We start from the raw sequence: 141,622 nt of genomic DNA on the forward strand, positions 1-141,622 counted from the left end.
GCCGGAACATGAGACCTTAGGAGGGAAAAGGGGTGGAGGGGCTTGGCTAGCGGGGTCCCGGAGTTCCACGCGTGCTCTCACTTCACTTGGCCCCCACCTGCCGAGTGCAGAGGTCTGGGCTTTCTGCGCCCCCAGCCGAGGGTCTGCCGGTCTCACCTGGGCCCTCCAGAAGTGCCCGTGGGCACCCATTTCTCACCCGACCTCGATGCCGGTGGGAAGTGGAGAGCGGTTGCAGGTGGCACCTGCGAGCTGGGTTGCAGACAGCCCGAGATGCTGGGGTGGGCTGGGCCTTCTGCGCCGAGCCGAGACCCCAGGGCAGCCTTCGGAAGCCGAACCTGCGGGAGCAGGGACCTAGGGCACCAAAGGGACCGCTGCAGGCACACATTCCTCCCGGGGGTGCCTCCCAGGGCCAAGGGGGAAGGGCGCAGCTGCGAGCGCCAGACCAGAATGGGCTGAGGTGGGTTTTTCAGGTTAGTGGGGGCCGGCCGGGGCTGTCCCCGCAGGCGTCCCCATTCCACCGCCGGGCTCTGGCCTGGCTCAGGCAACCACGAAACTGTCCCACTCCGCCGCTGCGCCTCTCTGAGCGGCGTGTTCCTGAGGCCTGACTGATGCCTTCCCGCTGCTGCACAGGGCTGGCGGCCAGAGCAAGGGGTGGCATCGGCCGCAGGGGCCTCTAGGCCTCTTCTAACGACCCTGCGCTCACCGGCCCGGGCGGGCGCTCACCACCCGGGCAGACGCTCACCTGGACGCGCAGCCCCGCCTTGTGCGCCTGAGGACGGCCCCTACGCTCCCTCCGCAGCTCAGAGTCCCCTGCACGGTGCAGGTGGCAGTGTCCTGGCGCAGTGCCCACCAGGGCTCTGTATTTTCTGCCCAGCGCCTCCAGGTAGCCCCAGGTTCCTCCATTCCGGGCCCATCTGTGCATTTCCTGAGCGCTCTGTCCGCAGGCTCTGTCCCTGGGCTGTGCCTGCGCCGGCCTTTAGGCTCTTGGGGTAAGACTGAGTGGGTGGGTGGAAATTGCCTGTGAGGCCCCGGAGGCTGTGGTTTTGGGGATCTGGGGGTAGCAGTTGGGCCCACTAGCCTTAAACTCCCACCTTTGCCCGTTTTGGTCTGTTGCACTTCTACTGCTCCTTTGAAATAAATCAACTCCCCCCCAGGAGGGCTTAGGTGCCCTACCCAGCTTCCCCGCACCACCTCCTCAGCAGTCCCACCTCCAGCCGCTACACTGGGGCACCCCAGCCCAGAGATGGCCTGTCACCACAGGCCCTGGGGTCCTCCTTGCTCTGGTCCAGGCCCCCAATCTGCCAAGTGCCTCCTGGAGCCCAGGATCTTAGACGGCATTGCACCCACTTTTCATTCTTTCTTTCACACGTGCATACATTTCTTTGGTACCGGGCTAGCAAACACTGCCCCCTGCTTTGGGCCAGGTAGTGGGCTAGACCCCAGGGAGTAAGCTCTGAGCACGGCAAGTATGGTCTTGTCCTCCTACCCCTGACCGTCTAGTGGGAAAAAGATTGTGATCAGCAAAGCCCCGACGTGGTGGCCCCGACGCGCAGGAGCAGGACTCTGCCAGGAACTCCCTGTGGAGGCGTGTCCAGCCGGGAGGAGCCCTGCTCCCTCAGACCCTGCCCAGGTGGTGGAGAGTGGGCTGGAGTGGCAGCAGCCTGGTGGGCGCAGCTCCCAGCTGGGGGCTCACCCTCTTCCGTTTAGGGGTTCAGAGAGAACACTGGCCAGGGGTTGGCCCATCTGGGGGTCCGGGGTTTGGGGCTGGGCCTTGTCACCGAGCAGGGTGGGGTGGGGGTGGGAGGCGGCTGCTGGAGGTGAAGGGTTTGTGGAGGTCTGCTGGCTGAGGTGCCCCTTGCCCCGGTCACCAGGTGTGCAGCTCTGCTGCCCAAGAGCCGCCAAGATGCCCATTCTGGAAAAAGCCTCCAGGAAGACAGCGGCCAAAGCGCCCAGCAGTGAAGAGGAGCCTGTGAGTGATGTGTGGAGCCCTCTCCCATCCCTGCTGCCCCCACTCCCCTGCCTCAGTGCTGGCCTGGCCCCGGGCTCTGCATGCGGATCCTGGGAGGGCTGGAGCCAGGGAGAGCCTTGGCCTGTGCCAGGTACCTGTCTCCTGCCTCCCCACCCCCCACCGAGGGCTGCCCACTCCCCGCAGCGTGCCCAGGGCAGGTGGCCTGGAAGGGCCCTCTCCACACCCCCAAGTTTCACCTCTGAAGGCTTTGAGCCCAGTGGGGTTGTCTTAGGGTGCAGCTGAACTCCGCACCCCAAACCCTACCACAGCCCAGGTCATCTGCTGTCAATGGTTCACCCTGGAGCCCGAGACCCCATCGCAAGCGCTGGCTTCAGAGGGCGCCACCCCTCCCAAGGCAGGCATCCTGTTGCCCCGCCCCACCCACCCTTTGGGCCACCCCAAGGCAGACACAGACATTCTCTCGCTGCTTCTGCCACCCCCAGCCCAGGCTTCATTTGAGATCCTGAGCAGAACTTTCTGGCTTCTTCCCCATGCACTTGGTCACCAAATCCTCCCATCCTCTGCATGACACACAGCTCTGCTGTGGCCTGCTCGGCTCTGACCCATCAACCCCTCTGGACAGTGTCTCTCGGTGTCCGTGAGTCCAGCCCAGGGGCCATGCAAAGTGTGTGGACCTGAGACCCCGGAGTCCAGGGACCCTCATTAGTATGAGTTCCTGCCCTTAGCACAAAGCCAAGGGGGGCCGGGGAGCCCTGTAGGGCTGAGCCTTCCCACTCTTCCCTCTTGTCCATCGCCCACTCCCCATTCCTGCAGGCTGAGCCCTAGCCCCCCGGCCTGTTCTGCAGTGGTTGTCCCAAGGCGGGGTGTCCTGTGCCCAGTGCGGTGTTTCTGGTCAGGCCACCAGCTGGGCTGGGCTTTCTGGGGGGGCTTGCACAGCTGCCCACCCCACCAATATCCCCCCAGGCTCTGAAGGAGGAGGAGCGATCCGAGCGGCTGGATGGGGGGCCTGGCTCTCCGGGGAGGGGGGGGGCTGGCAGCTTGGGCTGCTGCTCAGACCCGCCCTGGCATCTTTCAGCCATCCCGTGGTTGGCACGGACTCCTCCCCACCCCGGGGCAGTGAACTCTAGAGGCAGGATCAGGCAGGTGGAGGCTCCCCACGCGTCAGCAGCGCACGGCACAGCCTGCAGCCCGCCTCTGCCCCGCAGGCTTCCCCAGGCCTGCCACTCCCACGTGGAACAGTGCACCCACACTGCCCCACCGAGGGAGAACCCCCAGCCCCGTGAGGGAGAAGGAAAGGCAGGGGGTGGCAAAAGGAGCTGTGGAAGGCAGTTCAGGAGAAGGAGGCAAAGCAGATGGGGCGGGCAGAAGACTTGATTTCAAATTGCTGCGAGACTTTGGACGAGTCCCTGCACCCTCTAGGCTTCAGGGTCCTCAGCTACAAACAGGACAGACCCCTTCCCTGGCCAAGTCACAGGATGGCTGGAACCTGATCTCGTGTGAGCACAACTTGTAAGCTGGAGAGGGCGGTGTCCACTAAGGAGGACGCCCCGGAGGTGGGCAGTCTGCCCAGCCTCCTTCCTTTGGGGATCCCCATAGAGGAATTCCCCTAGAGAGAAAGGGACAGTCACAGCCTAACTTTCAACGAGGAGCGTGTTTGGGTCCAGGTTCATCTCATTTAATTAGCTCAGGATCCCGCTAAGCAGGAGCTGTTGTTGCTGGCTCCTGGACAGGGAAGCTGAGACTTGGAGTGAATAAGAAGAGAAGAGCCACTGCCCCTCTACCCCTGACCCAGCCCCAGGACACACAGGGAGCACAAAGCCCCTGCCCTGGTTTGTTAACCTGGGTGGGGACGGGGGGGGGGGGGGGGGGGCGGGGGGGGCGGGGTTGGATTTCACAAGGAGCTCAGGTGTAAACCATCTTCCCTGGAGACAGCACGAGAATTCTGGCCATTAGGGCAGCATGAAAATGTGCAGCCTGAGGAATTTTGGAAGGTTCCTCCCGTTCCCAAATGTCAGACACCTGTCCTGATCTCCCCATGAGAGTGGCACCCTTTGGGTCCAAAAGATGACTCGGATTCCAGAGCTCCAGCTGGGACAATTCCTAAATCCCAAGTGCTCCGCAGCCAGCAATAGCAATGCAGGAAGATGCCCTCTTAGGTACCTCCCTGTAAGCACTTTCTTCCCATTATCCCTTTGGTCCCTTGAGTCAGGGGTTCTCATCTCCATCTTCTAGGGGCAGAGACTGAGGCACGGACGTGGGTGCATGTGAGGCTGCTGTGAACCTGGCTCTGTCTGGTGCCAACGTATTATCCCCTCCTGGGGGAGGACAGCAATGCAGCTGTCCTTAAATGTTCCATGTTCACAATTTGGCTGAGATGAGCCCTGGGAACAGACAGGTCCCTGGTGAGGGCACAGGCTCGGGCGGATGCAGACAGAGGCTGAGGATTAACTTGGGGGCAGGGATGGGCCATGCCCAAGGACAGGGATGGAGCGGGTGAGCTGCCAGGCCCAGCTTCGTGCTTCTCCTCCAGGGGCTGCCCAAACTGCCCGTGCCCCCGCTGCAGCAGACCCTGGCCACTTACCTGCGCTGCATGAGGCACCTGGTGTCCGATGAACAGTTCCAGAGGAGCCAGGCCATCGTGCAGCGGTTTGGGGCCCCCGGTGGCCTCGGCGAGGCCCTGCAGCGGAAGCTCCTGGAGCGGCGGGAGAAGACGGCAAACTGGGTAGGAGTGCGTGGGCTGCCGGGGCAGCCAGGGGGCCTGGAGTGGGGGGCCCGGGGGCCGACCAGGGACACACCGGGAACGGACCGGAGGCAGAAATGGGAGGCTGGCGGAGGGACTGGGTGAAGGACAGACAGGTGACAAGGAGCGGGCAGACGCAGGAACAAGGCAGGGGCAGGGCTGGGAGCAGCAGGTGTCAAGGGTGAGGGGCAAAGAAGATGGAGGGTGGAAGGGAGGGATGGGGCGACGAGGGCAGGTGGGACGGGGATGGGGAGAGACGAGGCAGAGGTGGGGACAGACGGGGCAGGGAACGGGACAGCAGGGCAATCGGTGAGGTCTGGGACAGGACGGGGTTGAAGGAAAGAAAGGGACACACATCAGGACAGACAGGGGGACAGGGATGAAAACCCAAAGCTCCAGGATGGAGGAGAAGGGAAAGGAATGGGGCAAATTCGAAGCACAGGACGGCAGATTGGGGTGCCCACAGGGCCTGGGGGCTCCATGCACCCCTGTGGAGCGAGTGAATGGATGCTCCAGGGAGGTGTCCCGACCGTCCCTCGGGGGCTCCGGGGGGGTCTGGGGTGGTGGGGACCCAGCTGCCCTCCAGGGGCAGGTGTCTGGGAGGGGTGTGCGGCCCCGGGGCCTGCTGTCCTGCAGTGGCACCCATCTCTGCCCCCCCGGCAGGTGGCCGAGTACTGGCTGAACGACATGTATCTCAACAACCGCCTGGCCCTGCCGGTCAACTCCAGCCCCGCCGTCATCTTCGGCCGGCAGCACTTCCAGGACACCAGCGGCCAGCTCCGGTGAGGGCTCCGAGCTAAGCGCCCAGCTGTTCCCGGCCCCTGGCTCAGGCGGGGGTTAGGTGGAGCCGCACTTGAGGACAGACCCCCCGATCTTGCTCAGATTGTGTTTACTTGGGGTGGGTGGGCACTTGTGGGGGGGGGCCCAGGTGCCCCCAGGCCAGTCTGGACCCAGCTGAGGCCCCGAGGGGCTGTGCCCACCGCAGGACATACGGAGATGTCTCTGGGAGTGGGTCCCGCTGCGGCCCGTCGGAGGCCCCGGCTCGGGTGGAAATGGACCCTCCCTGCCAGCCGCTGCCAGAGCCTCCGCCATCTGTTGCAATTTCAGAGCTCACTGAGCCGCTGGAAGGGCCTCTAGGTGGCTGATGGGGGGTGGCGGGTGGGGGTCTCCCTGCAGGCGGCGCTCAGCCCATGCCTGGTCCCGGGTCTCCCGAATCTGGGCTGCAGGCTGGGGACAGGTCAGAGGGAGGGCGGCCATCCCCGTCCTCGAAGCCCCCTGGGGCAGAGGGAAGGGCCTGGGCAAATGAGCGATGCCGGAACCAAGTTCTCAGAATCACCTGCTAGGGTGTTTGCCTCCTGATGCAATCAAGCCAGGTCTCGTTGTCTTGGACAATTAAGAAGGTCCAATCCCATAGCATGTTGCCTTTTTATTTCCGGCACCTGCTGTCCTTTACATTAGTGCAAAGGGGGGCACATTACCCACTTTTCCCCCAGAGACAGGATTTCCCAGAATCCAGGGGTCCTGGCCCAGTCGGCCCCACGGCTGGCCTTTCCCAGGAAGAACTGCTCCCCTGTCCACCCGACCCTCTCCTGCTCGCACTGCGGCCACCTGGCTATCTCTCCTCCTCCTCCTCATGCACCATCTGCTCCTTTCCTCTCCCCCAGCGCTACCCCACTCTCCAAAGGACAGTTTTTAATCTGAGGCTTGCGAAGGGTTAACCACATTGGAGGTGGGGTGGGGGTGGGCCATGAGCCCCACACCTGATGAGGGCAGGTACCTGGCCCCAGACTGGCCAAGGTGGGTACTCACGGACTTTAGAAGGAAAGAGTGAGAAAGGCAGGGAGGGAAAGAGAGAAGGGATGGGGAAGGAAGGAAGGAGGGAAGGGTAGAGAGGAAGAGAAAGATGGAAAGAGGGAAAGTGAGAAGGAAGGAAAGAAGGGAGGGAGGGGAGAAGAGAAAGAACAGAGAATGAAGGGAGGGAGGGACAAGGGATGGATGGAGGGAGGAGAATGGAAAGAAGGAAGGAGAAGGAAGTGAAGGAGAGAAGGATGGAGGGGAGGGAAAGATAGAAAGAAAGAGGGAGGGAGAGAGGGATGGAAAGAGAGAAGGGATGAAGGAAAGGAAGAACAAAGGAAGAAAGGAGGAAGAAAGGGCGGGGAGAGGAAGGGGAAGGGAAAAAGAGAGAGAGGGAGAAAAGGAGGGCAAGAGAGGAGTGGAGGAAAGAAGGACGGACGGAGGGAGGGAGGGAAGGAGCGCGTGAGAGCGGCTGGCCCGGGGGCTAAGTGTGGGTCCTCTGCTGCAGGTTTGCCGCCAGCCTCATCTCCGGCGTGCTCAGCTACAAGGCGCTGCTGGACAGGTAGGACCTGGGCCCCCCGGGGGGGGGGCTGGCATCCCGCTCAGGTGCATCTGGTTATGCACCATCTCCCTCCTGCACAAGACAGGGTGCTCCCGGAGGGCAGGGCTTTTGTCTTTTCCCAGCCCTGTGGTCCTGGCTCCTGACTCAGGCCTCGGCCCTGAGCAGGTGACCCTCCCCAGAGCCAGTTCCCAAGGATCACGAGCCGGGTCCCAGCTGGCCCAACCGCTGGCACTTACGTTCCCTTCCCTGATCCTCTGACAATGCCTCCCACCCCCAGGGCCAGCCAGACCGAAGCAGGCAGCGGATTATTCTTGGTTATAGGATGAAAGTGCCTTCCCTGGGCCAGCCCAGGGGGCCCTGGGAGCAGCAGGAAGAGGGAGAAGGGCCTGGCTCCCCAGGGTGCACAGAGGCAGAGAATATCAGGGCTCAGATCCCAGAGTGAGAGAGGGGTCCCAAGTAGTGTCCATTCCACAGATGCTGAAGCTGAGGCTCAGAGAGGTTCAGCTAGTTGCCTGTGGTCACACAGCCAGGAGGTGGCAGAGTGAGGTGGGCACAAGAGGCAAAGCTCTCTCTCCTTTCAACTTGGACCCAGTTCAGTCTTTGCCCAGGCTTGGGGCAGAGGTCCAGACTTGCAGCCCTTCTGGGGAGGACCATTCTCCTCCGGACAGGGGAGGGCAGGGCCCTAAGACCCGAGGACGAGGCGGCTCAGGGCATGGGCCCCAGAGTCAGGAGGGCAGAGTTTTACTTCAGACGCCTGCCAAGGGAGGCCAAGCCTGATGGCTCCTCGCGAGCCGTCATCCCCCCTCTTAAACGGAGACCCGCGGCACCCGCCGCGCTGCTGGGTGTTTCCCTGGGCTGAGGCGTGTAGTGGGTGGCACCAGCCGGGTGCACGGCGAGCCCCGTGCAGTTCTCGACCAAACGCTGCCCACCCTGCCTGCCCAGGTCGCTGTTCCGCCCACCTTTCCGCTGCCGTCTCCTGTGATGCTTCGGCTCTCTCCCCGGCAGCGCTTTGCCTCCCCCAGCACCACACCCCCACCAGCTCGCCTCATCCAGGGCGGGCCAGCCTCTGGCTGCGGCAGTTGCACAGGGGGAGGAGGGCGAGGGTCCTGCCTCTGGGCTGAGCCTGGACCCCTCGTCACTGACAGTTTGGGCTCCAGACTCTCACAAGTGCGTGTGCGCACGTGTGTGGGATTTGTGCACACTCACCCTGACACACGCATCCCTACACATCCAGGAAGCTTCTCGGTCTCACGGCGCTCAGGGTCCCGGGCTGGAACGCTGCTTTGGGTCACTCATGCGTTCACTCACTCCAGTTCTTCACTTGGCAGTCTGTGGATGGTGGGAAGTGAAAGGGCCCCAAGGCCTGTCCCTGCCTCCAAAAGGCTCTTGGCCCTTGGGCAAGGCAGACACATAACGGGACACAAAATACAGCCTCCTCACGTCTCCAAGGGGGTGTCTCCCTTGGAGTCCCTGGATCTCTGGATCCCGCTTCCCACCCGCAGCTCGCCCCTGCCCCATCCTGCCGGCTCAGGACACGTACAAGCACATTCCCAGCTGGTGAATCCAGGACCTAGAGTCACCTGCAGCTCCCCTTTCCTGCCTCACCCATCTGGGTTAGCTCACTCTCGGGGTTCCCTCCAAAGCACGTCCCCAACCCCTCTCCCTGCTCGCCAAGGTCCACATCACCTTGGCCCTTCAGCCAGAGCCTCTTGCTTTGTTCTTCCTGTGACCCCCTTCTAGCCAGTCTCCGTTCAAGAACCAAAACATAAATTGAGCCCTGCCACTCAGTGCTGAAGCCTCCTATGGCTGTCATTGCACCCAGGATAAAATAAAGACTCCTCACCCCTGCCAACAAGGCCAGGCGTGCTCTGCCCTTGCCAACCTCTGGCCAGCTCTTCTCTCTGCTTCAGTCCCACCACCAGCTCCCTTCTGCCTTCTCAAACTATCTGTGATCAAGGACCACGCTTCTTTTTTGTTTTGTTTTGTTTTTAACATTTTTTATTGTTTTTTTTTAAAGAAACATAGATCACACAAAATATTACATTAAAAAATATAAGAGGTTCCCATATACCCCACTCCTCACCCCCCCACTCCTCCCACATCAACAACTCTTTCATCATTTTAATTCTGTAAACTTTTTGTAAAACATAACAGAAATGAATTACTAGAAAACTGAAATAAAGACATAAAATGTGAGACCAGATGTTTTATTATTAGATCCAACAGACATAAAACCCCTTTGCCAAGTTGCTATAGCAGTTTATGAACTCTTCTTTTCGACCCCAGCACTCATCCTGTCGTGGATGGACACCTACAGGCGAGTCCAATGGCTGCACTTTGTTGCAGGGCCATGGACACCCCACCCGCCCCCCTCAGGGCCTCACCATCCCCCAGCTCTTCCTATGGCAGCCTTTTACCCTTTGGGTTCAACATAAGGGCCAGTCCTCAGGGATCCCTGACACCACCTTCTCCCCCTTCCATTCACCCTCTCGTCACTCTGTCTTACTTTCCAAAATTCTCCTTTTCATTGGTTCTCAACCTGTGGCCACCTTACTCCCCACTTACCCATCCCAGAACCTGCACTCCATAAGAGCAGGAAACAGGCTGTCTCATCAGCTGCTTCATCCCTAGATCCCAGAATGGACCTTGGCACAAGGAAATGCTCAATAAATATTTGTTATCTGAAATGGTGAGATGGATGGATGAGTAGATGGAAGGAGGGAAGGAGGGAAAGATGAATGGATGGGTGAAAGGTTAGGTGGGTAGATGGTAGAAAGGAAGGAAAGAAGGAAGGAGGAATGGATAAATGGGTGGATGGGTGGATGGAAGAGGGGAGGATGGATGGGCGGATGTATGGATAAGTCAATGGATGGATGGAAGGAAGGAAGGAAGGATGGAAGGATGAATGGATGGATAGAAGGGTGGGTTGGTGGATAAGTAGACTGATGGACAGAAGGCATACTGAGTACCACAAAGAAAGAACTTTCTGCCTTAACTCAGAGAAGGTTTTTAGATGTGATGAAAGCGTAGGCTCTTGAAGGAGGAGTTTTCTAAAAAGATTAATTGAGTGCAGGGGCACAGGCTTGCCAAGCAAAGGTCAGCAAAAGCAAGGGCACAGGGATAAAATGGCAAGACTTTCTTGTGCAGTACATGAGGCAGGGGTGACTAGTAGAGGGCAGACTAATGCAGGTTTGAGAAAATCCCGAAGGTCTCCATGGACCCCAGAAATTGGGCCACTTCACTACTTTAAAAATGTAGGGAATTGATCTCTTCAACTGACATCATAATTAAATTATGGTTTTTGTACCTGTCTGCCTAATCAAGTTAAAGTAGACTGGTTTTAATTCCCTCTCACCCCCTCCTTCCTCCCTTCTGCTCTCCCCCTCCATCTTCCCTCCCTCCCGCTCTCCCCCTCCATCTTCCCTCCCTCCTGCTCTCCCCCTCCATCCTCCCTTCTGCTCTCCCCCTCCATCCTCCCTCCCTCTCTCCTCCTCCATCCTCCCTTCCACTCTCCTTCCAGTCACTCCATCCCCGCTGACTCTGCCAAGGGCCAGCTGTCAGGGCAGCCCCTCTGCATGAAGCAGTACTACGGGCTCTTCTCCTCCTACCGACTCCCTGGCCACACCCAGGACACACTGGTGGCCCAGAGCAGCAGCGTCATGCCAGAGCCTGAGCACGTCATTGTGGCCTGCTGCAACCAGGTGAGCACTTCTAATCCTGTGCTCGCTTGGGCTGTGGGGAGGGCCATGGGGTGGGCAGTGGGCACATGTGCAGACCATTCCTGCTCCTTCAAGTGTGTTCACCCTCTATATGGGGGCAGAGTGCCTAGAGCTCAGATCCTCTGACCCCTCCCAGTCAGGCCCATTTCTCTCTTTTAAAAACAAAGAGAAACATCAGTCACGGAATGCCTTCCCAGGGTCAGGAAAGAAGGGCCCTGGGCTCTCCCTACAGCCCTGACAAGGCTGGTCAGGTTGAAAGAACTTTCTGGACTGAGGGTCATTAGGGAGACACTGGCCTGGCTGCAGCCCCTCCCCCTGCAGATCGGCAGATGCCCACCCAGGGGCCCCACACAGATGGCCGGACAGTTACGGAGAGACTGACTAGCCCTACCATGAGCCAGGCTGTGTGCCCAGCGCTGTCCAGGCTTTTATCCAGTGTCCCTCTCACCAGGTCTGAGGGCCAGGCTGGAGGCTTCCTAGCCCCCAACATCCTGGCCGAGTGACTTTTCTCCATCTTCCTTAAACACCAAGCCCAGCACCCCTCACCAGCCATCCCTCCCAGAGCTCCCGCTCTGGGCCAGGCTGCAGCCACCCTGGACTTGGGCAGAGGCACCCCCACCCATCAGATGAAAAAGGGCTCTTGACCTTTGCTGGGAGCCGCACAGTGAGAGCACCTCAGAGCGTCAACACAAAGCACATGTAGACCCATGTGCGTGGGTGTGTGTGTGTGTGGACATCGAGCATCTCAGGTGGCACTTTCTGAATTTCATTGCCCTGCACATGTTCTTCTACAGCGTGCTTTTTTTTTTGCCTCTGCTCAGTAGTGTGCTTGAATCTGTGACTCTAGAGGCAGTCCATTCCCTTTATCCGTTGGGTAGGAATGCATTGGAAGAATAAGTTGCATTTCTTTTAGCCAAGAACATTTGGCTGCTCTACTGTTGCAAACAAGGCTGATATGCACATTCCTTTGTAAGTCTTCTAGTGCCCACAGACATTTTTTCTTTAAGCCCTAGACCAATGAGTGCATTTACAAATTCAGTTCCTGAGTCAGCCAGCACTCACTGCTCCCCGCAACAGAGATTTTAGCAATTTATACTCCTCCGAGAGTGGATGAGGGTGCTCAATTCCCCAGAAGCTAAATGAGTGCATGTGAACTGGGAACCATAAGAACAAGTGTCCTTTTAGTTGAGTTTAATCTGACCTCCTTTGGGAGCCCAAGGCAGTCATCGGTTTTGGGTTGGTCCCCAGATCATGACTCTCCGGGGCCATTGCGTACTTTGCGAAGCTTGGGTCTCAGCATCCCAGGCCCGTTCTGAGCTCTGCTGCCGTGAGTGATGTGTTTGACCTGTCTCCCCCACAGTTCTTTGTCTTGGATGTTGTCATTAATTTCCGCCGTCTCAGTGAAGGGGACCTGTTCACTCAGTTGAGAAAGATCATCAAGATGGCTTCCAATGAAGACGAGCGCTCGCCGCCCATCGGCCTGCTGACGTCCGACGAGAGGAGCCAGTGGGCCAAGGCCAGGACTGTCCTCGTGAAAGGTTAGAGAGTGACGCGGCGCTTCTCCATGCCCATCTCGTCCGCGTCCCCGCTGGCTCTCCCTCCTCCAGCGTCTGGGAGCGTGGACTCAACCCCGTCAGCCGCGGCCCCCTAAGTCAGGGCCTGATGGCAGGCCCTGCTGCCCACCAAGGTGCCGCGACCTCTTGCACCCCCCTGCTTCATCTGATAATAGTCCAGCTTTCTAATTAGACTGCTTAGAATGCTGAGGGTCGAGCTGTCCCAGAGTACGGGGGTGTTGGAGCTGGAGGAAGGCTGCAGTTAAACCATGGCATTTTATTGCTGGGAAGAGATGGGGCTCATTTTGGAGGTCTGAGTCGCAGGGAGAGCCTTAGAGGGGAAGGATGGAATGAAGTCCACTCTGGGAGTATAGCCGGCCACCTCCTGCGAGGGATTTTTCGGTCCTGGGACTTTTCATCGTTAAGTTGTTTCTTGAAACTGGCCCCTCTTCCTGCTGCTCTTATGAAAGTCTCCAGGCATTCCCATGACAAAGTCAGTAATCATCTTAAAATACTTTAATCACCTTTTTGGATACTACTTTTCAAGTCCAAAGCCAGCCCTGGATGGAACCGGATGGAACACCTTCTTTTCTTGCCTGCGTTAGAGATTCTGGGGCAGCGATTGAGGTGTCTATAAGTGTCCCCTGGGCTTTCCTTTGGCCAGATAATTCTTTCAGACTTTTGGAGTGTCTGCAAGCAGGGAAGCCTGGATTAGGTGTGGGGGAACGTAAGAGACAGAGAGGATGAAGCCCTGCTCACAAAGTGGCCGATTGAATAGCAAAGGGGGAAGAGGCAGATGGCGGGAGGAGATTCGTATACATGGTAATACAAACCTATCCAAATAAGGTAATGTAGACAGCAAGTGCCAAATAGGTGCTCCAGGACTTCAGCGAGAAGAGCCATCACTCCCAGTTGGGAGGATTCTGAAAGGCTTCTTGGGAAGAGGTGGGAGTTGAGCAGAGCCCAGTCCGTGAGTAAGGTTGGCTGGGCAGAGGGGCTAGAAGGAGCGAGGGCACCCAGGCAGGGGGACAGAGTGTGGGCGAAGCAGGCCAGCTTTGCAGGCACATGTCCACTCTGCTCCAGGCACCTTGGGAGACGAGCCCAGCCAACAAAAATGGCCACATTGGCCATACTGGGAGAAGGAGACGGTGGTGGGCCTGGCTCCATGTAAACAGGCACTTCATTTTCTGGCTATTCTCCTAGAATGTTTCCCCCCCAGATCCAGCTGGCTCCTAGCATCCTCCAGATCTCAGTGCAGGTGTCACCACCCCAGGCCCTGCTAGAGCATCCCTCCCTCACCCGAACCCACCGTCGCATGGTCTTGTGTTCTTGTCTTGATTGCATTTCTCACTCTCTGAAGCCAGCCTTCCATTTATTCGATGAATGTTTATTATCTGTCTCCCTTCCCCTAGTCTGTAAGGTGCAGGAAAACAGGGATCTTGTCTGGTTTAACTTCTGCATCTGTCATGTCCAACACTGAGGGGACCAATTATATTTGCTAAATAAAAGAATGAAATGTTACTAATGATACTGGGCCCCAGACCTGTTTCCCACTTACCAATGAATCACGCCTTCATTCAATTATTGGGCATCTGCTGAAGGTTCGGTCCTAAATTGGGGGCTGCCTAGACCACAGGGAGATGTGAGACCTGACCCTGTTTGGCAGACCTGACTGCCAAGTTGGGAAATTACTAATTTATCCTTTGGATGCGAGTTAATTCCCTCAGAAGACCACGAGGTGATCAAATTCCACTGTTCTCCCCTCCAGGGACAGAGACAGGCATCAAAATAATCGCTTCTGCATCCAATCTATGGTTTCCACTTTATTAGCGGCCAGGCTCAAGTCATCTCCCCCCAGGCTTGACCTGGGTTGCCTTCAGGCCTAAGTGCTCGGGCTGTGCTAATCAGAATTAATTTGTTAATGGCATTTGATCTGCTTTCTGAATGGAAGTGATGCTTCTGAGCAAGCGACAGAGAGCAGGGAGCACTGGGGCATTCTCTTCAGAAATCCAATTAATCCTGTTAGCACTCACGTTGTCATTTGCACAGCAGGAAACCAATCCTTCACAATTCCCTCTTCCTTGCAGGAGCCCCTGTCCTTGGAAAGGAGACCGGGAGACCATTTAGGAAAGCATTTCGGTTTAAAAGTGAATGATTATGGCAGCTGGGATGAGAGCTGAGGGTGAAGATGGATGGACATGGGTGGACTCTGGCTTTCTTTTGGAAGTAGAAGGAACAGGAAGGAAAAGAGAAGTGAGAAACCTTCCTGGGTTTTTTGTTTGAGCAACAGAGTGGATAGTGGTACTATTTATTGAGATGGAAACAGGTTGGGAGAGTGGCTACAGAATGGAGAAATGGTCTCTGAGTACGTTGGGTTTGAGATGCTTTGAGTCATCCAATTGGGTACGTCAAGTTAGATCTATGTGTCTGGAGCTCAAGGAAGAGGTCAGTCCAGAGACGTAAATTTGAGAGCCATCAGCACATAAATGATATTTTAAGTCATGGGCCTGGATGAGATCATCTAGAAACAACAGAATGGGGGCCCAGGGGTCAAGTAGAGAAAGATGCAGAGGAGACTGAGGAGCAGCCAGCAAAAGCAAGGGAAAACCAGGAGATGAATCACAAAATACAAGCTTTGGGAAGAAGGGACAGTCCAACCACTTGGAACAGTGCCAAGAAGTCGAGGGTGGCAGGACAGAGAGGACACCCTGGATTTAGCCATCCTGAAGTCACTGATGACCTCAACAAGAGTCAGGCTGGAGTGACTTGAAGAGAAAACGGTTCTGTGCTGATGGAAATGATCCAACGGCAGAAAGAAATTGTTGAGGACGAGGTCATTGAGTAGAACCAGTAAGTATGGACGACTCTTTCAGACATTTTGGTGTTAAAGGGAGTGAAAAAAATAGGGGAGTTGTTGGAATAGGATGGGGGTCAAGGAAAGTCTTCTGGAAAAAAAAAAGGAGACATAAGTAGATGGCTGTATTACTATGTTGATGGAAATAATCCAGTGACAGAAAGAAATTGTGGATGAGGAGAGAGGAGATAAATGGTGGTGACCTCAGAGAACAGGAGGGCTCTGGTCAGTGATAACTGAAAACGTGGATCAGAACTGATGAGACCACAGCTGTAGAAGGGTGGTGAGGCCTCTGGGCAGTGGAGTTCCAGCCAGGAACTGAGGCAGGGGCTATTCTCAAGACAAAAGAGAACACGCAAAATAACCTCCTGGCAAGGGGTAAAGAGAACCTACTCAGGAAACACGGTCAGATTTATGGACTGTGTTGAGCTCATAGATGAGGATTTGGAGTCATAATATTTATGAGAAACTAATTAGCATTGTTATATGCTCCCCCCCCACACACACACACATACAATATTGAGCACCTCAGGTTCAGACAAAGAGAAAGTTGTCCGTTGGGTTCAGCCAGGGCCAGGACGCAACCGAGGCAGGGCAGTGCGAGGCGTGGCAAGAGTGTGCTTTTAGAGTTGGGAACTAAACTGAGTGAGGAGTGGAGTGGAAGGCAGGAGATGGAGATGGACAGCAAATGAACAGTGGGGCCGGCACTTCTTAGCGAGGGCTAAGAAGCGGTGCAGTGGGGGTAGCACAGTTTGGACCAGAAATTCCGAGTTGGTGGGTGTGGGATGCTGGTGCTGATAAGGTCCAAGGTGCAATCACAGATGTGGGTGTCTGGGGGAGAAGGTTAGACTCTTAAAGGTGGGGGAGGCTGAGACATTAAGAGATGAGAATGCCAGTGGAGTCCTCCAGGTGCATGTGTTAGTTACAGAGAATGATGACACAAGTGGGAAGGGGGAGGAAGGAGAACGAGGGGCCAAAACCTTCGCAATGGGGAGTGATGAGGAGGGCGGAAGAACCCAGCAGCAAGGGGCTGATATTGGGGGGTATGAAAGGCTAAGGGCTCCATCTCCCAAGGGAAGGGGGGGAGAAAGAATTTAGAAGGGGGAATGGGGGCCAGGGAAGCCTCACGTCCAGTGACCTTCTGGCCCTGAGGTTCACGAACATGGGAGGAAACAAGCTCAGTGGAGAGGACCGCGGGGGCGGCAGGCTCCTCCCCGGAGCCCGGAGCAGAAGGTGAAGCAAACACTGAGGATGCAGGGGAGCTGGCCCGTCACGAGTCAGGCGCCTCCTGGACTTCAGGAAGGGGAAGTGGAGAGTTCGGGTGGGGGACACGTGGAGTGGCGGGTTGGGGTGGGAGTGCCGGCTAGCAGCCCAGGAGGCTGGTCATTGGTGCTGTGGCGAGCAAGGGGTCATCTCTTGGTCCTTAGGACATGGGGGGTTGTCATTACACATAGTCGCAGACGATTCCCTTTGGGAAGCTGCTCTCCCCGGCTGCCCGTGAAGGCTGCCTGCCGAGGTTATTAGGAGCAGGGCGGGGTTCTCCCGGCCCACAGCAGTTTCTCAATCAAGGTTGCAGAATGGGGTAGGGGGGGCAGGTTTGAGCTATTTTAGGGTGTCGAAGACCCAGCCCCCTGAGCTGAAGCCCTGAGGTCCCCACCTCCTGTCCTGGGAGCTGGGGCTAGAGACCAGAGGCTCCCAGCTCTGCCCGAAGGTGGCCGCTGTCCAGCAGGAGGTCCCAAGCTGCCCTCCGCCCTGCTGAGGTCTGGACCGAGGGGCCTGAGCTCCAACAAAAAGTACCTCTGAATTCTCATGTGGTCACCCGAGGCCCCGAGGCCCTCGTCCCCCGTCCCTTCGTTTCATCACTCCTCTCCCCCACCCCCTTCTGCCCGCTCCCAGGCTGCCCAGGCTGCCCCTCCTGGGCCAGGACGCTGGGAGGTGCTGGAGCTCACAGAGTGGGGGGCGGCCCGGGGTGCTCAGCGGGATAGGTGGGCTGGGAAGACAGGTGTGCTGGGAATCTGCCCCCACAGCCGCGCTGGGCACGCCTGTGCTTCCGGGGCCCTGCAGCCTTCCCCCCCCTCGACCGTGGCACAGAGCGGAGCACGTGTCATTGCCAGCAGCCGCACATCAGCACGAAGCCCCCTCCTGCGGAAGGAGTGCTAGGCGCGGGAAACACGAGGCCTGGAGCAGGGCCCTCCGGAAGGCTTGCTGGGGAGGCAGGAAGAAGCAGAGAAGTAGGAAGACGGGCGTGTCCTGGAGGGAAACCAGAGGGTCCCGGACAAGAGTCCAGGGGGAATGCAGAGGCCTCCTCCTCACTGCCTGCCACAGCTCAGGAGGGCTTCCCGAAGGTGACGTGTCTCAGCCCTGCTGCAGACTGGGCTTGGCTGACCGCATCTGAATCATCTAGAGAGTCTCTCCACATACAGGTTCCTGGGCGCCTCGGGCGGGGCAGGAGGGGAGCCCCAGAACCTGTATTCTTAAGCACCCTGCTGTTTTCATGTGCAGCCCAGTTTGGGATCCATTTATGCAGCTCCTAGCAGCTAACGCTTATGCCTGGTGCTGGCCCAGGTGCTCTCTCTCCCTTACTGGCCACGGCCTGGAAGGCGGGTACTTCAGTACCCTCAAGCAGAGGGGGAAGCCGTGTCTCCAAGAGGTGGAGGGGCTGCGGGAGGGCCGGGATTCCCATCCAGCACCTGCCTCCCCAGCCTGTGAACTGCAGGTCTCTAAGAAGGGGCCTGCCGGCCCTCTCAGGGCGTCCCTCCCCACGGAGCCGCGAGGCCGTGGCCTTCCTGAGCCGAGGAGGAGCCAACGCCGTTTACCCTGATCTGGAAATCTAATTAGACCTTTGGCCCGAGTCTGGAAGACTGCAGCACTTGTCAATTTGTAGGAAAAGGATGGCGGGCAAGGAGCCCCCGAGCCGCTGGCTTTCCTGGGCGCCTGCACGGAGATCCCGCGCACCAGATTTCGGAGGCAGATGTTCTCCATTTACACAGTCCCGTAAATATTTATACCCAGCAGGCAATTAGAGCTGAGCCGCTGCTTTCCAGGAGGGAGCTGGCAGAAGGCGACTGCGGCCGCAGAAGGCCTCAGTGATGGTTTGCAATGAGGCATTTTTCTATTAAATATTGTCATCCAGAGCTGGGCAAGTCTGCTGATTTTAAAACCAATTACACGTTTGCCACAACAGCCTCTCCGATTTAATTGGCCCAGAAAGACCTCCTGGGTGCTGGATGCTGGATGCTGCTCTTCTCTTTTTTGGGGGGCAGGGTTTGGGGCCCATTTTGCTCTCCCACAATAGAAGAAGGAAGTGTGGGCTTTTCCGCATCTGGAAGAGAGCAGCCAGGCAGGGAGGGCAGGCAGCCCAGGGGGAGGAGGCGCAGGCTTTTCCTGCCCCTTCCCACTGGTCCTCTAGAGACTCCGACATCTCGTCAACAGCTTCCCTGCCCTGTGGATAGCACAGAAGCGATGGTGGATGGCTGTGCAGCAGATGGCTGGGGGCCTGGCACACAGAGGGTGTTTGCTAAATGGTAGCTCTTATTGGTTTGGGGGAAACACTCTCGGGATCCATTGCCCAAGGCCGGCAACCTCTTCGGAAAAAGCTGGCCACCTGAAAACGGGCACCTGCCAAAGTGGACACCGTCCGTGTGGCCAGTGCCATGGTCCCAGGGCCCTCAGGCTGATGGACCTCTGCTCTTTGCGAGAACCCTAGCGTTGATTCAGCTCTGAGATGCTGTTTTGCTGGCCCTGGGACCTGCGCATGCTGTGTGCTCCCGCTGCACGCCCGGAAGCCTCCTCTTTGACTTTCCCCTGGTTGTCATCTTGCCGACCCTCACTTCCAGTCCATGTGCAGCTCGGAAATTTGGGGATAAGGCACATGGAGTACTTCTTGGTATCCTGCTCTCCTACCACTGCCCCCTGCCCCTGCCATTCCATCTCCCCCAGTTTTGGCAGCATGACACATTTTATAGTCCCAGGCTTTGTGGGAGTATGTAGAGAACCTAGAGACAGAGCAAGGCTTGCTTCTTCAGTTCTTTTTTTAGTATTAAATTAAACTTCTTGTTTTGAGATCATTGTAGACTTGTGTGCAGTTGCAAGAAATAATACAGAGAGATTCCCTGTACCAGTTACCCAGGGTCCCCAAGGGCGACGTCTTGAAACACTGAAGCTCAGTGTCACAGCCAGGATACTGACACTGGTACAGTCAAGACCTGAAATGTTCCATCTCCACAAGGGTCCTTCAGGTCGTCCTTCTGTAGCCACGCTGCTTCACTTTCCTCCCACGCCCGCCTCCTCTTAACCCCTGTTTATCTCTTGTCTGTTTTCCAGTTCTAGAATTTTGTCATTTCAACAATCAGTAGAATCATTCCAGTGGCGACCTTTGCCATTGTCTTTTTAAACTCAGCACAGTTCCCTCGGGAGCCATCCGAGCTCCAAAGCTCCATCCTTTCTATTGCTGAACGGTTGTCCATGGTATGAATACATCATCGGGTGTTTCATCATTCGCCTCTTGAAGGAAGTCTGGGTCATGTCCGGCTATTGGCTATTACGAATAAAGCAGCTGTGAACATTTGTGGACAGTTTTGGCTTGAACGTAAATTTTATTTCTGTGGGAAAATGCTAGGTGGGCTAGGTAGTTGCATATTTAGCTTTTAAAAAAAGGAAAAAAGGAAAGAAACTGGTAAACTGTTTTCCAGAGTAGCTGTAACATTTTATATTCCCACCAGCAATGTATGAGTGATCCAATTACTCCACATTCTCACGAGTGTTTGGTGTTTTCGTTATTTTTTATTTTGGCCATTCTGATAGGAGTGTAGTGATATTTCATTGTGGTTTTAATTTGCATTTTCCTAATGACTAATGGTGTTGAACATCTCTTCATGTGCTTGTTTGCAATCTGTGGTTCTTGGATGAAATGTCTGTTCATGCATTTTGCTCATTTTGTAACTGGGCTACTTGGTTTTTTACTGTTGAATTTTTTGTTTGTTTGTTTGTCCTCCTCACACACACAGACACATTGAGATGGCTCCCTCATCTGTCTGCTCATTGTTTTTTGCTCTTTGTTCATTTTTTCCGTAGGAGACACCAGGAATAAACCTCCCATGTGGGAGGCAGGCACTCAACTGCTTGCACCACATCTGTTCCCTGCTTGTTTTTTTTTTCGCTCATTGTCTGCTCATTGTTTTTCTCATTGTCTGTTAATTGTCTGCTCATTGTTATTTTTTGCTTGTTGTCTGCTGTTGTTTTTGCTCAATATCTGCTGTTGATTGTTTTCTGTAGGAGGCACTGGGAACTGAACCTGGGACCGCCCATGCCAGAGGCGGGTGCCCAGCCGCTTATGCCATATCTGCTCCCCTGTTTGTTTTTGAAGAGGTGCTGGGAATTGAACCCAGGACCTCATATATGCAAAGCAGGTGCTCAACCACTGAGCTTCACCCTCTCTGCTTACTGTTGAGTTTTAAGAGTTCTTTATGTATTCAAGATACTAGTCCTTTTTTTGGATGTGTAGTTTATAAATATTTTCTCCTAGTATGTAGCTTGTCTTTTTCACCTTTCTAAACAGTATTGCCAGGTCACATGGTAGATATGTTTCTAACTTCCTTAGGAACCATCATCCACAGTGGTTGTAACATTCTACATTCCCACCACATCCTCTCCAACACTTGTAGCTTCCTGTTTTGGTAATAATGGCCCATTCTAGTAGGTGCAAAATGATATCTCATTGTAGTTTTGCTTTGCACTTCCCTAATAGCCAGTGATTTTTTTCATGTGTTCTTTTCACCATTTGTATTTATTCTTTAGAAAGATGTCTATTAAGTTCTTTTGCCCATTTTTAAATTGGGTCATTTGTCTTTTTATTGTTGAGTTGTAAGATCTCTATATATTACGGATAATAGACCTTGTCTGATGCATGATTTCCAGATGTTTTCTCCTATTGAGAAGGCTGCTTTTTTACCCTCTTCACAAAGAGCTTCGAGGTACAGAAATGTTTAATTTTTAGGAGATTCCATTCATCTATGTTTTCTTTTGTTGCTCATGCCTTGGGTATAATGTTTAAGAGACCCCCACGTGCTACAAGATCTAGAAGATGTTTCCTTACCTTATCTTCTAGGAATCTTATGGTCCTGGCATTTATATTTAGGTCTTTATCCATTTTATAATTCTTGTATAGGGAGTGAGATAGGGGTCCTCTTTCATTCTTTTTGTTATGGTTATCCAGTTGTCTCAGCACCATTTGTTGAAGAGACTGCTCTGTTCCAGAAAAGTGGATTTGATAGGCTTGTCCGTGTTTGACCATATAAGTTAAGGTCTATTTCTGAACTCTCAATTCTATTGCAATGATCAATGTGTCTATCTTTATGCCAGTACCATGCTGTTTTGACCACTATAGCTTTATAATACACTTCAAGGTCAGGAAGTGTGAGTCCTCCAACTTTGCTCTTCTTTTTTTTAGGATATTTTTGGCTATTTGGGACCCCTTTCCCTTCTAAATAAATTTGGTAATTGACTTTTCTTTATCTGTAAAGTAGATTATTAGAGTTTTGATTGGTATTGCATTGAATCTATAAATAAAGATGGAAGTGACATCTTCACAATGTTTAGTCTTCCAATCCATGAACATGGAATGTCCCTTCATTTGTTTAGGTCTTCTTTGATTACTTTTAGCAATATTTTGTAGTTTTCTGAATACAGATCCTTTACATTCCTGTTTAAATTAATTCCTAGATATTGGAATCTTTTCATTGCTACTGTAAGTGGAATTTTTTCTTGATTTCCTACTTGTTCATTACTAGCATATAGAAACACTACTGTTTTTTGTGTATTCATCTCATGTCCTGCCTTTTTGCTGAATTCATTTATTAGCCGAATTCATTTATTAACTCTAATAGCTTTGTTGTAGATATTTTCTAAATGTAGAATCCTGTCACCTTCGAATAGTGAGAGCTTTAGTTCCTCTTTGCCAATTTGGATGCCTTTTATTTCTTTTTCTTGCCTAGTTGCTCTACCTAGAACTTCTAGCACCATGTTGAAAAACAGTGGTGACAGAGGGCATCCTTTAGGATTGTCCCTGATCTTAAAGAAAAATCTTTCAACTTTTCCCCATTGAGCAAATGTTGGCTGTGGGATTTCCATTTATGCCCTCTATTATGCTGAGGAACTTCTTTCTATGCCTATATCTTGAAGTGTTTTTGTCAAGAAAGGATGCTGGATTTTGTCACATGCCTTTTCTGCATCAATTGAGATGATCATGTTTTTTCCCTTCAATTTGTTAATGTGGTGTATTATGTTAATTGATTTTCTTATGTTGAATCACCCTTGCATACCAGGAATAAAACCCATTTAATAATTGTGGTGTATAATTGTGTTTTTCCCCTCCCCCTCCCCCAGCCCTGTTTTTGCTGTCTGTGTCCATTTGCTGTGTTATCTTCTGTATCTATTTCTCTTTTTGTCTTCTCTTCTCCTTTTTTTTCTCCTCTAGGATTCATCAGGATTCAATCCTGGGGACCTCTGATGTGAAGAGAGTTTCCCTGTCACCTGTGCCACCTCCATTCCTGGTTTCTGCTGCACTTCACCTTGACTCTCCCCTTCGCCTCTCTTTTGATGCATCATCATCTTGCTGTATGACTCATTTGTGCAGACACTGGCTCACCACTTGGACACTCACATGGGCACTTGGCTCACTGTGTGGGCACTTGGCTTGTCATGTGGGTACTCAGCTCACTGTGTGGGCACTCAGCTTGCCAGGTGGGCACTGTCTTGCCACACAATCATGCTTTCTTTTTTTCTTTTTACCAGGAGGCCCCAGGAATCAAACCGAGGTCCTCCCATATGGTAGGTAGAATCCCTATCACTTGAGCCCATCCACTTCCCTATAATTTTTTAATATGCTATTGGATTTGATATGCAACTATTTTGTTGAGAATTTTTGCATCTAGAGAGATGGGTCTGTAATTTTCTTTTCTTGTAATATCTTTGGTATTAGAGTGATGTTGGTTTCATAAAATGTGTTGGGTAATTTACCCTCCTTTTCAATTTTTTGGAAGAGTTTAAACAGAATAGATATTAATTCTTTTCAAAATGTTTGATAGAATTCACTGTGAAGACATCTGGTCCTGAACTTTACTTTGTTGGAAGATTTTGATGACTGATTCGGTCTCTTTACTTTTGATTGGTTTGTTGAGTTCCTGTATATCTTATAGAGTCAATGTAGGCTATTTGAGCATTTCTAGGAATATGTCCATTTCATATAGGTTGTCTAGTTTGTTGGCATACAGTTTCTCATAATATCCTCTTATGATCCCTTTTATTTCTGTGGGGTCAGTCATAATGTCACCCCTTTCACACCTTATTGTATTTATTTGCATCTTCTCTCTTTATGTCTTTGTTAGTCTTGTTAGGGGTTAGTCGATTTTATTGATTTTCTCAAAGAAGCAGCTTTTGTTTTTTTAAATTTTCTCTATTTTTTCTTCTTAATTTCATTTATTTCTGCTCTAATCATTGCTATTTCTTTCTTTCTGCTTACTTTGCTTTTCTTTAGTATCTCCAATTGTTCAGTTAGCTCTTTGATTTTGGCTTTTTTCTTCTTTTTAATATAGGCATTTCAGGCTATAAATTTCCCTGTCAACCCTGCCTTCACTGTATCCCGTAAATTTTGATAAGTTATGTTTTCATTTTCATTTGTCTCAAGATATCTACTAATTTCTCTTGCAATTTCTTCTTTGACCCACTGATTGTTTAGGAGTGTGTTGTTTAGCCTCCACATAGTTGCAAATTTCCCTCTTTCCTGTCTATTATTGATTTCCAGTTTCATTCCAGTATGATCAGAGATGGTGCTTTGCATAATTGCAATCATCTTAAATTTATTGAGATCTGTGTTGTGGCCCAACATGAAGACTATCCTGGAGAAAGATCCATGAGAGCTTAAGATTAATGTATTGATTTGGGACGTAGTGTTCTGTATATGTCTGTCAGGTTCAGCTCATTTATCATATTGTTCAAATTCTCTGTTTCCTTGATGATCTTCTGTCTAGTTGTTCTATCTATTGATGTGTGTGTTATGTTGAAGTCTCCAACTATTTTTACAGAGGCCACTATTTTTCCTTTCAGCCTGCCAGAGTTTTGGGGCACCCTGTTTTGGTGTATAGATATTTATGACTGTTATTCCTTCCTGGTGAATTGTCCCTTTTATTATTATACTATATAATGCCTTTTGTACCTCTTACCACTTTTTTGCATTTAAAGTGTGTTTCATCTGACATCAGTATAGCTACCCCTGCTCTCTTTTGGTTGCTGTTTGCATGAAATACCTTTTTCCAATCTTTCACTTTTAGTCTATTTGCATCCTTGGGTCCAAGATGAGTCTCCTGCAGACAACATATGAATGGCTCATGGTTTCTCATCTATTCTGTCAACCTATGTCTTTTGATTGGGGAGTTTAATCCATTAACATTCAGTGCTATTACTATAAAGGCATTACTTACTTCAGCCATTTTGTCCTTTGGTTTTCATATTTCATATCTTATTTTTTCCGTATTTTTACCTTTTTGGCTACCCTTTCTGATAGTCTTCACTTCTACACTCTCATTGAAGCCTCTCTCTTCTCTTCTCTTTTCCAGCTGTAGAACTCCCTTTAATGTTTCCTGCAGAGTTGGATTCTTATTTATGAACTCTCTTAGTTTCTATTATATTTATCTGTGAATATTTTAAACTCATCATCACATTTGAAAGACAATTTTGCTGGATAAAGAATTCTTGGCTGGCAGTTTTTCTCTTTCAGTACCTTAATTATATCATACCACTGCCTTCTTGCCTCCATGGTTTCTGAGGGGAAATCCACACTAAGTCTTTTTGGATGTCCCTTTTATGTGATGTTTTGTTTTTCCCTTGCTTTCAGAATTCACTTTATCTTTGGCAATTGGCATTCTGTATATTATGTGATTTGGGGTAGGTCAATTTGGATTTATTCTAACAAGTATGCTGTGATTCTTAGACAAGTATTTTCATGTCTTTCATGAAAGTTGGGAAATTTCCAGCCATTATTTCCTCAAATACCCTTTCTATCCCTTCCCCCCTCTCATCTCCTTCTGGAACCCCCATAATATGTATATTGGTGCACTTCTTGTTATCATTTAACTTCCTGAATCCCTGCTCAATTTTTTTCTTTTTTCTTTTCCTTTTTTTTTTTTTTTTAAATATTTTATTAGAGAAGTTTAAGGTTTTCAGAAAAATCATGCTTAATTACAGAGTTCCAGATAACCCTCTCACAGTCAGTTTTCTGTATTATTAATTCTTTGCTTTAATGCTGAATTTTTATTATAACTGATGAAACAATATTACTAAAATTAACCTGTTATATGTAGTCCATAGTTTGCTTTAAGGTTCTGTTTTTGTTGTACAGTTCTATGTTTGAAATTTTTATTGGGGTAAGATACATACAACCTAAAATTTTCCATTTATTTTTTTAATTGTACAATTCAGTGATGTTAATTTATATTCACAGTATTGTCACTGTCATCCACTACCAGATTTTTCTATCACCCCATAGAAACTGCACCCATTAGACCAGGACACATATTCCCTACACCCCTCAGTCAAATGCCAGTTCACAGGAGCAGTGATGCTCATGAAAGGAGGCCCAGCTGGAGCCGTGAAGGTGTCCCAAATGTCTGCCCTGGGTCCACCCAACTAGGTCAACATTTGGAGGTCAGGGGCCAGGATCTAGGAGGAGGCAGCCTAAGGACTCCTCACTCCAGAAGGAGCTGAGGGTGTGCAGTGCTGCCCAAGCAGCCCATGTGCCAGCAATCAGGCTTCCCTGGTCCTGTCTCTCCATGTGTGAAGTCTCGGTCATTGTACATTTCCCCCATGTAGTGGGCCCCAGAGTCCACCATGAAGCCTGCGGGTTCCTAAGTGGAGATGAAAAGACACCTCAGCACGAGAAGCAGACAGATTCCCTCTTTCTCCAAACAGAAAGAAGGCACTGCGTGTGTCAGGATGCGGTCCTTGAACATGGGGTTTTTGAGACACCTTCCCCTGTTGTCCTGTACCCCAGAGCAACCCTCTAGAAGTCCCCACCTGTCCCCCAGCTATTTTTTTTTCTTAGATAGAAATTATCTCTCCACCTTTCTAATCCTCCTTCTTCCTGGGAGTCTAATCTCATGAGTTTTTGTGACTGTGAGAGGATTTTTCTCAGCACCTTTTTCAAAATAAATTGGGTATATTTGTGTGGATCTATTTCTGGATTCTCTACTCTGTTCCATTGATCTATTTGACTGGTCGTCCATCAACACACATGTTCTTGATTAGTGTAGCTATATATAATTCTTAAAATTGGGTAGACTGATTCCTTTTAAAGTTGGGTAGACTGAATTTTCTATTTTCAAAATTGTTGTAGGTATTCTTTAGCCTGTTTCTGTGGTAAATTGCATTGATTGATTTTTAAAATATTGAACCAGCCTTCTATCTCTATAATAAACCCTACTTGGTCGTGGCATGTAATTCTTTTTGCATATTGCTGAGTTCTACCTGCTAACATTTTGTTGTATCTTTTTACATTTATATTTGTAAGGGATCTTGAACTTTAGTTTTCATTTTTTGTTTCTCATACTGCTTTTGTCTGGTTTGGGACAATGCTAGCTGCATAAATGAATTGAGAAGTGTTTATAAATATAATGTTAAGTCTTTAAATTTTCAATAGAATTTTCCAGTGAAAGCACAGAGGCCTGAGGTTTCTTTTTCAGGAATTTAAAATTTACAAACTCAACTACCTTGAAAGTTACAGGGATATTTAAAGGATCTATTTTATATTTGGTAGGCTGTGGTAGTATGTTCTTTTCAAGAAATTAGCCTATTTCATCTAAATTGTCAAATTTACATGTGTGGAGTTCATATTCCTCTCTTATCCTTTTTCCAGCTGCAGGGTCTGTAGAGTTATCCCCCACTTCATTCCTGATCTTGGTAATTATGCCCTTTTTCTTTGTCAATTGTCTTATTTTAATTAGAGAATTTGTAGATTTACAGAAGAATCATGCAGAAAATACAGAGTTCCCACATAACACCACACCATTATTATTTTTTTAAAGATTTATTTTTCATTTATTTCTCTCCCCTCCCCACCCCCCCACAGTTGTCTGTTCTCTGTGTCCATTTTGCTGCATGTTCTTGTTTTTGTCCGCTTCTGTTGTTGTCAGCGGCATGGGAATCTGTGTTTCTTTTTGTTGCGTCATCTTGTGTCAGCTCTCCGTGTGTGCAGCGCCATTCCTGGGCAGGCTGCACTTTCTTTTGCACTGGGCGGCTCTCCTTACACGATGCACTCCTTGCACATGGGGCTCTCCTACGCGGGGTCACCCCTGCTTGGCACGGCACTCCTCGCGTGCATCAGCACTGCACGTGGGCCAGCTCCACATGGGTCAAGGAGGCCCAGGGTTTGAACTGTGGACCTCCCATTTGGTAGACGGACGCCCTATCCACTGGGCCAAGTCCGCCACCCAACACAACCCCATTATGAACACTTTGCATTAGGTGGAACCTTTATACAGTTGTGGAGGAGTATTATTATAATTACACTTGTAACTCTAGCCCAGAGTTTACATTAGAGCTCACTGTTCATATTTTCCAGTCCTATGATGTCGTTTTTCAAAAAATGTTTATCCTGGTAACATATATACAACCTCAAATTTTCATCTTTTGACCACATTCAAATATATAATTCACTAGTGTTAATTACATTCACAATGTTGTGCCACCATCACCATCACCCATTACCAAAACTTTTCCATCACACCAAACAGAAACTCTATACCAGTCAAGCATTAACTCCTTATTCTCTACCCTGACCCCATCTCATAGTAACCTGTATTCTAGTTTCTGATTATGAATTTGTTTATTCTTATCATTGTATATCAGTGAGATCATGCAAAGTGTCCTTTTGTGTCTGGTTAATTCATTCTACATGATGTCTTCAAAGTTCATCCATGTTTTCACATGTATTAGAATTTCATTCCTTTTCACAGCTCAATAAAATTCCATTGTAAGTATATACCACAATTTTGTTTATCGACTCCTCTGTTAATGGACACTTGGGCTGCTTCTATCTTTCGGCATTGTGAATAATGACCCTATTAACATCAGTGTAAAAATATCTGTTCACGTCCCTGCTTTCAATTCTTTTGGCTATATAACTAGAAGTGGTGGGATTGTCAGGTAATGTGGTAATTTTGTACTTAACTTGCTAAGAAACTGCCAAACTGTCTTCCACAGCAGCTGCACATTTTACATTGCCCCCAATAATGCAGGAGGGTTCCTGTTTTTCTTCATCCTCACCAACATGTGTTATTTTTTGTTTACTTAATAGTGCCCTATTTAGTGGCTGTGAAATGGTATCTCATTATGGTTTTGATTTGCATTTCCTTATTGGTTAATGATGTTGAACATCTTTTCATGTGCTTTTTGGTAATTTGTATATCTTCTTTGGAGAAATATCTATTCAAGTCTTTTGTCCAATTTTTAATTGGGTCGTTTGTCTTTTTGTTGTTGAGTTACAGGTTTCTGGATATTAAACCCTTATCAGATATGTAGTTCCCTAATATTTTCTGCCATTTAGTAGATTGTCTTTTTGCTTTCATGATGAAATCCTTTGATGTACAACAGTTTTTATTTTTGATGAAGTCCCATTTATTGCTTTTTCCTTTTGTTGTTCATGCTTTTGATGTAAAGTTTAAGAAACCATTGCTTAGCACAAGATCCTGAAGATGCTTCCCTGTTTTCTTCTAGGAGTTTCATACTCCTGATTCTTATATCTAGGTCTTTGATACATTTTGAGTTAATTTTTGATATGGTGTGTGGTAGGGGTCCTTCATTCTTTGCATGTGGATATCCAGTTTCCCCAGCACAATTTGTCGAAGACACTATTATTTCCCAATTGAGTGCACTGGGACCCCTTGTCAAAAATCAGTTGGGCATAGATCTGAGAGCTGCTTTCTGAGCTTGGTTTCAATTCCACATGATTATATGGATGTCCTTGAGCCACTATCATGCTGTTTCAACCGCTGTGGCTTTGTAATAAGTTTTATTTTTATTTATTTATTTTTTAGAAGATTTATTTATTTATTTTTGCACCCTTCCACCCTCCCATCGTTGTCTGCTCTCTATGTCCATTGGCTGTGTGTTCTTCTGTGTCTGCTTGTCTTCTCTTTAGATGGCATTGGGAACTGATCCTGGGACCTTCCAGGATGGAAGAGAGGAGCTCAATCTCTTGTGCCACCTCAGTTACCTAGTCTGCTGCATCTCGTATTGTCTCTCCTTTCTGTCTCTTTTTGTTGCATCATCTTGCTGCACCAACTCTCCACTCAGGCCAGCTCAGCGCCTGGGCCAGCTCACTGTGTGGGCCAGTTTGCCTTCACCGGGGGGCCTGGGAATTGAACCCTGGACCTCCCATATGGTAGACAGGAGCCCAATTGCTTGAGCCATACCTGCTTCCCTGTAATAAGTTTTAAAATCAGGACATGTGAGTCCTCCACCTTCTGTTCTTTTTCATGATGATTTTGGCTACTTGGAACCCCATACCTTTCCACATAAATTTGATGATTGACTTTTCTATTTCTGCAAAAAAGGCTGATGGAATTTTTTTGGGATTGTGTTGAATCTGCTTGGATAGAATCAACATCTTAACAGTATTCTTCAAAGCCATACATATGGAATGTCCTTCCATTTATTTAGGTATTCTGTGGTTTCTTTTAGCAATATTTTGTAGTTTTCATGCATAAGTCCTTTATATCCTTGATTAAATTTATTCCTAGATATTTGATTCTTTTAGTTGCTATAATGAATAGATTTTTTTTTCTTGATTTCCTCTTCATATTGTTCATTACTAGTGTATGGAAACACTACTGATTTTTGCATGTTGATCTTGTAGTCCACCACTTTGTTGAGTTCTTTTATCAGCTTTAGTAGTTTTGTTGTATATTTTTCCTAGGCTGCTTAAAGCAGATACCATGAAATGGGTTGGCTTAAACAATAGGAATTTATTTGCTTACAGTTAGAGTCCAGGAAAATGTCCAAATCAAGGTGTCATCAAGGTGATGCTTTCTTCCCAAAATTTAACTGCTGGTGATCCTTAGATCCTCTGCCAAATGGCAAGGCATATGGTAGCATCTGCTGGTCTCTCCCTTCTCTTCTGGGTTCCACTGATTTTAGCTTCTTGCGTTCATGGCTTTCTCTCTTTCTGTCTGAATTTCATTCTCTTTAAAGGACTCCAGTTAAGAGGTTTAAAATCCATTCTGATTCTGGTGGGTCATACCTTAACTGAAGTAGTCTCATCAAATATCTTACTTACAATGGATTTTCACCCATTGGAATGGATTAGATTGAAGAACATGTGTTTCTGGGGTATATACATCTTCAAACCACCACAGTTTTACAGATCTTTATGGTAATTTTACTATACATTCTGTTGATTCTTGAAAATATTGTGTATTCCATTGCTTGGTGAAATGTTTGTGAATGTCAATTAGATCCTATGGTATTGTTGAGTTCTTCTTCCATGCTTATTCTCGTTCTAGTTGTTCTATCAATTGTTGAGAGAGGGATATTGAAATCTCCAACTGTTGTGTATTCATCTGTTTATTGTTTGGGTTCTATTAGTTTTGTCTCACATATTTTGAGCTCTGTCTTTTAATATATATTAAATAATAATATGTACAATTTAAGATTTTAATTTTTTAAATTAAATTTTTAATTTAAAAATTAAATTGATGGTTCCTTTTATCTTTATGTAATGCCCTTCTCTGTCTTTGGTCATTTTCTCTGCTCAGAAATTGACTTTATCAGATGTTAATATAACCAGTTCTGCTTTCTTTTGATTAATGTATATGTAACATGTCTTTTTCCATCCTTTTATTTTACCTATATGATTACATTTGAAGTAAGGTTCTTGTAGACAGCTTATAGCTGGGTCATGTTGTTTTTTAAAAAATACTTTTTCTTTTAATTAGTGTATTTAGGCCATTTACATTTACTGTAATTGTTGATATTTTAGAACTCAAGTTTGCCATTTTATTTTTTTGTTTCTTTTTTGTTCTATTTTTCATTTCTGTTTTTTTTCTTGCCTTCATGTAGGTTAGTTGAGCATTTTTTAGTATTTCATTTTGATTTCTCAATAGTGTTTTTGAGTATATCTGTTTGTATAGATTTTTAGTGGTTTCTCTAGATACCATATTATATATACATAACAAATACATAGCTAGCCACCTAGATAGATAGATAGAAAATATATATAGTCTATTGGTGTTGACATTTTATCAGTTCTAGTAAAGTGTAGAAAACTTACCACCTTTATGTCCTTTTACCCTCCCCCATTTGTAATGTAATTGTCTGAACTATTCTCAAAGTGTTTAGAATTAACTTAGGCAGTGTTATAATTTTTGTTTCAATTGACAAAACTGAAAAAGAGAAGGAAAATGTATTGTATTTAATCATATATTTACTCTTTTCATTATTCTTTCTTCTTTCTCGATTTTCCAATATTCCTTCTTCCATAATTTCCTTTCTTTATAGGCAACTTCCTTCAGCCATTTTTTTTGGGTAGGTCTTATGATGATCAATTCTCTTAGCTTGCCTTTATCTGAGAATGTCTTGATTTCCCCTTCATTTTTTAAGGATATTTTTGCTGAGATGTAGAATTTTAGGTTGATGGGTCTTTTCATTTAGCTGTTAAAAAACGTACCACTTCTTTCTGGTCTTCATGGTTTATGATGAGAAATCCATCATCATTCAATTGTTTTTACTCTGTAGGTAAAATGTCATTTATGTTTTACTGTTTTAAGGATTTTTTTCTTTAGTTTTCAGATATTTGACTGTTATATGTCTTGGTGTAGAATTCTTTGGGTTGGGAACTCTGATGACATGATTATTAGGTCTTTTGTTATTAGTTCACTGGTCCCTAAACCCCTGCTTAATATTTTTTCAGTTTATTTTCTCTGTTGTTCAAAAGGGGAAAAAAGTCTACTGAGCTTTTTATTTCAGTCATATTTTTCAGTTCCAAAATTTCTTTTTCTTCTTCTGTGTATATTCCATTTCTTTGCAGAGACTTTCTATTTCTTTGGGGAGAACTATTTTTTTTCTTTTGTTTCAAGCATGTTTATACATGTTTGTTGAAAATTTTATGATGGCTGCCTTAAATGTCAGGTAATTCTAACATATCTGTCATCTCAGTGTTGGTGTCTATTGATTACGTTTTTTCATTCAAGTTGAAATGTTTCTTGTAATTGGTATGACAAGTGATTGAAATCTGAACATTTTGCTATTATGTTATGAGAACCTAGATATAATTTAAACTTTTTGTTTTACTTGGTTTTGTGTAACACTACTCCAGCAGGAGAAGAGGGGGTGCCCCCTTATAACTGCCAGATGGGGAGAGAAGTTCAAGTTCCTCCCTTGGCCTCTATTGATACCTGGCTCCTTGTGACTGCTGGCTGGAGATGAGAGTTTAGGTCCCCCACTGGTCTCTACTGACATCATGGGGACAGATTGGTTATCACCCATTGTAGATGGAAGTTCTAGCTTCCACTTAACACCATCCATGCCTTCTCTGACACCATCAGTGATTTGGGAAGCCTCATTGTGGTCTGGCAATAGTAGAAATCTAGGTTCCCCACTCAGCCTTTGCTACCTTTGGGAGGGGACACTGGTTTTCTCTGTGATATTTGGCTGAAGTAGCATGGTTATTGTCTAAAAGTGCTCTTGTCTTTTGCCTAGGGAGAGCAGACTTTTTGTTGGAACTTTTTTTTTGTCTGTGCCCATTTGTGTTCCCAGTTTGCTGGCTTTTCCAGTTCCAAGTCTGAGATATACGAGGCAGAAAGGAAATGCAGGGATTCACCACAATGTCATCCATTGGGTCCTGAGGTCTCTAGTTAGTCTTCCCTCTCTTCTTCTTTCAGAAGCTTCTTGATGTTTGTTTTATATGCACTGTCCAGGGTTTTAAGTGGGAAAAATCTACTTAACCTTTCTTTCTTGTGGAGACAAGAGTCCCTTTCTCATCTGCATTTTAAAGGAAGTGTCTGTAATTCAAATCAAAGCAATTCTGATTTGCAAGAGCCAGGTTTCACTGGGAAAGAAATATTTTTGTTGGAATTCTCATAGCCTGGTTTTGCCTCTTAGGACTCCAGTAGCCCATAGAGTAGGGAAGAATTTGGGATGTGTGGTAGCAGGTTTCCCTCCCAAAAGTGATAAAATCCCATCACCTGGGGAAGGAAGATACTCAGACGGGATTAGCAAACATTTAGAAGTTCTAAAACCCTGGGAAGGAGTCCAGTGCCTCCATCACCCAGGGCTGTGTGAGGGACAGTGGGCACAATAGTAGGAGTATGAGGCAACTTCCCAGGGAATTTAAGATTGTGTGTATGTAGGTGGACACAGCCCCTTTAAAGGCAGGGGTTCTACATGTCCATTTACCTTTGCTCACCCAAGTCATACCTGGTAAGTTTTCAGTTTCTCACAGAAGGCTCTGAGAGCCCCCTGTGACCTCTGAAATTCTGCATTCTGGAAGCTAACTCTTGTGGGTGATAGAGCAAGCTCCTCCCATTACTCAACTCCCATTTCTCACTATTAAATGGGGGCTCCTTGAGGAAGATTGATTTACCACATTAAAGGAGCCTCCATGTGCTCGATGTGGATGTCACAAGATGAACGGCTCCTGCTGTGGGACTCCAGCCCCCTGCCCGTGTTTCCATTACACTCGGGCCAGTAGTTGGATGAGTTTGGGAGTAGTTCATTTTCTGCTTTACACGATAAACTTGTCAGCATTTGACGGATCAGCTATGTGTGTGCAGGGAGTTCATTTGCAAGGCCACCTGGCCTCCCAGCAATGCTGTCCTGCTCCCATTTCACACCACCTAATGAGCCAGAACCTGGCTCCTGTTGGCTGGCACTGAGCTCCTGGGCCCTGCAGAACTGAGAAAGGACAGCTCCCCTGAGCTCCCCCAGCCCTGCTTCAGGGACCCCTCTCTTTTGCCTGGAGGTGGCTGGAGCAGCTCGGGGGAGCTGTCCTTTCACACTGCCAGCCTTTCATTGCCCAGCCAGAAGGAATGGTGCCAAGTCTCCACTTTCCTGCCCAGAGGCTTGGCAGGCTGCTGTGGGCCTCCTGGGGGCTTCAGCCTGCTCTCTCCAGCCCATGCCCACCTGGTCTAGGCAGAGGGCTGTTTCTCAGGAAAACTTGGCAAAGGAAGGTAGCAAGCCTGGGTCTGTTCAACAGGCTTGACTGCATGGGGACTCATCAGATTGAGGTATGGATGTCCAAGAGGCTAGGAGGAGGGTTATGAGATTCCCGAAGAATCTCCTCCTAGGAAGAAAGGGGGGACAGATGGCCCAAGGACGGGCTGGCTTGCTGGTCGACCTCTCCAGAATGGACACGTAAAGGTCTGCTGTGAAGACCATGAATCTCCTTCCGTCAGACTTTTCAAGCACTGGGGGAAGGGGATGGACAGTGAACCCTGAGACCCCTTTCACTTGAGGACATTTGTGGATACCTGGCAGGAACCTGCAGGAATCATCTGAGCAGAGCAGAGGACACTGCAGGAGTCCTTAGCGTCCCTGCACTCTGCGAGCCCTTGGAGAATCTTCCCCTGCCCCTCTAGGCGACTGCATTGGGAGGAGGGGCTCTTCACATGCGTGGGGTAGAGAGTGGCCCAGAGAAGCAGAGGTGAGGCTGGGGGCTGGGAGGAGCAGACAGGACAGACAGACCCCAGATGGGTGGAGGAAAGGCAGGTGCATTTCGGATGGGATCCCCTGCTGGTAGCGTCAGCCACATGGGGACACAGCCTTCCACGGACGGAGGTGCTGCCCTGTGCCTGGCTCAGAACTGCTGAATGGACCTGGCTGGTGAGCAGAAGCTGGGGCCTGCGGGTGTGGAAACTGGCTTGCTCAGACTGGAACCTGGACCTCAGGGAGGCAGATTTCAGAAGACTCCGAGAAGATGGGCAGGATTCTTGGCTTGAGGAGAGATGCCTCCAGGGCTGGGGGCTCTGAAAAGAGGACCTCCAACTCAGCAGGCAGGGTTCCTGGTGGGGAGGGGAAGGAACTGGAGCTGGGAGAGGTGTGGGTGGCTGCACAGGCAAGTGCTCCCTGGCAAGCTACCATCCCAAAGGACAGTGCCCAGAGCTGGTGTAGCAGGTGTGTGCTTGGACTCCAAATCGGAGGGGCCACAGAACCAGTGGCCGGAAATGACAGAGGACCAGCACTCAGGAGCCGCAGCCACCTACAGGGCTGCCTCGGTCCTGGGGACAGGGGGAAGCAGGGAAGGGCTCAGCCCACCCTGCGGGGGATTCCTCAGTCCCAGGAAGCTGCACTCTGGCAAACACAGGGACGTTCCAGGTGGGGACCTTGACCTTAAACACCTGAAGGAATTAAGCAAATTAGATAAACGAGGAAGGGCTGTGGTCAACCAAGGGCACAGTCTCTCAGCTCCAGCTAATTCCTTCAGTGTGAGGATGTGAGCCCAATATTGCCAGATGGTATAAGTTAGGATAAGGTTAGGCCACATGTCAGAAAATGCCAGGTCATAGTTGCCTAAAGATAACAGAGGTTTCTATCTGATTCGTGTAGACTAGAGGTGAGCCATCCAGAGCTGGTATGGTGACTTGAGTGGCCATTGGAATTCTAGTGTTCTTTCATCCCACGGCCTTGCCTTCACTGGGGTGTGGCCGTCGTCCTTACCATCCAGAATGGAGGCTAGAGCTCCGGTCATCACCCCTGTATCCCCGGTAGCAGGGTAGAGGAGGGTGGGAAAGAGAGCAAAGTGCACATGCTGGCTGTCTTTGATGAGGTTCCCTGGAAGGCATTATTCAGTGTTTCTAGATCTTCTTGGCAGAATTTTGATACATGGTTACTCCTGTCTATCAGGGAGGCTGGGAACTGTAGCTTTATTTTTGATGGCTTGAGTGCCAAGCTAAAAACCAGAGGTTCTGCAACTAAGGGGAGAATGGGTATTGGAGGCTGCAATGCCGCATGATGCCCTCTGCCTCCAAAGAGCCATCATCCCATCTTCCCTTGTGCACAACCCTTTCAACCCTGTCCCCCAGGGCACACCCCTCATTCGTTCCATTACAGCATCCAGCTCAGAGTTCAGGATCTCTGGGCAAAGGGAACTCTCACCGTCAGGTCCTGATGTGACTAAACCCTCATTGTTCATGAGCTTTCAACCCAGAGACAAATGATCTGCCCACCCTTGAGCATCCGATGGTGCTCGTGTGTCACCACCGGAACGGCTCCTGTTTGGGAGAAGGGGGGACAGGAACATACCGCATGTGGTCACCCGGTGTGGCAGGAGTCCGACCGCGCTGGGCAGAGTACCCAGACATGTGCCCAGTCAAGGGGGTTCCCTGGGACAGCCCCCCTGCCATCCCACGTGTCCCTCATCCCCTGTAGAGGGGTCAATGTCCCCTGCACCCAATTCGCCCAAGGAAGGGGTGCCTTGTCCATGCTCCTCCATTGCCCCCCCATCGGTAGGCATTGGAAGGTTTGCCATCGGGGGCTTCACTGCTTTCGAAACCCCCTTCCTGCAGAAGGTCTGAGGGCCTGGGAATTGCTGGGGGCTTAGCATCAGAAGCCAGCTGCAGGCAGGCTCGGGGCTCCTCTGGTGAGCTGCGCTTTCACAACCCCCTAGCTTTCAGTTTATTTGTCCCTCCCACATTCCACATGCAAAAACTGCCCCCAATTTGCAGCAAGGCCCTCCCCATCCTGCCCTCTGCCATCAGAACTGCACCTGGGGGGCCCGGGGGAGGCAACACCCCTGCTTCAGATTGTTGGAAGATAGTAGCTACCATTCAAGCACCACTGACTAGTTTAAATGCTTGAAAACCATCCTTCAGGAGGTCTCTGGGCCACCTGTGCTCATGGATGCTTAAACGTTGGGGTGCTATTGGAAGGGGGAAGTTGAGCTCCATTCCCTAATGTGGGTTCAGCATCATGGAGTGCTTGAGCCCACTGGTTCCAGCAGACAGGACCAGTAAGCCCTCACCCCTGGGGGCAGAACTGGCCACAGCTGGAGGAGGGAGAGGCCCTCTTCCAGGGACCACACGGCCGGGAGGGGCACTGGTTAGGGCAGAGCCTCTCGATCGTGTGGCTGACGTCACTGCCCATCCGCAGTGGGACGGTCAGGCTGGGCGCAGCGTCGGGGCTCAGCCTGTCAGGGGGGTCAGGGCTGACCATCAGCATGGGGGGCTCTGCGGCAGGGGCCCGACCCCAGGTGGAGCAGGTGCTCAGGCCAGGCTTGTGCCGCCCTTCAGACTCCACCAACCGGGACTCACTGGACATGATCGAGCGCTGCGTCTGCCTTGTGTGTCTGGATGCACCTGGGGGCGACGAGCCCAGCGACGCCGCCATGGCCCTGCAGCTCCTTCACGGTGGGGGCTGCGGCAAGAACGGGGCCAACCGCTGGTACGACAAGTCCCTGCAGGTGAGCCTCTCCCTGCAGGTGAGCCTCTCCCTGCAGGTGAGCTTCTCCTTGCAGGTGAGCCTCTCTCTACAGGTAAGCCTCTCTGCAGGTGAGCTTCTCCTTGCAGGTGAGCCTCTCCCTACAGGTAAGCCTCTCTGCAGGTGAGCTTCTCCTTGTAGGTGGGCTTCTCCCTACAGGTAAGCCTCTCTCTGCAGGTGAGCTTCTCCTTGCAGGTGGGCTTCTCCCTACAGGTAAGCCTCTCTCTGCAGGTGAGCTTCTCCTTGCAGGTGGGCTTCTCCCTACAGGTAAGCCTCTGCAGGTGAGCTTTTCCTTGCAGGTGGGCTTCTCCTTGCAGGAGGCTGCCATGCAGGCTGTGCTTGCTGCTGACAGGGTCCTTGAAGGGCCAGGGGAGCTCAAGGGTAGAAAGGTCCTGTGGGCAGAAGCCTTTGCTCAGGAGCCAGTGGCTGAGCCCAGCTCCCACGACCTTCACTGTCCTGCAGCTGTTCCAGGCTCGGCGCACCCCACATCACTCAATACATACACTGTAAGGGGGCGTCATCCCAGGGCTCCTACCCAACAGAGACTCGGCACATTCAGCCGGAACCGTGCTTGGCGCCCAGCACTGCTAGCTGTGTGAGCACCTGCCACCCTGGCCTGGCCAGCGTGTCACACCTCCCTCCATCCCTGTGAAGGAGCGCAGGCTGGTGTCTCCATGGAAAGGAAGTCCTCAAATCAGATCAAATCAAATCACATGCATTGTTCCTCCCACCTGACGTCGGCCTGGAAACAAGCTGCCCTAGATGTTTACTTTGGCCTGGAGGAAAACAATCGTGCAGATGGGGATGAAGGCCAGGCCATTCATTCCTGCTCCTCCATGTTTATTTCTCAATTTTTTATTTTAAAATCATTTCAGACTTACAGGACAGTTGCAAAGTAATACAAAACCCAAACAGAAAACCCCAACAGAACTCGCCCCAATCTCCAGATCCACAAATTTTAACATTTTACCACAGTTGCCATATCATTCTCTCTCACTCTATTTATATATAATCTACCACTAATCTGTCTTTCTATTTCTATCATCTATCTTCTAGTTATCTATTTACTATCATCTACTATCTATCTATCCCTATATCTATCTATATGATCTATCTTCTATCTGCTATCATCCATCCATCCATCCACCCACCCATCCATCTACCCATCCATCCACCCACCCATCCATCCACCCATCCACCCATCCACCCATCCATCCACCCATCCATCCATCCATCCACCCATCCATCCTTCTATCTACCCCTGTATCTATCTATATGATCTATATTCTATCTGCTATCATCCATCCATCCACCCACCCATCCATCCACCCATCCATCCACCCATCCATCCACCCATCCACCCATCCTTCTATCTACCCCTGTATCTGTCTATATGATCTGTCTTCTATCCACTATCATCTATCCATCTATTGATCATCTACCCATTTATCTATCTACCCCTATCTTTTTTCCCCTAACATGCCAATCCTGAACCCAACCTTGTTTAGTTTTAAAGCCACCCAGCTTTCACAATGACCACAGAAGACAAAAGGTAAACCATCTCTGTGCTTTGGGTGATCGTAGCTCACATTTGTAAACTTTTCCAGGCACTATCAGGCATTCTGCTGATTGTCCTCTTTACCCATTTGCATATTGATGTTGTTATTTCTAGGGAGTTCTCTTGCTGCTGTGCTGGCTCTTCACAGCCTCCTCCAGGGGTGGAAATGACTTGTAATCTTTCAGGGAGCGGCTGTGGAAATTAGATGATGTAGTGGATGTGCAAAGCCTGAAACAGAGGAAGCCCTAGTAACAGTTTTTCAAAAACACTGTTCTCCTCCCTTTCTTTTAAAAGAAGTGATGGGGACAGGAAAGCACTGATGTGTGAGGGGGACAGCCCTCTCCCTTCCTGGCTCGTGTGGCTGAGGCTGTGCCCACCTCCTGGGCCCTTTCTCAGGATGCACCCATGAGTAGGTGAGTGGGAGAAGCCAAACCGGCTCCACTGGCATCAAGAAAGAAAAGCTCAAGAGCTCGTCTTAGCACAGAAAGGCAGGAGAAGCTCGGGGAGAGAGAGAGAAGAGAAGAGCTTGCAAGGGATGAGTTTTGTGGGAAACTCGGTGGGAGGTTTGCTTGCTTGTCTGTCCAAGAATGGGAGCAATGGTTTGGGCAATTGTCACACTCTGTGGGAGACTGGGGGAAAAGACGTGGAGAAAAGCAGCTCAAGATGTGTGTTGGGTGTTAGGATCTCCCCTTCATGCCTGGGAAGAGAGTTGGGCAAAGACATCAATCACCTGGTACTTTCTGGATGACTGACTAGGAGCTCTTCAGTGTGATGCTGTGCTGAGACGGGCTGGAAGGTGTTAATGGCTCCGCTTTATCGGGGTGACACTTTGCGAGTGTTTCTTCCTTTTCATTCTTTTCTCCCAGTGCTTCTGTGCAGTTCCTTTTCCGAGTCAGCTAGATGTAGCCCTTGCAAAGGGGAAGTCATGAAAAATCCCTAGTGATCCTTATATTTCCTATGGATCTCTTATGCCTTATCGCTAGTCCTCCATCAGTCTCGTAAGCTGTGCATTACTGGAACCTGTTGAGGATGGGCCAGGACTAATCTCTGGTCCTGTGGGTGTGAACCTATTTGTAAATAGGATCTTTGAATAAGCCGAGTCAGGGTGTGATTCATTTGTGAATAGGATCTTCGAATATCCTATTTAGGCGAGGCCAAATAGAATCAGGATGGGCCTTCATCCATATGCACAGAGACCTTATAAAGGCAGGAAGTTCAGATGCAGTCTGTAGAAGCCAGAAATCAGGGGAAGCCAGAGAATAAAGCAGGGTGCCATGCCAAGACGCCTTGGCAAGGAGCCCCAAGGATTACAGCAAGCCAGTGCCAGAATCTACAGATTTCAGGGAGAAATCTGGGCTTGCCAATGCCTCGATTTGGGCTTCTAGCCTCCCAAACTGTGAGACAATAAATTCCTTTTGCTGAAGCCAACCAGCATGTATTTGTCATAGCAGCTCTGGCTAATGGAGACAGACCCATTTTAAATGCAAGCAAACCCAAGTGCAGGAAGTTGAAGTGTCTTGATCAGGGTCACGCTGCTGGCAGGAGGCAATGGCAGAACTAGAATCTGGGTCCCTGACTCTGAGTCCAGTGAAAGGAGCAGGCTCGCTCTCCACCTCCTCTTTGCTCCCACTGAAGGGTATTTTATTTTTCCCTAAGGAATCCGCAGACCATCCAGATAGGACAGTTACCTCTCACTCATTGTTCAACATCGTTTTCGAGTACCTACTGTGGGGTGACAGCTGATCTAAATTAGGGGAATACGATCCATAGTGGCCCAAACTAGCCGGGTCCATTAAACAAACACTCAAAGAAATGCAGGGCAACAGCTACAAAGAGCTTTGTGGAAAGGGAAGTTGTCTAAGAGAAGCCCAAGGAGTGTGCACACCATCTGCAAATAGCGGGGACAGATGCGGGGTGAGCTGATCAGAAGTCACTAGACAGTTTCTGTGGGGACACTTCGGGCGCCCCCTTCACTGCCCAGTGCATTTATGGGAGGTGCCATTTAGAGCTCAGGCTGCCGCAAATGTACACAGACTTCTCTTCTGGAACCATGTGCTTCGGCATCCTCGCTGGAGGGGGCAGGAAGGCTGGCCTGCAGCTGTGGAGCTGGCCTGAGGGCGGGCTTGCCCGGGTGCCTGGTCACCTCTCTTTCCCGTTGCAGTTCGTGGTGGGCAGAGACGGCGTCTGTGGCGTGGTGTGTGAGCACTCTCCATTCGACGGCATCGTCCTGGTGCAGTGCACAGAGCACCTGCTCAGATACATGTGAGTCCAGGGGGCAGGGCCCTCCTGGGGAGGGACGGGGGGTACCACACAAGGCTGCCAGCCCACGCCTTGCTGAGCCAAAAAATATTCCGGGGGCCACTGGGGCCGTGGACGGGGGTGTGATTCTAGAAAGTGTCTTAGCAAGAGATGAATTTGAAAACCAGCTTGAATGGGATTTCATGTGCTTTATGGGCCATGGGTGGAGGGGGCCAATGAGTGACACATTTGGGGCAGTTAGGGAGAGGCTTGGCAAAGAAGTCTCAGCTGCAAAGGACTGTCAGCTCTGGCCCAGGAAAGCCCACATCAATACCTGTTGCTTGTCCTGCCGATGAGGACGCAGCACGGAGCAGGGTCTGTGAGCCGGAACCCCCCAGATTCTCTGTCCCCTGGCCATACCACATTTCTTCCTGCATTCCCCATTTTTGCTTATTCTCCCCACCTAGAATCTCCTCCCTAAATCGCTTCCCATCTTCAGGTTCTCTGAAACCCAAACCAGCCCTTGCAGACAGAACAGCCCAGTTTGCTTCTTCACTTTCTCTCCCAGTGTTTTATAAGCATTAGTAGCATAACATGGTCCAGCAGGGATGATATAAAAAGAAATAATGGGCTTTGGAGTCAGAGGGAATCAGATTGGATCCCGGCCTTGGCCGCTTGCTTATTTGGGGGGAGGGAGAGCCTGTCTGACCGTCTGTTTCTTCACTGGCCTCACGGTTCTGGGGGCAGCTCGTGCCATACCCACCGAGGAGCCAGCGGCTACCCACAGCCTCCGGCCTCTCTGCACCTGCAGGATGAAGAGTCCCAAGAGACTGGTCCGAGCAGACTCAGTCAGCGAGCTCCCGGCGCCCAGGAGGCTGAGGTGGAAGTGCTCCCCCGAAATTCAAGGCCACCTGGCATCTTCAGCTGAAAAACTTCAGCGGTAAAGAGAAGCCCAAGTCCCCTCGGGGCGATCCTCGGGGGCCACCCCGCCCCCCTGCCAAGGCACCTCCGAAGGTTCCTCAAAGCCCAGCCCCCCTCCTCCCTCGGGGGCTCCCTCCTCGCCATGGAAATGTAGGCAAACTAAAGGGGAGTCACAACTCTCGGGGAAATTACCTTGCTGGAGTATCCATCATTTCCATAACATGCAAACTCGGAGCTATTTTTTTCCACAGGTTTCACCTGACTGAGCAGAGTCAAGGCCAGAAAATCATGCCCTGCTTTCGGGGGCTGATAAACAGCTGGTTTGGATAGGTTATTTGAATCCAAGCTATTTTGATTTGCTTGAATTTACACGGCAACTTGACAAGGGAGCCTTTCTCCCCCAGGGGAGGGAGGCAGGTCAGGTCCTAATGGGAGGGGGTGCGGGGCAGGGGTGGGGGCACTGGAGCCGTGGCTGCAAAGGGAGGGGGGCCGCTGGGGACCAGACCTGGGTCCTTGATTCCAGTCGATGAGCACGATGCCTGGGTAAAGAGCTTCCTGAATGCAAACATGTCGTTCATTCACTGGCGCATCAGGCCCTTGCAGTGCTCTACGAGGCTTCCGTGGAGCCACGCATGGAGGAGGTAGCCCCCCCTTAGCCCAAACGTGTGTGATACAAAAAGATCAGAGCCAGACCAGAGGTAGGTATACAGACCTGCACCCACAGAGGAGACAAGGGCTGAGCCCTGCCAGGACAGGGAGGAGGGCTTGGCCAGGGAGACGGGCCTTGAGGGATGTGTAGGAGTCCATGGTGCAGGTGGATGCGAAGAGGGCAGAAAGGCAGCTTGTTCGAAATACTGGTCTTTAAAGATCCAGACCGGTGTGGAGACAAGCTAGTCAAGTGGGAGAGCAACCAGAATTAGGGCATAAAAGGGGAATGGGGCCCAAATGTGGAGAGCTTCACTGTCCACATGTTGCAGAGGAAAGGGGGGTGGGAGCTGGAGGGGTTTGTGCGGGGAGGTTGGAGGGGAGCGTGGGAACAGCACAGGGGAGCAGGATGGAGTGTGGTCTGCCCAGCGGCTGCAGGGGTGAGGAGGAGGATCCCTGGAACTGCTGGGAGGGTAAGCCAGGGGCCCCGTTTTCCCCTGGAAATGGTTGCGCTATCTCCATTCCTGCAGGGCTGAGCGGAAGTCAGCGGCCAAGGGGCCGAATTGGTGGGTGGGCGACTCCCGCACCTGGAAGGCGCCAAATCACTCCTGGGAATTCAGGCAGGCCCCACCTGCTCCCAGGACTCAGCTCCTCTTCCCAGGGGCCGGGAAAGAAGAGGAGCTGGGGGTCTTGAGCTGCCCATGGAGGCATATGGGGGCCGAGTGGGCAGAGCCTCGGGGAAGAGGTTTCCATGGGGCTGAGGCGGGGTGAGAGCAGCCTGTCCAGGGTCAGGGGACCAGAACGCTGTGGGGACTGGGGCTCTCCCCATTCCTCAGGTCCCCAGCCTCCTGGCATGGCCCTGCTGGGAGCCAAGCTCAGCAGGGCTTGAAGGCTCCTCCAAGGAGGCGAGGCAGGGAGAGCCCGTGCCCCTGGGGGCGGAGTCGGGGCTGCGCTGCCCCTGGGCTGGGTGCTCACATGTGGCTGCTGGACGGTGTGTACCTCTGGAGGCATCTGTGTCCCCAAAACCACTATGAAGAGTAGGACTGGCCAAATGGGGGCGGGGGGAGTGGGAGAGGAGGACACCGGTGCTCAGCAGTCTCAGGGCGGACCGCGGAACTCGCCCCTCGCTCTGACGACAGGGCAGCCGAGCCCAGACGTACCCCGGGGGGCCCGGGTCAGCAGCAGGCTCTGGGTGGAAGGGGTCCTCAGTGGCCACGACCGCCGCCGGCTGGCAGCCCCCGCCTTGCTTCCCCGCAGCAGGACAGGGCTGAGTCTTGGATGGGAAGACACCGTTCGCAGAAACGGGTTTTGCTTGGGAGAAGGGGGGGTTTGCCAGGCCCTGGCAGAATGGCCAGGCGCCCAGAGAATTTGGAGGGGTGTGGGACTCAGCTCCTTGAACAAAATCCTTTTCTGTTGTTTTTGTTCAAAAACAAAAACGCATGAATGAATGGCCTCTTTGAAGGTGACGTCTGAGGGCAGCGGGCTTCTGGAGTTTTGTTTGTGGGCAGCGCTGTCTCTGCCCATGCAAATATCATGTCTCATCCCCCCCACCTCACTGCCCCAGTCAGGCCCCCTCACCCCCACCTCCCCCACCCCCACCTCCCCAGCCCCCGAGGCAGGCCACCACCCTGCCCGGCCCACGCTCACCTTCGGCTCAGAGTAACCCACGGCCGCTGTGTCCCTCCCATGTCCAATGTCAAGCCCCGCGGCGATCCCGGAGCGCGGGGACCGTCTCCTCATCTGGGTTAGACCTGGTGGGGTGGACATTCTGTTTTACGTGCCGCCAAAGCGTCTTCTCTTCTTCCTCCCCAGGATAGTGAAGAGCCTTGACTTCACTGTCTACAGGTTCAACCACTACGGCAAGGAGTTCATTAAGAAGCAGAAATGCAGCCCCGACGCCTTCGTCCAGGTGGCCCTCCAGCTGGCCTTCTATAGGTGAGCCCAGCCTGACGGTGTCCAGGTGGGCCGACCGCGGAGGTGCTGGAGACACGGGAGTCTAGAGGCAGAGGGGAAGGTGGGCTGCCGCCTTTGGGGGCGCTGAGGGGCGAGGAGGAGCAGGAAAGCTGCAGGGAGGAGGGCGGGTGAGTCCAGCCTCCGCTGGGAGGAGGAAGCACATCCTAGTTGGCCGAACACGGCTGGAGCCCAGGCAGGCAAGGCACTGGGGTCAGAGCAGGAGGGTCCCAGGAGCTGGTGAGGATCTTCTCCTGATTTGATTGCACCCACCCCATGGGGCCCTGGAGCTGTAACCTGTTCCTCCCGTCTCCCCAAACTTGAGAAGTGAATGGAACCAGCATCCCCCCGGGGGGTGAAGTCAAAGATTTTGGACTGGCCCTTGATTTGCCCATTGGTCTCGCTCCCCACGTCTGTGTGTCAGTTCGCCTCCAAAATGCCTCCCTCTGCCCTTGCTGCCCACCCTGCACCACCGCCAGCCTCTTCCAAGGCGCGTGCCTGGCCGGCCGCAGCAGGGTCCCCAGGGGTCTCTGTGCTTCTGCTCTTGCCTCCCAGTAATCCCATCTCCATGAAGCAGCAAGAGGGAACTCTGAAGTACGCAAATCAGATTCTATCCCGCCACTTCTCCCTGCCAGCCGTCACCTGTCACTCCCGCCCTTCATCTGGCCACCTCCTCTCTGCCTTCAGGTCTCCTCTCAGGCATCACCTCCTCGCAGCCTTGCTGGCCCCTTATCTACAGCAGCCACCACATTCCCCCGTTGCCACCCAGCTCTGTCCTGTCGCCTCGTGTTTTCTCTTCCTCCTGCAGCATTTATTATGACGGTGCTGCCTCGCTCACCAGTTGCCGATGCTGTTTTCTAGACTTTGGGTGTTTGTATCTCCTGGGCCACCCGTCCTTGGCTGGTGGAATCTCAGAGATGAGCAGACACCGTAGAGATTTTAGCAAGGAGTGGCATGACCAGGGCTGTGATGTCACCGCCACGGTAGCTGGGGGGGGGTTAGGAGGGAGGAGTGGGGAGGACTAAAGGCAGAGGTGGGGGCCCAGCTGCCCTTTTGTAAGGGTCCCAAAACCCAAATGCAAAGTAAATTTTCCTGGAGACAGGCCTGGCTCCCGATGGTTCAGAAAGGATGGCTCAAAACCCGCCTGGCATGGGAAGTCCTGTCCCCTCGCCACTGGGACCCGCTTCCAGTTTGCCTGAGAAGGAAACCGCCACAGCCCCCGGGGTGGGGGACGGGGCGTAAAGTGGCCTGGCCAGGAGGCCGCGGTAAGGACAGCTCACGAGTGAGCAGGCAGCGCCGGTGGGAACAGCCCCCCGGGGCCACTGCTGGGCTGGACTCACAGGAGACGGGTGCAGGACTTCTTGGGGGAGACTGCCGTGCCCCCGCGGGAGGGCTGTGGCTTCATCGCTGATAGGCAGGTGCTGACACCTCGCGGGCCCCTGAGATGAGACGGGCCTGGGTTGGGAACTGCAGGAAATGCCTTTCTGGTTGATACGTAGATGGGGTGTGGTTGAAATAGCCCGAAGGTCAGGGTCAGCTCTGAGAGCTGCCTGCACCTGCTGCTTGGACGCCTCTGGTTCTCCAAAACGGAGGGGGTCAGTGGGCCCGCCCACCATGGGTCTGCGCTGGCCCTGGACGTGGCCGAAGGTCCTGGGCTCACTGAGTAGCGTAAATATGATCTGCATCCCATGGATAAAATCCTGCACAGTCCAAGCCATTAACATCCAATTTTATTTTATGTTTTAATCGGCTGTTCAATTCAGCAGAAACCTGGAAGTTGCCTAAATTAGGGTTGGTCAGTGACTGCTCAGGGATGGGCTCTATTTTTGTGCTCAGTTTCCAGGAACCACAGAGACACAGGAGGTGACTTCCCTGCATTTGGAGAGGAGACATAAATGCCCAAGAATTATATTCACTCATTCACAAACAATCAGACACTACTTTCTCTCACCGTGTGCATGTACATCCTGAGGGGGCCAAGGCGAGGCCACTGCTTGCTGTGTGGCTTTGGGCTGTCACAGTGCCCCCTCTGAGCTCTGTGTCTTTGTCCTCCCAGCACCCACCTCAAGGGACTTTACCAAAAGGTGAGAAACAGGGGTGCAGGCCAGGCGTGCAAGCCTGGAGATGCTGGTTCTAGCCCCGTCGCTACTGCGCTGGTCCCAGAAATCTGTGAGTAGCCCGCACAGGTCTCCTGGGGGCCACCAGCTCCTGGAGGGAGGAGCCCGCAGGTCACACTCCACGCCAGGAAGCCACCTCCCCACCCAGAACCAAGGAGGACTTGAATCGTTTTAAATAGAACACCGTTCCCTCAAGAGCCTTCAATAGTGTCAGTGATTAATTACACAATTATTCCATTCTGTGCCATGAATCAAATACTCATCAGACTTCACAGAAAAATCTAGCTTTTGCACTAGATCTGGATTATTTTTAAGCCATCGGCCACATTTTTAAACTTTTGCAGTCCGGGCGGTACCACAGACACGTGGAAGCGTACAGAGCTCTCTGTATTAGAGACTCCCTACCATTCATCTCCGGGCAATCTCCAGAATTCTATTAACATTAAAATGAAATAGTATGCCAAATAAAGCCAACCCTGTAGAAATAAGGCCCGCCAAGGCTATTCTTCTCGCGGCGTTGACGCGTCCCTGGAAACAAATGACGGCAGGCGGTGCTCCCACTCTCGCGCAGGCGCCACGGGAGGCTCGCGCCCACCTACGAGAGCGCGTCCATCCGGCGGTTCCGGGAAGGCAGGGTGGACAACATCAGATCCGCAACCCCGGAGGCGCTGGCCTTCGTGAGCGCCGCGGTGGACGGCCGAGCCACCGTGCCGGTAAGTGCCGCCCGCCCCGCGCTGTCGCAGGGGCGGCTGGCGCGCGGGGGCCGCCCACCGCGTGTCCCTCCTGCGCCCTGGCCGGACCTTCTCATCCAGCGCCCCCTCCGCTCCGTCCTCAGGGCTGCGAGAAGCTGCGGCTCCTGAAGGACGCCATCCGCGCCCAGACCGAGTACACGGTGATGGTGAGTGACGGCCCAGCGCCCCTCGCGAGTGGGGCCCCCGCGCAAGACCCCGCGCCAGCTCGGCCCCCAGACACATGCCACCCGGCGCGGCCCGCCCTGACCGCCTCCTGTTCCTTTTGTTTCCAAGGAACCAACACTATTCCTGCTCTGTTTTTCACTTTTGGTGTTCACTTTTTCGCCCAGCTCTTCTAGATAGGATGGGTGGCATTTGACACCCATTAAACAATAATAATGATAATAATAGCACCTGATGTGGATAGCCCTTTACATCTTATACAGAAAGCGAAGTCGAATGTGAGGGATCGGGGTTAGGGCTTGCACAGTGCCTGGCCACGCGGTCCTCTTTCCCTACCTAGGACTGGTTTTGTCTCCTTGTTCTCCATATATTTGTTTATACAGCCCATGGATTAAAAAAAAAAGCCAAACAAAACAAAACAATCTTGGCTGAAAATTAATAACGAAATCAAAATTGTAAGGGAAATGTTTTCTCATTCAGGGAATTTATTTTCTGGCACTGCAAAGCTGTCACTTGCATAGGAACAACATAGAATAAGGACTACTTGGGCTGCGGATGGATAAATTAGTTGCCGCTCGTTCTGATAGAGTCTTGGGAGAATTCCACAGCCCACGGAAAGGTGTCACCACGCTCACGCGCTGTACTTGAAAGCAGGTGCAATGCACTTCTGGTTTTTAGAACTGGCCAATTTAGACTGTTCCTGAATTCAGTTGCTAGGTCCCTAATTCATCCAAAAATCAAGCGCGCCCTGGTGTATTCAACAAGCTTTGTTTTGTTCTCCTGCTTTATGCCCGGCAAGGCGCTGGGAGCTAGGAAATCATAGCTGGAGTCCATTAGCCCTATCCTGAGGGAATTTATTGTCTAGCTGGGAGGAGAGGCTCTTAAATAAGTACAATCCTGTGTGAAAAGAGCCCTCGTGAAAGTAATAAGGAGCCTCCAGGGTAAGCTTCGTCCCCTGCTGGGGAAAGACTTGGCAGAGAAAGGGGTACTTAATAGGAGACCTGGGGACAAGGAGATCCTTGAGGCCAATACGGAAGGGAAGGGTGGCTCAAGGAGGGAACAGCGTATGCAAAGGCTGAGAGTCTCGACAGACTAAGACACATTCGAGGAAAAGCAAGTAGTTCAGTAGGGGCAATTTGCAAGGGAAAGAGGAGCAGGTGAGTTTGTGATTTAGAGTTCCCTGTTACAAAGCTTACTGTGGAAACTAGGGAGAAGAAGTGTTGCTTGGGGAGGATGATGGCTTGCCAAAAGGCAGAGACACTCATTAGCAGCCTATGTAATATTTAGGGAGTGCTGGTATAAGGACTGAAATTAGGCAGAAGCAGTGGAGGTTGAAGAGGAAGAGATAAACTTCTAATTAAAACAGTGTTTACTGTCACGTCACCTGGAAATCCTCCAAAATAGAAGCAAAGGGATTGATTTAAGCTATAAATCCACAGGGCAAAAAAAAGAGGAAAGGAGGTGATAGCAAAATTTTAGAGCTGGAAAGTAGACCGACGGTATTGGACTTAGCAGACAAGAGAAAGCTGAAACCTGAACAAACAGTGGGGAAAGCTCAAGATCCAGTGAATTGCACAACAGAACCTCACAATGGCTCCAGCAGTGGGGCATCCACCAAAAGTGGGGGTGGATGTGGGGCTGAAAAGAAGAAGTATAAGAGACGCTTAAACCCTCAGATCCTCCCCACCATTCCCAACAAAACAGGCTGCTACCCTTCACCTTCCCCAGGTGTGGACTAGAGGTTTATTCTCTGGAAAGGGTGGACCAGAGGGAGCCCAGACTTGAAAACAGAGGAATTAATGAAAGTCTACTTACTCATTAGTGAGCCTCCAGCCATTTAGCTCCAGGGACACTGGGAGCAAGATTTATGACCACTGAGTCCCCTAAGCAGGAAATTTGAGGGTTTCTCTAGCTTACCAGGTCAAGGGAACAATTCATGGGATACCAAGAGTTGGGGTCTCCAAGTGAAAACGCCCACCAGCTCACCCCATCAAGAAGCCCACCATTTGACAAGCATATTCTTGCATACCTACCAACCATCTTCTCAGTGCTTTCTTCTTCGATATAAGCAGATATCCATAGGTCACCAGACATTGAGGAAAGCTATTCACACACAAAAATGAGATGAATACAGGCATATTTTAAAAGGAACTTAGAGGAAATGAAAACAATGCAGGAAACAGGAGAAACTTTTTAAAAAACTATAATAAAGATCCTCTGAAAGATAAGGGAAGTTATGGTACCCATAAATAAGAACAGGAGACTCTAACAAAATTTTATAGGAAATGAAAAATAACACTTGAGGAAACATATGATGGTAGAAAAAAATTCAGTAAAAGATGCTTTGGGTTGAATTGTGTGTCCAGTCCCCCATTCCCACCCCCCACCCCCACCCCCAAAAAAAGATATGTCCAAGTCCTAACCCCCAGTCCTGTGAATTTGACCTAGTTTGGAAATAGGGTCTTAGAAGATGTGATTAGTTAATATGAGACCAAGTTGGGTTAGGGTAGGACCTGAGGCAATATGGCTGGTGTCCTTCTAAGAAGAGGGAAATGTGGACAAGAGACAGACAGACGTGAGAGAAGAAGGCCATGGGAGGACAGAATGCAAGCCAAGGACTGCCAGCAAACACAGAAGTTAGAAGAGACAAGGAAGGATTCTCCTTACAGGTTTCAGAGGAAATGCAACCCTTCCGACATCTTGATTTTGGACTTTTAGTCTCGGGAACTGTAAGACAATAAATTTTCCATTGTTTAAAGCCACCAAGTTTGTGGTAATTTGTTACAGCAGTTCTGGGAAACTATGATAGACTGGCTGGAAGATAAAGCTGATTCAATCTCCACAAACACCAACAAATTAAGGAGATGAAATACAGAAGAGAACAGAGGCTAGTCTGGGAGGACCAACATTCCAAATAACAGGTTTCTAGGAAGAGAAGCCAGTGTGAGGAGCAGGGAGGTTGTCAACCAAATACTTCAAGAAAATTTCCGTATTGAAGGAGATGAGCTTCCATGTTGAGAGAGCCAACCATATACCTTGCATAATAGATGAAAATTTTTAATATAAAGGAAATTTTACAACATTAAAGACAAACATAAGATCCTAAAATCTTTCAGAGAGGAAGAAAAATCAAATATGAAGACCAGGAATAAAAATGGAATTGAATTTCTTAACAGCATCGTTGGAAGATGGAGTACAGTGAAACAATGCCTTCAAATATGGAAGGAAAATGATTTTCAACACACAGTCCATACTCAGCTAAACTACCATCAAGTCTGAAGGTAGTGTTTTCAGACAGATGAGATCTCAATACATTTTAGTTAAGTACTATTTATCATAAAGCTACTGGAGGATGTACGCTACTAAATTGTGTGAATAAAACATCAAAGAGGAAGTCAGAGGCTCCAAAAATCAGAAGGTTCAAAACAAGGAAGGGGTAAAGAGACTCCCCAGGATGATGGTAGAGGAAAATCCCATGTTGACAATTGTTCAGACCTAGAGAGTAACCAGTCTGTAGAGGAGCCAGAAGTGAGAGGTGGAATGAAACTGATAGATCTCTAGTATTTTGATGTATTGAGGCAAGTTTTACACTTATGACTGAGCATTGGGACTCAATTGGCAATAGATGCAAAACCCCACAATTTAAATAGCTTAAAATTGTCAGAGACTCTGCCCTTAGGGAGCTTATGGGGTAGTGGGGAGAAGATATTAATCAATAATTCAATTCTAGGGAAAACAAAAAAATTGAAAAAGAAAGGAAATCTAATCATAGTACACTGCATGATTCAGCTATGAATACTTGCATAATTATAATCATGTAAGCACTGAATATTGATAAAACAATGAGTTAAAATGTAATTCTATGGGGAGGCTAGGGTGGAGGAAGTATGTTTGGGGTGAAGGGTATAAAAGAACAAAAATCTCATCTTCTGTAATAAGATTACATGTAAAACTGAGAAATGCAATAATGGCAGTCTAAGCATATTATTTAGAACTGTGAAAGTAAATACCAAAAGTCACAGCTAAAAAGGTTGAGTGTGGTTGCTTCCGAGGAGTGGAAATCAGTGGTGTCAAGCAGTATAAGTCTTTGGCTTATTTGACTTTTTAAACCATATACATATATAACTTTAATAGCCATTTAAATTTTTTATGAATCATCAGGTAGAAGCCTATCTTCCAAAGTATTGCCATAGGGTTCTGTTAACTATTTTAATTTGATGAGAACTGACTAAAAGAGATAGGTCTTGAAGGTATGTGGCAGATGAGGGGAAGAAGGAGAGGAGAGTCTAATATGAAAGTGGGTAAACCCAGTGGCTGGTTGGACTTTGGGGGTAAGGGAAAGGAGAAAGTAGCAAGGAGATCCCTGGATACCTGGCAAGTGTATTTGGGAGTGATAGTAGAGGAAGGCAATCCCAATAGAAGAGCAGGTGGGTTGAGGACCCCTACCACATGCTTTCACAAGGAATCGCTGCCTGCCCTGATGCCGTCTACTCCATGGGGCTGAGTCTACGATGACTTGGTTCTCTGCTGTAGCGCCAGAGCCTGCAGCATCGAGCACATGGTCAGCACTCAACCAGGCTTCCCTGAGTCAGTGAAAGCCTGAATGGCGAGCCATTTTACTTACTATGGCTTCAGACAATCTGTTAGCCCCAGTTGCTAGAGTTAGTGCAGTGATGGTGAAAGCCGTGGAAGGTTGGCTGCCTCTATAAACCCACACAAATCAGGGATTAAACAGAGGAAACCAGAGGAATTAAATCTATTTCACAGCCTGACTCGGGTTCTCGCCTCGCTCCTAATGGGCACTGTCTGAAACGAGCTGAGATTGTTTAACTTTTTTTCCCAACATATTATTAGGTGCAATTGGAATGATTGGGGTCTCTGACCTGTCCTCAACTGAAAGGGAGCAGCTGTCAAATCCCAAAATGTGCCTAAAGCAACATGAATTGTGATCGGAGGTGTCCTCTTTTGTGGGGTTTTAACAGCAAAGTGGTTGTCTTAGGTAACAGTGACACAGAAGTTTCTTACAACTACTCTGCTATTGACTCAAAGGTTATGACTAAAGGCTAGGGGTGGCCCCCAAATCTCCATCTCCCCTAAAGTTACCCCAAATCTATAAGCAGTCCAAGCAAAATCAACGGGCATGTTAAGTACACAAACTCAAGTGGGAGAGGCATGGAACCAGTGGCTGCAGCCCCAGTTTCCAGCCATATTGCTGCCCCTAAGCACCTCCTACATGATAATACTGAGGCCACCTCTCTGATTATCGTGTCCTGTTATAAGAGCTTAAATAGGACGAAAAGGAAAAGGTCTTTTATCATTCAACTAGTCTCTTGAAAACATCAAGTGAGTCTGGTAAGGTGTCTAGTCCCTGTATCAAAATGATTTCTTAGATGACGAATCCAGTTTAACTTGAATTGATTCTGGCTCCCTGAAACAGTGCCAACTTTCGTGAACACACCTTTAGTCTTCTACCTGTCGTTCCGTGGGCTCACTGGGGTGAGAGCACCTGCCCACTGACAGCCTGGTAGCCCCTAAACAGTGCCGCGGTGGAGCACAACAGTCGCTGACCCAGCTCACCTTCTCCCCACCCTCCATGCCTGAGCAGGCCAGCTCTGGGGACTGGGGAAGCTGGGCCAGCCCCGTTCACTCTACACTTGGAGCACCCCAGGCTGAACACACCCGGTTCAGCAGCAACCGTGTTGTGTGTGTGTTGGGAGCAGGGGATGCCCCAGACTCACTGACCTTTCACTGGGACTCCTAACGTTAGAACCTAAACTGCTCTGGATACACTCTGTGCCTGTGGGAATGTGCAGGGGCCCAAGGAGCAGAGGCCGTTGTGCAGAAGCAAGCTAGGCCCGAGTGGCCGTCCATACGCCATGTCCACATCAAGCCTTGGTGGCCGCAAGCTGTGGCCATAGCATCGTCATCCGTCTTGGGGTGCTCGCCTGGAGAGCAGGGCGAGGGGTGGGCAGTGGGGTCCCACATCACGTTTCCTGTTCTCTGTCCCATGCCGCTCAGGCCATCACAGGGATGGCCATTGACAACCACCTCCTGGGGCTGCGGGAGGTAGCCCGCGAAGTGTGTGAGGAGCTGCCCGAGATGTTCAGGGATGAAACGTACTTGACAAGTAACCGGTTTGTCCTCTCCACCAGCCAGGTAAGGGCTGCGTGCACTTTTAATGTTACTGATTGGCTTTCTAAATAGCTTGGTGATGATGAACCCATTGGTTGGAGTCAGATAGACCCTGGCTTAGTCTCAGAGCACTGGGTTCTCTTCTTCTGTGTGGGAATAAAGTAGGATTTACCTTAAACAGAGGAGGAGACAGAATGGGAATCCACCAATCTGATGCTTTCACCATTATGTTCTTCTCACCTGAGCGGGATTGTTGTATCATGGGACCACAGGTCTGAAGCTGGATGGGTCAGAGGTGCTGTCCTAGCTCAAACAGATGCAATGACAGGGGTAGAAAGTCCAGAACCAAGCCTGGCGTGGACAGGGCCCTCCACACTGGTGACTGGCATGATTGGAAGTGGTCACACAATCAATAGCCTAAGATTAGCTGTCCAGCCCAACATGCCCATTAGAGAGAGGCGGCAAGAGAGGGAAATAGTACCAATCATCATTTTAGTAAAAACTCCACCTCATTCACGAAAGCTTGCACATAGGTAATAAAGGGGGCTGATAAAGTTGCGTTAGAAGATAAAAGCCCGTTCAGAATTTGATTTTGTCATTACGGCAGTCAGCTTGCAGACATGAATAAAAGAGGGCAGACTACAACAACATAAATTCTTCAGGAACCCATCCATGGACAAAAAGTGCTGTGAAATGGCTTTATGGCCTTCGGCTATTGCACGACAAATTTATCTGACAATGTGGTGACTCTATTAGCAAGACTAATAGCTCGTTCTGCCCCATTAAAATGGCCAGTGTCACTTCTGAAGGCCCAAGTACACCATGCCGGAAACCTGTGGGCTTAAAACAAACCGTGCCCTGCACCTGCCCAAGAATGTTCTGTGTTTCCCCTTAGGGCCACTTAATAAATTTAATCTGGGGTGTGGTGTTATTTTCAACTGGAAAATAGCATTTATAGCTTGAACATCTTCAGAAAGACATTTTCTGGGTTCGTGAGCCCAGATTAAATGAGAAAAAAAAAAAGCTCAGTGCTTCTGACTTCAAAACATATTAGAAGCACATACCTAAAACTCCAGTTAATGGCAATCTTCAAAATTCCCAAAGCTGGGTAATTGTGCATGGCCAGGCTGTGGGGAGAAAAATCAGACGAGCCAGGCAATACTGACAGTAATTAAGGATCTGGGGGAAATCGACAGAGAAGATGAGCCAGATTTCCTCCAGCTCATAAATTACTCCCTCTGGGAAGCCATCTCACCATTGGGTGCCACCAGGGTGCCATTTAGTAAATTACCTTGATTGCCTCAGTGCCTCAAATGGCCCCCAGGTGACACAACCCAAGACCCAGCGCCAAGTCGCCCTGGGAGTTCCTGACTCCACAAGCAAAACAAATTCCACTGGGGGAGCGGGCTTGTTGCCCCCTCCTCTGACATCGTGCATTGAGTTGGGTTCATTTTTATGCCGCTGGCTGCGTCCATTCAGGCTGAAACCATGGGGCTGATCTGGTGAACTCAGGGTGGGAAAGATCGCGCAGAGAAGCACACATGCATTAGAGGCGCTGGGGGTGCTGCACGCTCCGCGCTCTAGCTGGCTGGCAGGTGGCTGTTTCCGAACGATCGGCTCCTCCACTCTCTCTTCCGCCAGGTGCCCACGAGCATGGAGATGTTTTGCTGCTATGGTCCTGTGGTCCCCAACGGGTACGGCGCCTGCTATAACCCCCAGCCAGACAGCATCCTGTTCTGCATTTCCAGCTTTCATGGCTGCCAAGACACTTCTTCCTCCAAGTTTGCAAAGGCGGTGGAAGAAAGCCTCGTGGAAATGCGCGACCTCTGCAGCCTGCCGCAGCCTGCCGCGCCCAAAGCCCCCGGAGCGAAGGAAAGCGCTGCCACGTCCAGCCAGGGGCACAAACCTTGACTCCTTCCCCGAGGGTCCAGCCCCCCAGGTCCAGCCTTCTGCAGAGCCCTCCTCCTGTCCATCACCTCAGCTTTCTGTAGCTCCCCAGTCCTCAGGACCTGGCCCAGAGACCACATAGACGCATCCCACCCAGCTAGCATTTTAGGAGAAAGATTCCCTCCCTGGGCAGGGCGATCGTCGCTGCTTCCCAAGCACCCTCTTGCATGTGTGCAGGGACGTGAGACCAGCTGAGCTTGGAGCCCACCTGGGCGAGGCAGAAGGTCCACAGTCAGGGCTGCCCTCCGCACTCTTCTGGAAGCTTCCCGTTTATGCTTCTTTTCCCAGCAGGAACCAGGGTGTCCAGGTGACATTTTTGCACAACGAAAGAATGAATCACCCAATGACAAGCAATGGACCGAAATGAGTCACCTGGAAGAATCACCGGGTCCTTACCATTTCTCTTGGGGGAGAAAAAGGGGACTTTGTTTTCAGATTCAAAGCAGTGGGTCAGGATGGCCTCTACCACCGAGCGGCACATTCCTGCAAACACCACGCCTGCCCCAGACACAAAGAAAGCCCCATCTAGTGACCTGGGTCCACAAACGTCTTTCTCTTTGCCCCTTCCAAGGGCAGCCTTCAACTGAATTCTGAAAATCTGGCCCAGCTATTCTGAAAGAAAAAAATTGCCCACTCTCTGCTTCCCAGGTGGCACCAGGGACAGGCAGAGATGAGCGAACCGCACAGCTGCGTGCAGAGGCGCCTTGTCAGGATGCAACCAGGACCGGCCACCTTCCCGAGCGCCCTGGCCACTGTGCTGCTTCTGGGTGCTTCCCTACTCCCCTTCCTGCAAAACACGCCCCCATTGGTGATCTCGGTTTTTAGTGGAGGGGAAAGAGGTTGCTTTTTCTGTTTTGTTGTTTTTTTGTGTGTGTTTGTTTTCAGGAAAACCACTATGATGTCATTTTCAGAAAATGACCTCGGCGGCCCATGCCCTTGTCTTCGCAGGGCGTTGTCCAGGGTTCTGACGAAGACTACTAGGAGAGGCCCGGGCAAGGCATTCCGGTGGCCCGGGGACCTGAGGAGCAGCCGCTAGAGGGCCAGCTGCGGGTGGCAAGGGCCACCTAGAGCCAACCCTGGTGGGGGGAGGGCATCACACACTTCCGCCAGCCAGGGGGGCAGACACTTCAGAGGGGGTCAGCGCGGAGATTGTAGAGCAGGTGCACACCACGGGAGCGTCTGTTTGGGGTGTCCTTTTATGGGCAAAGGAAGGAAAATAGGAAAGCAACCAGAAAACGTGGCATTGCCAGAAGCGGAGGGAGCCTGCCTCTGTGCAGAGGAAGCTGAGTTATGGTGTATTGCTTGCGTAGGTGTCCTGGAAAAACCCCTTATCCCGCCAAGCCTGACAGCATTCCAAGCACTCCCCACCCCCTACCCCAGCACCTGGCCGGTGTCAGAGCCACTTCAAAAGCACTTTGACCTGACTGCAGCAGGTGCTGAGGAGGTGGGGCAGACACTTCGACCTTTGCTCAGCTCTTTGAAAACACAAAGAGCCTGAAGCAATGAATTCCTCCAGCCAGGGGTTTCAGATTTCAGTCTGGTGAGTCTGAAACTAGGGTTTCTATTGGCTGATCAGGGAGATTTGGACCCTGCCCTTCCAAGGTGCAAACTCTGGTTTATAGGTCCCTGCTCCCTCCCTCAGATGTCCACCTTCCCGCTGCCCTTGGGAAGTTGCAACCAAATGCCCACAGGTACCAGGGTGTCTGGGGAACATCCGAGCAGTCAAAGCCACTGTCCGTTCTTACCAAATGACTGGAGCAGAGAGCCAAGTTCTCTCTGGGCAGGCAGAGAGCTGGGGCTTTGGGGTCTGGCAGTCCTGCTGCCCTTGGCTAAGTGGGTTAAATGCCCAGAGACTCAATTCCCTCTATTGTGAAGGTGGTGAGGATTGAAGCTGATGCATGGAAAGGACCTCTCACCTGCAAGCAGGCAGAGCGCCTAGCCTTAGGAGGACAACTCCCCCAGCAGCCTGCCTTGCTTAAACTCTTTACACTGGTCTGACTGAACCCAACTCGTTAAGTCTGCTGTTCTCTGAGCACAGGGATGGGTAACTCGCACTGTCTACTCAGATGTCAAACCACGCACTGTGAGGACTTCAAGGAGTGTGGCTGGCAGTTGCTGGGCTGGAGGGAACACCTCCTCTCTCCGAGGAAGGGTCTGGAAGCTGGTCTTCCCCCTCCACTCAGTCTTTATGCAAAGGCAACACTGAGCCATGGCCATGGCCACCTCTGGGGGGATCCCGGTAAAGGAGACTGAGCCAAGTGTCCCCAAAGAGATGGAAAATGAAACCTGGAGAGAGTCATAATTGGAACAGCACTGTGCAATAAAATTGTATGTGGCCACCTTACAATACTGCTAAGTTGCCAAAATACATAAAGTTGATATTTTAGTTCTATTTTTATAAAATGGTTCTAGATTTGTGGCAATATGTACATGTGTATTTATAGACTTTCCACTTTAAGTTATAGTTTTGTCCTTTAAAGAAAATATATATATATATATACGATTAAAGAACTGTATATTGAAAGCATTATATTCATATTATTTAAAGACTATAAGCCTGTCCTCAATAAAAAGTAATGTGGAGAAAGATGGTATTGGCCATTGTCTCTACTTAGAAATGCTATAAAATATTTGTTGTAGTTCTGTGAGCTGGGTCAACATTCATTTGTCTTTGTCTAAAAGATGCAGGGGCAGGAAGAGAAAAGAGAGGGACCCCTCAGTCTCTGCTATTATATGGCATGCTGTGGATGGGGGCAAGGAGGTTTTCCCGGATGTATACTGCTCAGGTTGTCAGAATGGGAGTCCCCATCTGGGTGTCTCCACCTGGATGTCTTCACCTGGGTGTCTCCACCTGTGAGCCTCCACCTGGGTGTCTCCACTTGGGATCCTCCACCTGGGTGTTTCCATCTGGGTGTCTATACCTGGGATCTCCACCTGGGTGTCTTTACCTGGGAGCCTCCACCTGGGTGTCTACACCTGGGGATCTCCACCTGGGTGTCTACACCTGGGAGCCTTCACCTGGGAGCTTCCACCTGGATGTCTACACCTCGGAGCCTTCACTTGGGAGCCTCCACCTGGGTGTCTACACCTGGGATCCTCCACCTGGGTGTTTCCACCTGGGTGTCTATACCTGGGATCTCCACCTGGGTGTCTTTACCTGGGAGCCTCCACCTGGGTGTCTACACCTGGGGATCTCCACCTGGGTGTCTACACCTGGGAGCCTTCACCTGGGAGCTTCCACCTGGATGTCTACACCTCGGAGCCTTCACTTGGGAGCCTCCACCTGGGTGTCTACACCTGGGGATCTCCACCTGTGAGCCTCCACCTGGGTGTCTCCACTTGGGATCCTCCACCTGGGTGTTTCCACCTGGGTGTCTATACCTGGGATCTCCACCTGGGTGTCTTTACCTGGGAGCCTCCACCTGGGTGTCTACACCTGGGGATCTCCACCTGCGTGTCTACACCTGGGAGCCTTCACCTGGGAACCTCCATCTGGGGTTCTCCTCCTGGGGATCTCCACCTGGGATCCTCCACCTGGGAGCCTTCACCTGCAAGTCTCTACCTTGGTGTCTCCACCTGGGATTATCCCCCTGAGTGTCTTTGCCTGGTTGTCTCCACCTTGGTGTCTCCACCTGGGAGTTTCCACCTAGGTTTCTCCAACTGGGATCTCTACCTGGTTGTCTCCACCTGGGTGTCTCCACCTAAGCCTGCACAAACATGCCGACAGCATGAAGTGGAGGTAAAAGCCCCAGGCTGAGAGCTGGATGCCTGGACTATAAATCCAGCTCTATCTCTAACTTGCTGTGTCCTCTAGGTTAAGTGACCTCTCCTCTCTAAGCCTCGTTTTCCTCATCAATAAAATGAGAGTTTTGACGGTGGCACCACCCACTTGCAGGGATGTGATGAGATGACATGAGATGATCTTTGAACACAGAAGTGATGTAAAGACCTGGCGTTCTTGTTTCAGGCTCACAGAAACATGTGCACACAAGGCTCCTGCCCCTGGCACAGCTCACAGATCTATCCAAGCTGCAAGCCCCACTCTGCAGCCACGGAAGTCCACAGAAACAGTTCTGTGGTTCCTCCAAATGCAAGCCCAGTGCTTTCCTACCAGAGCTTGAAAGGAAAGTTACATTATATGGGTGAGAGGATGGAAATGGAAGGAAAAGGGTGTGTGTGGGGGGGGGGGGGGAACAGGATCAAAATGACACCTCTGCAAGATGAGAGGACTTTGCTCTTTTTTTTAAAGATTTATTATTTATTTATTTCTCTCTCTTATTATCACATGTGGTTCCCAAATAACCATATGTGGAGAGAGAGACAATAGCGAGAGGGGAATACAAACAGGCAAGGCAATCCCTACATACAAAAGAATGCCACTTTTTCCTTATTGTCTCTGAAGCTCCAGAGGGATGGGTGTCAGTGCGTTCAGGTAAAAATGCAGGGAGAGGAGTCTCTCTTAGGTTCACAAGAGTACCAGAAATTTCCAAATTATTGCTAAGCAGTTCTCCGTGGAGAGAGAGAGGTGAGTGCCTTGGGTCCCCTTTGTAATCTCAGCCTGCCTCCGTGCTTTTGTCCTTGTCTGAATTTTCTTTCCAAAGAAGCCTCTCGAGTCTGCAAGATGAGTAATATGCCATCCCTGGGAAAACCTCATCTCACCTCACCCAGGAGGACTCTTCTAGAAAGCTCTGTTCTCCCTTGGTTCCTAAGGACCAGCTCTCCCCTTGTCATTCTCCAACCAGCTGCTCCTTGTATCTCCTTCAGGAGTTGCTTGTTCTGGACCTCTGGGTTCTCTCCTTGGCTCTCCTCTGCTTCTTATATTAAGGAGCAGCAATATGCCAGGCTGAGATGATGTTGAAGGGCCCCCTCCACCTACAAAAACATAGACATGAAGGTAAATTCTTCTTAAATGTATAATCAAGTTCAAGGTAAAGAAATTAAATCCTTATATCCCCCAACAAAGGCTGTCCAAGACAGAGCAGGAGCTAAAGATGTATCAGCCCAGACACAGACCCTGGCAGCCGACAGCTGGGCTGAGCACCACTGCAAGTTGAGAGGACCGAAGCTCAACTTGATGGGGTTGTGATGGAGCAAGAAGGGGAGCTGCACAGAGCTAGGACCTCACAGAGGTGCCCCAAGCCTGTAAAAAAGACTAGAAAAACTCTTCCCATCAACCCAAGAGAGCAGCAGCAAGGAAGCATACCATCACTCAGGAATGCAGATGGGGGAAAAAGACAGCCATGAGAAATTTTTTTTTTCAGATTTATTTTTTATTTATTTCTCTCCCCTTCCCCCTTCCCCAGTTGTCTGCTCTCTGGGTCCATTCACTGTGTGTTCTGTGTCCGCTTGCATTCTTATCAGCCGCACCGGGGAATCTATGTCTCTTTTGGCTGCATAATCTTGCTGTGTCAGCTCTCTGTGTGTGCGGTGCCATTCCTGGGCAGGCTGCACTTCTTTCGCACAGAGTGGCTCTCCTTACAGAGCACATTTCTTGCACGTGGGGCTCCCCTATGCAGGGGACACCCCTGCGTGGCAGGGCGCTCCTTGCACGCATCAGCACTGCGCATGGGCCAGCTCCACACAGGTCAAGGAGGCCTGGGGTTTGAACCCTGGACCTCCCATGTGGTAGGCGGATGCTTTATCAGTTGAGCCAAATCTGCTTCCCAAGCCATGAGAAATTAAAACTCTAAGCTTGTGCCATAACGTGGATGGCAAGTCTGAATTTATATGACTTACATACATAAAGCAGGAACTCTAAACCAATGATTTTTTAAAAATTGGCCTAGGCCAGTAAGTCCAAAGGGCTTCAGCAGCATCAAATACGTGACCACCTTCCACAACTCTGGACCCACTGAATGCCCATGATGGGAAAAACACTGTGTTAAAGATGAGTTGACAGTCAAAAAATACAAACCACAGAATAAATGACACACACCGCAGAAAAACAAATGGCACAAAGGAGACTTATTACATCACAAAGCCTTGAGATAATAGATGAATGAGGAGAAAGTACAAAATAGATACATTATGATTATTAAAGAAATTAAAAGGCAGGGAGGATAGAATAAACAGTTCCAAAATACATGTAAGAGTTCTAGAAGGAGAGATGAGAGAGAATTGGGAGAAAGCACTATTCAAAGAGATAATGGCTAAGAATATTCCAGAATCGAAGAAATGCATAATTCTAAAACTTATGGGCCAAAGAAAAAATCATAATGGAAATTTTAAGTACTTACAGCAGATTGATAATAAAGATACCTAATATCAAAACATCCAAAATACAACAAGAGTGATGATTTCAGGGGAATACATAACCTTAAATACTTAAATCAGAAAAGAAGAATGAAAATTGATGAGCTAAGTATAATTTTAAAAGTAAGAAAAAGAGCTACACAGTAAACTTGAAAGTAGAAGATAAAGGCAGCTATTGATGAAAGAAAAAAACAAGAAGCAATAGAGAGTCTAAATAAGCAAAAGTTTATTCTTTGAAAAGACCAATAAAAAATAGACAAACCTCAGGCAAAACCTTCAAGGATAAAAGAGAAAGGGAGAAATAAATAATTTTGAGAATAAAAAGTTGACATAACACCAGAAACTGGATGTTAAAAAGTTAACAAGAGAATATATCAGCCACTTAAGACAACACATTTGAAAACTTAGATAAAAATAGAAAATAATTTAGAAAAATATGATTTATCCAAACTGAAGCAAGAAGAAATATCTGGAGAGTCTCATAGCTCCTAGAGAAGTTGAAAAGCAGTAGTTTAAAATCTCCCGCTCAGGGTAAAAATGGGGAAGCCAGAAAACGTTCAAAGAAGTGATCATTTCAGTCGAATACAAAAAAATTGGGGGCATTCCCTCTTTTTAAAATACTCCCTTATTTATTCTTTAAGGCTAGTATAACTTTAATACCAAAACCAGAATAGGACAGTAGAAGAAAGATAAACTACAGGCTCATTTCACTACTCACGCAAACAAAAGCAGAAATCCTAAACAAAGTATCATCAAAGAAATTCTAACAGTATATTAAAAAGATAATATACCATGACTGTGACAGTCTGAATTTTGTAAATCCCATAAAGCAAAGGATCATTTTAAACTAATACATTCCTATGGGTATGAGACCCATCTGATGGAATTACACCAGTGGGGCATGATTCATATTGAGTTTCTGCCTTCTTGCTGGGTCTAATATAAAAGGAGACACAGAAGGTTAGAGAACAAGAAAAGGAAGCCACCATGTTGATCCTGCCATGTAAGAGAGAGGATAACTTAAGCACAAAGCTCCAAAAGTCAGGGCCCATGGAGCATCTCAAGAGCAAATGGTGAGCCTGGAAGGGAAGACTGAAACTTTGGCAGAGATCAACACTCTTATTCCTTCACTATATGGTAACATGCCAGAATCAACAGAATTTCTTTATGAGAAAGCATTTCTGATGGTTCCTAGGTTTGGACTCTTCACAGCCTTGGAACTCTAAGCTTTTACCCCCAGGCCATTTCTGGTACTTTGCATCCACAGCCCTTTGACAAACTAAAACAGAAATTGTTACCAGGAGTGAGGTCATGTTATTACCAAAAATGCTGGAACGGTTTTGTAATTGGGTAAGGGGATTTTGGAGGACTTGTGAGATGCTTGAGAGAAAAGACCTACATTGCTTTGAAGAGACTGTTGGTAAGAATATGCACCCTAAAGTTATTTCAAGTGAGACCTGAGAAGAAAATGATGAAACTGATATTGGAACCTGGAGGAAAGGTGATCCTTGTATAAAAATTGCACAGAACTTGGCCAAATTGACTCTTGATATTAGATGGAAGACAGAATTTGAAAACTATGATCTTGGACATTTGGCCAAGGCTATTTCCAAAGTAAATGTGGAAAATTTGGCCTGGCTTCTCCTTGCAGCTTATAGCAAAATGTGAGAGGAAAGAGATAAACTGATAATTGAATAGCTGGGCATAGAAACCAGGGACTGATTTTGGAAATTCCAAGCTTCCAGAAAACAAGCCCCCAGAAGATAGTGTCCCAGGTGAAGAGTTATCTAAACTTGGAACTTGTAAGTCAGGATTGGAAATGCAATTATCCAGGAAGGAATATATTGTGGAAATATTGCTGCCTGGTATGATGGCTCAGACCCCTGTTTCCTGAATACTAAACCAATAAGTTTTTTGCAAGATTTGTATGAATGAAACCACTGTCAGCCTGGAATACAAGGGACAGGGAAGGGAAAGACTGAAGGGAAAATAGCTTCAAGTGGAAAACCGTGGAAGCTGAGGTTTGGAATTAAGACATCTCAGACCAAGAGAGGGACCCCACTTCTGGTACCAATTTCTGTTTTAGTTTGGCAAAGGGCTGTCGATGCAAAGTACCAGAAATGGTTTGGCTTTGATAAAGGGGATTTATTTAGGATAAAAGGTTACAGTTCCAAGGCTGTGAAAAGTTCAGATTGAGACACCAGAAGAGGTGCTTTCTCACCAATGTCAGTTACTGTTGATCCTGTCATGTTGTCACGTGGTGAAGTAAGATAGCCACCTATCTCTGCAGAGGTCTGTGCCTTCCCCTCCAGAATCTCCTGTCTCTTGGAGCTCAGCTGTGAGCAGTCAGGCACAGAGCTTGTCTCTTTCTGGGCATCAACTCCTTGAGCCTCTTGGGAGCTTCTGTTCTCCTGCAATGCTCTCTCTCACACTGCAGCTCCCTTTTCCTGTGTCTGTCTGTCTATCTGTCTATGTTTCCCTCTATAACAGACCCAGCAAGAGGGCAGATACTCAACGAATCACACTCCCATGACATAATCCAGTCAAATGGGTCTCATACCCACAGGAATAGATGAGTTTAAAACATAATCTTTTGCTTTGCTTTTTGGGATTCACAAAACTCAAACTGCCACAATGACCATATTAGGTTTATCCAATAATGCAAGGCAGAATAATATAAAAGACATCTAAAGGCCATTCACTCATTAATAGTTTAAAGAATAAAAACACCAGGATCATTCTAACAGATCACTAAAACATAGTCAATAAAATTCAAGTTACTCATAATTTTTAAAAAGTCTCTTGTTAAAATGGAATTAGATCCCATGGGGCAGATGGATGGGACTACCTTGCTTGCAGTTGCAGACTCTCTCTGTTCCTCAGATTGGTCATTGTCCATCATCATCTCCTTTTTAGTTGTCCTGGGTGAGTCCAGTGAACTGGAGAGTAGATTTTGAAACTCTTTTGAGATTCAAGGTCCAGCCCAAAGATTTACAGCTCTTGGACATATACCTCCTAATTTCAGGTTCAAGTAGAAGGGGCAGAAGAACCATGTGTAGGGAAACCACAACTGAGTCCAACTCTGTCTGCTGGGGAGTATAAGTTCCCAAGTAGGGCCCACCAACAATGTACCAATGTACCTGAGCTGTCTGCCCTGCCCACAGTGTCCAGATGTCTCCAGAGCCCTCAGCTCCCTCTCAATTAGAGGCAGAGTGGGCATCACCATCTCAGAGTCCTCAGGACTGGGGAATGAATGATGGATGAGAGTAGACTTACTGTTACTCTACTATAGACTCATTGTGATTCTAGCAATGGAAGAATTCTTATCACTGATGTGGAGGCAGTGGCCACTGGAGGTTTTGAGGTCAGGGAGAGGGAAAACAGGTATAATATGGGAACATTTTTGGGACTTGGGAATTATCCTGAATGACATTGCAATGCAGATACAGGCCATTATATATGTTGTCATAACTCACGAAATTGTGCAGGAGAGAGTATAAACTACAATGTAAATTATAATCCACACTTAGAGCTTAGTGGCAATGCTCCAAAATGCATTCATTAATTGTAACAAATGTACCACATTAATGAAGGATGTTGTTAATGTGGGAAAATGTGGGCAGGGTAGGGAGTAGGACACATGAGAATCCTCTATATTTTTTATGTAACATTTATGTAACCTAAATATTTTTAAAAAAATAAAAATTGTATTTTAAAAAGACAAAATACTCCCCTGAATTAAAAAAAAAATGGAATTAGAAAAGAACTGCCTGATAAAGGACATCAACAAAAATAAAACTCGAGTACGCATCATCCTAAATGGGTGAAAGGTTGAAAGCATTTCCTTCTCTTTAAGGTCAGGATAAAGAGAAGACATATAGTATAACCACTTCTACTTATCACACTAGAGGTTCTAGCCAGGGCAATAAGATAAGAAAAAGAAAAGAAAGGTTTAATAAAGGAAATAAAACTTACCATTGCATATAATGGCATCTGTCTACCTAGAAAAACCAAAAGAATCTACAAGTAAATTATTAGAAATAGTTTTAAAAGGTCAAGGTAGCTTACATAAGAAAACATATAAAGCCATATACCAGCAACAAATAATAAACAATTTTTTAAAAACATAGTTTATGATAGTACCAAGGAATAAATCTAATATAACATATGAAGACCTATACACAGGTAATTATAAACCTTTATTGAAAGACATTGAAGAGGATCTAAATATAGGCAAGATATTCCAAGTTCATGAATAGAAGAGCGCAGAAAGATGCCAGTTTTCCCCAAATTCATTTATAGATTCAATGATTCCCTAGCCAAACCATCAACAGGAAAATTTCTGCTTCTATAAACAGTAAACTAGTTAACTCAGACTAAGCGTATTACTGAAAGACATCTAAGCAATCTGGCATATATAGTTTTAAAACCTTCTTAGAAAGCATGAAAGGGCTAACAACATAGGAATTACTGGATCAAAATCAGGGAAAGGATGAGAAAAAAGTGATCATAGTTTTGGGGCTGCTTTTACCCTGAGGCTATCTCATGATCTTGATCTGGCAGCCTAGAGGATGAGCTGCAATTTTTGAGTTTTTGCAGAGCTAGTAGTACAAAAATTGGAGTTCAGCAGCACCCAGAGGAACCCTGGTAAGTCACCCTCACTGGGCAAGGATTCCAGAGGGTGGCACCACAGTAATGGAATAAACCAAATTTTCCATGAACTGCAGCCTAGTTATTCAGCTGGCTTGGAAAAATCTCAAGCCCTGAAATTGTATTAAAGTAATCCTGTATTGTTAGCCTTACCAGGACCTTGCAAGAAGCAAATAAAAATCTTCTATAGAGGAAGACAGCATCTTAGACCTTAAATTATTCCTATAAATAATTTTCTAATCCAATGTCCAGTACACAATTAAAGTAAACCAGGCACTCTAGGGGACAAGACAAAAAGGGTAGAGACCAGCAGAAGAGAAACAAACCCACAGGGTCTCAGGTAGTATAATTCTCAGACACGGACTATAAAATAACTACGTTTACTATGATCAAGGAGATGAAGTCAAACCTAAAGAAAACTGGCAAGAAACTTAGAACTAAAAAGGATAGTAAAGCAAATGTGAAAAGGCACTAAAAAATTCTAAAATTGAAAAATAACTGAAGTAAACAACTGAACTGATGGGTTTAACAGCAGGTACAACATAGTTGAAGAAAAAATTAGTAAACTGAATTACAAGTAAAAATGAATGAATTAATGTATCCCAAAAAGAGCATGGGGGGAGATGATGTGGCTCAAGCAGTTGGGAGCCCACCTATCACATAGGAGGTCCCCAGTTCGGTTCCCAGTGCCTCCTAAAGAAGACAAGCAAGACAGCAAGCTGACATGATGGGCTGGCGTGGCAAGCTGATGCAACAAGATGACACAACAAAGAGACACAACAAGGGAACACAATGAGAAACACGACAAGCAGGAAACAGAGGTGGCTCAAGACATTGGGCGCCTCTCTCCTAAATGGGAGGTCCCGGGCTCAGTTCCGGTGCCTCCTAAAAAAAATGATGAGCACACAACAAATGGACACAGAGAGCAGACCGTGAGCACAAACAACAAGGTGGGAAGGGGAGAAAGAAAGAAATAAAATAAATCTTTTAAAAAAAGGAGTATGGAAAGAGAGAGGGAGAGAGAAAGAGAGAGAGAGGCATGAAAGAGAAGATTTATAAAGAATACAGTGAGAAGATCTAACATACTTTTAACTGGAATCCCACAAGAGAAGAGTGACAATAGGACATAAGCAATATGTGAAGACACAATGGCTGAAAAGTTTTCCAAAAACTGAGGAAGGATCTTAATTCACAGTTTCAAGAATCATGACAAATCCTGACTAAGATAAATAAAAAGAAAACTTTATATAGATATACCGCAATGAAACCTACAGAAAACAGATAAAGAAACCTATGCAGCCCTGAAAATAGAAGAGTAACAAAAACAATAGCAATCTTTATTAAAAATATTAGCAAAGATAAAATGACTACGTTAAATTTCTAATGAATAAAAATTCCAAAGTAAGGCAAGACTTCTGCCTTTTAAAAGGTTAAGAGAATCAAACAACAAGCTCTTCCAAAGGGCAAGCGGCCAAACTGAACCAAGTAGAAAAAAAAGAACATCGCGTTCAGTCCTGCCTTCCCTCATAGCTTGCCCTGTTCAGCTGTGTTGGTGAACTTTGCACCCAGACACTGCTATTTGGCCATGCAAAATGCTAATGAGCTGGGGAAAATTACATATGGCCAAACTAACTTCGATATTCTACTGGTGCAAGATATTGGTGGTGGGATGACGTATGGATGCATGTTTGTTTTGTAAGTTCACAACTTTTACTATACATTTGTTGTTTATGGATGTTCACAAATGAATGATACATTTCAATAAAAATCTTTTACATGGAAAAAAAAATTCTACTGACATCATTCTTCTAGCTACCAATCATGTAAGAACTAATTTTCCTAAAAGAAATTCGTGGATAAACTACAGAGAGTGAATTAAAATATACAACAATAGCATATAAATTGGGAGAAGGATTAATGGAAGTGTTTTCACTTTTTTTTTTTTTAAGATTTATTTTATTTATTTCTCTCCCCCACCCCACCCCCCAGTTGTCTGTTCTCTGTGTCTATTTGCTGCGTCTTCTTTGTGTGCTTCTGTTGTTGTCAGCAGCACGGGAATCTGTTTCTTTTTGTTGTGTCATCTTGTTGTGTCAGCACACACGGAGGTGTGTGCGGCGCCATTCCTGGGCAGGCTGGACTTCCTTTCGTGCTGGGCGGCTCTCCTTACGGGGCGCACTCCTTGCGCGTGGGGCTCCCCTACACGGGGAACACCCCTGCGTGGCACGACACTCCTTGCGCACATCAGCACTGCGCATGGGCCAGCACCACACGGGTCAAGGAGGCCCGGGGCTTGAACCACGGACCTCCTATGTGGTAGATGGACGCCCTAACCACTGGGCCAAGTCTGTCTCCCAAGCCTGAGATGTCTTAATTCCAAACCTCAGCTTCCACGGTTTTCCATTTGAAGCTATTTTCCCTTCACTCTTTCCCTTCCCTGTCCCTTGTATTCCAGGAAGGACTTGTGGAAAATATTGCTGCCTGGTATGATGACTCAGACCCCTGTTTCCTGAATACTAAACCAATAAGTTTTTTGCAAGATTTGTATGAATGAAATCACTGTCAGCCTGGAATACAAGTCTGCTTCCCATGGAAGTGTTTTTAAATCCTCGCACTGCTCAAAAGGAGGGTTAAAAATATCGGCTAAGATCGATTTTTAGAAATCAAAGGAATATGTTGTAACAACAATAGACTGTTGTCTAGGTTGGGCTCATGGATGGAGAAAACAATCCCACATTCTCAGCAATTACCCAACACTTTTGCTTCTTGCTCTAATGTGCGTTGACCAGGCTCGATTCCATGCAGCTATCCAGGTGCCCAGGTTCCTTCCAGGTAGTGGTTCTGTCATCCTCTGGAGCCTTGAGTTCTCCCTGGATCCGCAGGCAAGAGGGAGGGAGCAGGTGTGGAAGGGACCTTGGAGGGCTCAGGCTCAGAAGCCAGAGTGGATGGGTGCCCGCTAGGCTGCCGTTCCCACCAGCAGACCCGCGCTAAGGAAACGGAGTTTGGTGAACCTGCAGCACCTTCCCGCCCAGTAGCTTAACTAGTAAGAGAATGGAAACAACTTTCCAAGAGAGGGACTGGAAAAAACATATTAAGCCAATTCAAAAACAGGGAAGAAAGGAGAGACCACAGAAAGCTCCCCAATCCAAGCTAGGCTCCTGGGGAAAGCTACGTGGCCTCTCGGAATTCCCCTTTTGTAAACTCTGGATAATACAACTACCAACGTGTGAAGACAGTACGATAATTAAATCATGGCAAGGACTGAGCGCTGCCTGGCACGCTAACTGGTCTGTAAATGTTCGCTCCTGTTGTTACCACATATTTACATAGCAAGTTTTCACCCGGCCCCTCGCCTCCAACCCACCGCATCTCCTTGGGCACCCAGGGCCGCTGGCACACAGAAGGTGGAACAGGCCCCGGGAACGTGAGGCCCCGAAGCCCCATGGCTGAAGATTTGGGGTAGGGATCCCGGAGCCCCGCCCTCGCCGCCCACCCCCGCGCCAGGAGAGCCGTTGCCTAGCAGCGCGCTGTTGCGCGGCGACGCCAGGGCGGCCACCGGCCAGCGGACCCGGGTTCACTATGCCCAAGCGCGCGGTCGTCCACCTGCGCTACGGACCCTACAGCTCGGTCGGCCTGTCGGTGGAGCACCGCACCTTCCGTCTAGAGGGCCTGCAAGGTGGGCGGCCGAGGGCCCCTGTGCGCCCCGGGGGGCTCTGCCCTCTGCCTCTGTCTTCCTCCCTCAGATCCAGATCAAGTGCCCCCTCCTCCGGGAAGCCTTCCCTGACTTAGCATCTCCCCTGAGCTTCCACCTCTTTCGTGTAAGCGTGGCACCACCTGCGCGGTGGGCCTGCTGGGCAACAGGCAGTTTACAGGGATTATGCGGTTAGAAAGGATGGTAAGCCCCACTTTACAAACTGGAAAACAGGGTCATCCAGCCGGTGAGAGGCAGAGCTGCTGTTCCACTGCTTGCAGGCCCCTGATGGGGCACTCTTCCAGGTATTGGGGACACGGGGCCCTTGAGGTGACTGCTCACTGTTGACCAGGAGTGACAGCTGGCTGAGCCCTACCACTAGCGGAGGGCGCTGGGGGAAGATAACCGCAGTGAGACTGTGTCCAGCCGGAACTGGAGGGACGCTGGGGAGCAGCAAGCAGCCGGGGCTGGCTGCAGGATGGCACCCAGTAAGAGTCAACGTGCAAAGAGCCGGGCGTGGCGGTAGGGAGCCAGCCAAGGTTCTTGAGCTAAAGAAGGTGAGATCAGGGAAGTGCATTAAGAGGCCATCTAGGAAGGAAGAGATTTGGAGAGTAGAAGGGGAGAGAGGAATGAATTCAGGTGAAAGGATTAAGCCAGTGGTTAGAGACGATGTTCAAGAGAAAGCAGAAGGGAGTGGACCCAGCTTTAAAGGCCATCTGGACGCCGTGACTCCCAAATGTCAGTCTCCGCTGGGGACGTGCTGCAGCCCCTGGGCTGTTGATAGCCGTCTCAGCCTTGATACGTCCCCGATTTCCCGTGCGATCCCCCGAATCTGTCCCCATCTCGGTTCACAGCAGCCTCATTCCTTCAGTCACTTGGGTCAAAAACTCATCCACCACACTCCCCATTTCGTCTGCTTGCAAACGGTGTCGCCCTGGTCCGCAAAATGCCTCCAGAATCCAACCCCTCCTACCACCACCTCCGTCCCCTCCGCCCCGGCCGCCACCGCCGCCGGCGCGGACCACTGCCCCGCCTCCCTGTGGCCTGTTCTCAGCTCTGAAGCCAGGCGACCCCGGTAGACCTAGGTCAGAGGGCATGACCTCTGACCCCTGAGAACAGTCGGCTCACTCAGGAGAAGCCCGAGGTTGCCATGGCCCTCAGGGCCGACTGGCCTCAAGGCTCCCGCCAGGACCCGGCCCTCTCGTCCCCTGCTCAGCTCCGCCGCCTCACTGAGCCTCGAACTCTTCCCGGCACCTGCCTGCCCCGGGCTGGGCAGTGCTTGGCCTCCAGTGCTCTTGCCCAGGGCCCAGCCTGGCCGCTCCTCTTGGCTCTCTCAGCCTTCACCCAGGTCTTTCTCCAAAGTCCGTCTCACACGTCAACCCTCCCCTCGGCCTCCGTCCTCACGCTCCTCCTTTTCCATTTCTTCTCCTAAGTGCCCAACATGCTGTATCTTCCCCTTAATCCCCTTGCTTTCCTTCTCCCAAGCTGGACGTGTGTTTCCAGAGGGCTGGGGTTCTTGCCTGTTGCATCCCAGTGCCCAGAAGAGTGCCTGGCATACTGAAAGGGTCAGGAAGTGGTTGCGAAGCCAACAAATCCACGAGGAGCTGAACGTCCGAGCCACAGGAAGAAGCAAGGGGAGGGAGGGCAGATGTTGGAGGCGGTGCCTCTGAGGCATCAGAGTGTTGTGTTAGGAGTAGCCCGACAAGGAGTGGGCACCAGGTTAGGAGAGCTCCTGGAGGAACCCAAGAGACCCTCTGCAATGAGACTGTGAAGAAGAAAATGGCTGGGAAGTGGATTTGGCTCAATGGATAGAGTGTCTGCCTACCACATGGGAGGTCCAGGGTTCGAACCCAGGGCCTCCTGACCCGTGTGGAGCTGGCCCATGCGCAGCACTGATGCACACACGGAGTGCCGTGCCACGCAGGAGTGTCCCCCACGTAGGAGAGTCCCATGTGCAAGGAGTGCACCCCGTAAGGAGAGCCGCCCAGTGTGAAAAAAGTGCAGCCTGCCCAGGAGTGGTGCTGCACACATGGAGAGCTGACACAACAAGATGACACAACAAAAAGAAGCACAGATTCCCAGTGCAGCTGACAAGAATCCAAGTGGGGCACAGAAGAACACACAGTGAATGGACACAGAGAGCAGATAACGTGGTGGGGGGAGAAAAAAAATCTTGGAAAAAAAAAAAGAAGAAAATGGGCTAATGGGCCATTGGGTGGATATTAACTAGTGAAAGGGATAAATTCATGGTTGATGAAAGGCTCTGGAAAAACAGTATTCTCATACACTTGTGCTGGTGTAGGGGAGAATTGGCACCTGAAGGTTGTAGAATGGCTTTGGCAGTATCTCAAAATTTAATCACCTTGGGGAGCAGATGTGGCTCAAGTGGTTGAGCGCCAGTTTCCCATGTATGAGATCCTGGTTTCAATCCCCATTACTTCCTAGGGAAAAAATGTAACCACATACCATAGAGTCCAGCTGTTTCGTTTCTCAGTATCTTCCTTATAAAACACTTGCACATGCAGAACAAGGCATGCCCAAGGTTTGCTGCAGCGTTCCTGGTGATAGTGAGGGATTGGAAACAACCAGCAAAAGGAAAGTCCAAGTCCACTGCCTTATCGCCATCATGGGGAATACAACAGGGCTGTGAAAAAGAATGTAGCAGATCCATGTCCATCAATAGGGCTAGATGTCCAAGCCGGAGTGTTAAGGGGAAAGTGCATAGCACAGTCTGATCTCATTTCCATTTGAAAAGACAAAGGGAGAATGTGGCAGGGAAGAATTATGGGTGATATTCTTTAAAATTTGTTCTTTACTTTTCTATAATTTTACAACTTTAAAAAAAAAGAATCATGAGTCTATATTACCTTTATAATCTGATAAAATTTTAGAGTTTAAATTGTTTTTTGTGGGGCTTTTTTACCCACAAAAATGTTTTAAAGAAGCAAGAAAGGAGATGGGTAATCGTAGAACTGCTGACCCTTGAAGGTGGTGGTGGTTTTTTTTCTCTTTTTAAATGGAATGTTAGACATTTTTTTATTATTATGTATTATATTATTAAGCACCAGTTTAATACTGTAAAAAATTTCAAATGACCCTTCTGCTATCTACTTCCCGCTTCTGCACCCCAATTCTTGATAAGGAGCTTTTCAAGGGGCCTCTTCTCTTTTCTGCATACAATTTTATGAAATAAAGGTGAATGGCTGTGAAACGCTGCCAGGGGCCAACCCAGCCCCCTTTACAGTCCAATTCCTGAAAGACTCATGTTTATGAACCGTGTTTTCACAAAGCAAGCCCACCACTTGCTGGGCTTGTCATTCTAAGGGCCAAAAACTTCCTCACAAAATCTCAGCTCCATCTCTGGCCTTGGCATTGCAAGTAGGCCCTTGTGACTTCATCTTCCTGTACGTTTGCAGGGTTTGGCATAAATTGATTTAAGTGGAAAACCGGCCTATCCAGGAATGGGAAAATCTTTTTAAGATTTATTTTTATGCCTTCCCTCACCCCGTCATTGTTTTGTGCTCTCTGTCTGCTCTCTGTGTCCATTTGTTGTGCGATCTCTGTGTCTGCACATCTTCCCTTTAGGAGGCACTGGGCACCAAACCTGGGACCTTCCAAATGGGAGAGAAGCACTCACTTGCTTGAGTCACCTCTGCTCCCTGTTTTCTTGTGTCTGTCATTATCTTTCCTCTTTGTGTCTCCTTGTTGTGTCAATTTGTTGCATCAGCTCGCTGCGCCAGCTCACTGTCTTGCTGGTCTTGTCCAGGAGACCCCGGGAACCGAACCAGGACCTCCCACGTAGGAGAGGGGCTCTCAAGCGCTTGAGCCACATCCGCCTCCCTCGCTTTGGCTTTTAGAATTAAACTTTTGGAATTTCTTTACACACTCAGAAGTGTAGTGCTATACATGTATATTGAGGTCCTGTCAGCTTTGTTCTTAATTCCCTGGCTTTTGAAGACGCTTTTGGCCTCGCAGCACAGATGGCCTCCTCTACGACACCTGTGTCTTTTGTCTGTCCAGGGGCAGGTGCTCTGACTTCTGATAGGCAACAGTGCCGTGTTTCCAGTGAGCCTGGCGTCGGGGTCCATGGGAGAAGGGTGGTGAGCCGGCACCTTGGCAGCGCCCGGGCTGGGACCAGTGAGTGTGGGTGGGTTCTTGGCCTCAGAGAGGGAAGGCTCAGGAGCGGATGAGCTGAAGGCTGCAGGGGGTGAGAGAGAGCATGGAGATGAAAAAGCCAGGGAGAGCAGGCAGCGGGTGCAGGCTGCGCTGCCCGCAGGAGGGGAGGGCCAAGGAGGGTTTCGAGATGATCAGAGGGAGAACAGTTGCGGTTGAAGGAGACTTGAATATGCTCAAGCCGTCAGCAGGTGGTTGATTTTTAGAGTTCACTCTGTGTATTCAGGAATGGTGAGTCATCTAATACTGGCAACCAATATTTACTGAGATTCTGCTTCCCGTTATTTCCCATCCTCACCCCACCCCCAGCCCACTGACATCGCAGCGAGCGTGCGGTGGGAGCATCTAAACCTGAAATTTGTGTATTTTCTGTAAAACTCATAGTCCTATACCATTTCCCGAAATGCCACTGACTTCAGAAATCTGCTGAATCTTTCCTTGAGAAATTTGAAATTTTTATTAGCCACAAATTATCATACTCAGTGAAAACGACCCTGCCATGGCCTCTGTATTGCTGCAACTATTGCTTAACACAAGCTATAAGTAACTTCCCTGGCCCTGGTTGCTTCTGGCCTGCTGTCCTTTCGCCTGCCAAACGCCATACTAAAAGGAACTAGAAGGCGTGTAAACTGACCCTATTAATAAGTTACAGGGTGAACTATTATCCATGCAGTGGATTTGGAGCAGTGCTCCAAAATGTGTTCACCAAATGCAATGAATGTGCCACAATGACGAAAGAGGTTGTTGATGTGGGAGGAGGGGCAGGTGGTGGGGTGTGGGGTATATGGGACCCTCTTATATTTTTTAATATAGCACTTTTTGTGATCCATGTATCTTCAAAAAATACAATTTAAAAACTTAATTAATTTAAAAAAAGAAAGTGAAAAAAAAGTTACAGGGGAGCGGATGTAGCTCAGTGGTTGAGCACCTGCTTGCCATGTAGGAGGTCCTGGGTTCAATCCCTGGTACTTCCCCAAAAGAAATAAAGATAATAATAAATACGTTATGCCCTTATTCAGCTGAGACACCCTCCCATTCCTGGCTGCACCTTGCCTGAGCTCCACGGTGGTCTCCGTCTCTTCGTCTGCGCCTAGCAGAGGAGGGAGAAATGTCTGGAGACCTTGGCTTCTTAACCAACAACATGAAATCTTCCCCAGATGCTGCCAGTTCCGCCGGCGCTGAGAGGAGGCCGGCTCTCCTGTGTCCCTTTGGTTTATCGGGATCATCCTTGAAGGATGAGGTGCCGCTTCAAAGGGGAGGGCCATCTGTGGGTGGCCTTACAGCTCCTGACTGATTTATGCTGGAGTTTAGCCCCTGCCTTTGCGAAGACTTTGTTTCAGGGAGTCTATTTATCTGACCTTTCTTTGAATAGACAACCTGGTGCAGCTCACAGAGGGAGCAAATGGGCCCTCTGCATAGAGAGGTGGCATTTGGCTGAGCTGCGGGAATTCTGGGGTTTGTCGGCGTTTGATCCTTTAAGACTGAACCGGTCTCCCTGCAGCTGGCTCAATGCGTCCTCCCAGGCCGAGGAGAGGGACGTGGGTGTCAGGGTGGGGGTGATGGGTGTGATAACCCACGTGGACCCCGAGGGAACTTGGATCACTTTTTTTTTTTTGCATAAGAACCAGACTTACTCAACTTCGAGTCCAAAGAAGTTGTTGGTATTGCCCGTTGTAGTTTCTTTTTTCCAACGAGCCTGTCTTAGGCTCCAGGAGGGGGTAAGTGAGGACCCGAGAGCCTGCACGTTGCGACCTTCTAGAAAGCTGAGTGGGGTAGGTTGTGCCCTCCGAAGACGACTGCTTCCGATTGGGGTTTATTGGCTCACGTAGGAGGCAGACCCCATTGTTGGGGACCCTCTGCTCCACAGGGTGGGTTGTTCGGTGGAGCAATACATGTTTCTCAGACACTGTGCCAAGTCGTCCTGGAGAAGCAAACCCTAAACCCCGATGCGCTGTGAGGCCCCATCCGAGGGGCCCTGCAGCGAATGGAAAATGAAAGGGGATGGAGGCAGAACTGTACCTGCGCGCACTTGCAGCTTTTCCCTCACTGGCTGCACCCTCCTTTCCTGAGGGCCCACGGCTGGGACAGCCTGTGACGCACACAACACCCACCCTGCCCCAAAACCTCTGCCAGCAGACGGCTGCCCTTTTGGCTTCCTGGATGACCCACTGGCCGTTCCGAACTGGCCGGACTGCTTCATTTCAGCACGCCCCACGCTGGTCAGCTCCCAGGGCCCTCTTTCAAAGATGCTGAAGAAGACGTTTAAGCAGGGCCTGGTGACAAATACGCTGAGGGAGAGGAGGAGGCCGCTCTTCAGAGCCGCACAGGCCGCCGCAGGTCAAGCAGACGCCCCGGGTGCCCGAGGAGCACGTTTGTGTTAATGGAGCGCCCCGCCGCGTTGCTTTCCGAAGTTCCTTTCCAGAAGGGAAATTAAAATCGCACAATTAAAATGTTCACAGTTGGGGCTGGATGTGCTTGAACTGATTGAAAGATGAAGTGGACACGCCAACATTTCGAAACAGCAATTGTCTCCGTAATTAAATGCAATTAATTGGCCTCACTGTCTGCTTTCCTCCACCAAGGCTGATTGAAACGCTAAGCATACCCCCTCCCCTCTGATCTCTACCCATCCTAAACAGAATTCTCACCAATATAGCAGTTAACAGATCAAGAAAATTGGGGCACGTGCGAGAGAAAATAGAGCTCCGGGCTAATACACTCCCATTTTTCATAACCTCCATATGCCCTGCATTTCCACAATAGAAATGAAATCTAACGATTTTTCCCTGGCTGATCACTGAGAAAGGGCACATTAAATACAAGTGATAACAAACAAGCACTTTCCAAAGATGAGACTAAAAGGCAAGTCCATTAACTTTTATAAAAACATTTTTCTGTTTATTATTTTTAAACTCGAAATATGCTGAAAGAATAAAGAGGGAAAAAAGTATCACCTAATCTCACCCCAGAGAGATAACCACTGGGTATTTTCTTCCTCCTTTTTCCTATCACATCTATATATTTTAACTTATATTGAGTATATACATATATATTTGCACCCTGATTTTTCACTTACAGCACAAAGTATTTGTCTTGCCTTTTACACAGTTCACAAACTTTAGCTTAAATGCACAAATGAGAGCTCAGCTTTCAGACTTAGCACCGTTTACTTGCCCATGGTCTTGTTATTGGACATGTACATTATTTACAGTACTTTGCAGTTACAATAAGGTAGAAAGGAATGTCTCGCTGCAAAAGTCCGCCTGCTTCTGATTTTCTCCTTAGGAAGTTTTCAAGTGGAACTCTCTGGGCCAGAGACAAGGGTCATTTTTTTGAGGCTTTTGGCATGTCCTGCTGAGTGGTCTTCTGGAAAGGTGACCAGCTTGTATTTCCATCAGCAGCAGAAGACATGGCCTAAGCCCCCGGCTGCTGTCCAAGACGAGTGTCTCCATAAGATCAAACCATTTTGCAAAACCCAGAAAAGCTCTTTCCTGGAGAGGATTCACTTGCTAACAGATAGCACAGGCTCGGGAAGTAATCTCAGGGGACACCTGAATTGCTTGCCCCTCTGGCTCCCTCTTCCCCACTGGTCAGGGCCCAGGCGGGGCCAGCCCCAGGTGTCCACGCGGGCAGTCGAGTGACGCAGGCACAACTGGGGGGCAGACCAGCTGCCGTCTGCAGGGAGGCCAGGCCCGTCCCCATCGCGCCCCTCCCCCTCCCTCTGCTCCAGCGGTGTTAATGGGAGACGGACACAAGGTCGTCCTGGAGAAGATCGGGGACTGGGATGTCGTTGAGCTCATGGTCAACGGAGAGGTGGTTTTCCGCTGCAACATCAAAGACCTGGAGTTCGGTAAGGCCTTGGGCGAGGCTCCCAACCCCTCTTTGTTAGGTGCTCGATGCTCTGGGGCCCTTCCCAGAACGCTGCAAGCAGAAGAGGTGGCAGAAAGAAGAAGGTCTAGCCTCGGACTTCCAAGGAAACAGGCTGAGCTGCATTAGGGAGGGATGCCATGTCTTTTTAAATTTAATTCAATTTTTTTTATCCCCTGCCCTTGAGGCTTTTTGCGTGCTGTCTGCTCTCTGCGTCCATTTGCTGTCTGCATTTCTGTGCCTGTATTTATTTATTTCATTTCCCCTCCCCCCTTGCGGCTTGCTTGCTGTCTGCTCTCATTCACTGCGCTGTCTTCTGTGTTTTTGCTTGTCTTCCTTTTTTGTTGTTGTTGTTGCATTACCTTGCTGAGTTGGCTCTCCACAGCATGCAAGGAGGCCCCGGGACGTGAACCCAGGGCCTCCCATATGGCAGACAGGAGGAGCCCAACTGATTGAGCCACAGCCGCTTATGTGTTTTATTTGCTGTTTCGTTCCATTTGATGATTATGTCTAGCCTTGCTAAGCCATTAGTGTCAATATGCCAGCATCTATAAGCTGTGGCATTTAAGGAACCTTCTAGAGAGTTCTAGAGAGTTCTGGGGACCTTCTGACCTGGCCGGTGGGCACCATGCATACCTAACTGTTGCCCCTAAGGAAAAGCTTTTGCAATTTACTAATACTCCACGAAAAGTTAGTTAACACTTTACACACTTGTGCCTTTTGCAAATGTACCCTGGTGGAAACTGAATGCCTAATACGACATCAAATTGTACGTAAAGTTGGCCCAAAAACTATTGTCTCTCTTTCCCTAGGAGGCGATGGCAAGCTGGACCCGCTGTGTGAAGAGGCCAGGCTGGCAGTCCTAAAAGCCTACTGATGCCCTTCTGGACACGGGCTGATGGGCGGCATCTCCAGCCATTCCAGGATGCAGTGAAGGTGAACTTTCCGGGGCCATGCCAGCCAGAGAAAGGCCCTGCAGCCTGACCCCCAGCCTCAGCAGCATGGGCTTTCTCACCCGGCTGCAGGGAAGCGGGCCCCACAAAAACAATAAAATCACAGCATTTGCAGCATCTCTCCTTCCTGACCCACGGGGAGAGTCCTCCAATATCAGGTACACATTGTGCTGAAGGAAATAATAAAATGCAATCAAACAGCAAAGCACCATCCCTTACTAATAACACGCAGTTGCCAGAAGCGGTGGAGATTCCAATGCAAAGAGCAAGGAATGGGTACAATTAAAGATTTGGGGAAAATGTGCCCTTGGAACGTCAGAACCAAAGTTAATGTCGCCATTTGGAGACCTGGCTGTTCCAACAGATTTGTTTCTTGCTCCCAATAGAATAAATGTTGAAAATCGGTAATAGTAAATACCCAAAGTCAAACCTTCAGTTATTTTCCTTTCAAACAAGAGCATTATCTGCCTAATTTGGGATTAATCAGTCCCACAGGATGTGCTGAAGAGGCCTGGGGGAGAAGCCCCTCTGGAGGAAACACGGTTCCATAGACTTAAAGAAGGATTTAATTATGGTCAGTGTGAAAATGAGCCATTAAAAGGACATCATTTTCACTTTCAAGTCCTGTGTCCTGAACTGTGGTGTGTCTTCTCAGACACAGATGGGGGCGAAGGCAGATTCTAATCTAGTGAAGTCACCTGTGAGCTCCTGGTAAGGAAAGCGTCCCTCCTTTTGGAAGGAAGACAGGTTCCTTCACAGAGGGCTCTGGGGCCCGTGGAGAGCCAAGTGGGGCACTTTCGGAGCCTATGGAGACTCACCAGCTCCCTTGGACGCCCCCCCCTCAGCCAGGGCACACCCCTGCCCCCCGCCTCGCCCCTTTTCATCATGCTGAGGCAGCACAACCCTGCTGGCACCAGAGATGGAAGGATCCACACCTCCATGGAACCACTCGTGCCCGTTCTTCTCGTAGGTGACGACATAGAGGCTATAACTTAAAACCCCAGCCCGAACTTCACCTACAATCTTTGGAAATAATTTATCATCCTTCCTGAGAAACCGAGGCTAGGAAAAGTCTTCCTCGAGGTGTGGGGGCTGGTTTCACACTAACATTAGTCAAGAGCAGTAGACTGAGTCTCCTCAAAGACCAGCTCAAGTTGGTAGAGATGAAGCATTCTTTCTTCATTCTGTCATCAAAATGTTACACAAGAGAAATACATTTTCATTAAAGAAAAGTGGAGACATACAGATAAGGATAAAATATAAAATCTCCAACATTTTGGTATACTTCCATTTAGGTTTCTTCTTTTCATGTTTTCATGCATAAATATTTAAAAAGAGAGATAGATGTTGAAATTGATTTTGCCAATCTGGAATCACATTGTCTATACACAATTTTGTCTTTTCTTAAGTTAAAATTTTTAATTTTAAGTCTCAAGCCTCTCCTCACTTTATTAAAAAATTTTTTTTAAATTATCTAATACCTATCTAAGAGTTCTGTCTTGAATCTGGAAATTTCCTTCTTCCTGAACAGTGATTCCTACTTTCACTGCCAAAACTTCTTCCAATTAGAAGTACAATTGCAGGCTTTTGTCCATCTGCATTGGGTCCAGTAATTTCAGCTCAGACGTCTATGCAAACCGGTCTCCTCGGGAATAGGGGCCCTGCAGCCTTGACCTTGAACTCCAGCCAGTGCTCCACTCAGCAGGCCCCTCACCCTCTTCCCCCTCCCAGCCTCAGAGCAGAACCCAGCACACCCCCCAGTGTGCCCCCCACTTTCTCAGGGACCTGCTTTCCTTTCCTTGGGCGACACCAGCTGAAAGGGCAGTAAGGTAAGACTGCAGGTAACCCTGAGCGCACAAAGGCTCCAGGGAGATGCTCTGTGTCCCCATTTAGAGGAGAATTAAACAGCTTTTGATTCATCCTTGCACAACCTTGAGAAAGCCACCGCGGTTACCGCTGGTGGTGAGACTGGAGACCTGGATGGGCTGGGGAGAAGGCAGGCCCCAACATTTATCATTTCTTCTGTCTTGTGTTTTCCGTGGTGGGGTTGCTTTTTTATTTCTGCATGTGTACATTGAGGGTGGGGGATATTTTTCAAATAAAAGCTTAAAATAAAATTAGGAACCCAACGTAGGGAGGTCAAACGTCTATGCCCTACCCCTCCCTGTCCTTGAGCCGGGAAAGTAAAGAGAACTTTCTCTTTGGGAATGTGGTTATTTTTTTCCATCTAAAGAAATATGTGAGATCTTTGTACACCAATGTCCATCGTATTATTCAAAATAGCTAGAGGGTAGAAGCAACCCAAGAATCCTGACAGTGGGTGAATAAACAAAAGTGCAATAAGTCTGTTTATAATGGAATAGTACTCTGCGTTAAAAATGAACCAAACTCTGAGGCATGGTACAGCATGGATGAACCTGGAAGACATCGGGTTGAGTGCGATAAGCCAGACACAAAAGGACAGATATTGTATGATCTCAAGTGTAGGAATGAGAAGGAGATTGCCAGGCCCAGGTGGGTACTGACAGTACATGTGTACTCCATAAGAACAGAAGGGGAAAAAAAAGGAACGCGTGGTCTTCTCACTCTAGGCCCCTTTGCAGTCAACTCCCTTCGCCTTGTCTTTTTGAAAGTGTGTCTCCCTGGAGAGAAATGGGAAGCACCACTTGCTCACCATTGAAAGCAAAAGTGCCCTGCTCTTAAGCAGGCTAGACTTTCGGGGGCCATTCGTAGCTTTTAAAATGCCATTTAATTTAATCTCATTTTGTTTCAGAAGATGCCAAATCAATTTCATTGTAATGGGAACCTAGAAAGAAAGTATCCTTTTAGAATACAATTAGACTCATAGCTCTGCCTCCTCATTTTTAGATGGAATTTGGAATCTCTGACATTTTTTTGGTCTAGTCTTAAAGTTGGAAACGATTGGAGGTTTCCAGGGGCCTCGATGGGCTGGGCCGTTCCTGCCTCCTTGGTGGTTTCACCCTTAAAAACCTTGAAAACAGCACGTCCTTGACAAGGCCGTGTAAAGAGAGCTGTGTTCAAATTCAGCTGCCCAGGTGAGTTGCTGGAACATCTCTGAGGTGGGGGATGAAAAGAGGACCCCAAGGGACAACTCGACCCTCAGTCGCAGCAGCTGCCCCCGGACACATACCCTAGACAAAGCGGTGTTGGGATTTGATGCTCAAGCCCCCTGCCGCAGGGGACAATGGGGTGGGGCCGGGGGGAGCGGACGGCAGTCAAACAGGAAAATGTTAGCCCAGGTTTCTGGAAGAGGGCAGGGATGTTTCCCTCCCCAGTTGTTTGAACACTGAAGGAGGTCCTGGGAAGAGTCGTTTGTGGCTGGGTATTTTGACCCTGACGTGATCCCGTGCTCCCAACGTGGTCTGGAGAGCTGGGATGCTGCCTTCCCGCTGCCAGCTGATGCGCCAGCTCCTGGAGGGGGACACTGAGCCAGAGGTCAGAGGTCACAGCGAAGGCCTGCAGGGTCTGGGCTGGGGCATCCTGAGTGACACCGAGCTGGAGACGACAGGGCAAACTGCACGGGGAGGGCTCCCCAGACAGCAGGAGACCAGAGGGGGTGCCAGGGAGAGGGCTGGGTGTGGAGAGCCTGCTCCAGACTCCAGGCGCAGCTGCAGCCCCCTCCCACGATGCCACTGCTGTGCAGGAAGGAGGAGGCCCACCACACATGAATGATATGCTTCAATAAATAATTAAAAATTAAAAGAAGAAGGAGGCCCAGCATTTCCTACCTTTGGGATTTTTTCCAGAAAAGCTGGAAATTTGAATTTTATATATAATGAAAATGTTTAATTGTTATATTAAAATGTTGGCTCAGTTAAAAAACACACACATGTAATGCTACATCCCTCAAAAAGTTAAACATGGAAATATATGACCTGGCAATCCCACTTCTAATCATATACCCCGAAGAATTAAAAGCAGGGACTCAGGTACTTGCACACAGATGTGCATGGGGGCGTTATTCACAGCAGCCAAAAGGTGGAAACAACCCAAGGGTCCATCAACTGATGAACGGATAAGCAAAGTGTGTCATATCCTTACAATGGAATGTTACTCAGCCATAGAAAGGAACGAAGTACTGATGCACTCGACAACACAGATGAACTTTGGAGACCTCATGTCGGGTAAAATAAGACAGACTCAAAGAGACAGATATTGAATGATTCCACTTATATGAAATATCTAGAGTACACAAATTCACGGAGACAGAAGGTAGCTGTAGCAGTTTGATACATTTATGAATAACAGAAATAGATACTGGATTATGTTTGTAATCTGGTCTGTACCTGGGCATGATTAAGTTATGATTAGGGCTTTGATTGGGGCACATCATTAGGGTGTTGAGTCAGACAAAAGGCATGGCAAGGGACAGAGTTGAGGATTCTTAATGTTAGAGTTTTGATGTTGGAGTTTGATGCTGAAGCCTTAAGCTGGAGCCCCAGGAAGTAAGGACATAGATGAAAGAGAAGTAAGCCCCAGAAAGAGAAGAACGCTGAACGCAGAGAGAAACAAGCCCCAGGAACATAGGAGCCCAGGAAGCCTGAACCCTCGCAGACGTCGGCAGCCATCTTTCTCCAAATAGACTTTGGTGAGGAAAGTATCTTATGCTTTATGGCCTGGTGTCTGTAAGCTCCTACCCCAAATGAATACCCTTTGTAAAAAGCAACCAATTTCTGGTATTTTGCATCGGCAGTTGCTGACTAACCCAGTAGTGTCCAGGTTACCAGGGCGGGGAGCGGGGAATCAGGAGCTAATGCGCCACTGGTGTGGGTTTCTGTTTGGGGCGATGTGAGAGTTCTGGCAATGGATGGTGGTGAGGCTGGTGCAGCATCGCGAATGTGAGTAAGCCCACGAATGGTGTCCTTGGTTACGATGGGCGTTTCCATTGTGCATATGATTCTGAGGCAGGCTAGGCTAGGGAATAAGATGAATCTGTGACCTGGCAGAAAGCCTGTGGCCATGAAGCACACCAGCTGTGGGAGCCCCCACCGCTCCGCGGGAGAAACCTTACAAGACGGCTGCTGGAAGAACCTCTCAAGAATCCACCATTTGGCATGGGACTTCCTCTGGACTCAACGAAAAGCCCCAGATGAGCTCAAGGGGACTTGCCATTGGCCCCCGTGGGGGAATTGGCGGGTGCGGTAACCAATCAAAACAGCAAAACAGCTCCATCATTTGCAAAGGGGAATATAATTCGTGGTTCAAAAAGCAAGTGGGGAAGCTAAATTGGCCCTTTTTTCCCCCCCTTTCCCCTTCCCTGTTCTGGCTTTTTTTGCCTTTTCTCTCCCTGCCTGAATCAGCAGCATGCAAGCAAATCTGGGGGTGTGTCATCTGTGATGGGGACTTGTAGTCTGTAAGTCAACCCTTTTTACCTCTTTTCAACCCTTTTCCTCTTTCTGCCTGGGACCCATTATCTGATATTTTCTCCCATTTCTCTTCTCTCATTTCTTAATAAACTACTGGCCTAACTGAGCTGGCTTGTACTTAAAATTCATTTTTTGTTGTGTAGCCAAGAACCTAGAGAAAATCGAGCAGCAATTCCATAATTTAAAAAAAAAAAAAGGGCAGAGAAGAAAACCCACAATATGAACCAAAAACCCCATGCCCACGCCCATTTGCGTGTCACCGTTCCTGTTTGTCTGGGACCACCCCAGGGTACACTTTGCTCTGGCTGCAGTCATCCCGGTAAATGACCTAACCCCTTCCCCTCGGGCCCTTGGCTCTCCTGCCCCAGCGTCCACCAGGCTCTGTTCTAGTAAAACCGCCTGACCCGACCATTTGGCTACCCAAATGAAAAGGCAAAGACTCTGCAGATCCTTGAGCTGAAAACCTTTGAGATGCTGAGACCCTACAAAGCCTGCTGTTGTGTGTGACCAGGGGCCCACTTGTAGGCAGAGCTGCCCCTCCACTCGCCAGATTACATTTTCTGACTGGAAATGCTTTCATTCTGAGGGCAGCGTTAGTTCTCGTCCGCTTGTGCGGGAAGTGAATAATGTGCTCCTGCTGAGCGGTCGTCCAGAGGAGGCCAAGAGCTGAGGCCCAGAGGACTCGAGAAGGTTCCCTCTCCCGCCCCTCTTCACCTGGGAGTAACGTCGGTTAAAAACAGTTGGACCGGGGTGGGGGAAGCTCAGTCTAGCCTGTATTGCTGATGTCCCCAATATGTAATATTTAAGACCCCAAATTTCTGACTGCAAGGAATGCCCCGCTCTCTTGGTCCCCAGCAGCAGGTTCTGGGTCTCCTTCCCTTGTTCCGACTTGATGGGTCTGGATGGGACCAGGGTCTGACTTTTTCACCTGTGCCTCAGCTGATTCCCCTGCAATCAGCAGGGCCAGCAGCTGTCCCTCCAGGCAGAGGTGGGGACGCCGCGGTAGGGAAGGGCGCTGCCCTTGTCAGCCCTGCTGGGAAGGACCCGCAAGGCTGTTCCCAGGCAGGTGCCCTGGGGCAGCTCTTCCCTCTGGGCGTCCTGTTCTTCCGCCTGGATTCCAGCGAGTCGGGAAAGACCTAACACTCCTGGAAGATGAGAGAAGCTAGTCTGCCAGACAGGGGGCGGGGTCTGGATTTAGGCTGGTACTCCAGGAGTGCAATCAGCTAGCTCTCCCTGAGCCTTCCGAAGCTCGAGCTAATAGTTATAGCTCCATCTGCTCTGTGATGGGACGGTTCAAAGGAGGGGGGTTTTCTATAGGCAGCGCGCACAGCTCAGAAATTTGGCACCCTCTCAGTGGGCCTTATTTTGGAATTTATGCTCCCAGAGTAACAGAGTTAGACTCATGTACAGGTTCTCTACAGCTGGCTTTTCTGTTCCTTTTACTTGAATCTATAGTTAGCTCTATACTTGATAAATATGTCCCAGAGGCTTAAAACTTTGATCCATCCATGTGCCAGTTGAGCCCTGAATTTCAGCAGAGTTGCAACACCTACTCTCCGGGTCATTAGATTCATTCAGGACAATGAACAAGGAGAAGATGATGGACAACGCCTATCCCAGGGAACAGAGATTGTCTGCAACTGCAAGCAAGAGAGTAACATCCATCTGCCCCATGAGATCTAAGCTCCCTCTCAATTAGAAGCAAGTGGGTGTCATCATCCCCAAATCTTAAAGATTGGAGAATGAACAATGGACTAAAGTAGACTTATTATTATTCTACTATAGACTTATTACTATTCTAGCAATGGAAGAACTCTTATCTTTGATGTAAAGGCAGTGGCCACCAGAGGTTCTGAGGGATGGGAAAGGGAAGAACAGGTATAATGTGGGGGCATTTTCAGGACACTGGAGTTGTTCTGCAGGACACTGCAGTGATGGATACAAGCCATTGTATATTTTGGCATAACCTACAAAATTGTTCAGGACAGAGTGTAAACTATAATGTAAACTGTAATCCATAGTTAGTAACAATGTTTCAACATGTGTTCATCAATTATAACAAATGTACCACACTAAATAGGAATGTTGTTGAAGTGGGAAAATGTGGGAGGGGGAGGAAGTGGGGCATACGGGAATCTCTTATATTTTTAATGTAACATATATGTAATCTAAAGCTTCTCTAAAAATAAAAAAATCAATTAAAAAATAAAGAAGGGGGTTTCTCTTTTACTCTGTCTACTCTTTTTTTCTGCTGTTCTACAACATAACATTCCCCATTTTAAGCATTTTCAAGCACATAATTCAGTGATCTTGCAAAATCACTTATTAATATATCACTACCATCCACTACCAAAACTTTCTATTGCCCCAAACAGAAACTCTGTAGCAATTAAGCATGGGCTCTTAACTCCTCCAACCCCTGCCCCTGATAACGAGAATTTTAATTTCTGATTCTATGAATATGCATATTCTAATTATCTCACAGAAATGAGATCATGAAATATTTCTCCTTTTGTGCCTGACTTATTTTACTCAACATGATGTCTCAAGATTGATCCATGATGTATCACATGTCAAAACTTCATTCCTTTTTCAGTCCAAATAATATTTCATTTTCTAGTTTTATTATATTTTGTTTATCCATTCATCCATTGATGGTCACTTGGGTTGCTTCCACCTTTTGACTCTTGTAAATAATGCTTCTATGAAGATCTGCGGGCATACAATTGTTCATAGTATCCTCATAATCCTTTTTATTTCTGTGGGGTCACTAGTAATGTCCTCCCTTTTATTTCTGATTTGAGTTTCTGCCTTTGCTGCATCCAGGAAATTTTGGGATGTTGCATTTTCATTTTCATTTGTTTCAAGATATCTCCTAATTTCATTGTGATTTCCCCTTTGACTCATTGGCTGTTTAAGAATATATTGAGTAATTTTCACATATTTGTGACTTTTCCAGCTTCATTCCATTGATTCCCAGCTTCATTCTATTGTGGTAAGAGAAGATACTTTGTATGATTTCAGTCTTTTTAAATTTATTGTGTTGTGACTTAACACGCAGTCTGTCCTGGAGCACGATCCCTGTGCTCAAAGTCTGTGCCTACGCTCGGGCTGAGGGAAGGGCAAGAGGGAAGCGACAGACTCCACGATTGGTACAGCAGCAGCTGCCATGGCTTTAGAAGGTATTGTTCTTGGAATTTCCTGGAGGTGATTCCAGGTATTCTCCAAGTCCTCTCAGGAGCTCAGAGCCTTGGGGAGTCCATGGGGGTCCAGAGAGGAAGGGACATTGAAGAGGGTGGACTTGCCATCCTGCAATTAGCAGGAAGACACGGTTGAGCAAACCTGGGGTTTTACTGCTGATCCTTCACTTACACCCACGAAGGAAGAAGAGCCAAGCAGCATTTGGGTTCTACATATAAAAACTATTTTCCTTTCAACAAGTATCTGTTATTGAAAATCCATACCCACTTACATTAATGGGTCTTTCACTTTGGATGAAAAGCTCTACAGGTACTCCTCCCCCTACAGAATAGGCTCACTCCAGAGTAACAATTCTCACAGTAACGATTCTCAGAGTAAGGATTCTCTAGGAGACAAGGGGAGTCGGCAGAGGGGGGGACGTCACACCTCCCTAAGGTGTGTCAGTGTTTGAGGGGCCGTGGTCAATCTTCAGGTACCTTCCAAGGAGACTCTGACTCCCTGTGGGAAGGACACTGCAGCCAAGTGTGCTTATGTTGAATGAGGAAAAATAGGTCGAGGACCACAGCCTAGAGCAAACTTTTACAAAGTGCTTCTTTTTTCATTAACTTCTCTTTTAAAATTAGGTGTATTTCTGAACTGCTGTAAGTATTATACTATAAATTGCTCCCCCAAATTCTTCATGGTTTTCATGCCTTGCTGGGCTCCCCCTCCTCTAAATCACCAGCTCATCGGGGAAGGACTCTCTTCTCTTTGTCTCTGTTCTCTAGATTACTAGGAATAAGTTCACCAACACAATGAAGAAAAATCTAAAATAACCATGGTTGAAAACAAGTATACAATAAAAGATAACAGACGGCAGAACTGAGCTGATGGACATCTATCTGTTACCGAGCCCTTGCAACATGCCATATACAGTTCTGCTCTGTACTGCACCTGCTGTCATCTAATCCTCACATTGGTCCCACATTCAGTACTTTCTCTGTTTAACTGCTTGGAAAACTGAATCTCAGTGGAAGTGAGAGCTTTAAGAACACTCGCTCACACTGGTGAAAAGTTTGTACCTGGGATCAGAGCCCTGGTCCATTGACCCAAAAACCTAAACTTTCCTGGTCCACCAGCTTCCATTTGTTGGAAGAGGATTCAAGCTACCTTTCCCAAAATTGACCTTCTGGGAGTCTATTTCAACAGCAATGAATGACAAGGCTGATCCTTAAGTGCCTTAAGTGCCCATGTAAAATAGACAAGGTTTGTGCAACAAATTTCAAAGTTCACTGAAGTTTAATCAAGATCCTTAAATTATACCAGTGGAGGCTCAGAGCAGCAGGTGATCATGCGCCAAGGGCTTGACTGATTGTTATGTTTAAAACATTTCAGTCATTTACATATTCATTAGGGGTTCCTCATCACTAGGCAAAGGGAGAGTTAAATACCATAATTCCCAATGGACAAATATCTGAAACTACTTGTTGATTACTGTGCTTTCTGAAACAAGCAGTGGAGTGATACTAAAATCAGTAGCTCAATGGCATTTAAATATTGTGTGCCTTCCTGGAAACCGAACACAGAGAGACATAGATCTCCCATTGTTTTGAAAATTCTGCCAAAACATCTAATAGCATCTCTTCTTAAAATAGTATGTCTTTATAATGTAGAAAAACAAAACAAAACTATTAGCCTCTTTGTGTTTTTAACTGATATTTTAGTCTGCCAGACTGCCAAAAGCAATGTACCAGAAACAGGTTATCTTTTACAATGGGGATTTATTAATTTATAAGTTTACAGTTTTAAGGCTGAGAAAAATGTCCAAACCAAGGCATCCCCAAGGGATGCTTACTCCCCAGAGGCCAGCTGCCGATGGTCCTGGGCTCCTCTGCCACATGGCCAGGCACACGGCGGCATGTGCCCTGCACTCTCTCCTCCTCCAGGCTCCTTGTCTTCAGCTTCCTGCCTCCATGGTTTTCTCTCTCTTCCCCTGAATTTCATTCTCTTATAACATACTCCAGTAAGAGGACTGAGACCCACCCTGGACCTGTCTCACTGGAGGAACCTCATCAAAAGGTCCTGCATACAATAGCTCCACAGGAATGGAGGAATTTTAAGAGCTTGATTTTCTGGGGTCCGGCCAGCTTCAAACTGTCACAACTGACTTAAAGCTTTTCCAAATCTGCTAGGAACATTAGCATTTTATAAGAAGAGTCCCAGTGTCAGTAATGTGAAGTTATTTATAAATGTTTCCAAATGTACTTCTGTGCTAGCATCCACCAACTCACCCAGTGGCTCTGTCCACAGCTCTCTTCTCCCTCTGCGTACTTTGAGATCATCAAAGTTAAGCATCTTTCTCCAGCCTTTTGCTAAGTGCAGGAAAATTTCATTTTTCAGGGCTTTAAGTCAACTCAAACTGACTTAAGAAAATAGGAAATATATTGTGTTCATATAGCTGAAAAGTCCACATACAGTTTCATGGGTGGCTGGGTACAAATGCCCAGTAAATGACAACAGGACTCTCTCTCTACCTCTTGGTTCAACTTGCTTCTGAGTTGGCTTCATTCTCAGGCAAGCTCATCCCAAGGAGTGACAAGATGGCTAGGCTGACATTTCACAGCTTAGCTGACCTGGTAGAAAGAAAGCTTCACTTTCCCAATAGTTCCAGCAGAAGTCCCAGAGCCCAATTTCTGCTGGCCCAAATTGGGTCAGGTGTCCCTTTGAACCCATCCCTGAGATCTGGGTTGGCCAGGCCTGGATTCCATGCTCACTTCTAGATTTGAGAGGAGGGGACCTCAATCCTTCTAGAACCACAAGACTGACAATGGGGAAGAAGTTTGTTTCCCAAAAGAGACTTTGTTAAGGATAAGGAAAAATGGATGGTGAGTAGCCAAAGGCAACAGTTGCCCCACACCTAATGAGTATCTCAAACTGGGTGTCCAAAACCAACCTGTGGTAAAACCCAACATATCTTCTCCCCAAGTCTATTTCTCTGACTATATCCCCCATGCTAATTAAATTATAACCAGTGAGCTACTCACTCAAGTTGGAAACTTGGGACAACTGCGATTACTCCCTCACCACCTTATCTGGATTCTGCTTCTGAAGCATCCCTCATCTGAACCTTCCCAAATGGTGCCAATGCTTCAGCCCTTCTTTAGGATTTCAGCTTCTCACTGGACTGTTTCACTGGATTCCAATCTTGTGATTCTGTCTCCATTGTCTCTCTCTTTTTTTTAAAGATTTATTTTATCTCTCTCCTCCCTCCCCGCCCCCCCCCCCCCCCATTGTCTTCTTCTGCATCCCCTTGCATTGTCTGGCACTATTGGGAAACTGCATCTCTTTTTTGTTGCGAACTTTTGTTGTGTCAGCTCTCCATGTCTGTGGTGCCACTCCTGGGCGGGCTGCACTTTTTTCACACGGGGTGGCTCTCCTTTCAGGGGTGCACTCCTTGCACATGGGGCACCCCTATGTGGGGTGCCCCTGCATGGCATGGCACTCTTTGCACACGGCAGCACTGCACGGGTCCAGCTCACCACACGGGTCAGGAGGCCCTGGGTATCAAACCCTGTACCCTCCATATGGTAGGCGGATGTTCTATCAGTTGAGCCACGTCTGCTTCCCTCCATTGCCTCCTGCAAACCATTTTTCACCTTACTGCTAAAATAATCTAGCATTTGACATTATTTATGAATTTTTTTAAAAAGATATTGATTATGTTTGTAGAGTGGTCTGATTCTTCTGGGCATGATACCCTTTGCTTGTATTAAGTTCAAAGATTTTATGTTTACTGGATTAAATCAAGATTAGGGCTCTAATTTGACCATGTCAGTAGGGCGTGCCTCAGAGTCGAGTCCTACCCCCTTGGTGGGCTATATAAATGGACACTCACTCAAGAAGATACTGAGAGGAAGGGAGCTCCATAGATAAGGAAGAGGAGAGGACTTTGATCCTGCTCTCCAGGAAGAGAGATGAGCCATTGGTGTGATAGTTTGCAGCTGAAAACAGATCAGCTGAGCGCTAAGCCAGCCTACAGATGAGATGGGAAGATGCTGGGCCCACAGAGCCTTAAGAGAAAGAAAGAAGGGGAGACCAGGCAGACATCACCTGCCATCTTGCTTCAACACATGGCACCTGACTTTGGTGAGAAATCAAGCTTGAGCTGGACTCTTTAGGGCCCTGTAACTGTAAGCTTTTACATCAAATAAATACCCGTCATAAAAGCGATCGACTTTCTGGTACTTTGCATCAGCACCCCTTTGGCTGACTAAACAATAATCTTTCTAAAATATAAACCTGGCCTGTTTCTTCCCTGTGTGTTTGGTTTTTGGCTTCCCATCATCATGTAAGGTTTGTGGACCTTCCACCTTATGGAACTTAATGGAAGCCGAGTCTTGACAGAAGCAAAAAGCATACACTCTGCCCCTGCCTTGGCTATAGAGCTTGTGACACAAGGAGGAGGACAGGATGGCTAACGCCTTCTCGTGGCTCCGGGTTCTGTGTGGGCCACCGCCTCCAGCCTCCAGCGAGGTGAGCGGGGCAGCCACGGCCTCGGCAGGGGTGGCCAGTGCACCCTCCGGTCCCAGCCCCGGCTCTGTTTGTGACGTTGGCAGAGCCTCGGCTTCGCGGCCTCTCTTTGTCCCCTGCCCTTGCTCCAGCCTGCTTCTCCAGCCTTCCTGGCAATTCTTGCACTCCCTGCTTTCCTTTCTGAGCCCATCTCAGCAGCCTCTGCTGCTCAGAGCCGAAAACCTCGACTGAGACACCTTCAGAGAGTCTAAACTCTTCAGCCGGGCCAAAGAGGCCCTCAGGACCTGGGCCTGCTGGCCTCCCCCCTCGCCCCTCCATTTGCAAGCGTTGCCATCCTCTCGCCTCTTCCTTCATCCGCTCAAGCCACCCGGCTCCTGGGGCTCCTCTTGGCCTAATCTTCTTCCCAGCAGGACAGCAGGATCCTCCCATGGGGCTCTGTAGTTACCTGGCACATCCCACATGCCTGTCTGCTCCCTAAAAGGACCACACCCTCTTTTACCTCTTTGTCCCTCCCACCCCACAGCCCAGCCCCGCGCTTGTCAGTAGCAAACCCTCAACAAACCTGCCAGTCATCACAGAAGGCCCCATTCTGGGGCAGGGGGAGCGACTACCCACACCCTTCAAGGGGGCAGTGTAGCGCTCTAACTTAGTGCTCTTTGGAAAGTGTTTGGGGAAAAGCACGCAGTGTAGGCTGTGGGTGACGTCATCCCCCTTTGGGGATCAGATGACCCGCTGGGGAAAGCTGCCTCCCTTGGTTCTGGCAGCTGGGAGCGCTTGGCTCTCTCTGGGACCGCGGTGGTGGCCCCCGGCAGTTCGCTTCCGCTGCCTCCCTTCCACCCTCTCCCTAGCAGTCCTGCTACTTGGGGGATTGGCCTGTCCCCCGCTCTTACTCTGCGAGGTCCTTCTGGGGCTCCCCGCCCTGCCCTGCTGCAGCCGAAACTCATCAGACCGAGCAGAGCGGGGCAGCCGCTGGCGGGAGGCGGGTTCTGCCTCGGCCGGGGGCGCTGGGTCTCCCTCGTTTGAATCCACGACGGTCGTCACTAGGTGAGCAGGCCGTCGTCGCCGAGTGCTCAGCCAGAGCAAACCCCCGCTGCGCGGAGCGGAGGCCGGCTCCCGTCCCCGCAGTCCTGGACGCCCTGCCCAGCCCGGGACCTCAGACCCCCCACCGCCCAGGCCGCTCCCAACTCGGCGCCCCTCCTCAGCGCTCCTGCAGGAGCTGCTCTCACTGCCCCTCACCTTCCTCTTGGAGCACCCCCAGATGAACCCCTCGCCCGAAGGCAGCAGTGAGCAAGGTAGAGTTTGTGGACGATTCCCCAGGGGAGAGGAGAGGGTTTCACACACCCCACAGCACGTGCTTTTAAAATGCGCCCCGGGTTTGTCCTCCCCAAGTCTCTTCTGCCTCTGTCTGCTCCCCGGAGGCTCTGTCTTTCCATCCTTCTCAGAAGCAAGCACGTTCCTGTTTTCCTCACCGGCAGACCAGTTCCTTCCATTTGTCTCAATGCCGGGTGAATAAAGGACCCCAGGCTGGTGTTACCTGTTCTGAGCCAGGGAATTCCGCTGTGCTCTTCCCAGGGCTTCAGGGGCTCTCAGCACCTGAAAGCGAGCGAGCCCTGCCACCTGGGTATTTTTAAACGGTGTGTTGGAGAGTGAAGGCACCTCCCCAGGGCCACAGGGGGCAGAACCAGGATGCCGCCCCCCGGCCGCGTGGCCCCAAGGAGCTGAGAAAACAGAATGGACGGCACCCATGATGAGGGAGAAGGCAGGGCAGGGGGCCGAGGGCACTTGGCGCGCACTTCACTAGATGTGCAGAAGGTGTTAGAACATGCCAGGGTTTGGGGCAAAGGAATAGAAGGACGTGTTGTGACGTTGGTCCTGAGAAGACTGACTGTAACAGGGATACGTTTGGGATAATGGCCTCATTTCCCAAAGAGCCGTATAGCGATTGTGGCTGTTTTCCAGAAAGCCTGCCTCGCACCTCTGGCGTGGAGAGGCACTGGCGTGGATGGAGGCTTTGTTGTTTGAGGCAAACATTTCAACAGGCCGCAGATCCCAGGAAAAAAACACTCCCAAATTCTTTCTTGGAGCCAGACAGTCACGGGCACACGCACGTTTGAGAAAATGCATTGATGATTGCTCAGATAGAAACACGTGTGTCGTTTCATGGAGTACGGGCATAGGAAAAAGAAAAGATTGCTGCTTTCTGAGCCAAAAAAGCAATACGTATGTTTGGAGGTGGGGATTCAGAGCCAAGGTGCAAATCCTAGCTCTCTACTACTCTCTGTATGGCTTCAAAATTTATTTACCCTCTTGAGCCTCAATTTCCTCACCTATAAATTTCCCACCTGCCTCATGGGACTATTATTAGGAGGTTAAAATGAAATAATGTGAAAAGTGGAGCCCAGGTCCTGGCACACAGGTAGGCCATTATTATTCTTTATGTTTTTCTGGGCTTTCTCATTTTTACTTAGAGGACATACATTACTTTTCTCATCTGGAAAAAAAAGGGATGAGGCTTGGTTTTTAAGGTTATCTGCAATAAAGCAACAGCATTTGTTTTCTCTGGCCTCTCTTTTTTAGTCCAGCAGTACTGAGAAGGAAATGACTGCATGGTGTTTTCATTTTGCACATCAGCTGGAAAGAGAGGTGCAAACAGATCATGGGCAGTGAGATAATTTGTAACAGGCTTCCACGTGGGCCTCCACACTTTGAGAACTCCCTCCTATCATGCTTAAAATTTCCTCGGGTACTCAAAGAGAAAATAACCTGCACTGTCCCCTTTCTCATTAGGAGGAAACCTAGTGAGCACCATATTGGCCAACCTCACCCAGCATTGAACAATGTCCATTGACTGAGCACCTTCTCATTGAATGAGCCCCTAAGTCCAGAGGCGGTGTGGCCAGGGGCAGGATAAGGACCCTAGACCCCAACCGTCTGGGTGTGAATCACAGCTGTGTGACCTTAGGAAAGTTACTTAGCTTCTCTGAGTCTCAATGCCTTAATCAGTAGCATGAAGGCAATCCATACTTCATAGGAGTACAGTGAGCACTAAAGGTGTTACTAGGTGGAAGGGACCAATGACAGTGCCTGGCACATAATAAACACTAAAATTTTTAATAAAAATTAGCTGTTACTATTGTTCTCACACCCGATCAATGACAGAGTAAATAGAATGGGCATCTACAGTTCGTTCTACCCAACATCCATGCCCCCTTATCTTATTTGGGGGCTCCTCCCACACTCATTGCACAGTCTTGGGTAGACTGCCAATCACATTATTCCAAGAAAGATACAGATGGCTGAAGAAATGCCAATCAGATATTCTTTCCTGGAATTTGACACTTAAGGATAGTGACAAAACAATTGAAAGTTTTTGGAAACCAAAGAATTCATCTTGGGAACAGAACAGGGACCAAACTGTCAATTAATTCCTGTAGCTTAGATCCTCACTTCCCCATATCTTTTCTGGTCACTTCTTGCTGTGAGCTTCTTTCCAGTCTTCCTAATTCCAGAGATTATTTCAGTGGCTTGCCATGATAGAAATCTAAGATGTTTTTCAAAGACTCTTCCTACATCAGCACACCTTTCTGTTCTAAATACATAACAATGACAGATTGGTTTTATTTTTAGGAGGTACTGGGAATTGAACCTGGGACCTCGTACTTGTGAAGCAGGCACTCAATCACTGAGCTACACCTGCTCCCCAGATGGATTTTTAAAAGAGAAGCATTCTAAGATACAGTCAGGCCCAAAAGAAGATAAACATTTTTGTTTTCTGTTGTAAGTTCCTGGCTGCCAAATCAAATAGCATGCAATGGGTTGGCTTAATAACGGGAATTTATTGGCTCAGAGTTTCAGAGGCTAGAAGGCTTGCTTCTTCCTGGAATCAGTATCTTCTGGCCGGCCAGAAATCTTTGGGGTTCCTTGACTTTTCTGTCACATGGCAATGTACATGGTGGCATCTTCCATCTCTCCCTGCTCCCATTGACAGCCAGCTTCTGGCTGATCCTGTGGCTTCTCTCTCCATCTGACTTTCACTCTGCCTATAAAGGACTCCAATAATCTGGATTAAAGCCCAACCTGATTCAGTTGGGCCACACCTTAACTGAAGTGACATCTTGAAGAAAGCTTATCTTTAATGGGTCAACACCCACCAGAATGAGGACCAAGACCAAGAACGTGTCCAAACTGGGGTACGCAGTTCAATCCCCAACATGTCCAGAAATAGGACAGAAATACAATGTAGTAGATGGAACAGAAGGTGCAGCCAGTTGAGCGCTAGAGTTGTGATCAGGAACAGTATGTGGGAGATTGGCTTTTGCAGGGTTATAGGACTAAGAATATTCTGTGTGAAATGGGAAACTGGAACCAATCTTTGCTTAAAGACAAATATTGAGATGCAGATTCCATGATCAAGAAATATGGTTAGAACGAACTCTGATCTACTGCATGGGGGATCAACTTTATTTGAGGTTCTGGACTTCTGCCTTTGGACAAAGAATGAGCCTCACAATCTAGAATTAATCAAAGCCACCTTCTGACTTTTTGTCTGAGTCTAGGATATCTGTAGCATCACCACCTAAGAGGAGCCCTAAAATTCCATTATAATGCTTAGTCCTAAATGGGATTCCAGGTTGCTTGAAGACAAATACAAAAATGAAAAACTGATGAATAAGGCAGGAAAGAGATGAGAATCAACCAAAACCAAAACAAATTAAGAACTCTAAAACATCCTGCTCATAATAGACCAGCAATCAAAATCCTCAAATAAAAGGAAGAATGCAAATACTAAAAAAATAGCAAACAAAATCAACAATTCAACAATTGAACATGAATTCACTCCAGATAAAAACTGTCTATTAGGAATCTGACAAATACTCTGAAACTAATATGAGCTTCTCAAATATATTTTTTAAAGAATAGCATGCATTAAAAAGAAAGTAGAATGTTTTTATATAGGCACAACTGAAATCTTTTTAGAAGGCACAAATAAAAATGCATACTAAAATAAATTATTAAGTAGATATGATAATAAAAAATTTACAAGTCTTAGAAATGAAAAATATTGTCATTAAAATTCTTTTAAAAATCAATATGCAGGATAAATTTTAGGTGAAGGAAAGAGTAATGATTGGAATTTAGTACCAAGGAATTCACCCATGACATAATAGAGACAAAGAGATTAAATATATTTGAAAAAAAAAAAACAGTTATAAGATATAAAGGCTACTTTGAGCTGTACCTAACATATACTAACAGGGGTTTCAGAAGAAGGGAATATGTACTTGAAGAGATAATAGACAGTTTTCCAGAATTGATAAAGACTTCTCAAAACAAGAGTGCACTATGATAACAAACGGTATGAAGGAAGATTAATCTACACCTATAGAAATTGTAACAAAATAGTAGAAGATCAAGGGTAAAAGTAAAATATTAAAAGCTACTAGAATGAAAAAACCAGACTGAAAATAAAGCAATAATTAGATTGATGGCATACTTTACATCAGCAACAATGAGGGTCAAAGACAATAGAGTAAATATCTTCAAAAGGGTTAGGGGGAGGGGTAAAGAGGTATTGAATAGATGGAATCAATGTAACTGTGGGACAATGGAAGTGTTACACAAGATTATGCATGGATGTATATAGGACATGTTAAATTACACAGAAAATGTATAGGGGCCTATAGGCTAAAATGTAAATCATAATGTAAAACATAAGATAACTAAAAATTTAGAAAACTGTATAGTCTAAAACATAAACCACAATGTAAACCCAAGTGTTACCTTGTTTGAAAGCTATTGTCTCAATATCTGTACATCAGTTTCAGTAAATATAGTATGAACATGTAAAAAGATTATTGCTGTGGAAGGGAAGGGGTTTTATATTGAATATGTGGGAGTACTGTATATTGTATATATGAATTATTGTGATCTAAAACTTTTGTGAAGACAAGTTTAATAATTAGGAAAAAAAAAAGGAAAAAGAAAGGACTTAGACACTGAGGAAAAGATGGAAGAAGTTGCCTTGCCAATTTGCATACAGGGCAACACTTATTGCAGTGATGGAAGGCAAAACATCAAAAACAAAGCTTTTGCATTTTTAAATTTTTTGATACCCCAATTTATTTTTACCTTAATTTTTCTAAATTAATATGTATTCTATATCTAACCTTTAAACTCATCACTATATTCCATTTTATTATTACTGGAACCTGGAAATATATTGGGCTTCACTTTTGAAGAAGTTTTGGATCACAGAGAGGTTCAGCAATGGCAGGGGAGGAATACTGGTGTGGGATGTTATTGACAGGGGACACATGGTTGGCAGGGAGTTCTACAGGGCATATATCCAGGGTACATAAAAATGTTTGGATATTTTCATAGTGGATACAATTAAAAACAACAACTGAGGGAGTGCTGAGTTCCTCACCAGGGGAGTTCTATCACAGTCCCTAAAGGAACAGCAACAATCCCCCAAGTGCAATGGCAAAGACCAAAAAAGAAAGATGGTCTAACAATGAGCCCTTGATACTAATGACTATGCTTGTGAGCTGTGCACCTGAAATAAAAACAAAGCCTAGAGCTGCAGGGTGCTTAAGAGTTACCTCCTGAGAGCCTCCATGTTGCTCAAATGTAGCCAGTCTCAAAGCCAAACTCAGCATGTAAATGCATTGCCTTCCCGCCAGCATGGGACATGACTCCCGGGGATGAGCCTCCCTGGCACCAAGGGATTACTACCAAGTACCAGCTGATGATGTACCTAGAAAATGACCTTGAATAAAAGTGTCAACTCAAACCAGCAGAATATCTCAGCCTACATATAGTATCAGGAGTTAAAAATGCTTTTTGACCTGAATAAAGTGAAAGGACAAATGAGTTTATATGGTGATGAGTCTCCAAAATGAGCCGGGAGGTTATCAGAGGGGTGGCCCTTATGCACACCTCAGCAGAGTCCCAGAGACAGATAAAGTAGATACAACCCCAGGTATTGGTTCTTCTGAGGGCTACAGAGAACCACACGTTCTATGGTCATGGCAGATGGAGTTCAGTGCCATGTCAGTTGGCCCTACTTTGGAGTTTGTGTTTCTGTGTGATGGAGCTGGACTCAGATGTGATCTTTCTTCACAAGCCTCTCCTGTTACTTTTACCAGACCTGTGGTTGGTGCTGGGGTTTCGTGTATACCCAGGGGACCTGAATCTCTGGACTGTCCATGTGATAGCCAGGCCCTGAGCCTCAACAGACTAGCAACTCCTACACTCTGGTTTATTGGATTTACCTCACTCAGCTAACATGGAGTTGAAGAAGGTCAACCACCACACCAGAGAGCCAAGAGTGCCTACAACTGAAAGCAGGAGAATTGCATCTATCATCCATGTGGAATCTAAATTCCCTCTTGATATAGATGTGGAGTGGACACAACCATTCCAGGGGCCACAGGATGGAGGAATAGAGTATGGATTAGAGTGGGCTTACTGATATTCTATTCATGAACTATTGTGATTAGTAATCGAAGAAAATGTAGCATTGATTTGGAGAAAGTGGCCACGGTAGCTGCTGAGGGTAGGGAGTGGGAAGAAGAGACGTAATGTGGGGGCATTTTCAGGACTTGGAGTTGTCCTGGGTGGTACTGCAGGGATAGTTACCATTGTATGTCCTCCCATGGCCCACTGGGTGGACTGGGGGAGAGTGTAAACTATAATGTGGACCATTGACCATGTGATGCAGCAGTGCTCAGAGATGTATTCACCAAGCGCAATGAATGTCCCGTGATGATGGAGGAGGTTGTTGTTATGGGAGAAGTGGGGGGGAGGGGGAGGTAATGGGGAACAAATTTTTTTTAATGTAACATTAAAAAAATAAAGACAAAAAAAAAATTAAAAATAAAAATAAATTTTAAAAAGGGCTAGGGGGGAAAGTACTCTCAATTTAGAATCTTATGCCAACTGAACTACCATTTATGAATGATAATAAAAGGGTTTTAAAATACATGCAAAGGCTAAAATGGTTTATCACCTAAAGACTCACTAAAATAATTATTAAAGTTTATTTTTCAGTCCAAAGAAAAATGAACACAAAGGAAATTGTGGGATACAAGATACAAGGCACAGCACAGAGATGATTAAACATACCAATAAATTTAATTAAAAATAAAATATTAATACAGCAATATAGAGATAAAATATCTGTTTAACAATATTGTTTTAAGATAAAAAATGCAATTATTCAATCAGTAGTTAACTTTGCAGATTTCTCAAGGTAGGTTAGAAATGCCAAATAAGTTGGGTTTTATAAAAGTATGTCCTCTAGAATGCATACTAAAATGAATAAAATTATCTTTAACTTTCAAATCAGCAGAATAGGGTTACAAGAAAAATCAAGGCTTTTAGTCAACAAAAGATAAACATAAATAAATTGTAAAGGTAAGCCATAGTTTGCATAAATGTATTTGTAATGCATATAACTGCAAAGGATTAGGTTCCAGAATCTATAAACAATTCTTTATATTCACATGAAAAAAAGCCAAGAGTTTATTATATTTTATTGTTTTCAAAATAGGTAAATCATAGATGGCAAGACACTATGATTTCATCAAGATAAGTGGTTGATGGGTACATGGATGTTGCTTCTTGCATTCTCTTTACTTTTTGGTATAATTTGAATATCTCATAATGATTTTTTAAAGACTAGAACCTAAAATGTTATGGCTGGATCTAATCCATATCCCTGTGATTCCCACGTCTTTACCTTTTCCACAGCACTATAAAGTAAATGCTATGATGACTCTCAACAAAGACTCAGCAGACCAGGGTGTCGGGGAGGGAGTGTGTGGCCATGGCTCTGCCCGCAGGGAAGAGCTTTCCTCCCTCTGGAGGGAGTCCCTTGCTTTCCGCTGTTCAGAAGAAGCCAGAGATCCCACGCAGGGTGTCGGCGTGGTCTCCAGCTGGTCGCTCCTGGGGAGATTAAGCCCCCTTTAAGTATCCTCTTCCTGCGAGCCTCCCATTTGGCGTCCACCTGCTGGGAACCGTGGGGCGCGGGGAGGCGGGGGCAGAGATGGTGCCGTTGTTTCTGCAACGTCAACTCCGTTTCCACGGGCGCCCCAGGACTGCTCACACCCCAGGACCTTTCGGCCAGAGGGCTCAATAAAAGAAAATTCAGTTCAGCACTTAGTTGGAGGCAGGTAAACAACCTGGTGTGGCATTTCACATTCCACATCCTACAGTCTTCAAGAGGATGGAGGCTTCAAAGATGAAAATTATATGAGTTGCTCCTTTAGAGGTACCTGGAGAGTCCCAGGTAAGCCAACTGCTCCAAGTTAAAACTAGAAAGCCTGTCAACCCAATCAGCGTGTTCAATCCAGAGCTGCCTAGCTTTCATCAATTACAAAGCACTTACCTCTTAGATGGAAAGATCTTGAGGGCAGTATGCTGAACGAAAAAAGTCAATCTCAAACATTCCCATACTGTATGATTCCATTTACATTACAGTCTCAACATGACTAAATTATAGAGAGGGAAAACAGTGGTTGTCAGGGGTTCAGGCCAGTTTCTGGGGAAGGGGTGGCTATAAATGAACAGAACAAATGAGATCCTCATGGTGATGCAATAGTTCTGTATCTTCAATGCAGTGGTAATGACACAAACCTACACATTCAATAAAATGGTATAGAAACTATACAAACCATTGTACCAATGTCAATTTACTGCTTTTGATATTGTACTGTAGTTATAGAAGATGAGATCATTGGGGTAAACTGGGTGAAGGGTGCAAGATACCTCTCTGTACTAACTTTGCAACTCCTTGTGAACCTATAGTTATTTCAAAATTAAAAGTAAAGAGAAAAAGAACTTACTTTTGTATAGTTGAACCTATAGACTACGAGTCGGTAAACTAAAAAACCCATAAGCTGAATCCAGCCCCCTGCTTGTTTTACTATGACCTGCAAGCTAAAACTACTTCTACTTCTATATTTTAAACCACTGAAAAAATACCAAAAGAAAAGAATACAATTTGTGACACATGAAAATTATGTGAAATTTAAATTTCTAATTCCATAAGTAAAGTGCATTGGAACTCAATCATGTTCATATAGTTATGTATTGTCTATTGCTGCTTTCAGGTTACCTTAGTTGAGTCATTGCTACAGAGACTACATGACCCAGAAGGCTGAAATTTACTATTTGGCCATTTATAGAAAAAGTTTGCCAACCTTTGCTATAGGGTATTTCGGGTTTCTATTACTTCACTATTATGAGCAATGCTGAAATGAAAATCTTTGTACTCACTTCTATCTGTACATGTGTAAGAACATCTCTGGGGTAGATACCAAGAAATGGAGGTATTTATATTTTCAATCCATGTTGCCAAATTGCCCTTCAAAAATGGTAGTTCCAGTGACAGCTTCCAGAAATGTGGGAGGGGCTTGTATCAGATTAACTCTCCTGCTAATAACATTTATAAAATGTTCAAAGAACAATCATTTGAAAAACTGGAGTTCAACCAAAATTGGGCAGAAATTGGATGGGATATGGCTCTTACTAGAAGGGAAGCAAACTAAGTGAGATCCAAATTTAACTAGCTTTCTCCTAGTGGGTACCCTCAATCCACATGACGATGGAGGATAGAGTCCACTCAGAAAATGACTGTCTTACAAAGCTGAAGAGCTAAATATCAGAGGTTAGGGCTGCTAGAGTGGCTGCAAATTGAGGGAAGAGATCCCAGGGAGGAGGAGATTTCCTAGATGAAGAGACCCAAACCTGCATACAAGTGTCCCTAAATCCATGGCTCACTTCTATTCCTTGAATGCATGGGGTGAGATTTCAAGAAACTCAGTGGAAAGCAACAACTACAAGTCTAAAGGGCTGAGCAGAGATTTCAACCACCTCCAGGTGTTTGTGAGTCGGTTTGGAGTTCAAGTTCTGAAACTTAGGACACCAGGTAAATGCCTCAGGATTCCCAGTGAAGCCTCAGGAAGGTCGCAATTTAGAAGCACCACCTACCTGGACTGAAGACTGTGCCCTAAGACAGTGTTTCTAAGCCTTTTTCCACCATTATTTTCCCCACCCTGAGGGAGAAAATTTTTATTTAAGTCCTCTCTAATGTGAGGAAATAAATGCTTAGGAACTGGATTTTGTCAGGTACAGTTGAGCTTTGGAGGCCCACAAACCACTGTAATAGTTAGGATTTCTCGCTCCCACCAAGAACCAATTTTTCACCCCAGTGGGAGCAATATTGCTCCTATTGACAGTGCATGTACTAGAGATAGGAGTAAAATGGAAAGAAAAGAAAAAACCCACCCTTACAAAACCGAAAGCCAGTGATTTTTGATCTACCAAAAATTTAACTGCTTGCTAGACCAAAATTCAACTCTTCAGAGGAAGATAATAAAATTCAGAGTCTTTACAATGTATCATCTATAGCATCTGATATACAGGAAAAAAAATTGCTAGATATACGATGAAGCAGGGAAAAGGTGACCCAAACAAAGAGGAAAAACAATTGATACAAGGAGAGAGAGAGATCACCATGTGACAGGATTGCTGGCACACTACCGACTTTGGAGAAAGCAAGGCCTGGCAGTATCTTGATGCCAGACTTCTAGCCTCTCAAACTGTGAAGAATTAAATCCCAGTTGTTAAGCCAAATACCAGTGTTTGTTGTTTGTCATAGCAGCCCTGGCAAACAAAGATATTTTTTGGTACCAGGAGTGGAGTACTGCTCCTACAAATACCTTAAAATGTAGAGATGGCTTTGGAATTGGATAATGAGTAGAGGCTAGAAGAATTTTGAGGCACTCAATAGAAAAAATCTAGATTGCCTTGAGAAGACTGTCAGATATGTGGATATTAAAGTTATTTATGTTGAGGGCTCAGAAATAAGTGAGAGCTGTAGAAAATGATTTGATTCTGTAAGGAATACCTATATCATCATGAATAGAGTGTTGGTTGATATATGGATGTAAAGGTGCTTCCAGTGAGGCCTTAGAAGGAAATGATGAATTTGTTATTGGAAACTGGAGGAAAGGCAATCCTAGTGGAGAGGAAGCCAGCTCATGCAGGACCCAGAAGTTCCAACAATTCTCAACCCTCGCTGTGCTTTAGAATCGCTTGAAAAGCCCTAAGTCCAGAGATTCTAATTCACGTAACCTGGGGTGCTGACCCAGCTTCGGCAGTTTGAAAAACTACCCTGGAGATTCTGAAGTGTAGCCAGGGTTGAAAATGCACAGCTCTAAGGTTAGACATCCCGGTTTTATGATTGGGTTATTTGATTGCTGAGTGTTTCATGTCTTTTCTTGTTGAGAGAAGCACAGGCAGACAAAGGATACCACCATGGGGAGGAGACAGAGCCAGGTGGAGAGCAGGCAGCATCTTCTTGCTTACGTCTTGCCTGGGGCAGTGGTTCTGAAAGTGTGGTCCCCACAGCAGCAGTGCCCAGCAATCTGTGCGTAAACAGGCCCTCCAGGAGATAGTGAGGCCCGCTAGAGTTTGAGAACCACTGCCTAGAAAATAGAAGTTCCCAGTTCATGGGCTGGCAGGAACTCAGGGGAAAGGGAGAGGTGGAGGCTAGCTTTTCCCACAATTACTCTATCTTTATATTTTGTTTTTAAAACCGATAGGGCAAGTGATTCAGCAACAAAAAGACAAACAACCCAATCAAAAAATTGGACAAAGGACTTGAATAGGCATTTCTCCAAAGAAGACCAATAAATGTCCAACAAGTACATGAAAAGATGCTAAACATCATTAACCACTAGGGAAATGTGAATCAACACCACAATGATAAGCCATTTCACACTTATTAGAAAGACTATTACTTTTTAAAAATTTTTTAAATTTTTAAAAAGGAAAATAAGTGTTGGTAAGGGTGTGGAGAAATTGGAACCCTCATGCACTGTTGGTGGGAATGCAAAATGAGGCAGCCACTGTGGAAAGTTTGTGGTTCCCCTAAAAGTTAAACATAGAATTACCATATGACCCAGCAATTCCACTTCTAGGTATGTACTCAAAAGAATCAAAAGCAGAGACTCAAACAGATACTTGTACACTGATGTTCATAGTGGCATAATTCACAACAGCCAAAGGGTGGAAATAATCCTAGAGTCCATGAGCGGATGAATGAATAAACAAAATGAGGTAAATACATGCAATGGAATATTATTCAGACATGAAAAGGAGTGAGGGTCTGATACATGCTACATGGATGAACCTTGAAATTGTCATGCTGAGTAAAATAAGCCAGACACGAAAGGACAAATATTGAATGATCTCATTTATATGAAATAATGAGAATATGCAAGTTCATAGAGACAGAGAATAGATTAGAGGTTACCAAGGGTCAGAAGGCAGGAGAAATGGGGAGGTACTGCTTGATGGATACAGAGTTTCTGTTTGCGGATGATGAAAAAGTTCTGGAATTAGATAGTAGTGGTGCCTACACATCATTAGGAATGTACTTAATGCCTCTAAATTGCACTCTTAAAAATGGTCAAAGGAAAATTTTATGTTTATATTTTACCATAATAAAAAATGTTTACAAATGTATAGGGCAAGTCTCCATCTCATTGATTACTTTCAGATATTTCCTGAAAATATTATTTTCCAAATAAACCCTGTCAAGTTCCACAAAAGTTTCAGTTTGCAGTATTTAATCTGAAATGCCCTTGATTGTAAGACATAGTGTCCCTCACCCCATCTGGGACGGGCGGTGTCATCTAAGAAAGCACCCCCCTGCCCTCTGGTCCATGTGGGGGGGGCGGCGCTTAGTGGGAGCAAGTAGGAAAATGGAATTATGTCTGTCAGCAGTGCCTCGTGTGGAACGTGAGCCTGAGCAGCTCTTGGTGCTCCCACATGGTAGAGGAGCGAGGCTTGCCTGGGAGCGAAGTCAACAGAGAGGGAGTAAGGCTGAAGAGAGAGGCTGCCTGCTGGCAACACCTTTGACCCCCAGGGTCCAGTCCCTGGACTTGGCAATACCTGAAGCAATCCTTTCCTTAGGGTTGTTGCGGTAGCTCAAGTTGGGTTTCTGTTCCCCTCAACTGAAAGAGAGCATGGTTCCTAGCTCCCTGATAGTTCCAGTTAACTCTCTTGGATTTTCTAGAAGAATAACATCTGCAAATGACAGTTTTGCATCTTTATTGTTTTTGGCTTTGTTTTTCCCCCTCATATTGCATAGACTGGAACCTCGAGGAAAATGCTGAACCAACACAGTGCCAGAAGGAATCCTTGTCTGACTTCTGGCTGGGGTGGGGGTGTTTCTAGTGGTGTCTAGTATATGTTCTTGATTCAGAAAATTTTCTTCTATTCCTGGAAGATTATGGGTTTTTATATAGTAATAGGGTTGGACTACATCAAATATTTTTCAGCATCTATTTATGCAAACATAGTTATTTCTCTCTTAATCTGTTAATATGGTGATTTACACAGATAGATTTTCTATTGTGGACCCACTGTTGCATTCATGGTAGAAAATCTTATTTCAATTCATTGTTGAATTCAATTTGCTCATCCTTTATTTAGGATCTTCATGTCTGTGCTCATAAGTGAGATGGATCTGTGGTTTCTGGTCCAGTTTTTATATCCCTCGTGTATTAACCTCCAAAAATAGGTTGGGTACCTTTTCATCTTATGTTCTGTATTCTGTTTAGATAACACAAGAATTACGTATTGTTGAAGGTTCAGCAGAGCTCACCAAACAAGATTTTCAGCAGTTTCACTTCTCTTCCTCTCCTCTCACCATCCCCTCTCCAACTGCAATCTCCCGTAAGATTTAACCAATACCTTGCTCAATTTTTTAAAGTTATTTCTCAAACAACCAACACTCTTGTTTAATTAGTTTCTATGCTCTTCACTCTTACTTGCAATAATTGTGTCTCTTGTATTTATTTTAATTTTGCTGGAATACATCCTCTAGTAATTTTTTTCAGATGGAGTTCACAGCAGGTAAATTCTCTGAGTCTACGCATGCCTGAAAATGTCTGTACTTTGCCATCCCATTTGAATGGAGTTTTGACAGTTTGAAGATATTGTTCATGTATTTGGTGTTACCACTAAGACATCTGATGTCAATCCTATTCTCAATCCTTTGCAAATGTTTTATGTTTTTATGTCTCTGGAAGCTTTAATGGTAAGCCCTCTTTATTCCAGATGTTCTGAAAAATTGTGATAATGTGTCATCTTTTTTCCATTCCAATGGGTCTTTTAAATCTGAGCGTTTGTATTTTCCATTTCTAGACAATACCCCTCCCTTCCATTATTTGAGTATTTACTCAATTGTCTTCTCCTCCTGGGACTATTGTAGAGAGTTGTCAGGAATGTGTGATATATACAGACTCAATGTCTTTTTAAAAAAAAACTTTTAAAAATGTATCTTTGTTCTGCTTTCTTGGGAGAATTCTTTGTCCTTATTTCCAAACTCATCATTTTTCACTCCAACCTTGTCTATTTGCTACTCAGTGCACATCTATTGAGGTGTTTTGGTTTGTTTTTTTCGGAGGTACTGGTGCTTGAACCCGGGACCTGGTACATGTGAAGCAGGCACTCAACCACTGAGCTACATCTTCTCCCCATAATGAGGTTTCATTTTGACAATATTTGGAATTTTTTAAATACCTAATGAGTTATTTTTAAAACAGCCTATTATTGTTTCAAAGTCCTCTTTGCTCTCTGCAGTTATTAGACCTTATTTTATTATTTTTTTAAGGATTAGCTCACTGATTCTTTCTTTCTTTCTTTCTTTTTTACTTAATTTATTTTTATTTCTCTCCCCTTCCCCACCCCCCTCACCCCAGTTGTCTGTTCTGTGTCTATTTGCTGCATCTTCTTTGTCCGCTTCTGTTGTTGTCAGCAGCAGGGGAATCTGTGTTTCTTTTTGTTGAGTTTTCTTGTGTCAGCTCTCCATGTGTGCGGCGCCATTCTTGGGCAGGCTGCACTTTCTTTTGTGCTGGGCAGTTCTCCTTATGGGGCGCATTCCTTGTGTGTGGGGCTCCCCTACACGGGGGACACCCCTGTGTGTCAGGGCACTCCTTGCGTGCATCAGCACTGCGCATGGGCCAGCTCCACACAGGTCAAGGAGGCCCGGGGTTTGAACTGTGGACCTCCCATATGGTAGATGGACGCCCTAACCACTGGTCCAAGTCCGCCACCTAGACCTTATTTTAAAGCCTTCTGTTTGTTCCACGAGCTCCGAACCTCTGGTCCCCCACTCACCCAGGGTTAGTTCATGTTTTTGTAGAGGTTGGAGCCCTTGTTCATGAGCTTGGCTTTCCTCGAAGTTGGGTGGCCCTGGTGGTTGCCCGTCTCCCAGCAGGACGTCCCCTGTGGACTGCCGCCTCCCTCCAAGGACAGTGATGTACCGGCCTGCAATCCAGAGCTCGGGGGCCCCTGCCCCCACCCTCCTTGGGGCGCAGCACCTGCAGGGCGGGAGGAGCCAAGCCCCCGGCTGTTGGTGGCAGGTCCCAGGCTTCCTTCCTGCTCACCTTGCCCCACCCTACCGGCCCCTCCTTCCACCCCAGCCCACCTTCCTTATGACTCATGGCAATTCCTTGCAGATGCTAGCCCAGGGAAAGATTTCCTTCCTGATTTTCACTGCTACTGTAGATTTTTCTAATTATGCTTTTCCAGGCATTTCTAGGGATCCAGAGCCAGAGGAAAGGAGAGGGGGCTGGAGCCCGTGCTCCTTTCACCACCTTGGTTGACCAAGGGGAAGCAAAACCAGCATGTCCAGGAGGAAACACTAATGGCAGGAACGCACCCAGGACCCTGTGCTCTGCTCAGAGCATGGGTGTCACTGGGAGGGGCCTCGGGAGCGCCTCCCAGCCTCGGGGTGGACCCGTCTAGTGACAGGCACATGCCCGTTTTTGCCAGGCTCCCCCTGCTCTTTAGCCAGCACTGGCCAGAGATGTTTTCCCTTATACACATCATACACACGCCTCCCTCCAGGCCCATTCTTGCTGCCGGACCCTCCCAGACATCGTGGTGGTCCTCAGATGCAGGAAGGTGGGACAGACAGGGCAGGTGTCTCCAGACTAAGAGCTCAGGGCCCCTGGCCCTCCCTTCTCACTGCCAGGGTCCAAGTCTATTTCCATGGTGCAAGGAATGCATGCCAGGGGGAGAGTTATTTCTCAAGGGAAGCAACGTGGGCTTTTGCAAAGGGGGAATGTCCAAATCTACCACTTCCTCAGTGAGTGACTTTGGGCAAATAACGTCAGGTGAACCTCAGTCTCCTTATCTACAGAACGGGCATATTCCCAACATTTCAGGAAACAGGCAGGTTAAACAGCATATAATAATATAGACAAAATGCCCAGCAGAGGGCCCAGAACACAATAGGCCTGCTGTCATTTTTTTTTTTTAGATTGGCACTGGGAATTGAACCCGGGACTTTGTACGTGAGAAGCAGGTGCTCAATCAACTACAGCTCTCTCTGCTAGCATTATTTCTACTTTGTCACTTAGAATGTTCCTGGGCTGTGATTCAGAGTGAATCCCAACATGCAGCAGTTGAGGCTGATGGAACTTAAGATGCTTCTCCAACCCGAGGCTGGTTTCTCCTGTAGGTTGCCCCACCCCAGCCCTGCCTGGCAGTCAATATTTCTGTGTCTGTTCCATGGAAAGCTCACCTCTCTTCTCCTGCGGGACTCCTTCCTTCAAGCACCACTTCCAGGAAGCTTTCCTTGACCCCTCCAGGGTGTTGGTGGCCCCCCAGCCTCCTGTGCCTATCTCCGTCATAACTTGGCAACTCAGGGATTTAAACTGCTTCCATGTCTCCCCGGTTGGACCCCTGTATTTGAAGTTCAACATACAGGTGCGCCTCTTCCATCCCAAACCCAAAACACAGAGGAAGTTTTGGGAAGGGGATGCGAGAATGAATGGCTTGTATGAAGCAAAACACCCCCGTCTTAGTTTGCCAGGGCTGCTGTAACAAAGTTCCACAGACTCAAACAACGGAAATGTACTGCTTCCTGGTTCTGAGGCTAGAAATCCGAAATCATGTCACTGCCAGGGCCACACTTCCTCTTAAGGGGAGAATCTGTTTCCCGCCTCTTCCCTGGCATCTGATGGGTGGCCAGAACACGGAGTGTTCCTTGGCTTCTGGCAGCGTAACTCCAGCTCTGTGTCCATCACCAGGCTCTCTCCCCCTCCCCCCCCTTTCCGTGTCCAAATTTCCTCTGCTTATAAGGACACTAGTCACTGGATTGGGCCCCCCAATCCAGGTTGGCCTCATCTTCATCTTAAGTAACCACAACCTCCAAAGAGCCTGTTCCCAAGTGGGGTTCACATTCCCAGGTTTGGGGTGAGGACTTGAACCTATCTTTTGGGGGCACACAACGTACTCCACAATGTCCCTCCTGAACTGAAGACTCCCCAGCGCCTCCTGTGGGGTAGCAACACCAATCAAAGGCCAAAGGTGCAGGTGCAGCAGTGCTCCAAAATGTATTCACCAAATGCAATGAATGTGCCACGATGATAGAAGAGGTTGTTGATGTGGGAGGACTGGGGGGGGGGGTATATAGGGACCTCATATTTTTTGAATGTAACATTAAATAAAGAAAGAAGCAAAAAAAAAGGCAAAAGCGTGGGGACACCAAAGGATTTACAAACGCTGCCCGGCTCAGGCAAACCTGTGCAGCCGAGGCAGATACCTGGTCCTTAGGTGCTGATGTTTTTCTTTCTTCCCCTTCCCTACACTTTCTACACCGTTTTCCCCTCCCCTTATTTCACAACACGAAATGAAAACAGGAGAATCTCTCTCGGGCATTTTTCTCTTTATTTCTCTGTGATTTGGTTTTCTGCTTTGGTACTCCTGAGCTGTGTGCTATTTCACAGGAAGCTGACAGACCTCATGAGACACACCCCATAAAACAGAGCACACATAAATCCCCCGGCGTGGTTTCGCTTCACCTGGTTATTATTGCTGAAATCTCTATTTCTAAGAGCACAAAGGAGAACATTCTCTTGACTCTACAGATAAACACAGTAGGGTAGGAGACAGCAGATCTGCCAGAACGGGGATCCCGGGTGGCCGTCCCCCGAGACACCAACAACGTAAATAACTGCAGGAAAACCTGGGCAGCTGGGAAAACACCAGAACTGACAGTCCTTCTGCCAGTAGCCTCTGGCCTCCTGAAATGGATGTGAAGGGCAGGCAGGCAGCACCGAAGCCGGCAGCGCCCGCTCCCTGGCCTCAGCCACTGCGTGAGTGCATTCATCCCAGCCCCCGACGGCGCTCTCCTGGGCAGTGGTAAAATGCCCTGCCCCCTCACCGGCCCCCTGGACCCCAGGCAGCCCCACGGCAAGCCCCAGGCCGGCTGTGGCCAGCTCTAAAAGGTCTTGCCCTCAAACGCCTTCAGGTTGAAGGCCGCGTCCAGGAACTTCTGCAGAGATACCAGGTGAGCGTTCCTGTTTCCAGTGGCCGGTGCAGCCGCTGGGTCACGGCCAACATACCTGGGGGGAAAGACACGACAAGCTGTGGGGCCTGCCTTTCTCCCCAGGACCCTTGCCCACAGGGCAGGGGGCGAACCCAGCTACCTAGCCACAGAACGGGAAGAGGCTGACAACCAGTGAGCAAATGCTTTTTTGGTTTCTCCTATTCCCCCTCCCATCCTAACTATATCCTGTTTTCAACTTGAAGAGCCTGAGGCTCCAAAAGCCTGAGTGAGCAGCCTGAGATCCAAAGAAGAAGTCTGAGAAATGCAAGAGATGTGCACAGGTGCTTCAGGCTGCAGAAGAGAAAGCCTGCTTCTTCTCCGTAATGGAGGCACGGGTGACACCTTGGTTTGGCCCTGATGGACCTGACAGAGCCCTGGGGACTAAGAGGTCCAATCCCTCCATTTCCAAGTGAGGCCCAGAGAAGGGCAATGGCCAGTTCCGGGTGGCACAGCAAATGGGGCATGGCAGGGCCCGGCAAAGGAGCTCAGGCCCCTTCCCTTGCACTGAGGGCTGTGGGCAGCAAGCGGGCACCCCTCCCGGGCGTGTACCAGATGGGCCGCGCCCGGCCCAGGATGGTCATGAAGCGCGGGCTTATGTAGTCATAGTAGCCCATGTTCTTGTGCTCCTCCTGGCACCACACCAGCTCGGCGCCCGGGTACATCTCTGCCTCCCGCTTGATCAGGTCGAAGGGGAACGGAGAGATCTGGGGTAGACAGGGGGGAAAGGGGGCAGGGCTGTGGCCAAGGGGAGGGCCAGTCTGCCCAGGACTTGGCATCAGGAAAGAAGCCATAGGACCTGCCCCTCCTCCTGCCCCAGGGCCGCTGTCTCCAGCCAGGCCCCAGCGGGGCCTGCTATCCCGAGCCAGAGGGCTGGCTATCTGCCCCTGACCACTGGCTCTGTCTGGCCTTGGGTCACGGGTGCACCTGCTCCAGGCGCGTGATGGCCACTTGCTCCTCCAAGCCCCGGCTACTCCGTTCCTTCACCAGGTCGTAGTACACCTTTCCTGTGCAGAAGATGAGCCGCTGCACCTGGTCCGGAGCCCGGGCGGCAGCCCCGTCCTCAGGGATCACCCGCTGGAAGCTGGTCCCTTAGAGACAACAGGGCACTCAGAGGGCTGCGCTGGGACTCTGGCGCCAGCCCACCTTCCCCAAAGCCCCAGGCTCTCCCTGGCCCCAGTTTTACACCTGTGGCTGCAGAGGGCAACTCTAGAGTCAAAAGATGGAGCAGGGAACCATTGGGAGGGGAATGAAACAGGCGCTGCAGCCAAGGGCAGGGCCCGGGGCAGGTTACGGGTGCTGGTAGGCTTGCTGGGAAGCCTCACGGAGACAGACAAGGTGAGGTCACGGCCCCGCCCCTCCACGTGCCCGCTCGCGCCAGAGGGCCAGGACGAGTCCGAGAGGAGCTGCGAGCCTTCCTTCCCTCAGCTCTCGCCAGACGACCCCCTCCACCGGAACATTCTTACTTCTAGAAACTAATGGATGCCTCTGCCAGGCACGGTACAAAAACCTCCGAGGAAGCTCCTGGAGACGACCCGGCGTCCCAGACAAGGGCATAAGGCCCAGGGGGCTAATTGCGTGCGGGGCTGCATAGGAGGAGCGCCCACATTGGGAGCTGAGCCGGAGCCCTGCCCCGGACAGGCAGGCACGGCAGGCACGGCAGGCACGGGGCTCTCAAGGGCACACAGGGGAAGGCAAAGGCAGGCGGGCTGGATGCCCCGCCCCGTCCCCATGCCCCGCCCCTCCCAGTCGCCCCACCCCGTCCCCATGCCCCGCCCCCCCGGGCGCCACGCCCAGACATCCAAGCCAGGACCCGCCCTACACCCTGCTCCTCCCGTGCCACGCCCCTCCCGGCTGCCACGCGGGGTCCCCACGCCCCTCTACCTTGGCCCCCCGGGGCCCTCCACCCTGCTGCTCTCCCCCTGGCCCGCATCCCCAGCCTCTGCTCTCACTTCCCCCACCCGCTCCTGCAGGAGCTAATGGGACGCGGCTCCCAGAAGGGACAGTGGCTCTTCCCCACTCTCCGTCCCCAGGGCCGGGACTGTACGTTTGGCTCACGCGTGAACAAATGGACAGCAGATGACCGATGCTCAGTGCCCGCTTCCCCGAAGTCCGCCCGGCCTCCCCTCCAGCCCCCCACCCCTTCTTCCCTTCCCCACCCCCATTCCCCGCACAGCCGGGCGGGTCCTGCGGGGTGGCTGGGAGAGCCCCCAGGCCCCTCCGCGATGCTGCATTCAGCGCCAGGCCCGAGCCCGGCCCGAGCCCCGGACAGAGCGGCCCCCGGGCAGCATCGCGGGAGGGGAGCCCGCACCTACCCGCCACCATCAGGTCGAAACTGGACTTGGCTTCCGGGTGCCTCAGGAGGGACTTGGGCGTGAAGATGATGAGCTGCAGGGGGAAAGCGCCAGCTGCCGTGCGCCCGTCGGCCCTCCCGGACTCCGGCCCTCCCGGACCCCGCCCAGCCGGCGGCCGCGCCCGCGCTCACCGGCTTGCGGAAGGGCAGCAGGATCTGGCGCCGCAGCACGTGGAAGTAGCTGGCCGGCGTGGAGCAGTTGACCACGATCCAGTTGCAGTCGTAGAGCTGGCTCACCTCGAAATCCTGGGTGAAGGCCTGGGGGAGGGGTCCGGCTGCGGCCTCCCCTCCCGCCCTCCGGCCCTCCCGCCCTCCCACTCTCCTCCCCTCCCCCCCTCCGGGCGGCGCCCCACGTCCTGGCCCCCTTGGAACTGCGCAGCCCTCACCGGGTAGGCATCCGAGTCGTCGTTGCTCATCTGCAGGAAGCGCTCAGGCCTGGCCGAGGAGTGCTCTGGGCCCTGGAAAGGAGCCTCGGGTGGCCCAGGCGGTTGGGGGAAGGGGCTGACACACCCGGCAGGCACAGGCCTTCCAGGGACCAGGGTTTGGGGGACAGCAGTGCCTGGAAGAATCTGGGAAGGCTTCCTGGAGGAGGTGCCCTCGCTCTGGGGCCTGAACCTCAGGAAATCCCCGGATTGTGGCAGAAGAGGGAGCGCGGGCACCCTAGGAGGATCTGGCCAGAGCAACGTGCCAGCATGTGAGGGGGTGAGGGGTGCAGTGGTGAGAAAAAGACCTATGGGAGAGGCTCTTTCTATGGACGCTGTGGCTGTGTGCTGAGTCCAGATCTGGATACCCCCCCGCACCGGTTACTTATCCTGGAGTGGACACTTGCCCTTGCTTTACTGAGAGGGCAGGGGGAGGGGTACAAAGAGAAAGGGCGAGACTACCCTTAAGTCACAAAGCCAGAGCCCCACGTCCACCCTCACCCACTGCTCTGCTCCACCCCACACCTGACCAGAGCTTCGCGCCCGAGCTGGCTCTCCGTGGGACAGAGACCTGCCCCGCGGCCTCTCCCCGCAGGGGGCATGCCAAGCGCCCAGGGCCCGCCCAGCCCTCCACGCCAGCCTGCTCAAGCTCCACTTCCCAGGAAGAGGTCAGTATGGCTGCGCAGCCTCTGGCAGGCCATGTCACCTCCCTGTGCCTCGTGTCCTCGGGGGTAAGTGGGTGCGGGGGGGAGCAGCCGTGCCCCCCCAGTCTCGTCTGAGGAGTCCACGACGTGAGACTGAAACGAGTCTGGATTAACGAGTCGCCCAGTGATGGTGGTGGTGATGGCTGACCACCAGGCGAGCAGTCCCGGCTGAGCAGGACCTCGGGGACAGCCACTGCAGCCAACCATCCGAGGCTGGGGAAGATCTCGGCTGGGGTCCCACAGCCAGGCAGTGGCCAACCCCCCATTCCCAAGTGCCCCCCATCTGGTCAGGCTGTGTGTCCACCTGCATGACATCGTGTGGCATGGAGTGGCATCGCGTGGCACTCTGCTGCTCCCCTAATCCCCCCCAAGGGTGGCACCCAAGCCTGCACAGACTGCCTCTGCCCCCAAGTAGAGGGGCAGCCGGGCACACAGGAGGGGACACGGCATGGTTTCAAACCCTGTCTACCACTGTGGGCCCTGGACAGGCTACCTCCACTTCTCTGTGCCTCGGATGCTGCATCTGGGAAGTGTGGGCAGCACCCACTTCACTGAGGTGGGGTGAGGCTTGATGCATGCAGAGGGTTTTAGCAGTGCCGGGCGGCGGCAACACCGCGACGCTCCTGTCGTTGCCGTCGGCAGCCCCGCGCAGCGCCCGCGCCCGCCCCGCGCGGCGCTCACCATGCCCTCCATGCCGTGCGGCAGCAGCAGCACGATGCCGTTGTGCCGCACCCACTTGGCCTGGCCGGTGCTGATGAACTGGTCGATGATGCACTGCGCCGTGTTGTGGAAGTCGCCAAACTGGGCCTCCCAGAGGACCAGGGCGTTGGGGCTGGCCATGGCGTAGCCCAGTTCGAAGCCTAGATGGAAGAGGCCGAGCTAGAGCCCGCGGCACGCCGTCACCAGGTGGCACCCTCTCTGCCCCCACTCGGCCTCCCAAACAGGCCAGGAGGAAGCAGCATGTGGACACCCGGGGGGCTCCAGGGCCAGGATCCCCCCTCCTGGCAGCCGCCAACATGCCCGGAGGTCCAGCCTCTGACTCGACCTCATGCACGGCCACACTCGACCTCATCTAGACCAAGAGCCAAGTCCAAGGCTGCCCCGGCAAGATAGCCCAAAGCGTGTGCAGGGCTGCTGGGGAGAAGGGGCAGGGACAGCCCCAGAGGCAACTCCCCCGAGGGGGCTGGCTGGGTCCCTGATGGGGCCCCTGTGTCTGGGAGGCAGTGAGAGAGGAAGTGTCCAGCTAACGGTTGGGGTGGGGACAGAGACACCTGCAGGCAGGGGTCTGCGGCCAAGGAGGTAAGGTTGGGGCTCGGGGATGTGGGCGGGCCAGGACGAGGCTGGTCTCGGGGCTAGTAAGTGGCCCCATCCCCCGGTGGCCTCGGTGGGCGTTCTGTCTGGCCCTGGGGGGGCAGTGCTCAGGGCAGGGGCCCTGCTACCCCCTGAGCCCCACCCAGGTAAGGCAGGGCCCCCGGGAACCCCCTGTGGGATGAAGTGGGATGGGAGTTCATCTTGCCCCGTGAACCGCAGCCTCCGCTAGGGGCCGCCCCGGGGCCGCTCCCGTCCCGCCTAGCCTCCGCTGAGGACACGACCAAAGCCTCAAGGCTGGAGCGCCTCGGATCCCCCAGCCCTCTCCCTGGCGGCCGCTGGCACGCACCCAGGACGCCGTACTCCGAGAGCGAGCTGTTGCACACGGTGTAGGGGGCCTGGTCAGGCCACAGGTGGTTCATGGGCACACACGTCCTCCGGTCAACCTCCTGGTCGTGCAGAACATGGTGCCGGTGGCTGGAGGGACAGACAGACGGATGGGCAGGGATGGAGGGGCGGGGGCACCAGGGGGACCGGAGCACATGAGTTGGCGGTTCCTGCCCCCGGCCGGGACAGAGGCGGGCCTTCGTCACCCCCAGGGACCCTGGCAGTCCCCACAGGAGGGTGATCACGGAGGCCCTGGGAAGCCAGCTGAACCATCTCCTCCTCCAGGCAGCCTGCCGGCTCAGCGCATGGCCTGTTCCCGGCCTGCCAACCGCCACAGAGACAGGGACTGGGGATACCCCAGACTGGCAAGTTGCTGCCCCTGCCTCAGCCCGGGCCTCCTCCCCTTACAGAAGGCCTGGTGAGACCTGCCTTGCCCACCTCCCAGGTGCTGTGAGGGGCCCGAGGCCTAGCTGGACCCCAAGCTTCCCGACAAGCAGCTCAGGGCTCAGCGGGGCAGCTCTCAGCCCTCCGCTGGAGCAAGTCCTCAGTGATGGGTGACAGGAAAGAGGGCTTGTCAAACCCTCAGACACCAAAACACCTAGACCCCAAACCAGAAATAACATGATGGGGACACTGACCAAGAGAAAGGAATCCATGGGTATTCAAACACTCCACTGCAAGCAAGCAAGTTAGAAAGGGCTTACTTAGCCATTCACACACACGGAAAAAGGATCTTGGTGCCAGCGAAGACCACAAGCTTGACAGCGCCACAGCCTGGGTTAAGCAGTCAGCTCTACAAGCTTGCCCCCTGGGGGTCACGGAGAGGGCCCGGTGACCCTCTAATGGGTTGGCCCTGAGGGTGGGGGCTGGAGAAGCTGACCAGGTTCCTGTGACCACCTCAGCCAGACAAGGCCCTCCCTGCACCCCAAATACCCCACCTGTGCGGCGGGCGCGAGGCCCAATCCACGGACACGGGTCTGGGCTCCCACTCCAGCCCCAGGCCGGCACCCACCCCTCACCTGAAGGTGCCCCTCTCCACGTCCTGCCCGCTGAGCCGCACGTGGATGCCCTCCTGGAGCAGGGAGCCGAAGGCCATGTACTCGGCCAACGCCCAGTCCACCGTCCGCCTCCTCGTCATCTCCGCTCGGCCCCGCAGGATGCGCGACAGGCCTGGGAAGGGGGAGGAGTCAGCCTGACGGCTCAGGCCGGGGCTCCGGACTCGGAGCAGCCCACCCGCCCACCCACACCAAGGAGGGCCCCAGTGCCGGGCACCCTGTCCCCCAGCAGCCCTCGGCCTCCAGCCACTACAGGGGGCCCCGCAAGCCACCATCCCAGGCGCCCTCCCTGGTGGGAAGAAACAGCAGGTACCCCCACCCCCACGCGCCCCTCGAGCGAGTCCCATTCCTCTCCGTCCTCCAGATGAGGAGGCTGGGGCTCCAGAGCGTTAACTCATTCCCAAGAACACACGGCTAGAAAAGAGTCGCCACCGCAGCCAGGGCCCCTGGCCCCGGGATTGTGACACGCCCAGGGCAGGCTCAGCCAGACGTCACCCGTGCCGGGCCCTGGGCGCGTTTGGAAGGGATTCCTCAGCTAACCCCAGGTGGTCAGAGGGGCACCGGCCCCTTGCTCCTGCAGGCTTCCCAAAGGGTCCTCACGATGGCCCCAGCCCAGGGGTGCAGCCGGCCATCCCAGTGGCCCTGTCCACCCAGGAGGCAGAGGGCAGGGGCGCGGGGTCACCTCTGCCCCAGCCCCCGCCAGCGCGCCCTCCAGGCCCGGCTGCCCCCTCCAGGCACGCCGCGCTTCCTGCCCCCCTTCCTCCTCATAGGCTCTCCCCCAGGTGCGCAGCGGGAGACTAGACGGACTGCAGGGTGCACGGCTGGGAGGGTGTTGCCCCCGCCCCTCCCCGAGAGGCAGTGGGGTGGGGTCACCTCCGGGGGACAGTCGTGGCTCCGAGAGCTGAGGGGGCCTACCGAGGGACAGAGCAGGGCCTTGGACCAGGCCTCCCGGACCCCAGACGCCACCCCGTCCCTGCGGCAGCCCCGGCCGGTCTCAGGGCCCCTAGTGGAGCCCCCGTGGCAGGCTCACCCGCGTGGATCTTGAAGCCCTCCAGGGGCACCGAGCTGGCCACGTGGCCGATGTGGGCCAGCACGTCCTCGGGGATGCCCGTGGCAGGGCACGTCATGCTCTTGGGCTCCCCGTCCACGTTGAAAAAGCCTAAGGGGCAGAGGCTCCTTCCACTGCCAGGCCGGGGGCTCCTCAGTGCACCCCGGCCAGCCCGCCTCCCCAGGGCTGAGCCACCCTCACCCGAGCCCACCCCGGCGCTGACACACCCCCAGCCTCCTCCCAGCGGGCCTCGGCTCGCCCACTCCTGGGACCCAGGGTCTGAGCTGAGCTCATCGCCCCCGCTCGAGCCCGCCCCCTCTCCCCCAGGGCCCTCCTGGCTCAGCACCCCCCCCCACGTCAGCCCCCTCTATCCCCACAGCCCCGGGGGCCTCGCCTGCCAGGGCCACCCCAGACCTGGCCGCCGCCCGCTCACCTGGCCAGGGCGAGTCCAGCCAGTGCTTGATGTGCAGGAGCTTCTTATCCTTGGACCGGCCGTACGCCTCCTCACAGATGCGGTCGTACTTGGCAATTTCTTCCTGCTCTCACGACCGAGGGGGGCTGTTAGCCTCGCCCTGGCCCCGCTCACCAATGCGTGGGATTCCCTGTCCACCAGCCTGCAGGGACCCCGGGGCCTGGAGCCAAGGCTCAGAGTTCAGAGGGTCCCTGAACAGGCACCCCAAGGCCTGGTGGGCCAGTCATATGCTCGGCCAGGGATTTGGGAAGACCCCAGAAAGACTGGCAGCCCTTGCTCCCAGGAGCTCCCTGAAGAGGGTGCAACTGACACATTCCCTGAGAATGGCAGCTGGGGGCCGCCTCCTCCAGGAAGCCCGCCCTGACTGGGCCCAAGGTGGGGCTTTGCCCGCCCGCAGCACTCAGCCCTTCGGGTTGTCGTGGTTTCCCTAGTTCCCCGCCCCCCTTGCTAGGCTGGGGACTCTGGGGACAAGGGCTGGCACGGCGACTTCCTGCAGGCGGCATCCAGGCCCTGCTCCCCCCGAGCTTTCTGGGGCGCCCGCTCACCTCGAATTCTTGCAGGGTGACGGTGCCCTCGGCAATGAGCTTGTCTGCGTACTTCTTCAGCACGGGCACCTGCCTGTGGATCTGCTTGTACATGAGCGGCTGTGTGAACATGGGCTCGTCCATCTCGTTGTGGCCGCGGCGGCGGTAGCAGACCTGCAGGGGAGGCAGGGAGGTGAAGCGGGGCCCACGGGGGACCCAGGCAGGGCACACCCCGCGGGGCCCCGACGGGCCACGCAGTCGCCGCTGCACCCAGGCCCTCACGCTCACCCACGAGGGCATGCCCTGCTCTTGGTGGCACCCAACCCCCCAATCCAGCAGCGCTCCCAGCCCTGAGTGCTGAAGACCAGCCTGGCCCCTCTGCACAGGGGGGTGAGCTGTCTGCCCCCGGCCCAGCCCCAGCCCACCAGGCACCTCTGTGCAGCGGGGAAGAGCTGTCCACTCGCTGCCTTGGACCCAGCACCCCTAAACCCCAGATCCTCTGCATAGCGGGGACGAGCTGTCCACCCCTTGCCCTGGCCCCAGCACCCCTAAACCCTGGATCCTCTGCACAGCAGGGACAAGACTTCTGCCCCCGGCCCTGGCCCCAGCACCCGTAAACCCCAGGGCCCTCTGCACAGTGGGGGCAAGCTATCTACCCCCTGCCTTGGACCCAGCACTCTTAAACTCCCAGGGCCCTCTGCAGAGCAAGGACGAGCCGCCTGCCCCGGCCCTGGCCCCAGCACCCCCAGGGCCCTCTGCACAGCGGGGACAAGCCGCTGCCCTGGCCCCAACACCCCAGCACCCCCGGGGCCCTCTGCACAGCAGGGACAAGCCGCTGCCCTGGCCCCAACACCCCAGCACCCCCAGGGCCCTCTGCACGGCGGGGACAAGCCACCCGCCCCGCCCTGGCCCAGCACCCCTAGACCCCAGGGCCCTCTGCACAGCGGGGACGAGCTGTCTGGCCCTGGCCCCAGCACCCCTAGAGCCCCAGGGCCCTCTGCACAGCAGGGACGAGCCCCCTTCCCCTGGCCCCGGCCCCCTGACCCACCAGGTCCACGACGACGTCCTTATGGAAGGTGCTCCTCCACTCGGCCGCCACGCTGCACACGTACATCACGGCCTCGGGGTCATCCGCGTTCACGTGGAAGATGGGCGCGTTGACCACGCGGGCCACGTCGGTGGGGTAGGGTGAAGAGCGGGCCATTCGGGGGTCCGTGGTGAAGCCGATCTGAAGGGGCGGGGGGACAGGCAGTGCCCCTGGAGCTGGACAGGCCGCTGCCGCCTCGGGACACCAGGCAGGGCCAGCAGCCGGGAGGGCCAGCCTTGCCCGGAGGCCCCCGGCTGGGACGCTCAGGGCGGCAGGGCTCCCCTGCACCACGTGGCCCGGCGCGCACTGGGAACGCGGGCCTGCGTCAACCCCAGGCCCCCCAGTGACTGGCGGTACGACTGGGGCGAGCCTTACAGCCCCAAAGCCTCTGTCTCCTCATCTGGAAAACGGGCTCATTAACGCCTCGCTCTCGGGCTGTTCTGCACAACGCAATGATTTACTGCAATTAAAGCAGCTAGCACAGTGCTCCCCAGGCTCGAAGGTCGGTTCCTGCTCCTCAATGCTGCCTTAAAAACAGGGGCACGGGCGGAAACAGACAGACACACGTGGTTATTTGATTTTTGGTAAAGGTACCAAAGTAATTAAATGGAAAAAGGAAGGTTTTCTATAAGAGGTCCTGGAGCAACTGGATATCTATGAATCTGGCCCTTCCCTTACACTGTGCAGAAACATTTATTAGAAATGGATCATACAGAGCTAAATGTGAAAGCTAAAAAGCTTCCAGAAGGAAACGTAAGAGAAAATCTTCATGACCTTGGGACAGGTAAACATTTCTTAAACAGGCTACAAAAAGAACCAGCCAAAAAATAAAAATTTGAGATAAGGGAGTTTTCCTTTTGGAGCAATGAAAGTGTTCTAAAATTGATGGAGGTGATGACAGCACAACTCTGTGATGAAAATGAGAGCCACCGAGGGGACACTGAATGGACTGTACAAAACATGGGACCATATAGCACAGGGAATCCTGCAGCGGAAGGCGGACTGCGGTTAACAGGGCAAACACGAGCGGGCTTTCTCCTGAACAATAGCAAATACACGATAGGAGGTGTTACTAAGTGGGTGGGTTGGAGGAAAAGACACCAGATGTCAAACCTGGGCTCTAGCTAGTATGAATATTTTGACTATGCTCTTTTAGTTTCACAACAATGCAAGGTGGTGGTGGGGTGAGGTACGGGCGCCCTGCATGACGATATGCAGGTTTATTTTGTTAGTTCACAACTTTTACTATATACGTGCTTATGTTTCCTCGTGTATGAATGATTCTACTTCATTAAAAAATGTTTAAATGGAAAAAAAGCCAAGGCACCGGCAGAAGTGACGGCATTTGAAGACCGCTCTGTTCTCGCAGGGCTGCGGGGGACAGCTGGTTTCCCCTGCAGCCCGCCTGCTGGGCTGGAGTCACCCAGGCACCCACTCCCTCTTGACCACCCTCCCGGGGCTCTCTGCATAGAGGGTACAGTCTCCCGGGTTCGCAGGCCGCCACTCGCCGCAGTGTAGTAGCGCTGGGGCCGCGCCCCCCTCACCTGGTTGTTGACGACGACGTGCACCGTCCCGTTGGTGGTGTAGGAGGGCAGGTCGCTCAGGTGGAAGGTCTCGTAGACCACGCCCTGGCCGGCGAAGGCGGCGTCCCCATGGACCAAGATGGACATGACCTGCCGAGCCAGGCCGTGAGCGGAGCAGCCCGCCCGGCCCCGGCCACCCCGCCCCCAGCCCCGCGCCCACCTTCTTGCCCTCGGCGTCGCCCCGGTAGAACTGCTCGGCCTTCGTCTTCCCCTGCACCACGGGGTCCACGGCCTCCAGGTGGGAGGGGTTGGCCACGAGCGACAGTGCGATGTTCCTGTTGGTGGCCCGGTTGATGCGCTCGTGGTACATGCCCAGGTGGTACTTGACGTCCCCGGAGCCCTGTGGGTGGAGGGGGGGCACAATGTACCCATCCCTACCATCCCGGACAGATCCACGGACAGGCAGGCGGGACACTCCCAGAACACCCGCAGAGGCCCTGAGGGTGCGCGGGGGGCTGGGCTGTCCCCGAGGCCCCCTCCCTTCATCGCCCGGCTGGCCTGGAGAAGGCGATGCCTCCTGAGCCTCCCGCCCCCTCTCAGCTCCCACGAGGCACCGGCCCCCACGAGGCACCGCCCCGCAGCAGACAAGTGCCGCCTCCCAGCACCACTAATCCCAGCAGCCAGCCCCGGGAAAACACCAGGCAGAGTCCCACCCTCACTCCCCACACGTCATAAAAAATCCACACGCCCGAGGGGAAGGCAGGATAGTCCTGGAAGAAAACACGACATTTAAGAACTGATTTTGGAGTAGAGAAAACCTTTCTAAAAAATCTACAAGGCCCAGAAACCATCAAAGATAAGACAGCTAAAATCTAATATGTTTGTCCCAGGGAAGGCCAATACATTACACAGTGTTAGGGGAAAAACAATGGACCGGAAAATAAATATAAATATAAAACAAATGCAGGCAAAGGGCTGATTTCCTCAATGCTGCGCAAACACACACACACACCAAATACACAAAGGCACACACATGCACACAGGTGTGCATGCACCCATGTACATAGGTGCACACACGTACACAGGTGTGCATACACACATTCACACAGGTGTGCGTACACCCATGTACATAGGTGCACACACATGCAGATAGGCATGTGCACGCACATGTACATATGTGCACACATACATAGGTGTGCGTGCACGTATGCACGCGGGTGTATGTACAGGCACGCACATGCATATGGCCCACTGCACACACATGCACACACAGGGCAGGCTGAAGAAGGCTGGAGCAGGGACAGTCCAGAGGGCACAGGGAGCCCAGAGGAGCAAGCAATGAGCTCACTGCCCCGAGGGCCAGCAGAACCACAAAGGAGAGAGACACAGGCTTCAAAGGAGGCAGAGAGAGGAGGGAAGAGGGAAGCAGTCGGGGCTGAGGGCCCGACGTGGGCAAAGGTGTGGCACGGGGCACACGTGACCTATCTGCCAGACAGACAGGTGCTGTGTTTCCTCAGCCTTTCCCTGGGCAAGGAAGCTGTCCTGACTTCCCAGGGCTCTCCTGGGCAAAAACTGAGGAAGGGGGCTTTTGTGGGCAGCAGACAGACCTCTGGATACAAAGACCAGGCCACACAGTCTGAACCGAATACTCAGGCAAGCCCCTCGCCCTGTCTGGCCTCAGCGCCCCAGCTGGAGGCAGGGAGTTCAGCCCAGATAATCCGAGGGCCCTCGAGGCATCACAGCCATCAAAGCCTCCTGGGCCTCCCCAAATGTCCCAGCCCCTCTCCCACAATGCTACAGGTCTGTCCGTCTCACAGTCTGTTTGTCTCACGGTCGGTCTGAGCTGGGCCCAGACCCTCCCCAGCTCACCCGCAGAATACCCAGTTCTCCAGGGGCCCCGGAACCTGGGCTTGGCACCCACCTCGTCTGCCGCCTCCAGCTTGGGGTCAAACTGGCAGAAGATCTGCTCCAGGTCCTTGCGGATCACGTTGGCCAGCACGTTCAGCCGGCCCCTGGGGCCAGAGGGGCTGGGGTCTGCCGGGCACCCAGGCTGCCGCCCCTCCCTGGCCCCAGCCTCTCCATGCTCCCTGCCCACCCGTGACCTGTCAGGATTCTCACGGGGGGCCCTCCCAGGGAGGCCCAATTCCCAGCTGGCCCCCTCTAGGCACACAGTGCCCCTGCCCACCGGGATCCTGGGGGGAGGGGGGAGTTGGCCCTCCTGAGCCCATCATGGTAGGGGGTCCACTCAGATCCAAACCAAAGTGGAGCCCCTCCCAGTCTCCCAGGCCTCGTGGCTGCCCACCCATGGCACCCGCCTGGGCCCAGGAGCAGCTTGGAGCAGGGCAGGAGAGGGGAGCCCCTGACCCTAACATCAGGAGGTATCCAAGGACCCGTCCAGGGTAGCGGAGGCGGGGGTCAGCAGGCAGCCAGGAACCAGGGATTCTCCAGCCCAGCTGAGCTCCCCGGCAGAGGGCAGTTTATGCAGGGGTGGGGGGCAGAATGGCTCAGGCCATCCCCGCCTCCCCCCACAGCCCACTGCCGATGGCACAGACCCCCGGCCTGACTCCAGCTCCACAGGCACCTGCAGTGCAAGGACACCCTCCGCCAGGGAGGCCCCTCTCCTCTTTGGTGGGTGCAGGGCTTTGGGGACTACAACAGGAGCCCCGAGAACAACGCTGCACCCCTCCAGCCACAGGCTCGTCTCCCCCACGGTGGAGGCCTGACCTGGCCCAGAATCGCCTCCTGCTCCCAGGGCATCCCTCGGGCCGAAGCTGCCCCGGCAGCTGGTGGACAGGTCCCAGCTCTGGCCCTGACCACCCAGGACCACCCTGCTCCCCCCCGGCCAGAACAGCTCCCTGACCTGCACCCGCTGTGCCAGCTCAGCCTGACCCTCTGGGTGTTTCCAAGAGCCAAGCAGCCCCGGGCTGCCCACCATCAGCAGTGGGGTCTCTACTGCAGTCACAGGAAAAGGCCCAGGCTCTGCCACCCTACAAGCCACTGAGACGTCCTCCTCTGCCGCCTCAGTAGGACAGTGACCCCCGGGGGTGCCATCCACCCCTTGGCTCCATTCCTTCTCAGCCCCCAGGCTCCAGCTCAGAGTGACCTGCCCCGCTGGTGAGCAAGCCTTCTACGGCATCCTCAGGGTCCCGGGTGACAGAGACCCCCAGCTCAGCTCCAGAGACCTCCCTCCAGCGGATGCCAATTCCAGGGCCACCTGCCCTCGCTTCCTTGCTATCTGCCCCTCCACATGGCTCCCTGTCCATGGGAACCTCGAGAAGCTCACTGCACCCCTATCTGAAATCCCGCCCCTCCTGGGGACAGCGGCAACCTGGCAAGGGGCAGGTGGGTCTGCAGGCACCTGGCTAGACCCAGGCCCCTGTGGCTACGGCCAAGCACCTTGTTCTTGCTGTGATGGGCAAGCCAGGGCCTAGGGGTTCTGAGAAGCTTCCAGAACCTTCTCTCTCCTCTATCCCAGGCCCCACCAACACCCCTTCTCTAATTTCCATCTCTCCTTGGGCTTCAGTGCTGTGGGTCTGAAGGAGCATGGGCGAGGCTGGGGGAGGGAGAAAGGGGGGTCGCGCACGCGCCCCACCTGTGTGGCATTCCGAGGATGACGTTTTCAATGCCCATCTCACTGGATTTGTCAATGATGGTCTTGAGGGCAGGAATCATCACCTCACAGCCCTCCAGGCCAAAGCGCTTCTCTGAGGACCACTTCCGGGCCAGGAAATCTTCAAACCTGCTTGGGGAAGGCAGAAGGGGCTGGGCCTGCGGGGGCGGGGGCTGCAGGCTGCTCGGGAAGGTCACACGGCCAGACGCCCAGGATGGAGAAGCTGCTCCCCTCTGCACAGCCTCGGACCTGCCAGGCGCTCGAGCGAAGAGCTCCAGGTGAAGGTGCGGGCAAGGCCAGGCCCCTCCAGCTTCACCGAAGGCTCGCGCACCCATGACCCTTCCAAGCGATCATCCTCTCCGAGGTATGCCTTTGCTCCCCAGCGCCCGCCCACTGCCCCCCTGCACGCTCTGGAAAGGACCCTGTCCACAACGTCCATGGACCCCCAGGCTGCGGAATTCGCAGCTCAGCGCACCCATCCACAGGTGGCTGCCTTTGCACCCCACCGCCCTGTCCACCGGCTGGGAGGTGCTGCTACCCTCACTGCAGGGGCAGGGCTTGGCGCCCCCTCCACCCTCGCTCGGTCTGCAGTCTTTGCAGCCCCCACCCCTGCCCTGTCCCGAGGCGGCTTCTCCCCCAACCTGCCCAAGCGCCCGATCCCAGGGCTCGCCCGAAAGGGCTACTCGCCTCTGCCCTGGCCAGGCCCCCTCCTCAGGTTGCAGCCCGCCCGGGCGTCTCCCCGTGGCCCCTCTGGCAGGGGGCGTCCGAGGGGCAAGGCTGACCTCATGGAGCGCACCAGGCGTGCCAGCAGCGTCCGCTTCTCCTCGCTGGAGAAGCGCATCACCCCAGGACTCTCGAACTTCTGCCGGATCCACTGGCACTGCTCCACGTCGTTGATGAACATGAACTCCAGGCCGATGTGCTGGCAGTAGGTGCTCTGGGGCGAGCGGGGAACAGGCGGGGACTCGGAGAGGAGCCGGGGGGCGGGGCCCCTCCTCTGGAACAGAAGTGGCAGCACCCTGCCCGGCATCCCGCCCCTGCCTCCTCCTCGCGGGAGCTCTGAGGTGCCCCGTCCACCTCCCCAGCTCACCTCCAGGCGCCGAATGATCTCCCGCAGGGAGAGGGTGCTTTCAGAGCCCCCGATGAAGGTGGTCGTGGGCAGCTGGAACTCCTTATCCAGGTCAGCTTCTCGCAGGTCGTAGAAAGCTGGGGAGGCACACCGGGCAGCAGAGAGCAGGAGGCAGTGAGATGGGCCCATGGGAAGCAGCCCCCTATTCCCCAAATGGCCTTCCCCACCCCCCACTCCCTACCCCCCACTTCCCATCCCCACACCCCCTCCACGCCCTGCCAGGAAGCTCAAGAACCGCGGGCCAGCAGGGAAGAGCGGGCACGAGTCAAGGCCCAGCTCTGCAGCCAGCAGCTGTGGGTGTGGGTGAGGTGCTCAGCGCCTGCAGAAGGGCTCACCAGCTGGGAAGGTGGAGAGATGCCCACCCTCTCCAGGACCAGGCAGCGGACATGGCAAGGTCAGGAAGGAAGCCTTGCAGGCCAGGCTAGGGCCCTGGGCGCCACAGGCACCTGCTCATTGCAGGGCACGCGTGCACCAGCTCGTGGGCGTGGCAGGGCCGGGGGAAGGAGATGCCTCTCACCCAGCTTGTCGATGGTTGTGATCAAGTCGGACGGCACGAAGGAGTCCAGGTCTGCATCCAGAATGCCCAGGGGGTCGAGCTGGGCCACATGGTGGCCCCGGATCTGGCAGGAAGGGAAGGGCAGTTGGGGCTGGGACCCAGCCACACAGAGGGAAGGGCCAGAACTGCGCCCCCAGCCCCTCGCTTGTGCTTGAGAATTGCGCAGGTCCACATCTCCAGTGCCCGTCACCACACCCCTTCCTCTGAGGCCCCTGCCGCCACCGCTAGGGTGGCTGGAACTCAACGCAGTTTCAAAGTGCAGCACGCAGCTGGCAAAAACATGAAAGGACCTATATGCAAAAGCATTCACTGCAGGACTCTTAGTAATCACAGGACTCTAGAAACTTGACAAATATCCATCAGTAGGGGACTGCCTGGGGAGTATTATAGAGCTGTTAAAAAGGAGGGCGAGAAAGCCCTATCTGCTACTATGGGGCAGTCTCTACCAATTATTGTTAAGCAAAAAAACAAAGATTAGAAAAGTATGCCTCGCCAACTACCCATTATCTAATAAAGGGAAGATATAAATAAATATATGCATTTTGCATATATTTGGATACATACAAATAAATATATGCATTAGACAAAATGACCATAAAAGAAGAAAAATGATTATCTAAGGTAGGAAACAGAGATACAGATACAGAGGCTAGAATTTTTAGAATATATCTTGCTTTGAAGATTGACCTTTGGGACCTTGTATATGTTTTACATATTTATAAAGCAAAATTAAATTTAAAACCTTGGAAAGTAAAAATGAAACAAATAAATAAACATATTCATGCTATGCCCTAATTACCCAGAGAGGAACTGTTTGTTCCAATTGGCTAATGGAGTTTTCTGTAAGGACAAAACAAACTGGAGGGGGAAATAAATCATGAACTCTTTTCTATTACCAAATTAGCAGCCATCGTGTTAGAATTGTCCTTCCAAGGCTGTGGCTGTGGGTGTGAGATAATTAGATAAGGAATTATATTTGTGTCTTTGAGAACCTCTTTAAAAGGAGATCATGATGTAAGATTGATGAGGGCAAGGCGAAACCCTGATCCTGAATTTGAAGTTATCTAGAAGCATCACTATAAACCCATGAGGTACGGTATCTCTTTAAAAATACGTATTTCCTGGCTCCCAGAAAGGCCTAGAAGTAATGACTTAACCAATAGCCATGAACACTCCTAGTGCCCAGACTAGGGTCTCAAAATGCCATTTCCTAGTAAAAGGAACCAGGGATCCCTGGAGAACTGGCCGGTTCCAGGGCTGGGCAGAAAATGCACAAGTTGAGCCTGGACCATCTTACCATACCAGCTATCAAGGGAGTGTGCAAACACTGCCACGGCTGTGAGTAAAGAACAGATTTTGAACACCCATCATGATAAAATCTATACCAACAGACTGAAACGCATCAAAAATATGTAAATCCATGCATTCATATGATACTAAAAAAAGAAGAACCTTCATTGATCAGCTTTGAAGGATGCTAAGGAACCAGCCCTAATTGTGAAAATCAGTAAATAAAAGGGAAACTCCAGCACTGATCCTGCCCTTTCTTATACAGTTTGTACCTCAGGATAAACCAAGAGGGAAGGTACTCTTGATAGGAGTCTTTCGGTAATAAATAGTTAGAATATCACTGTTTTTGCAAATCCTCATGAAAGAACGGATCTAGGAAATAATCATCCATGGCTGCTATCTGAGGAAGTACCCATCACCCTCCATGACTTTGAAAATATAATCAAACATGAATCTGATCAAGGCTCCAGATCTAACCACCAATTTAGAGAAATTACAAGGGAACAAAGGAACAATTTTAATGATACCACAAGGACACAGTCAGCAAAATCCAGACAGAGGAAAATTCACCAAGACAAACAGCCTGGTTTCTTCCACAACCACAAAGGCAAGGAAGGAATCAAAAAGAAATAGAGAGGAACTGAGGGTGAAGGGCCACGTCAGCCAAGCACACCTGGGAATTGCTTTGGATCCTAAGTCAAACAAGCAGCAGAAAGAAATCCTAAGACAAACAGGCAAATGAGAATGCCCACTAAATACCTGATGATACTGAGATGAGCGATAGTCTTTCTAGGGGTGCCAGTGCTATCCCACCACGTTTTCTAAGGAGGCCTTCTCTCTACAAATTCATCCTGAAACATTCAGTGAATGGAATGATGCAAAGCCTGGGATTGGCTTCCAATAACGCGGCAGCGGCGGGGAGGGAGTACATAGAGAGGAACAGGACTGTCCATGAACTGAGAGGCATGGGGCGGCCCGACGCTACTGTTCTTCTTTTGATAGGTTTGAAAATGTTCACAAAAAATACATTTGCTTGTTGTCGCTGTTTCCACACAGCGTGCAGGTGAGTCCACCCAGGCCTCTTCTCCCCATGTCCTGGCGCGGGGGTGCCCCCACAACAGACAGGCTGGCGCCCACAGACCCCTTCACTTCCACCTTTGGTAGGTTTTTATCAGGCAAATGCAGAGTGATATGCCAGAATCCAGAGACCACCCTGCTGCAAGGACTTTGTAGAGCTTGGTTTTGGCGAGTTAAAGAAAACAAGAGGATCCCCAAGAGCCCGGAGCTGTGCGGCATTCAGAATGTGACTGCCCTGAACATGACAGCCTCCTGTTCCTCGTCCTTCCTTTTCACACTCAATGGCTGGGTCACTCGGTCATCCGAGAACACCCCAGGCACAGCTAGCCTGCTGATCGCAAGCAGGCGGTCCGCAGTCGAACGTGGCCTCAGGCCAGCCGGCGTGCCCATCCACTCGCTTTCCTTCTTCTATAACGTGCCCAAGGAACGTGGTGGCCAGGCCCCACAGAGCACGGTTCCTTCCAAGGGAAGACACCATTTCCACTTGCCAATGCCCCCTTCCCCTTCCCCGCAAGCTCCTGCAGCCTCCCACTCGGTCCCGGCCAAGGGGCCAGGATCGCTCTGCCCTTAGGAAGTCCCTTCTTCCACTGATTCCCAGAGAGAACCTTCAGGATTACACCTGCTATGGAGTGAACCCCCAGAGCAGCCTCGGATCAGGCCTGTTGGGTCAAGGTCAAGAACACGGAGCCTCTGTCTCTAGAATAGAGCAGCCTGGGACAGCTGCTTACTGCACCTGCCTTTCATCCTGTGAACACTAACTCAACACCTGCTGTGCATCAGTCCCTGGGCTCTTGGAATGTCCAGTCTAGAGGAGAGAAGAGATGTCAAGTAGAGTCAATCTATCCAACTATCATTCAAGATTTACTGGAATTGACCACTTACTAAGTACTGTTAGTTACTTGGGGCACTGTGGTATGCAAGGTAGAGCCCCTGCTCTCCAAGAACCAACATTGCAAGAGAGAACACAACCAAGGCCATCAGTGCACACAAGACCATCAGTGCACACAGAAGTGCCAGGGGAGCAGGAAGTGCCATCTCTGCATGGCAAAGTGACCAAGACAGCCAGGGGAGTGGGACAGCCAGGGGCGAGGGCTCCCTACCATGGCCCTTGAGCTGAGACCCCTCCCCTCCACCCCTGGCCAGGGGCCATCCGTTCTCCCCACCCACTCATGGGTGGCCCTGCACACCTGGTAGGCCCGGATCAGGGACTGCACGGCCAGGTGGTCCTCCACCAGCTTGCTGGTCGTGTTCCGGCTGGAGACTGCCGGCGAGGACAGCGGCTGGGCCACGCCGGAAGAGGCTTCCTCGCTGGCTTTCCGGAAAAAGCTGTCCCAGGACTGGGCAGGGGCAGAAGCAAAAACACAGCCAGGTCAGGACCTGGGAAGAGTTGGGGGGCTGGGGCAGGCTGAGCCTCAGGGGCCTCCCAGCCCCTTCCTGCTACCCTGAGAGAAGACTCCTCTCCACCCTCCTGGGCCCCGTCCTCCAGGCCCCAGATTTCCCCAGGGCCCAGCTTGAGGGCAGAAAAGGGGCTATAAATCGTGCCCTCGGGTTCAGGGTGGAGGGAGCTCTAACCCCGGGGGACGTTCGTGGAGGGCAATTTGGCAGGCAGGTCGTCAACATTTTAAATACACTGGCAATTCCAACTGCTAGAAACTTCCATTGCTAGAAATGGAAATTTTACAGATGTACATGTATGTGTGCCTACATGTATGTATGTGGGTATTCCCTGTAGGCCTAATTATAAAAACAGAAATCTAAAGACCTCAGTAGTCATGGATAGAAAATTGGTTAAAGAAATGATTGTACATTTAGAATCTGGAAGATTAAATAAGCTGGTACAACCTCTGTTGAAAGCACTTTGGCAATCCCTATCTAAATTATTGGGAACAGATGTAGCTCAAGCAGTTGAGCGCCCACCTCCCACACAGGGGGTCCTGGGTTCAGTTCCCAGTGCCTCCTGAAAAAACAAACAGCAAACACAGTGAATGGACACAGAGAGCAGACAACCGGGGGGGGGGGGGGCGCAGGGGGAAGGAGGGGGGAGAAATAAATAAATGTTTTAAAAAAACACTTTAATGGATGAGGACTTGCTTCTTATAGATGAGCAAGGAAAGTGGTTTCTTGAGATGGGATCTACTCCTGAAGAGGCTGTGAACATTGTTGCAATGATAAAGGATTTAGAAGGTACATAATTTAGCTGATAAAGGTGTGGTAGGGTTTGAGAGGACTGACTACAATTTGGAAAGTTCTACTGTGGGTAAAATGCTATCAAACAGCATTGCATGGTACAGAGAAATGTTTTGAGAAAGGAAGTCAATTGATAGGGCAAACTTGATTGCTGCTTATTTTAACCAGTTGTCACAGCCACCCCAACCTTCAGCAACTACCACTCTGACCAATCAGCAGCCGTGAGCACCAGGCAAGACCCTCCGTCAGCACAAACTTGGCTCGCTGAGTGCTCAGAGGGTGGTTAGCATTTTTTGGCAATAAGATACTTTTAAAATAAGGTATGTACATTGCTTTTTTAGACATAATGCTACTATCTACATTTTAATAGGCTACAGTACAGTATAAACATAACTTTTACATGCACTGGGAAACTAAAAAATTCGTGTGACTCATTTGGCTGTGATATTTGCTTTATTGCAGTTGTCTGGAATTGAACCTGCAGTATCTCTGAGTTTTGCCTGTACTGTAATTATTGTCATAAATCAGATGACAGGGTCTTTTTCTATATTCTCTATTTTGTTCCATTGGTGTATTTAACTATACTTGAACCCGAATCACACTGCCTTAATTAGTATCATGTCTTAATAGATTTTGATGTCTGTTAGCACAAATCCTGCAGATTTGTTCATCTTCAAGAATTGCCTTGGATACCCTTTAGAACTTATCAATTTAGGGGCAGTGTTGGAAATTCTTTGGGACCAGGCTGTTTTGGGATTTTGCAGGGCAGGAGGTGTCTGGACATCGATTTGGTGGGAAGCTAACATGGAGTTGAAGAATGTCAACCACCACACCATGGAGCCTAGAGTGCCTACAACTGAAAGGAGGATTGCATCCAGCATCCATGTGGAATCTAAGCTCCCTCTTGACATAGATGTGGAAGGGACACAACCAAGCCAAGGTCCACAGGAAGGAGGAATACAGTAAGGATTAGAGTGGACTTAATGATATTCTATTCATGAACTATTGTGGTTAATAATCGAGAAAATGTGGCATTGGTGTGGAAAAAGTGGCCATGATGGCTGCTGGGTGCGGGGAATGGGAGGAAGAGATGAGATGTGGAGGCATTTTCGGGACTTGGAGTTGTCCTGGGTGGTGCTCCAGGGACAATTGCCGGACATTGTATGTCCTCCCATGGCCCACTGAATGGAATGTGGGAGAGTGAGGGCTATGGTGTGGACCACAGGCCATGGGGTGCAGCGATGCCCAGAGAGGTACTCACCAGAAGCAATGGATGTGTCATGATGATGGGGGAGAGTGTTACTGTGAGGGGAGTGGTGGGGTGGAAGCGGTAGGGGTGAATAGGGACCTCATATTTTTTTAATATAATATTTTTTAAAAAATGAATAAATTGAGTAGAATTTGGAAAAAAAAGAAAAGGTAGTGAATAAAAACATAAGAAACCTCAGCAAAGAAAAGGAAAATATCGGCGGTGGACTTGGCCCAGTGGTTAGGGCATCCGCCTACCACATGGGAGGTCCGCAGTTCAAACCCGGGGCCTCCTTGACCCGTGTGGAGCTGGCCCATGCGCAGTGCTGGTGCGCGCAAGGAGTGCCCTGCCACGCATAGGGGAGCCCCATGCACAGGGGGTGCGCCCCATAAAGAGAGCTGCCCAGTGCGAAAGAGAGTACAGCCTGCCCAGGAATGGTGCCTCCCACACGGAGAGCTGACACAGCAAGATGACGCAACAAAGAGAAACACAGATTCCTGTGCCGCTGACAACAACAGGAGCGGACAAAGAGGACGCAGCAAATAGACACAGAGAACAGACAGTCGGGGTGGGGGGGAAGGAGAGAGAAATAAATAAATAAATAAATAATCTTTAAAAAAAAGAAAAGGAAAATATAAAACTGAAATAAGTTTCAGTACTGAAAGAATTCATTATCTGTAATAAACATTCACTGGATAGTTTTAAGAGAATAATGAGACGGGTGAAGAGTCAGTGAACTTAAAAATAAATAAATAAATAAAAATAAATAACTAAAAAAAAAAAAGAACTTATCAATTTAAAAGTACTACTATAATTTTTATTTTAGGATTACCCTAAATATATAGAACAAAACATGGATGTAGCAGTTTAATATTGATGAATTCCAAAAAGAAATATTGGATTTTGTTTGTAATCTGATCTGTAACTGGGCATGACTGATTTACGATTAGGGTGTTGAGTGTGGGTGGGGACTCACAGATAAAAGGCATGACAAAGGACAGAGTTGAGGGTTTCTGATGTTGGAGTTTTGATGTTGGAGTTTGATGCTGAGGACTTAAGCTGGAGCCTTGGGAAGTTAGCACACAGAGGAAGAGAATCCTGTACCAGGAAGGAAGGAACCTTGAACCCAGAGAAAAGCAAGCCCCAAGAATGTAGGAACCCAGGAAGCCTGAACCCTCGCAGACGTTGGTAGCCATCTTGCTCCAAATAGACTTTGGTGAGGGAAGTAACTTGTGCTTTATGGCCTGGTATCTGTAAGCTCCTATCCCAAATAAATACCCTTTATAAAATAAAAAATAAAAAAAAAACCCCACAAACAACAAGCAAAAAAAAAAAACAACAACAAGCAAAACAAATGAGAAAACCAACTCAGGGTTGCTGGTATGCCTCAGTGTTTGAGCACTGACTTCCCACATACAAGGTCCTGGGTTCATTCCCTGGCCCCTTACAGAAAAAAATATATATATACGCAGAATACTCTTTGACCCAACAATTCCACTTTTGTGAATTTACCCTACAGGTTAGCTGCATACATGCAAGTCTGTTCATAATAGCCAGAGAGTGGAAACAAACCCAATGTCCACCAGTGGGGATGAGTTAAATAAATTATGGCACATCCCAGGATGGGATAATAGGAAGCTGGAAAAAAAAATAATGAAGCTCTCTATGCACTGATGCAGAAAAATCTAAGTGATAAAAGCAAGGAGCAAAACAGTGGGTTACATGTTACTTTTGTGTAAAAGAGAGAGATCCGGAGATAATTTGTAATCAAGCTGACATAAAGATATTCTCTGAGAGGACATAGAAAACCTAAGAGTAAGTGGGGAGAGGACTGGACAGTTAGGGGGAGGGTTGGGAAGGAGACATTTTACTGTGTAATTCTTCATTCTCTTTAGTTAGGGATCATGAAACATGAAACATGAGAGCGACAGGCTTTCCTCACCCACGTGGGGACAAACACGTAACCAGGACCTGAGCGGCCCAGACACCTGCCCCAGGTCACATGGCAGGCGGGGTGCATCTCCCTGCACCCCCGCCACACCCAGATCCGCGTGTTTCCCTCCCGCGCAGTGGGTGGGAGCGGGGTGCCCACCTGGTGGACGCTCTGGGGGTTTTCCAGCCAGGCAAAGTACATCTCCTCCATGTAGCTGGAGCCTTCCCCTCGGCCGCGTGGGAAGGCGGCCGGTGGCCCGGAGGACTTGCTGCGCCAGCCGAGCCCCTGGACATCCTGGAGGGCCAGGATCCTTGCCACCTGGGCCCCAAGCCGGGAGGCCAGCAGCCTCAGCTGGCTCATTCTGCACCCGGGGACAAACCTGGGCATTAGAGACAGAGCAGGAGGCGACGGCGCTGGCAGCCATTCCTCTGTGCATCTGGCATTTACTGTTCACACTGGGAGGGTGGCGCTGGGCTGGGCATGGCTCACCAGCTGCAGGAGGTAACTCAAGAAACGCCACCAGTATATACTGAGCTTCCCTGAGCCCCCGCCGCCCCACCCTGTGCCCCTCCCTCTCTGTCCGGGAAGCCTGATGCAGAGGTACCTGCCACTCAGATCCTGTTTCAGGGGGGCAGCCCACCTAGAGACACAGAAGACCACCAGGCCAGGTCCTGGAGCCCTGGGTATGTGCAGCCAGTGCCCCAAGGAGTGGGCCGCACAGCCCATCACCCTGGAAAGACTGACACAGGGGAGTCCTGCAGGGGCTGGATGTGGTGCAAGGTTAAGAAAAAGCCAGGAGAGAAGGGTCTGGCCGGGCAAAGGTGTGGGGCGTGAGTGATGATGGAAAGAATGTTTGGGCTAGTGTTTGCCCCAGTCGACATCCAGGATTTTAGGAAACAGAAAGGACTTTTGAAAAGTCATCTTGCCCAGACTCCCACAAAGCAGTAAAGACTCCCTCCTTCATTTAAAGTGGCACCCAGGGGTGGGGATCCATGCCCCTCTCCCCAGGTCTTGGGACCACCAACTCTTCAAAGACCAGCTTGTGTTCACTCTTCCTCCAGGAAACCCTCCTTGTGGCCCTCTGAGACCTCAGGCTTGTCATTAAAGGCAAGTGGCACAAGTAGTGAGGGCTGAGGGGCCAGAAAGCCCTGGGTTAAGCCAAGGCTCTCCGCCGGCCAGCTGAGCCACTTGCTGAATCTCCTGAGGCCAGTTTCCACCCCCTGAGAATGGGGACAGTGACCCCTGCCTGGTGGCTATTGAGGGGGGCCAGTGAGTCAGGCTCGGGAAGCACAGCTGGACCACGGGGCATTTTCAACAAGCCAGGCAGCGTGACTACAAGTAAAGATGTGGAGCCGGGCACAGGATCCCGGGCAAGAGATCCGCGTTCAAATCCCAGCCCTGCTGCTTCTCAGCCCTGTGGTCTTGCCCAGGTCACCCGCCTCGTTTCTCAGTGGAGGCTCCGGACCCCCCTCCCGGGGCCAGCATGAGACCTGCAGGAGGCAGCTTCTATAAAGTGCTGGTGGCTCTGAGAGCCCGTGACACTGCTGGGTGTCCAGTCACTGAGACCAAAGTGGCCAGTTACTCCCTCTGACTTCACAGTGGAGAGGACCGAGGCTCAGAGAAGGAAAGCGTGTATGACTGCCCAGCCAGCTCCCGGCAGGTGAGGAATCGGGGCCTGGAGCTCATCTCGCACTTCCCCCAGGGACCATTCCTGAATTATGGGCTAGAGTTCCACCACCCTCTTCCCAGCCTGGAGAGCCCTCCCCCCAGCCTCCCTGCCCAGCTGGGTGGGGGATGACAGGGCCTACTGACACCGCTACTGCCCCAGATCCCCACCACCTATTCCTATGTGGGGCATGTGCAAAATGCCCCCCCCCCAACCCCGTGACCATGAGCTCTGCAGAGGCAACACCTCCTCCTCTGCCCCAGCCCAGCCCTCCTGCTCAGAGCACCCACACGGTAAGCAAAATCAAGGTTGTGCAGCTAGGACGTCCCCGCCCCACTCCACACAGCTCAGTCCCCAGGAAATGTGACGCTGGCACAATTGGCTGCCAGGTCCTGCCTGCGCCCGGCCCAGAGTCCAGGTACCTGCCAGGCTGCTCAGGCAGCAGGCCCCACCCCCAGCTGCGCACCCCAGGCCCCAGGCCAGGAGCAGCAGGCCGTACCGTCCACTAGGGGTCGGGCCAGGGGCAGGGCGGGCACAGGCCTCCTAGCCTGCCGCCTCCGTCCCTCCCTCCTAACTCACCTGAGCAGGGGGCAGGGTAGACAGACTTCTCAGGGCACCAGCAGCAGGTCTGAACAGAGGAGAATTTTAAGAAGCAAAATGCAATCCCACTGCAGGAAGGGAGGAGGTGGTTCAGCGAGCCTGAGCCCCAGGCACCCCCTTCTATGGACTCAGCCCCCAAGTCTCAGGCTGCCTGCCCACCCCCACCAGGATATGGTGCCAGGCCCCATAGCCCAGGGCCCTTTGGGGCTGGCTCACTCTGGGGCAAATCCCCTGCTCTGCCTCTGACCATCCCCGAGGTCTGGGCGATTGCAGGGCTGAGGTGGCCCAGCTGGCCCCCGGCACAGCAGCCACTGGCCTGGGGCACCCAATCACGAATCTAAGCAGCAAGCCAGGAAGCTGTACTATCCCATTCTACAGCCAAAGAAACTGAGCTGGAAACCAAGCGTGAACCATGGGGGTAAGAAAAATAAAAGCAAACAGTGAGGAAGCACTGAGTGTGGGGCAGACCCTTGTGTTCATTTAACCCTCTTGTCAACCCCACCTTATAAGCAGGGAAACTGAGGCACAGAGAGGCTAAGAAATGTGCCCCAGCTCCCAGATTTGTGTGATGGAGCTGTGCGTGATTCCAGAGCCTGTGCCTCCTTGCTGCAGGGTCAAGATCTAAACACAGATTTCTCTTGACTGCACTTTTCACCGGACTCTACAGCACCCCCTGCAATGGGACAGTTAAGGCTGGGGCAGGGACAAAGCCTGGCCAGGTCCGGTCAAGCCTGATGCAGGAACACTGTGTTTGCAAACAGTGAACAGAGTGGACTTCACCCGACCTGGCAGGAGGGCGGGCAGCCAACCACCCCCCCCCCATCCTGGCAGGGGCCCCGAGAATCCAGGAGCTCTGGTAGAGCTGGAGCGGGGCAGACCTCAGAATCCTGAGCCAGGGCCCCAGCCAGCTCTGCCAGGCCCTGGCCCACGCAGGCCCAGCCAGCAGGCAAGTGGAGATCCAGAGGCCGCCTGCCCTGCACGCCCAGCAGGCCCCCAGGAGAGCTGCTTGGAGCAGCTCCGGGGTCTCCTTTCTAGGGACAAGGCCATACATCGCCACCCCCCCCCCCACCCCCCCAGAAACACAACAGCTGCAGGGCATCCCTGGTCCTGAGGCCTCCCAGACACATGTTCACGGCTCAGGTGAGGATGCCCTGAAATTTAGAGATCAGTGAACAGAAACGGGGAGAGGGGAAGGGCCCTCCCCAAGAGTGGAAGTCTGCGCCAGGGCAGCAGCGCCAGTGCTGGCACTGCAGGCGTCCTGGGGCTGCATTCTGAGAACGGGGTGGGTCTCCCTCAGGCACAAACCCCCAGTTTAATTTGCTGAACCCAGCAGAAGGTCCTGGAAGCAGGCTGGGGGGCAGGGTGGGAAAGGGCAGGGGTGTGCCTGAAAAAGCCCAGAGCCTGCACAGGTACGGGGTTCGATTGGCCTGTTCCGAGATGCCACTGGCTGGATGAGGCGGCCTGCAAGGGCCAGTTTGGGCGGAGGGGCGTCAGGATGGGGGCCCACGGGGTCCAGCTGATGCTCAATGCAGCCTTAGGGGGTTACCCTACTCTCTCCATCTCCGTTGGGGTGGGAGAAGCACCTCCCACGCTGGCTGCATCCTCGGGCCAGTGCCTGCTTCTCGGTGGGCCTCAGTTTCTTCGTCTATAGGGGGGCCCGGGCCCCGCCCCCAAGAGGTCCCCAGACTTCTCGGAAGCCGCCTGCGCGCCAGCCGGGAGGAGCACACAGCGGCTGGACCCCCCCATCCCCAGCGCGGCTCTCCACAGCGCCCAGCGAAACGCCGGCGGGGGGCGGAGAGCCGCAGCGCCCTCCCAGACCGGGGAAACCGGCGTCGGCGGCTGTCGTCTTCGGGTGACGCCTGAAGGCCCACCTTGGGCGCAAGAAACTGTTCTCGCCGGGTAGGACGCGCGCTCAAGGGCGGCGGGTCCCCGGGGAGACCGAGGCCGGCCAAGGGCGGAGCAAGGTCACTCTCCCGCCCCTTCCCCGCGGCAGGCCCGGCTCAGCACCTGCCGCCAGCGGGACCGCGGAGGAGGAGCGGGGAGGAGCGGGGAGGAGCGGGGAGGGCCCGGCCCCCTGGGCGGTGGCGAGGGCAGGGGGCGCAGGGACCCGCGGAGGAGCCGCCGCGCTCACCGGGCCGGGCGGGTGTCCCGCAGGCGGCAGGTCGGAGGGCTGCGCGGAGGGGGTGCGCAGCGCGCAGCGCCTTTTACCTGGGTCACGTGACGCGGAGGCCGCCGCCCGCGAGCGCGCGCCCCGGAGTCTCCGCGCGCGGTGGCGTCACCGGCCCCGCCCCGCCCCCGGCCGGCGCTGTCCGCGGTGCTGACGGCCCCGCGCGGCCCGGCCTGCAAGAGGGAGGGTCCCGGGGACCGCGCGGCGGGGCCCAGCCCGGGTGGCCGAGAAGACAGCAGAAAATAAGCATCCGCCTGTGGGCAGGGGCTCACCTGGGCGCACCATGGGCTCACCTGTAAAACCCGGGTGCTGTTAAAAGTCCCCCTGTGTTACTTCTGTTTTGAAGAAAAGATAAATTCATGCGTGGAAAGAGCTTAACACAAAACCTGAGACACCCGACACCTTAACAAACATTCCTTATTGTTATTGATGTTGCTATTTTTATAATCATAGATAAATCCAATGATAATTTCTCAGTTCCCCTCTGGACTCATAGGAATCCAACCCGCTTGCTCTCTCCCTTCTCCTCGGAATTTTCTTTATCTGGCTTGCGCTAGGACACACCCTCCTGCTGGCCTCCTCCCTGATTCCTCTGTTCAGTTTCTCTTCATTTCCAACCTCCTAACAATGCTGGATGACCTGGAGCTCAGTCCTTGCTTGTTGGAGATTTGGGCCCAAAGGGTATCGGGAATGAAAGAAAGAGAAAGAAAGAGAGAGCGCGCTAGGATCAGGGGGTCTGTGAGTAGAGACTCCTCAGACAACTTTATTGTTTACAATGGGCCCTATATATACTCCAGTCTGCGTGAGAACAAGCACCAGCATGCAGTTAACTATCAGCATTACTCATAGTCTAAGGAATTAAAAAAACTTATCTCAAGGTACAAAGTCTAAGTGTTCTATTTACTACAAAATGTTGTCTGCTCATCTTTTCTTTCAGCCTTCAAGAGCTTCATCCTATTTGCTGGGAACTCTTAATTACCACATTCCTTAAGTTGCAAGCATAGCCGTGGAAACAGCACTTCTCTCCTTGCAAGACCACAGTGCCTCAGTTTCCAACACTTGCTCCCCTTTGTTTCTTTCTCACTCTCTTTCTGGTGAGCTCATCTGGTC

At 50.4% G+C, this 141,622-nt stretch overlaps 3 protein-coding genes across 11 annotated transcripts; 2 read left to right on the plus strand and 1 right to left on the minus strand.

The window, feature by feature from the left end:
- Positions 1-1,903: 1,903 nt before the first annotated feature.
- Positions 1,904-56,181, plus strand: CHAT (choline O-acetyltransferase). Its single transcript, XM_058299625.1, has 14 exons — positions 1,904-1,969; positions 4,500-4,691; positions 5,373-5,491; positions 7,012-7,065; positions 10,586-10,766; positions 12,145-12,322; positions 37,463-37,632; positions 41,369-41,469; positions 42,257-42,385; positions 44,824-44,946; positions 47,650-47,791; positions 47,914-47,976; positions 54,011-54,148; positions 55,766-56,181. Exons 1-14 carry the CDS (start codon positions 1,904-1,906, stop codon positions 56,033-56,035), a joined length of 1,926 nt encoding a protein of 641 aa, XP_058155608.1. The 3' UTR covers positions 56,036-56,181.
- Positions 56,182-70,549: 14,368 nt separating this feature from the next.
- C6H10orf53 (chromosome 6 C10orf53 homolog) lies at positions 70,550-79,768 on the plus strand. Its single transcript, XM_004465773.2, has 3 exons — positions 70,550-70,646; positions 78,565-78,684; positions 79,514-79,768. Exons 1-3 carry the CDS (start codon positions 70,550-70,552, stop codon positions 79,576-79,578), a joined length of 282 nt encoding a protein of 93 aa, XP_004465830.1. The 3' UTR covers positions 79,579-79,768.
- Positions 79,769-111,488: 31,720 nt separating this feature from the next.
- On the minus strand, positions 111,489-140,641 carry OGDHL (oxoglutarate dehydrogenase L). 9 transcript variants are annotated; one of them, XM_058299148.2, is made up of 24 exons: positions 140,554-140,641; positions 138,325-138,373; positions 136,239-136,440; positions 131,898-132,047; positions 128,305-128,407; positions 127,749-127,864; positions 127,441-127,595; positions 126,641-126,787; positions 124,970-125,060; positions 123,269-123,448; positions 123,070-123,198; positions 121,487-121,666; positions 120,460-120,612; positions 119,876-119,978; positions 119,425-119,553; positions 118,359-118,509; positions 117,302-117,429; positions 116,326-116,504; positions 114,905-114,976; positions 114,651-114,776; positions 114,481-114,553; positions 113,093-113,256; positions 112,718-112,872; positions 111,489-112,184 (listed from the first exon to the last, which is right to left on the minus strand). In XM_058299148.2, exons 3-24 carry the CDS (start codon positions 136,437-136,439, stop codon positions 112,061-112,063), a joined length of 3,009 nt encoding a protein of 1,002 aa, XP_058155131.1. In that variant the 5' UTR covers position 136,440; positions 138,325-138,373; positions 140,554-140,641; the 3' UTR covers positions 111,489-112,060. The 9 variants fall into 9 exon arrangements, with proteins under 9 accessions (XP_058155131.1, XP_058155128.1, XP_058155129.1 ...); XM_058299145.1 differs by having other exon boundaries at positions 136,239-136,458; positions 140,554-140,635; XM_058299146.1 differs by having other exon boundaries at positions 138,325-138,413; positions 140,554-140,616.
- Between the last annotated feature and the right edge of the window lie 981 nt (positions 140,642-141,622).

Source organism: Dasypus novemcinctus, chromosome 6 (genome assembly GCF_030445035.2).
Source record: "Dasypus novemcinctus isolate mDasNov1 chromosome 6, mDasNov1.1.hap2, whole genome shotgun sequence".
NCBI lineage: Eukaryota > Metazoa > Chordata > Mammalia > Cingulata > Dasypodidae > Dasypus > Dasypus novemcinctus.

Bases quoted from the DNA above. Each gene is read 5' to 3' on its own strand.
- CHAT (XM_058299625.1), top strand. From the start codon at position 1,904: ATGCCCATTCTGGAAAAAGCCTCCAGGAAGACAGCGGCCAAAGCGCCC. The intron at 10,767-12,144 runs GTGAGCACTTCT...TCTCCCCCACAG, and splicing joins TTGTGGCCTGCTGCAACCAG to TTCTTTGTCTTGGATGTTGT. The intron at 47,977-54,010 runs GTGAGTGACGGC...CATGCCGCTCAG, and splicing joins AGACCGAGTACACGGTGATG to GCCATCACAGGGATGGCCAT.
- C6H10orf53 (XM_004465773.2), top strand. From the start codon at position 70,550: ATGCCCAAGCGCGCGGTCGTCCACCTGCGCTACGGACCCTACAGCTCG. The intron at 70,647-78,564 runs GTGGGCGGCCGA...CCTCTGCTCCAG, and splicing joins CCGTCTAGAGGGCCTGCAAG to CGGTGTTAATGGGAGACGGA. The intron at 78,685-79,513 runs GTAAGGCCTTGG...CTCTTTCCCTAG, and splicing joins CATCAAAGACCTGGAGTTCG to GAGGCGATGGCAAGCTGGAC.
- OGDHL (XM_058299148.2), bottom strand. From the start codon at position 136,439: ATGAGCCAGCTGAGGCTGCTGGCCTCCCGGCTTGGGGCCCAGGTGGCA. The intron at 123,199-123,268 runs GTGGGCGCGGGG...CTGGCTCGGCAG, and splicing joins GCGACGCCGAGGGCAAGAAG to GTCATGTCCATCTTGGTCCA. The intron at 114,554-114,650 runs GTGAGCGCGGGC...TTCCCCCTGCAG, and splicing joins TGCTGCCCTTCCGCAAGCCG to CTCATCATCTTCACGCCCAA.